Raw genomic sequence first — 124,136 nt, 5'->3', positions numbered from 1 at the left:
TTTTCACATCTTCAGGAACTTTAAAGGGCCCTACCAGCTGTTTCCCTATGATTCTGGCCTAAAACATGACTCCTCCACCTCCTTGCTGATGTTGCAGCCTTGTTGGGACATGGTGGTCATCCACCAATCATCCCACTACTCCATCCATCTGGACCATCCAGGGTTGCTCGACACTCATCAATAAACAAGACTGTTTGAAAATTAGTCTTCATGTATGTCTGGGCCCACTACAACGGTTTCTGCTTGTGAACACTGTTTAGGGGTGGCCGAATAGTAGGTTTATGAACCAAAGCAAGCCTTTGAAGGAATCTACACCTTGAGGATCGAGGGACTCCAGAGGCATCAGCAGCTTCAAATATGTTTGCTGGTTTGTAATGGCTTTTTAGCAGCTGCTCTCTTAATCCAATGAACTTGCCTGGCAGAAACCTTCCTCATTATGCCTTTATCAGCATGAACACGACTGTGCTCAGATTCAGCCACAAATCTCTTAACAGTAAGATGATCACGCTTAAATTTTCAAGAAATATCTAATGTTGTAATCCCTTGACCAAGGCATTGCACTATTTGATGCTTTTCGGCAGCAGGGAGATCCTTTTTCTTTCCCATGTTACTTGAAAACTGTGGCCTGCTTAATAATGTGGAACATAATTTTTAAGTAGTTTTCCTTTAATTAGAATCACCTGGAAAACTAATTATCACGTGTTTAAGATTGATTTCAGTGATCCATTGAGCCCTGAGACACAATACCATCCACGAGTTTATTTGAAAAACAAAACAAATCGTTTTGACACTTAAATCCAATTTGCATAATAACTTGGAACACAGTGTATAGTCAGAAGTTACATTGCATATGGGAAGGAGGTGAATGTATGATGCGATTTAACTCTGGAACTATATCATGCAGTATACAGGGTGTACTTACTGAATCTGGGACTTGTAGGTTCACAATGACTGGAATCCTAACACGACTGGCTTACAGAATGCTTTATACCCTGTGCACCAGTCTGGTTTACATCATATCTGAAAAAGCTGAATTCATCTACAACCTAAACTGCAGATCATTCCTTTGCCTGTGAAAACCTGCACGATCATTACAGAACAGAAGGTCACGTCTGCAATAGACGGAATACATTCTATACACTGTCTATACGATACTGGTAAATATATTTCTTTCACTCTTACTAATTTTCTGAACACATTTTGCACATAACAGTGAGACTAGATAATGGTACATACTCAAGGTCAGTGGACTACTTTTTAATATCTGATGTTTTATTCAATTGTTTTTTTTGATAAATGACACTTTGAATTTTAGATTTTCTAATGTGAACACTGGGTAGAATTTGGGTTATTTTTCACTCAGTTGAAGAAAAACTTGTAACAAATGTTTTGCATTTTTTATTTCACTGGGTTTTTAAATACTAAAATAAATCACCATAAAACCAGGGTAATTCCGTAGTGAATACTTTTGTCATATGAAATGATAGGATTTGCCACAATGAAATTGGGGGTACATTATTAGCAGCTGTGCAAACCCCTAGCATTGCAGGGGAAGATGGATCGGCTGTGAAGTAAAAATATATATATATATAAAAGCCAGATGATAATTTTTAAGGGCTTCAGGCAAAACAGCTGCTTTAGTGCCAATTTCTAGCTATTCCTGCATTTGCTGTAAACAGGTACCAGATGCAGAGGAAAGAGTTGGTCCTCAAAAAAAAGCCTATACTTAATACAGTATGTAATGCCTGGTTGATCTCGCTCTATGATGGATGATGCTGTAGTTTGCATCATGGTAAAAGGTGCAGCCCCTGAACAATGATCAACAATGTGCGCGAGATTGCATGTGTGAGCACAATTCCTAACTATTTCTTCAACTATGACCCAAAATCTATATTCCACTTCTAGCAGAGAAATAATCTCCAGTGAGCAAGCCCAACCTGTGAATAGTGTAGGACTGGGGTCTGCAGGAAAAGGTGACTCAAGTCCCACCCCATAGGTAAATCGCATCCTGCACACAAGCTGCTAGTGTGACACTCACCTACTGGACACGGCGTCCACACTGCGTAAACATTCAGGACATGCCAGTCAAACTGGACATATGCAGCACAAATGTACATTCTATATAGATCCTAGGTGGCAAACCTAAGGCACACATGCCAAAGGGGGTACACCGAGCTCTCTCTGTGGGCACACACACCGCTCCCTTCTCTTGCTCAAATGTATTTGTGTCTAAAAGATGAAAATACATTTGAACAGCGCTGTGCCTAGACTGGGGAAGTGGAGGCCCTGTCAGCCCCAGTCCGATGTGCACTGCAGCAGTGTGATCCAAAGACATGTAAACGCTGCAGAATATGAGCGATATATATATATATATATATATATATATATTATTATCTCATCACACTGCTACCTACCTAAGGGCCGCAGGGCAGTGGGCACTGGTGTAAGAGCTCCAGGAGGAGCTGAACATTAAATATCATTGTGAAAGGGGACACAATTTTTACAGAAGCGGTGTGTGAGGATGGTGGGCTAATTTTACTCAGTGGGGCAGTTTATCTATTTTGCAGCGGGGCGGTGCGTTGCGTGTATTTTGCAGAGGAGCAGTGCGTGTATTTTGCAGAGGAGCAGTGTGTGTGTGGTGCGTGTCTTTCAGAGGAGCAGTGTGTGGTGCCTGTATTTTGCAGAGGGGCAGTGCGTGTGGTGCGTTTTCTTTTGCAGAGGGGCAGTGCGTGTATTTTGCAGAGGGGCGGCGCGTGTCTTTTGCAGAGGGGCAGTGTGTGGTGCGTGTCTTTTGCCGAGGGGCGGTGCGTGTCTTTTGCCGAGGGGCGGTGCGTGTCTTTTGCAGAGGGGCAGTGTGTGCGGTATGTGTTTTTTTTTTTTTTTTTTTTTCAGAGGAGCAGTGTGTGTGGTGCGTGTATTTTGCAGAGCAGTGCGTGTATTTTGCAGAGGGGCAGTGTGTGTGATGCGTCTTTCAGAGGAGCAGTGTGTGGTGCGTGTATTTTGCAGAGGGGCAGTGCGTGGTGCCTGTATTTTGCAGAGGGGCGGCGCGTGTCTTTTGCAGAGGGGCAGTGTGTGTGGTGCCTGTACTTTACAGAGGGCCAATGCGTGTGGTACGTGTCTTTTGCAGAGGGGCAGTGTGTGTGGCGCATGTCTGGTGCCTGTATTTTACAGAGGGCCAGTGCGTGTCTTTTACAGAGGTGCGGTGAGGGGCGGCGCGTGTCTGGTGCCTGTATTTTACAGAGGGCCAGTGCGTGTGGTGCGTGTCTTTTGCAGAGGTGCGGTGTGTGTGGTGCTAGTATTTTACAGAGGGGCAGTGTGTGTGGCGCGTGTCTTTTGCAGAGGGGGCGCGTGTCTTTTGCAGAGGGGCGGCGTGTGTGGTGCCTGTATTTTACACAGGGGTGGTGCGTGTATTTTTTGCAGAGGGGCAGTGCGTGTGGTGTGCGACTTTTGCAGAGGGGCAGTGCATGTCTTTTGAAGTGCATGTGTGTGCATCTTGCAGAGCGGCTATGTCTGTGGTGTCTATTTTGCAGAGGGGCTGTGTGTGTGTGTGTGTGTGTGTGTGTGTGTGTGTTTGTGTTTCGTCTTTGATGTATGCCTCAGCCCTAGGTTAAGTTACTGTTTTGGCACTTTGTGATAAATAAAATAAGTAGGTTTTGGGCACTCGGTCTCTAAAAGGTTTGCCATCACTGCCATAAGCCCTAAAGAAAATGTGGTAATATCCTCAAACCCCCCCCCCCCCCCCCCCCCAAAAAAAAAAAAAAAAAAAAATCGAACAGAGCCTAAGGGTATGTGCACACGCTGCGGATCCGCAGCGAATTGGCCTCTGCGGATTCGTAGCAGTTTTATATGAGTTTACAGTACCATGTAAACCTATGGAATGAACAAAATCCACAGTGCACATGCTGCGGAAAAAAAAACGTGCGGAAACGCAGCATTGTTTATTCTGCAGCAGTTTACACCTGCTCCATAGTAGGAATCTGCAGGTGGAATCTGCACAAAATCTTAAAAAAAAAATCGCGGTAAATCCGCAGTGCGGTTTACCTGCGGATTTACCAAAATCAGTCTGGAAAAATCCACAGAGTAATCTGCAGTGTTTAACCCTTTGACTATTACACTATAGTGATGTTGTGGGCACATGAGCTATGTCCGTGCCACCTTTCTTTATAGAGCTGATAAACAACGATAATGGCGATTTTAAATACAAGTGTCAGACTGAACTACATTTACAGACACAATCAGACACAATCATTAATAAAATCTTTTCATTTACATTGGTCAATTTATTGTACAATGGCAGCTGTAAATAAGCTTTAGGGTATGTGCACACGCTGCGGGTCCGCAGCGGTTTCCCATGAGTTTACAGTACAATGTAAACCTATGGGAAACGAAATCCGCAGTGCACATGCTGCAGAAAAAAACGCGCGGAAACGCAACGGTTTATATTCCGCAGCATGTCAATTCTTTGTGTGGATTCCGCTGCGGGTTTACACCTGCTCCAATAGAAATCTGCAGGTGAAAACCCGCAGAGGAATCCACAATAGAAACCGCGATAAATCCGCAATAAAAACCGCAGCGGTTTTGCAGTGCGGATTTATCAAATCCCTGCGGAAAATTCCGCAATGGAATCCGCGTGTGCACAAGCCCTTAAAGGAAAGGGGATGTCTTAAGAAAATGTGTAAATGTATTTGTTTTTTTTCCCCCTGTATCACAATCTAGAGCAATAAAACCATGAAGTTTTCACACTGGCCACTGGGGCTCTTTTAGATTCACACTTCCTGTACATTGGCCACAATGAGCAGACTCTGACCCCATGTTATATATTGCAGCATCTAATGTGTGTAGAAAGGTCATTGTGAAGGGAGTGTGAGTGACGTTATCAGGCATTGTAATCCTGTCAGCTAAGGAAACTGCTGCAAACTTTTCCTGAAAGTAGACCTGGTGGCCAATCTGAAAATTGCATGATTACTAATTTCTGTTTTTCAAATATCCCGTCCCATGGATAGCAGTTGGTACAGTAATGAAAGGATATTTACAATAACAATGTGCTGCACTATGCTGCTGACATTCCAGGTCCTGTGCTAGTGGCTCAGGAGACCCATTCCAGAATGGGGAGTCTTGGGTAAGTTGCCCAGTTTGCCTGTCCCCCCAACGCTATCTCAGACACCAGATTCTTGCTCTGTATATAGTGCAGCAAGTGCCCTGTGCTGGGCAGGGGTGGCCACTCGTAACTCAAGATCCCAACAGGTCTGTGGAGGCCCAGTAAAAGCCCACCTCTGAAGACTCCAACCAGTCACTTCATCTCACAGTCAGTCATAGTATTTAACAACTACAACTTTTGTATCCAAACTTTATTTCACAATTTACAAACAAATAGAATCATTTTTTTTTTTTTTTATAATTCAATGTTCCTGAGGTTGAAGAATTGTGAATCAGGACCAGTTCTCAAGTTTACACATGCCTACTTTGGAGAAATTTTTGACACAGTTTGCACAATGACGGTTGCAGTCTTGTCTAATTGAAACGTTTTTTGCTACTTTTTTCCCTTTGAGTTGATCAAACAACTGGCAAGTGTAAACCCACCCTTGGGCTATGTTCCCACGATAAGGATTTGGTGAGTTTTGATGATTAAATATTACCTGAAGTAGCACCAATTACATAAAAATGCATGTAAACTGATTTATCACGTTTTTGGTATTTTGTGTTTTAAACTTTTGTTTTTGATAGTTCCTGGTATTTGGCTTTGAAAAAAAGTTGATCATCATGTGCAGCTTACATGCGTTTTTAATGTATTTCCGCAGAGGAAGCTTAGTACAAATCTCAGTGTACCAGCAGGAAAAAGACATGTTGCAGATTTCAAATATGCACCACGCGTCTGTTTTATGCAGAGTTGGAAAAAAAAACATAAAGGGCAGAAGATTATAAATCTCATCCAAGTTGGTGAAACTGTGAGACTATGCAATTTTGGTGAAGATGTATATTGTCTCATCAAAAACTCATCGTGGGAACTAAACTTTATTTCAGTAATGATTTACAATCTGAGCTCTACAGTGGGGTAATGGTCTTTTTTTTTACCACTTAATGTGAATGAAAAGATTTGCATTTTATACAGAACAGTGCTCAATGTCCGGAGTCCCTATAAGAGGTTGGGACCCCATGGGATGGATTTACAGTTATGTCATCAGAATAATTCATGTAATGACACTGCAGGCCTGAGTTTAATAATCAATTACACCAAAAGTCACCACAAATGGCCTAATGTACAATCACTTTATCTTTCCAACATAAAACACGTATCTGCCATGGCAGGTTGTTGCTATATTGTGCAAGATGGATCATGGCTTATTAGGGCTAATCTGCCGTCAGAGCAAACAGACATCCCTGACCAAGATTAAGGGCCCATTATTAAGAGCTGAAGGTCATATTAAGTAGTTAAAGTGGTACGTACACAGCAGGGCTCTTATTTAATAATTATGTATTGTACAGTGGGAGCTTATTTTTGTAACACGTGTGAATTGCAGCATCCGCATATTTAACGAGGACCTCACCATGTCAAAAGTGACCAGTTGGTTCCCTGATTTTATGCACACTGCTCTCTTGCCATAGGCGTTGTTTTTGTAATTCCATCATATGGTTTGAGGTATGGGCCATTTTATTTGGTGCTCATTTTTATTGTCTTTACTAAGAGGGTTGTGCTCATAGGATAGTTACACAAAGAAACAAAGACACGCCCCATAGAATCCTGTGAGTCACGGTAAAGACCATAAAAATTAGCACTAACAGGCCACATCTCAGAAACCATATGGCAGATTTAAATAAACAAAAAAAGATACTCTGGGCACAGCGAGAATAAAATAAGGGAAAAAAACAGGCCCTTTTTGACCCAGTGTCAAGTTCTCTTTATATCTCTGGCTCTACTCCTAGCCTCTCTCAAATTATGTAAGGAGCAGTGGAAGCAGATGTTAACAGGTTACTCCGGGACATACCTTTTTATTAAATAATGTGCCCTTTTGTGATAGATTCTCTTTAATTGAAAGGCAATAATAATTTAAAATCACAATTTAACAGTAAACGTCAGCTATTTAAGATAATAGAAAGGCAAGCACGGCTGAGTGTTAGTGGAAGTGCAAAATCAGCTTGAGATGTCATATCTCAAAATACTACACTATCATTGCTGCAAGTTGGATCAATGAATTGTGTTGCTGCACCGATCACCTCTGATCACCCAGGATTATGGTACAAATATCTACATTTTAAAGCCAGTGAAAAAATTTGAGAGTGATAAGAACTTCAAGAGAAATGAGAAGGTAAAAAGAGTCCAGCTGAAAGTTGTGCAAAAGGCTCCAAGATTTTCCAAACAAGAAGTATGCACTCCACAATCACACCAGACTTCCAGGCCAGGAGACGACGGTTAGCGTGACTCTGTTCTTCTGCTCTTTTAACATTGGAATCAGCTGTGCATTGCTCATGCCGATGGCACACACTCCATTTACTTCAACTATCTCATCTCCGCACCTAGAGAGAGCGCAGAGTGAAAGGTTAGTCTTCTAATTACAGACAGCATGGATAACACGCAAAGTGGATAATGGACTCAAATCCCACCAAGGACAATGTCTGCATAGAATTTGTATGATCTCCAGGTACGCCCAAACACATACTGAAATTTAGATTGTGAGCCCCAGTGGGAACAGTGATGATGAGGTCTATAAAGCATTGCATCAGAATAAATGTCTGCAATAGAGGCTTCAAAACTAGGAGAAATTATATTAATACTCTTCTATCAGAAGCTGAACCCGCAACTTAGCTGGAAAATGCTGGCTATAGTACATGGCTGACATCTGCCTGTAAAAGCAGTGACTGGAGCTGTCGCTGATCACTGCAGGTTAATCACAAATGCTGCTATCACTGACTGTGGCACTGAAATGATGCAACTGCTGATGCACACATCTACCCCCATCAGATCCTTCTAAGCCAATAGGTTGTCATGACAAGGGTCTGCTGAAAGCCCCCATCTTAGTCCTTCAGTGATTATTTTCTATATATACTACTGCAATACAATTGCAGGTTCAAGGGTACTAAAAAAAAAAATGCAAAGTTTTTAAATCTAAAAAAAAAATTCACTTGTTATCCTGTTAATAAATACAGATACAGTAATACCAATTTATTATGTATGCTTAGGACTCTTTCAAACCAGTACTGGAGATATCCGTATCCATATGTACGCGTGTCATACTTGTGGCAACAGTGTGCTGCATCAATATCACATGTACCAGCGACTGGGAAACAGCGGTACTGTTCACGCTGTTCCACGGACGCTGGGTGCTGAAGATAGCTCTCATCATTCTCCACTGTTCGCGCTGAGATCAGTGCTAGCAGGAGACAATGTTCAGAGTTGTGTTCGCCTGATAACAGCGAGAGCAGGCGGCGGCTGATGAATACTCCCATCAACCGCCACCTGTGCAATAAAAAAATGAAGTGGGCTTCTCCTGCATTTTTGATAACCAGCCAGGCAAAACTGACAGCTGCAACCCTCAGCTGTCAGCTTTAGCAAGGTTGGTTATCAAAAACAGAGGGGTCCCCCACGCTGTCTTTTTTAATTTATTTAAATAATTTAAAAAAACGGCGTGGGGTCTCCCCCATTTTTGACAACCAGCCAAGCTAAAGCAGACAGCTGGGGGCTGGTATTCTCAGGCTGGTAAGGGGCCATGGATATCGGCCCCCCCAGCCTAAAAATAGCAGCCGCTCGGAAAAGGCAGATCTATTAGATGCATCAATTCTATCACTTGCCCAGCTCTGTCCACTTGCCCTGTGGATGTGGTAAGTGGGGTTTAATGTCACCTTTGTATGGTCTGGTGACATCAAGCCCATGGCTTAGTAATGGAGTGATGTCTATAAGACAACTATCCATTACTAATCCTATAGTTATATTGTAAATAAAGACACAGCCAGAATAAAGTCCTTTATTTGAAATAAAACACACTTTTCCTTTTTTATTTAAAAATAACAAAAACATTTATAGTCACCTAACCCCATTCCATTGAAGCCCTTGTCTCCTGTAATAAAACAAAAATAAAACAACAATATCCATTGTTCTGTCCATTGCCGTAATCCATGTCTGGGGATAAATAGTTTTCAACCTGGACGGTGCCAAGATACAACCGTCCAGGCTGAGAACCACTGGTGAATGAGCTGCTGCGAGCACAGCATCGGTGACCTAATCGAGGGTACCACTGAGGCTGCGTTCCCTGACGGGCCCACTGAACTGCGGTGACTTAAGCACTGTGTGAAAAAGTGAGTTCACCGTAGATCACCTGTGATCTGTGGTGAACTCACTTACTTTTTGCCATGGTGCTGAGGTCACGGCAGTTCAGCCCGGCTGGGAACGCAGCCTCAGTGACCCAGGGTAACCACGAAGAGGTCACCATTAGTGCTATCACAGCAGCTTATTCATCAGTGGTTCCCAGCCTGGACGGTCGTATCTTGGCACCATCCAGGTTGAAAACTATGGACAGGGGAGGGATATGGTTGTTTTTTATTTTTGTTTTACAAGAATATGAGGGCTTCAATGGAATGGGCGTTAGGTGAGTATAACTGTGTGTGTTATTTTTAATTAAAAAGGATAAGTGTGTTTTGTTTTTATTTCAAATGAAGAACTTTATTCCGGCTGTGTCTTTATTTACAGTATAACTACAGGATTAGTAGTATAGATGTCTTATAGAAACCTCTCCATTACTAAACAGGAGGCTTGATGTCACCAGACAATACGAAGGTGATATCAATCCCACAAATATGAACCCCACTTGCTGTAACCATAGGGCAAGTGGGAAGAGCCAGAATTGGAGCATCTAATGGATGCACATTTTCTGAGCGACTGCAGGTTGCCGTTATTAGGCTGGGGGGAAGGAATATCCATGGCCCCTCACCAGCCTGAGAATACCAGCCAGCTGTCTGCTTTAGCAAGGCTGGTTGTCAAAAATGCGGTGAGACCCCACGCCATTTTTGTTAATTATTTGTTTAAATAATTAAAAACAGCATGGGGAGCCCTCTATTCTTGATAACCAGCCTTGCTGAGGGTTGCAGCCAGCAGCTGTCAGTTTTGCCTGGCTGATTTTCAAAAATACAGTGGAACTTGCACCGTTTTTTTTAAAAATGTATTTATAGCACAGGCTGATGAATACTCTCATCAGCCGCAGCCTGCTCTCACTGTTATTAGGGGAGCAGATGTAGGCTGATGGGAGTAGTAGTCCCATCCGCCACTGTCTGCTCTCGCTGTTATCAGTTGAATACAACTCTCAACATTCTCCCCTATTAGAGCTGATCGCAGGGGGAAATTATGAGGCTACGTTCACACGATCCTTTTTTCACTGCGGATTTTTCAGGTCCTTTTTCGGGAAAATCCACAGTGAAAAACGGCGGTGCTTCTCTCTGCGGTTTTGTGTCCTTTTTCTACTGCGGATTCTACTGCGGGTTTCCAACTGCAGTTTCCTATTGGTGCTGTTGGAAACCCGCAGCGGAATCCGCAGAAAGAATTGACATGGTACTTTTTTTTTTCTGCAGGCAAATCAGCGCGGATTTGCCTGCGAAAAAAAGGATCGTCGGCACAGCGGTTTTTGTTTTCCATGCAGGGTACAGTACAATGTTACCCTATGGAAAACTGCTGCGGATCCGCAGCTGCAATTCCGCTGTGGATCCGCAGCAAAAACCGCATCGTGTGAACATAGCCTGAGCTTATCTGATAATACCCCACAATTGTACTATCATGGAGAATCATGTTGCCAGGTCATGTTTACGGCACAATAAAAGCAAATCCCCCCAAAATATGGTATAATTTGATTTTTATTGCCATTTTCACTACACTTTTTTTCCTGTTTTTCAGTATAGTAATTGGTAAACTGAAAGGTGTCATTCAAATTGGTCCCACGACAAAAACTCATATGGCAAGATTAAAAGAAAAATCAAGAAAAGTTATGGCTTTTAGAAGTTGAGAAAAAAAAAACCCATTGGCCATGGCAAAATGCGGTTAAAATACCACAATTTATAGTGTTTTTTTATTTTGATAATTGTATAGCTCACAACTGAAACAGAGATATAGGAATGCTGTTCTAGTCTAAGTCACTTAGACTAAGGCCTCATTTACACGTTCGTGTTTAAACATATACTGTATATACTCAAGTATAAGCCGAGATTTTCAGCCCATTTTTTTAGGCTGAAAGTGCCCCTCACGGCTTATACTCGAGTCATTGTCCCACGTGGTACCGCTCATTAAAATAATTAATATGGACGTGACTCCACTCCCATAGGGGTGGAACGCATATTCATTACTTTAATGAGCGGTACCAGTGACCGCTGAACACAGAAACAAGCTGCCGGTGTCCGAGACCATCGCATCGGAGAAGCGGCCAGGAACCGCGCCGGGAGGGTGAGTATAACGGGGGAGGGTGAGCATTACGATATTCACCTGTCCCCGTTCCACTGTCGCGCTGTGTCTTCCGCGTCCTCTGGCTGTGACGTTCAGGTCAGAGGGCGTGATGATGTGTTTAGTGCGCACGCCGCCCTCTGCCTGAACAGTCACTGCAGAGAGACGAAAGACAGAGCGGCGGTGGAGCGGGGACAGGTGAATATCGCAAGTGCCGGTGTCCCCGCCTGCTCAGGACAAGAGGGGAGTATGTAATTTTTTTTTTTTTTTTTATATCGCAGCAGCAGCATATGGGGCAAATGATTCTATGGAGCCATAATCAACCTTTATGCAGGCATTATATGGGGCAAATGTTTCTATGGAGCATCTTATGGGGCCATAATCAACCTTAGCACAGCATTATATGGGGCAAATTTTTCTATGGAGCATCTTATGGGGCCATAAACAACCTTTATGCAGAAGTATATGGAGCACATTTTCTATGGGGCCATAATCAACTTTTATGCAGGATTGTATGGGGCAAATGTTTCTATGGAGCATCTTATGGGGCCCATCATGAACTTTATGGAGCATTATATGGGGCGTATTTTGTATGGAGCATCTTATGGGGCCCATCATGAACTTTATGGAGCATTATATGGGGCTCCCGATAAAAAATGGATATTCAAAAACACAACCTACTGATGTCTCAATTTTACTTTTATTGGTATCTATTTTTATTTTTGAAATTTACCAGTAGCTGCTGCATTTTCCACCCTAGGCTTATACTCGAGTCATTAAGTTTCCCCGATTTTTGTTTGTTTTTTTGTGTGGCAAAATTAGGGGTCTCGGCTTATACTCGAGTATATACGGTATGTAAAAGAAATGGCATCGGTGTCATCAGTGTTTTCCACGGATGGATAAAAAAAATAAATTACAAAGCTTCTCCTATTCTTTGCAATGTAAAACACAGAAAGAACACGTATGCCATCTGTGTGCGGTTGTGTTTTTTCACAGACCCATAGTCTTGTATTTGCCTTTTTCATCTGTGCTGTTGGAAAAATGGACATGTCTGTGTGTTTTGCACAGCCACACGGTCCGTGAAAAAAATGGACATATGAACAGCATCATAGATATTATAATGGGCAATGGGTGTTGTATCCGTGGAAAAAAAATAATACAAGTATGTGCAACACAGACATCTGAATGAGACATGAGACTTATTTTCTGGTATATGCTTGCAAGTTATGGGTCTCCTAATGAGAACAGCAGAATTTATGCCTACGAGATTGTTAGTTTGAGTCAGGAATTGCAACCATAGTATGGACCAGAAAGTATGGTCGCGTGAATAAGTCCTTAGGAAATGCGTATTATGCAGCTCCATAAAGGAGATTAGATGCAGCTAGCAGTGATGGGACTTGCTTCTATCAGACATTTATGGAAATTTCTTATCAGTCAACTACTTTAACTAAATAAGAAAAAGAAAGTGCAATAGCAATATATACACATTCAACCTACTTTAACCGTCCATCGAAAAAAGCCGGAGTGGCAGGCACTATTGTTTTGATGAAGAAAGGTTGATTTCCCTTGGTCTCTTCATAACCTCCAACAATGCTGAACCCCCAGCTTTCAAAGGTACTCTTCCGCAGTGAAATGTGCCGACACCAGTGCAGGGAGCTATGAATAGGAGACATCTTCTTTTGTTAGATGCCATAATAATAATCTTTATTTTTATATAGCGCTAACATATTCTGCAGCGCTTTACCGTTTTTGCACACATTATCATCGCTGTCCCCGATGGGGCTCACAATCTAAATTCCCTATCAGTATGCCTTTGGATGCAAGCAATATCATAAACGTTTTAGGTTTAATAAATATAATAAAGGCATTAAGGATACCAAAATAATGGAGTGACAGCTAAAGCGATCATTTGTTGTGTAATAAGGAAGCTTTTACATTGCATTCATAGGTCCTGTTGGGGTATACATCCGAACCGATTCCCCCCCCCCCTCCACACAGAATGGGGTTTGGACGTAGGGACAGGGCCATAGACGGTGATGGCAGATTGAACGGGAGCTCTGACAAGCACCATTTTCGGGAGTATACGCCTAGAGGAGGTGGACACTGACACAGTCTACTACGTACGGTTGTCCACCTCCTGTAAGCGTACACTCCTGGAAACAATGCACGGCAGAGCGAATGTTTGCTCTGTCTGCATCATTACAGTCTATGGCCCCGTCGGCGCATACGTTTGAACCCAGTTTTGCTGGGGGGTTTGGACGCTTGACCCTACAGGACCCACGAACGCAATGTGAAAGCTCCCTAACTGGTTACACAAAAGCTCTGCTGCCGTTGAAGGAAGTATATACAGTATATTTAAAAGTGATCACTACTTACCTAGGAAGATGAAACCAGTGGACCCACAGGGGAGACCAGATACCCCCAGGATCTCTTGTTACTTCAACACCACCTTCTGTAGTCTCTCCATGTCTCTCGGTTACTACTAATTCCAGGGTTTTCAGGACAACAGTGTGTGATGCAGCATTGGACTTTAGTGCAGACACCGCATCCAAATAACTTAGACAAGTCAAGTCAACCCCATTGATGCTGAGGAGTACATCACCTGTAAGGAGAAGAAAAAGACAAGTAAACATGTGGAACGGAGCTGCAAAGCACAGCTCCATTAAATGTGTAGCAGCCACTTGCCAGGTACTGCAGAACAGCTCCTATTTTGAATGTGTTTCTATCCATATGCAATATAATATGGGCACATTCAAAAATCCGTACAAATTGGTCTGAAATCTGACCGCAATGCATTTGATTGGCTGTGGGTCACGTTCAGGTCGTGATACCCACGGCCAGTCTATGTGTCGGTCCTGTGTCAGACTAATTTGTACAGACGTCTGAATGCGCCCTAAGGAGAAATCATCACTAGCTTTTGATTAGAAAACAACTTTAAGTATTTTGGAATCTGCAGTGTTCTCCTGAAGAAATGGTGAATGCTTATGCAACGTCTATATATAATGAATGGCCTGTAATTTTTCTTTCTGACCTAATATTTTTCTATTTGTAGTAGTATAAAAAAAAATAATACAAAAAAGGTCTACCAGTATATAAAGAGAGCAAATTACCTTTCTTGATTCTGCCATCTCTGAACAGACATCCCACTGGCTGAACACTGGAGACATAGATGGGGAGTTTGTTTTTATGATCTCGTCCTCCTCCTATGGTAATCCCCAGAGATTCCCTTGGCTCTTTTTTCAGAGTGACTATTTTCTCCATTAATAAACTCGCCTGAGGCTGGTCCTATATTTAATTCAAAAGGACAAAACACAATGTATATCCTGTATATTAAGCAAAACAAATGCCACCCAGTATAATATGAAGGTCATCACAGACCTACATTAATATCATGGAGCTTCCCCTTACCAACAGGTCACTTACCTGGAGCCCCCTTTTTAAGAATTTTTATTGGCACATCTAATTGATCTCATCAAAAATCTAATATTTATCGGGGTGGCACAAGTTGGGAGAGGAAACAAATTAAACAGATATGGTTTTAAGAAAATGCTGCTGAGCGGCCATACCGGACATCTCCAAAAAAAACAACAAAAAAAAACAACACAGTAGGCAATGTATCTTGAGAAAAAAAGTTTAATTAATTTTTTAGAATGGAGAAAACACATTGAAAAGGACTATAGTCCACGGGCCTTGACAGTAGTCTGTGGTTGCTGGCCCAGAGCCATGAGATAGATGACCTATCCTAAACACAGGCCACAACATCGGTTTCATAGGAGTCTGAAAACCCCAACTGCTCAGCTAGATGCAGCTCTCACAGCAACCAGATATAAGCAGTGCACAAAGCAGGATAGCACAGGTTGGTACACTATGTAATCGCTGGTTTTTGGTAGATAAGCTCCTTATTATGTATACCACTTTTCACATGTAAAGCGCCATGGAATAAATGGCACTATAATACATATTATTAATAATTATTATTATATAATATCCACTTCAATAGCAAATAAGCTGCAGCACCTGTGAACGTCCAGATAGGCTGTATAATGCCGGGTTGAGACAGACCTCTGAGTGTCCTAGGTGTCAGTCCGAGGGGGCAGGGATTCTGCACATGTTATGGCAATGTCCGAGGCTGAACTCGTACTGGTTAGATGTTGGGGAAGCAAATGAGAAAACATATGGTAAAATTGAAAGGGACCCTGTGGTATGTATTTTGGGCCATGTGGAGGAGGTCCGGGTGCAAAATTATCATAAACTGGCAATAGCCAGATTGTTGTATGTTGCGCGTAAAGACACTGGATAAGTGAAGAACCGCCGACATTGTGAGAATTCTATAGACAGTCTGACATGGTTGTTAATATATAAAAGGGTATTTATGAAAAAAGAAAAAGTGTGAAAACCTTTGAAACTCTGTGAAAACCGTGGATGGAGAGGAGCTGATTCCAATAGGGTGCTGTTTTAATGTGTATGCAATGTATGTTATTGTACTATTGCTGTTCATACATGCTTTAAGGGTAGGGGGGCAGTAGGGGAGTAATTTGAAATATGTAAACATGTCTTTTTTTTTTTTTACACAATTGCACTTGTTTGTCAATTTGAATACTATTAATAAAAATTTAACTGATTTATAAAAAAAAAAAGAGAGCATTTGGATTATCCAGAAGAGTATTTGGAAAATGTCATATGGTCTGATGAAACCAAAGTAGAACTGTTTGGTAGAAGCAAAACTCGTCGTGTTTGGAGGAGACAGAATGCTGAGTTACATCCAAAGAACACCATACCTACTGTGAAGCATGGGGGTAGCAACATCATACTTTGGGGCTGTTTCTCTGCAAAGGGACCAGGACGACTGATCCTTATACATGAAAGAATATATTGTTAGATTTTGAGTGCAAACCTCCTTCCATCAGCAAGGGCACGGAAGATGAAACGTAGATGGGTCTTTCAGCATCATAATGATCTGAAGCACATCACCAGGGCAACAAAGGAGTGACTTCGTAATAAGCAGATGAAGGTCCTGGAGTGGCCTAGCCAGTCTCCAGATCTCAACCCCATAGGAAACCTTTGGAGAGAGTTGAAAGTCCGTGTCGCCCAGCGACAGGCCCAAAACATCACTGCTCTAGAGGAGATCTGCATGGAGGAATGGGCCAACATACCACCAACAGTGTGTGCCAACCTTGTGAAGACTTACAGAAAACGTTTGACCGCTGTCATTGCCAAAAAATGGATATATAACGAAATATTTAGATGGACTTTTGTTAATGACCAAATACTTATTTTCTACCATAATTTGCAAAATAAATCTTGCCAAATCAGACAAGGTGATTTTCTGGATTTGTTTTCTCATTTTAGGACTCTCATAGTTGTGGTCTATGAATGATGTCAATTACAGGCGTCTCATCTTTTTAAGTGGGAGAACTTGCACAATTGGTGGCTGACTAAATACTTTTTTCCCCAAAGTATTAGAATTCAGCTTTCAGTCAGGTCCTTAAAGCCAGTAAATTTTACCATGTGGTCCTACTGTGGCAAACTACGTAGAAATAATAACTCACCCTCTGTGTGGATTTCCTTCTACATGGATGTACACTAGGCCTCTTGCGTGCCTGGACAGGACTTTCCCCATTGCTACTGCTGCTGCTCCCAGATGAAGTTCCTTCTTCATTGACTTCCATAGCCTGCAGGATACTTTGCCGAAGGACCACAAAGTTAACCCGTGCCTCACTCATCTACAAGATGACAAAATTATGTAATTCTGAACTTTCATAAACAAGGTAAACAATTCACTTTTATACGACAATGCAAAATCATGCAGGACATTGTAAATGGAAGCTGCTATAAATAATACTTTACTTGGGTCAGCATCAGGCCCTGTAACTGCGGTGGAGTGCAAAGCAACACAAATTAACCAGCTTGTCCCTACCTCTGAAAAGGATTGTTACCCTCCAAGGCTTCTCAGAAGCAGGACACTTATGGTCCTTTTAGGTGGTCTAATCCACGCTGTTCATTTGGACCAGTCGCTTACTGGCCTGTTTAGACAAACATTCTGTGTGCACAGAACAATCATTAAAGGGAACCTGTCACCACGTTTTTGGAAGATGGGATAAAAATAGCGTTAAATAGTGGCAGAGGTGGGCGTTACATTAGTGTGTGTGTTATGCGTTTATTACCCACCTAAGTTGCCGAAATAACTTTGCAAAGTCTCCGTTTTCGCCTGTCAATCAGGCTGGTCAGGTCGCATGGGCGTTGTCTTCCCCCAGATTTGGCGTAGTTTTCCGTTGGTGGCGTAGTGGTGTGCGCATGCCCAAAGTCCGGAATCCTCTTCCAGGGGATTTAAAATAGCGCGGTGTTCGTTATTGCATTGGTGATCGGTGGGCGCGGCCATCTTCCTTTGGCCGCGCGTGCGCAGAAGCGGCGCTCTGCTGGCCGCGGCTTCAGGAAAATGGCCGCCGCGATATCCATCTGCGCACGCGCGGCATCCCGCGGCCATTTTCCTGAAGCCGCGGCCAGCAGAGCGCCGCTTCTGCGCACGCGCGGCCAAAGGAAGATGGCCGCGCCCACCGATCACCAATGCAATAACGAACACCGCGCTATTTTAAATCCCCTGGAAGAGGATTCCGGACTTTGGGCATGCGCACACCACTACGCCACCAACGGAAAACTACGCCAAATCTGGGTGAAGACACCACGCCCATGTGACCTGACCAGCCTGATTGCAAAGTCTCCGTTTTCGCCTGTCAAAGTTATTTCGGCAACTTAGGTGGGTAATAAACGCATAACACACACACTAATGTAACGCCCACCTCTGCCCCTATTTAACGCTATTTTTATCCCATCTTCCAAAAACGTGGTGACAGGTTCCCTTTAATATGATCGTTCCATGTGCATAGAATTTTTTACTATCGGAAGCACATGTCAGGTTTAAACAGGACAAAAAGAGAAAAATCATTGCACCGGACGAACCAGCGTTTTGCTATTTTTTTATTTTTTTTCTTCAAATGAATGCTAGCCTATTCACACAGGCTGACATTTGTGCACGCTCATTTTGCCGATTATTAGCCTGTCTAAATGAGCCATCAGTGAAACTTTTCAAAATTGTAAAGCTGGTTTCACACTAGCGTACAGGAGTGCTGCGGATGGCAGTGTACTTCCTCCCTTCTTCCTCCCTGAAACCACGCCTATGCTCCGCCTACACATGCGCCGTTTGGACGCTGCGCCGACCACAACAAAATGCAACATGTTGCGTTCGGCGCAGCGTTCAAATGGGGCATGCGGAGGCATCCGCAAACCACGTACGTCCCTGCGGACCCAATGATAAAGATAGGTACGTAGGGCACCACAGGATGCAAGGAGGCGTAGGTGTGGTTTCAGGGAAGAAGGGAGGAAAGTACGCTGCCATCCGCAGCACTCCCGTATGCTAATGTGAAACCAGCCTTACCCACCTGAGAGGGAGCATGACACATGTAACTAGACACAGCATTTGTCTCAGATCTTCCTTTTTAGCATAGTTTTATGCCCCCCATCTCATCAATATAACTCTAAAAAGGTATCACGTGGATGTCCTTATTTTATTAAATCAGTCATCATGGATGGTTTTCTTTAATCGCTTTAGCATCAGTGACCTTAACATGCATATTTAATTTCATATTTGGGCGCAGTGGTCAAACATGAGAGACCTTGTCTTCCTTCAACCCACCATCACAGCTCTGATATACAGACAATGTAGGCTGGATTACCTGGATTATCTGCGCTGCCGCCTCAGGAGTCCCATGACGGAGATCATGACCATTAATGGACAAGACCTTGTCATTACACTTTAGTTTTCCATCTTTTGCAGCCAGACCACCATCTAATAAATCCAGAACAAAAACACCATGCTCCTCAGTCTTCCTGACCAACTTGATCCCTAGAGGCTCCGATCGATCCTGCTTCAGTAGAGTCACTTGGATCACTTCTTTGCAGACACTAGCTGTGGTGGTTCCCTCTGCTCGTTGAGATCTTTGCGAGAAACCCTTCTCTTGTAGGACAGTGATGTAGAACACAGAAGAAGGCTGCCGGAGTAAGGCAATTGCTTGGCTGTGGGACACATTACTGATATTCATTCCATTAACCTGAAAATGCATCAAGGCTTTATTAACAACTAGCGACCCGTAGAAGCAAAACTTCTCCAGAATATGTAAATTGAACTATTTAACAGAACTGAGACATATATTTATTCTTAATATACACTGCGTTACTGGCATCGCTCAATGCTGCGGCCAGCGAAGGACTGCAGCAGTCAAATGTCCATCTAGATCAGCAATGTACAGAAATCAACGATAGAAAGGAGTGATGGGGCGTCGGTAAGTAATATATTTTATTACTTTACAGAAATCCCTTTAAGTGTAGTCCAACCAGAATCTTAATTCTGACTGGAGTTGTGTGTTAAAAAGATTGGGGTGGAAGACTTGAGCTAAAGGTGCCAATGGCACTATAATATCTGATGGGCAAGCACGCATTTGGCAGACAGATATTGCCCACCCCTACAATGCACGTGCGCGCTCAGTTCAGCAGAGCATGCATGTGTTTTTAAGGTGGAAAGCGCAGTCGGACATCTCGAGCAACTGCTTATCTAAAGTGGTCTCTTAATTTTTACCAGAGCTGTATGGGAATATTACGGGCCACAGAGAGATGAGACACTTGTATGGGGGCATAATTGGTGGACAATACTACTGCATAGGTGGCACGGTGGGGACAATTCTACTCTATGAGGACACATGGTAGCAGCACTACTGTAATGAATGTTATTTTGGGGGATAATATTACTGCAGAATAAAAAGAGAGGTCCTGTTACTGTAGTACTGGGGAAAAATGGAAAAGGAGCCCTAGAAGTGATCAGCCATAGATATGCGCGTTACTTTTTCCGCAGATGAGTCCTGGCTGGATGAAATCATAGGAGCCCGCGTCAGATGAAGAAGAAAAGAGAAAATGAGCGACTTCAGTTGGAGAGGTCACCAGTGAGTCTCTGAAGTTACCTGTATACTTACACTACATACTATGTACAGAACTCATGTATAAGTGTCACCTGCGATCACTGGAGTTACCTGTACTATATACACTGATAGCTTCCACTATACTGTCATTGTATGGGGGTGACGCAGACTCTTAACATTAGTGAGACCCATGTATCTGAGCAGCATGCTGCTGGGAATTGGGGGCAGGTACAAATTTTGCCCTGCGACCATAGGACTATAGTTATGCCACTGTTTCCCAACTTAGTTTTCATTAGCTTTCACCAGACAGACCAGGTGACATGTTGTAGATTAACTTTTTTTCCTCAGATAGAATTATTTCTAGATCATCCTTTAAAAGTTAATGAAGAATGAGAAGTTGTGCTGGTGCCAGGCTCACATCGTTGTTCCCCAGTCATGAAACTACTATGTATGGTAATACAGTCAAATATGTACCATCTTCACGTATCACGTTCATTTGTCTCTGCTCCTACATATAAGTGTATATCATATACCTCATAAACCATCTGTCGTCAAGAAGCACCTTACATCATGAGAGATTAATTAAATATGCAATTATACCTGGCTGGAGGTATGAATCTCATTACTGCTAAGTGACATATCGCAAACCTCCCTAAATAGTGCCTAAAGGAGTTTTTGTTGTTACACCCATCCCATAAATGCAGCTGATGAACGTAATCTATGCTGATATTTCTGTCTCAAGGCCTGGCAAAGGGAATTACTGTCATACACAAAGCCACATATCTAATAATTTAACAAAGAATTGTCATGTTTAAAAAAAAAAAGCAAAATTAATGTTAAAGGGTACGTTCACACAAGGCAGAAAAGCAGCAGATCTTCCATCCAGAAAATCCAGCAGGAATACCTGGCTCTTTATCCTTATTAAATTATCAGTATCTTTGGTCGAGATTTTATGAATTCTCATCCACATGCTGCAGAGAAAATCCACAGCATAAATTGACCAGCACAGTAGATTGCACATCCACGCCAATTTCATATACACTGTGCATATTCACCACAAAATCTATACGGGACATCTTACAGGAGGTGTCCGGTCTTAGGCTACAAGTCTGCAGTCACTGTTTGTGACTGCAGACTTGCGAGTCCTCACATCGCGCGCACTGTGTGCTGTCAGGATTCTCTGGTGTCGGCAAGGGAGCGTAACTCAAGTATGCAAGGAAACAAGAAGTGAGAAGCACAGCTAGTATAACAAGATGGGTGCTGAATCAGTAATCAATCGAGAACTAGACAACAAAAACAGAAATTACCTAATGATAAGCCCACCTGTAATGTATAAATTTTTATTTCAGACAAAAAAACATGTATGATTAAAAAAAATTTAAATAAAAACAAATATCCCCAAAATATACTAAATAATTGTAGGGATGACACCAGGATATAATGAACAGTATAATAACCATATAGTCCCAGACTTAATAGCCCTCACAAATAGCAATCATAAAAACTGACATGCTGGCAACACGGCACATCTCAGACCTCTGGGCCATACCAATCTAAGAATGGACCCACAGACTTTCTATGGAGCCGGCAGACTGCTCTGTGTGCTCATGCAATGGCTGAGCACTTTTGGAACATTGTTTCAAGCAATCAAATTAAAGGGAACCTGTCACCCCCAAAATCGAAGTTGAGCTAAGCCCACCAGCATCAGGGGCTTATATACAGCATTCTGTAAGCTGTAGATGAGCCCCCGATGTATCCTGAAAGATGAGAAAAAGAGGTTAGATTATACTCACCCAGGGGTGGTCCCGGTCCGGTTCTAGTCCGATGGGCGCTTTGAATATATGAAATTGGAACTGCATGCGGAGGGCAGAGCAAAATACTGCAGTGCGAGGGCACTGGGCCTCTCTGACCTTTCCCCGGCGCCTGCACACTGCAGTACTTTGCTCCGATGGGATTAATTGCTCACAGGGTACATACTACCAGCAGTCTGGTGGGTGCTGAAAACTAAAGAAACTGCCCACCGCACATTTTATGTACATAAAATAACACAGACTGTAGTTTATAGTAGAATGTAACTCTTACATATACCCTCTTCTTCTGAGAGTACATCAATAAATGTTTATGAGAATAGAAAACCTCTACTGGTTGGGCAACATCGGAGCATTCATCTTTGCACCACTTAGTAACACATTTAACTGGTTTTAACAAACTACAGATAAAAATGTGTTACACGCACCAGTGGCTGGTACAAAAGTTAAAGAAACAGAGAAAAAGTATTAGTCGCACTTCCACAGACCGTCTATTCATTTGCAAGCCTTGCATCTTTGAAGTATTCCCCCTAAAAAGCCCACTGACTTCCCAAAATCACACAGCAAAAATATCTGGTAACACTTTGGCCATAATACACAAGCTCACACCATGTGCCTAGCTTGCGTAGCCGAAATACCATCTAATATGTTAGGTGTATGTCTTAAAGGAAACCAGTCATGTAAAATAGCACAATTAACCTGGGGTTAATCTGCAGATTTATAGTGTTCTGGCAACGTGCAGCACTCGCACTGAGAGCCCCACTGCCTGGAGGAAATTAACTTTATTCCAGCAGGCTCGCTCTCTCAGTCACAGGGGTGACACTCACGCAGTGTTTAGAGAGCCGCGCCTGTAACCGCGCCCCAGACACTGACTGACAGCCATCCGTAACGCTGAGTCTGATGTCAGTCAGTGCCGGGGGCGCAGTTACAGCCCCCGCTATCTATGCACAGGGTGGTGACTGAAGCCTCGCCAGCACCAACCCTGTGACTGAAAGACTGAGGCTGCTGGAGGGAATAACATTAGTTTCCTCTTGGCAATGGGGCTTTCAGTGCAGGCTCCAAACCGTGCCAGACAGGTATTAACCAGCAGATTAACTCCATATCTGCAAGTTAAAAATGTTCTTTTACATGATGGGTTCACTTTACAAGGCACTAATTACACACCTTGTGTTTTAATATTTTTTTGGGAAAAAAAAAAAAAGTATATATGTTCAGTGGGGATGGAAATTAATTCATCAACGTTTCAAAGGCAATGTGTGTTCTTAATCATGATGTGGTACGTAATCATTTTTAAAAAGTGTGAATTAGAAGTGATGATATTATTCCATTAGGTCATCTGGATTGAGCTGGACAGGTGTACTTTTCTCATACCATGTACTCGTCGCCTTGCAACGGCTTCCATTATGGGCAAGCTAAATGTAAACATATAGATGAGCTGGTTACCTTTTTTTTCTCCCTTCCATTATTTTTGCCTTGTGATTCTTGGGGAGAGGGAGTTGTGGGGTGTACCTATAAAGTGCTAAGCCCAATTTACCACCAGGCCACCAGGGGACTTACTAATAGGCTAGTGGCCAGTGTGGGGCATGTTATATGAAGAACTGACTTGTCTCTGATGTCATGTTAGGGCACGCAACACCAGGGTTAGGCTACAGTTTCCACAAAGTAGATAATCATCTCCTTACAACCAAGCAGATGGTGTAGTGATCGTACCTCCAGTATGTGGTCTCCGGGCATAAGCTGGCCATCTGTAGCTACCAAAGAATCTTTCAGCACTTCCTGAATTACAATGTTGCCCAGAGGGGTGTCTCTACCCCCCACAATTCGCATGCCGAGTTCCTCTTCAGGATCATCTCGATGTATCTCTACTGTACTTGTCTCCGCTACTAGACTTGTCCTGTGAGGTTGATCTGTGAGGTTCAAAACAAAAATAATTAGACTCCTTAGTAGAAAGCGCTGCGGGACATACATCTATACCTCTATTCTTATCTCACCATCATCGTTTTCATCAAATGCTGGATTCACCAAGCCCGGCTCAGACGTACCCAGAGCTACCACAGCGGCCAGGGACGATTCTGCTAGAACATTGGCAATGCCACTTGCTTGGCGCGCATCAGCTTCATTGGTATCCTTGACAGGGGCAGTCCTCTTCTCTCTTTCGGCTCTGTATTTTCTGAAGCCTGCACATCTGATATGCAATAAATATAATTAATGGTTAGCATCCATTGCACTAATAACAGCACAAAAATGTAGGAATAGGACACCTTCATGCCATGCTGACTCTGTCCAAGATCCAGGACAGCTATAAAGGATGCCATCACCTAGCTGGTATAACCTAACTCCTGCCATAACTTCTTGTGCCATGCGATTACTGCAATCAGTCAGGGGCAGTACATGGTGCCATGGGGCCAGATGTCATCGGAGAAGGCTGGGTTCTACAGAGACCTGTAGTGGACCACGCAAAGGAGCCAGGGAAGCCTCAGGGCAGGTAACAATAGTTTTATTTTCCCTTTAATTTATCTCTGTCCACAGTTGCAAATTTACAGAATGTTCAACAACAAAATTCACTCAATGTGGAAGATTTGTCGCAGCGGATACCCTTATAATTTCCCTCCGAGTGAACACACCCTAAGGAATCACACCTAATCTCTTTATACTACAGTTATTTGTAATTACAGAGGCCCAGGTCACATTGCTGTTAAAATATAAATACTATATTACATGCATAGCATGGTATAACTGGTAGGAAAGATTCATACAGCATACAAAGCCATTACATAGCAATACAAGACACTGGCGCTCCCGGTGCATGCTTTTTTGCCTTTGTTTCTGTGTGGGAAAGTATGTACAGCCTCTACATCTGTCTCATGAAACAACGCATTACCTACCATGTAATATTATATATATTTATTTATTTAGGAGAAGAAAGTCCGCATTGTGAGCAAACTTTACAGACTTTGGAAAGTTCTGCCGGCTGCATTTGCAGATTAGGTTTCCTTCACATTTGCGTTATTTAGTTATGTTGTTTGCTCCATCATATGAGAAAATAAACCTAAATTAACAGAAGGTCGGATCAGTCACATGATCAGACACCAACCATGCTTGACCGACCCCACTGACTTATTATCGGGTCAGCTGGGCTCTCATTAATTGATGGAACCAATATAACGGCAAACTTTGATACTAATTCTGTCAAAATGATATCATATTTCATCATATTTAATAAAAAAAAAAAAATTCTGAAGTGCGTCCTGAGTGGTCGTTTATGAATACCCTTCACATTGGAGGCAATCTCGCCTCCAGATTCACAGACACAAGTTTAGTGTATAAGTTATCTGGCTCCACACATGAACTGCAGGAGTTTCAGGTCAACAACAAGCGTCACACTGAGAACATTGTGGCTCTGAAGCCGTGTAATATTTACAGAGCAATCCCTGGGCCTGGACTGTGTAATCATTAACCAAGGACTTGGCTTCTACCATGTGCCCTTGATCTTCATATCCAAATACCGCAGCTCACCAACTCAATATAAGGCAATATAAGTTTCCTACACGTGTCTATACATCCATTGGCCTCACAGATCAGTCTAAACACAGGAAAAGTCACAGCAGAGTTGTACAAGCAGAACCAGCTCTCGGTGTACACGCAGAGATGGTCTGCACGTAACATAGGTAAGAAACCCATGTCTGACTCCCCTGGTCCCTGTGTTCACTCAAACAACACATGTGGTTGGAGGATATCCTGTATTTGTTGCTAGATAGACTGTGTGCTGTGAATAGCAGCCTGCATTCTGCTGTAGATTCACGCGGCAGCAACTGAGCGGCACTATAGTGAGAAACAGAACGCTTCGCGTCTAACAGTAAGGCCTTATTCAGACATCTGTAAGACACGAACATGTTCTGTGTTTTCCAGAGATAGAACATTGACCCATTACAATCTAAGGGGCTGTTCACATGTCCCTTTATTCTAAATTAACAATTAATTATTATGAGGTGAGCGCTTATCAGGACTCAAACGTGACCTGAAAAAATGGAAATCCTGCATTGTACCATTGCACTGCCATCTACATCAGTTATACAACGGATCAGTTTTTGGTATGAATTCTGTTTTGTCTGTTCCTAAAATGGAACATACAAGTGGAATTCATAAATGTAAGTGTGAGCCAAAACAAACAAAAAAAAGTTCAGGCAGAGCATACGTTGGTATAAGTGCAAATGTGTAGGTGTGCATTCACACTGTGGCCATGTAACAAGCAGAACTAAAATAAAGACAAAATGGGCTAATACCCTGTAGTGAGTAAATAAATAGTAATAATACATGGAAATAAAGTACTTAGTAGTGATGAGCGAACATGCTTGCATAAGGTCTACATATAAAGGTTTTTGGGGGCACCATGGACAATTTACTACTGGGATCCAACCTTAACCAATGATAGTAGAAACAACAACACAAAAGAAATAAGCATTGGTCATAAGAGATGGGGATCACCAGACAGCAGGATAGTATGCAAGAAGAATTACACAACTTTATTGAGGTACAACATAGATACTGAAAACATTAAAAACATTTAAAAACAGTTAGAAAAGAGAAATCATTGCCCAAAATAAGGCACATGCCTGGAACCAATGTTATGGGAAACAAGAAGAGTAATACATAAGTGCATGCATATATACCTAGTCTGTAAGGACCTATATGGACAGCATATTAATCAATCTAGAGGTATGTAGACAGAGAATAATCATCATGAGACCCTACCAAATAGAGAAAAAAAATATATGTATATATATAAATGGATACTTCTTAAAGAGATTGAATATAGGTCTGTAATAAGACCTTTAGGTTAACAGTCATGGATTGTATGTGCCCACAATTAACAAACAGTAATAAATGTATACTCCCAATACAAATGAAAGGGACAAATATCAATGCCCAACATGTCCTATAGGAAAATCCAGTTTACAAATACTAAGAGTATAACATTCCAAGTGCGTTAGTTACCCACAAGTGAACTAGGACCAGAACCAGCATATCCATAATCCCTCCATGAGGCAAACAGACCTAATAACCCTCAGATAATACCAGGCATGACAAGAAAAACGGGTTTTCGTTTTTCTTGTCATGCCTGGTATTATCTGAGGGTTATTAGGTCTGTTTGCCTCATGGAGGGATTATGGATATGCTGGTTCTGGTCCTAGTTCACTTGTGGGTAACTAACGCACTTGGAATGTTATACTCTTAGTATTTGTAAACTGGATTTTCCTATAGGACATGTTGGGCATTGATATTTGTCCCTTTCATTTGTATTGGGAGTATACATTTATTACTGTTTGTTAATTGTGGGCACATACAATGCATGACTGTTAACCTAAAGGTCTTATTACAGACCTATATTCAATCTCTTTAAGAAGTATCCATTTATATATATACATATATTTTTTTTCTCTATTTGGTAGGGTCTCATGATGATTATTCTCTGTCTACATACCTCTAGATTGATTAATATGCTGTCCATATAGGTCCTTACAGACTAGGTATATATGCATGCACTTATGTATTACTCTTATTGTTTCCCATAACATTGGTTCCAGGCATGTGCCTTATTTTGGGCAATGATTTCTCTTTTCTAACTGTTTTTAAATGTTTTTAATGTTTTCAGTATCTATGTTGTACCTCAATAAAGTTGTGTAATTCTTCTTGCATACTATCCTGCTGTCTGGTGATCCCCATCTCTTATGACCAATGCTTATTTCTTTTGTGTTGATGCTTGCATAAGGTGTTATCTGAGCATGCTCGGGTGCTAACCAAGTGTCTTCGCTGTGCTCGAAAAATAAGTCCCTGTCCCCGTACCTGCATGCCTTGTGGCTGTCAAACAGCCCATAACACCTGCAGGGATTGCCTGTTTGTTAGCATTTTTACAGCATGCCGAAGACACTCTGTTAGCACCCAAGCATGCTTGGATAACACCTTAACCGAGCATGTTCACTTATCACTAGTACTTCATTTTTGTACAAACTGGGGTGTGGCTCCGCATTTCTTGGGCTGTTCCTTTTGTTTATATAGCTTTCCAAGGACAGATGTCTGAAAAGTCGGGTCTGGGTCCTGCTCTGCCCCCGTTTATTTTTAGGTCTGCTGACACAGTGGGGTGAACCACAAGAGTTAAAACCTTGATGTGGTGGAATGGCTTTTACATTTTTTTTTTTTTTTTTAATCAAAACAGTGTTAGTCTACGTTCACACTTGCGGTCTGCGCCGCAGCGTCGGGCGCCGCAGCGTCGGGCGCCGCAGCGTCGCCGCATGCGTCCCTATATTTAACATGGGGGCGCATGGACATGCGTCGCACTTGCGTTTTGCGCCGCATGCGTCCCTGTGGCGCACGCGTCCGGGCGCAGAGGAAATAAGCAAGTTGCATTTTTGCTGCGTCCAAAATCAATCAAAAAAAGGACGCATGCGGCGCAAAACGCAGCGTTGTGCATGCATTTTGCTGCGTTTTTGTTTGCGTTGTGGTGCCGACGCTGCGGCGCACAACGCAAATGTGAACGTAGCCTTAACTAAGTACCCTATATTATTTACATGTACTATTACTATTTATTTACTTACTACAGGGTATTTGCGCATTTTATTTTTATCTTAGGTTCTGTAAGTGTGAACCTAGTCTAATTTCAGCCTGAACAACAATTCATTTAAAACCAGCTCCAAACATCCTTGAGGCCAGTTCTTTCACACATCACTTACGCACATTTTCCACAGCTCTACTATTTATTTATTTTCAAAAGCCTTTAGCATTTTTAGGGCCTTTGGCCTTTTTATCAAAATACAGCCCGATCTTTTTTTTCTGCTGTTATTTCCTCATAGACATCTTTCCAAATATTCAGAAATGCAAAGAAAAATGTATGTACAAAGAGTCAAAAATTTGCTGCACTTTTGCAAAACTTTAGTGAAAAAACGCAACCTATAGGTAAAAACATCCTGAGTGACACATACTGAGTTTTCTTTCCCGGATTCAGCCCCATTTTACAGATTCCCACACTGTCCTGGCCATGCGTGCGTATTTGTTCTCATTACTTTCTGATTTTTTAGCATTCATTTTATTATGCAAGCTGTGTCCTCTAATAAAATATTTATTATCTGTATTTGTGAGATATTTTTCTATAATGGAGTAATCTTTATATGATAACCATGCATGTGTTTTTGTCCGCATATATCTAATTGACAGCCAATACACACAGCATCAGTGGTTAGGATCTGAGCCCAGGCTTGTGCTATGTGATACTGAGAAACAGGTAGGGAGCATGTAAAGCAACGCACAGTACACCAAGGTACAGGTTCACCTCCTTACTAATGACACTGCACTTGCCCTATGCACAGCTCATCAATAGTAACTGCAATTGTGTGCAAAGACCATGCTGTCAAATCACACTAGTTGTCCCCACAGGTCAACACTGAGACTAGTGGGGAATAGAGCTAAAAAGCCCAAGCAATGAGATAAGCAGAAAAAGAGGTATTGCATGGAGGGTTTGATTCTTACAACTTGTGAGCATTCATTCACTTCTATGTAAGATCCACCAACTCCTTTAAAAAAATAAAACAATTGTCCCTCACCTCTGCTACAATATAATTCAACTACAGTATTACCTCCAATTCCATTAGATCTGTCTATGTTCAGTGAGGCCACGTTTACATGTTCAGTATTTGCTCAGTATTTTACATTAGTTTTTGTATTTCAATAATTATTTTAGGGTATACCTCAGTATCTGTAAGCCAAAACCAGGAGTGGAGCAATAGGAGGAAAAGTATAATAGAAACACGTCACCATTTCTGTGTTTATCACCCACTTTGAGTTTTGACCAAATACTGAACGTGTGAATGTGGCCTTAAAGGGAATCTGTCACGTCCAGAAACACTTTACCTGCAGATAGAGGGTCAATCTACAGCAGCAGCTACAGGGAGAAAATCAAATTTAATCCTCCATGCAACTGCTCACTTCCAGTGATCAGGGACAGTGCTGGTATTATGGTAAGCTTCCTGTAATCACTCTCCGGCACATTGACAGCCAACTCTACAAGCGTATGTGTGCAAAGAGCAGGTTGTCAAAGCACAGGGGAGTGATCACAGCATGCTCACAGTTTAGGCCTCTTTCACACTTCCGTCTTTCAGCTCCCGTCACAATCCGTCGCTTTTTGAGAATGCAGGATCCTGCAAAAAAAGTTGCAGGATCCTGCATTTTCTCATAGACTTGTATTAGGCTACTTTCACACTAGCGTTAACTGCATTACGTCGCAAATGCGTCGTTTTGCCGAAAAAACGCATCCTGCAAAAGTGCTTGCAGGATGCGTTCTTTCTGTATTGACTAACATTAGTGACGCATTTGCGACGCAATGACACACGTCGCAACCGTCCTGCGACGGTTGCGCCGTGCTGTGGCGGACCGTCGGGAGCAAAAAACGTTACATGTAACGTTTTTTGCTCCCGACGGTCCGCTTTTTCCGACCGCGCATGCGCGGCCGGAACTCCGCCGGAACTCCGCCCCCACCTCCCCGCACCTCACAATGGGGCAGCGGATGCGCTGGAAAAATGCATCTGCTGCCCCCGTTGTGCGGCGGGGACAACGCTAGCGTCGGGGACCTCGGCCCGACGCACGGCGACGGGCCGAGCCCGACGCTAGTGTGAAAGAAGCCTTAGTGACGGATGGCCATCCGTTTCATCCGTCTTTCACTGGATCCTGCATTAAAAAACGGTCCGTCGGGCAGAGAAAACGTTCAGAGGAACATTTTTTCTGCATGTCGTAAAAATCGGTCAGCGACGATGTGTCGCTGCCTGTGAAAAGCAGGAATCCAGTGACGGATGCCGCCTTTTCAAAGAGAGCATGCGTGGAAGAATTTCCCGTCAGGGAAATTCTCTCTCGCTCTTTCTCTTTTTACTATTGATGCTGCCTATGCAAGATATAATGTTAAAAATAATTTAAAAAAAAAAAAAAAAAAAATCACAGTATTCTCACCTACCCGCGTTCCCACGCAGCGTCTCCGATGTTCCCGGCAGCTAGCGTTACTTCCTAGTAATACATTGTGACTTCTCGCGAGATTTCGCAATGTATTACTAGAAACGCTAGCTGCTGGGAGCATCGCTGCGCAGGAATGCCGGTAGGTGAGAATACTGCGATTTTTAATTTTTTTTAACCTGGTTTGTGTTGTGTAAGCGTTTTCGCAGCGGAAAACCGCTGCGAAGACGCATGCACAACAGGTGCACATAGCCCCGATGGGTCCGTCAGAAAGGCAGGCCCAATGCACAAGTTTTCCACAATCTGCACAGGATCCGTCATTTCAACGTCTTGACGGATCCTGTGCAGATTTGGAAGACGGAAGTGTGGAAGAAGCCTTAGTGAGCGATGACAAACCGCTACTTGCAATGCTATGATGACTGGAAGCAAGCGGCTGCAGGGAGAATGTAAATTCATTTTCAATGTATAGCTGCTCTTCTGTAAGACAGAAAAACATGATTTGCAGTCGATTTACCTGCAGATTACCCCTACATCTTGCATATCTGAACATGACAGGTTCCCTTTAAAGCAGATCTGTCATTTTCATCAACTGTCGTATATAAGAGCAGCATATTACGGCCACAGGTCCTTATTTCCAGCAGTCAAAACAAAAAAAAAATGATATATGAACACAACAGTCAGGTTGTATATCTGCCCCCAACCCGACCTGTAAGAGAAGAAAAATAACTTATTATACTCACCTGCGGGGCGGTCCTGTCCGACGGGCGTCGCTGGTCTTGGTCCTGTGCCCCCTATCTTCTTATGTCCTCCATCCTCCTGTTTGCTTCGTGTGGATGATGCATCCCTTCGTCATCTACACAGTGTCCTCGGCACCGCGCTCCTGCGCAGGCATACCTCTCTGCCGCGTCAAGGGCAGAGCAAAGTACTGCAGTGCACATGAGCCAGGGCTCTTTGACCTTTCCCGGCACCTGCGCACTGCAGTACTTTGCTCTGCCCTCAACAGGGCAGAGAAGTATGCCTGCGCAGGAACGCAGTGCCGAGGAAATGCGTCATCCACACGAACCAAGCAGTAGGACGGCATCGCAAGAAGATGGGAGGAGTCGGACCAAGACCAGCGATGCCCATCGGACCGGACCACCCCACACGTGAGTATAATAAAAGTTATTTTTCTTCTCTTACAGGTCGGCTTGGGGGCAGATATACAGCATTATAGAATGCCGTATATCAGCCCTGAAAGGGGATGGCCGTATCTCTTATTGGCCAAACCTGGTGACAGGCTTCCTTTAAAGTTATTTTACAACAATAATAAATCCTTACTTGTAAAATGATCTTGCTAAAACAATACCTTTTTTCAAATCCAATTATTTTCCAAAATGTCCATTTTTTTTTCTATTTCAGGCTTATCTGTACAGCCAGATCACTGGCCTTCCTATTCGCTTCTGCCCACCTATTTCTTCCAACAGCAGACTTCTGCTTTGGCCGAGCATGTGCAGATAACATATATAGTACATAGGACAGCGCACATAGCCCTGTACATAACCCATAACTTTTGTCAGAGCCAAAATGATCCTGTGATCATCATCAGCGCTCTGCTAAGTTAGTGGGTCCCAGATATGGGCTGTATGAAAAGTGGGAGGACAATAGAGCCATACAGAACTACCCCATCTGATTAAGGCATTCACAGGACAAGCCAGGAATCAGTTAGGCTATGTGCACATGTTGCGGATTTGCCTGTGGATCCGCAGCAGATTGGACGCTGCGGATTCGCAGCAGTTTTCCATCCGGTTTACAGTACCATGTAAACCTATGGAAAACAAAATCTGCAGTGCACATGCTGCGGAAAATACCGCGTGGAAACGCTGCTCCTCAATAGGAATCCGCAAGTGAAATCTGCACAAAAAAAAACGGTGGAAATCCGCAGGTAATCCACAGGTAAAACACAGTGCGTTTTACCTGCGGATTTTTCAAAAACTGAGCGGAAAAATCCGCACAGAAATCTGCAACGTGGGCACATAGCCTAACTGCATGATCTCGGACAAAGTGCAGGGGCCCATGCACAGGGTTATGTGCATTCTCTGCTCACCACTAAACTACGTATACCATCTATACATACCAAAACTATACTAGAACCCTTACCCCATTGAAAACAATGGGGACCCGAACTTTGGAGCTGGAAAATTCTCTCTCTAGTTCGCTCATCTCTAGTGATCATGCAATATATTAATTTGCCTAAATGAGAAACAAAATTTATACATTTTTGGAAATGAATTGCCTTTGAAAAAATTTTTTTTAAAAAAATCTGTTCCATATAATTTAAGAGCCCATAGGCCGTGCCTACTCAGTGATTGCCAGCTCATGTAGAAAAGGCTGTTAATCATCGAACAGTACCACCTACTGGACTCCCAAGACCAGAACGAACAGAGATTTAGATCAATAAAATTACTTGTGATACTGAACCTTTATACCAAAGACTCTGACATGTTTTATAAACTTTACTACATGCTTGCAGAACAAACTGCATTTTTAACATGATACCCTTCCCTTAAAGGGAGTCTGTGAGAACATAACTAGTCAAACCAAGTACAGGCGCTCGGTGCATCATGGCGTTTTCCATCCATCTCTTCCCTTCTCTGGCTTGACAAAGCCAAAGCTGTCAATCAAAGAAAAAAGTGGGGGTGGAGATAGAGGGAAACAAGCAGGTGGTAAGGTGTATATAAATGTTTGGCCATGTCATAATGCACCAAGCGGTGGGACTTGGCTTGAACAGTCCTTCTGTGCTGACAGAGGCCCTCCAACACAGATTTCTGTTATTGTTAGATATGTTAGGCATGTGTACCTGTTGTGTAGATGGGGCTCCAGCTCGCATCGCTGCATCACCTGTTTACATTCAACCAGGAAGGGACAGATAACACTCAACTTATCCAGCAAATTTCTCACCAAAAGGCTGGATTTGTGACAGTCCTGAAAACCCAACTTCTTGCGGTCCATAGGACAAAAGTCCTTCTCATGTAGGAAATTCTTCAGGCACTTGTAGCAGTAAGTGTGACCACATGGCGTGTCCATAGGTTGGAGCAATGGCTGCAGACAGATGTGGCAGACCAGTTCATCGTCCACCTCATCTTGGAAGTTGTAGATGTGGTTTTCAGATGACACGTGAGGTTGCCCACAGTCACGACAGAGCTCAAGGGCTGTGGAAGTTACATCCAAGGGGTCGGCCATTGCCTGGTCCTTTTTTCAGCAAGCGAGGTGCTGCCAGCCATACAATCCAAGAGGTTATAACATGTTCTCTAGGAATAAAAACAGGAAAAAAAAAAAAAAAACAGGAAAAAAGGAGGAAACAGTGACTGCTGCTCTAATGATTGCTAACCAAAGAAGTATGAATGCATTCAATGCAATAAAGAAGTGGTGCTCTCACATACTAAGAAAATCAGGTCACGTGGAAATCCTGGCCATAGTTGGTCTTCTGGCTGCTGAATCTCTATACAAATCAAATGAGTTTAAAAGCCGGAGGCGCCAGCAGCGTCGCTGGAAATCAGAAAGCACTGCCAACCAAAGACTTGCAGACTTATCTCTACAGCACTCTGGTATTGCACAATTGTGCTTATGCTGGCGATAAGTGCTCTTTTTAGATTAAAAAAAGAACACATGTCCCCAGAATATACAGCGCCAGGTCCAGCCCATTACTCAGTGACACGCAGAAAGTCAAACATCTCTAGGCAGTGAAACCTAATCTAGCAGCTCTGCCCATTGCTAGCGCTTGATGTGTGCCTCCTGCTGCATTGCTAGGACTGTACGGGAAGCAGCAGCATGAGGGAGGTAACAGATAATCTGCAATATGCTAAATACCTGCATGCTCCAATGTTCAGACTGTACAGGCGCTCCTCTGTCTACATGCCCAGGACATGTCATGGCACACACAGCCTTACAGGCCTGGCTGTTCAGCACAGGCACGGGCTACAGGAAAACACAGTGCTGATTTGTGTTACTTACCAGTCAAGGAATCTATTCTTTTAGAAATGTTTTCTGCCCAGGAACAAACAGGAAACACAGCAAGTAGGTGTGTCACATGTCACAACCCTTTCACAGCCAGCCTGCTCCTACCCCATACTCCAGGTTACTGACATAGGAGAACACATCACTGTGTGGGCTAAAAAGATGACAACAATCCTGAGGCCAGGTCAATACAATCTATACAAGGTTGCATCAAATGTCTAATGCAATGTATAATGTCAAATACAGTGAAAAAGACCACCCAAAATTGCACTAAACTATCGTCTTTTGGAGGTGGCGATCTTCTCAAAGATAGGCTTTAAACATATTTATTATGCTTTTCATATATAGCGCTATCTTATTCTGCAGCGCTTTATCACTACTGTCCCCGATGGGGATCACAATCTAGATTCCCTATCAGTATGTCTTTGGAGTGTGGGAGGAACCCGGAGAACCAGGAGGAAACCCACGCAAACACGGGGAGAACATACAAACTCATTGCAGATGTTGTCCTTGGTGGGATTTGAACCCAGGAACCCAGTGCTGCAAGGCTGCAGTGCTAACCACTGAGCCACCGTGCTGCCTGGTCTTAGATTAACGGGCCTTCAAATATTGGTTTTTTTTTGGAGGGGGCTCACTGTAGAAATACATCACACTGTTAATGCTTCATACACCACTGTGCATTTTTTCTCTACAGGCTTCTATGAGGAGCATGAAAAAAAATATAAGCAAAAAACAAAAATGTCCCAGGTTTTCTAAACTAAAGCACATTTTTAAAAAATATGATGCGTGAATTGGCACATAACAATGAAGAAAAATTGCAATAAACCAAGAGCAGACTGCTATAGTGCAGTTTGGTGCACACACCTACACAAAGAAGCAGTGTTTTTTGCATGTAAGGATATGGTGCTAGGCAGATTTTGAGAAGGCTTTACAAAACAAACAACTTGAAAATGATATTAGCAACGGTTGTCATCATTTCTTCTAATCTATTGCTCACCTACAAGGAGGCAAGCACCAGCTGAACGTACTAAAGTTACAGAAGAACTCTAGGATATTAAAGACCAATTTGCTCTAATGTTTATTGCAGATATGGAAATAAATAAAAGATGCAGTATCAGCAGTGTCTATAACTGTTAGGGATTTAGCGGGTGGGAAAAGAGTACTCAAGGAAGGAGCCAAAGTCTGAAATGTTTGACCTATTACCCATTCTTTTCCCCATCTCCAATCCTGGGAGATCATGCAATTCATTTTATGCCTAAATCACCCTTAAAGCAATAATGGCGCATTAACCAACAAAAGCAATAGAAACGACGGGCAAGCAGCAATATGCGCATTGGCATTCCTCGACACAGCCCTGTACTGTCATTTCTTTCCATCAGATGAATAATGTCTGGGCAGAATCTCAGCATCCTTCCCCTTCTGTGAGAGACAGACACACAAACAGCTGCTGCGCATCATTACATAAGAACAGCAGTATTCACAGCTAGATTGTGTGCAGCATATTGATGAAATGCCACCATTACTCTTCACTAGCGCATGAACGGCTTCTCTTTTTATAGCACAGAACAGAGGCCTAGGTGACATATTTTACACTCCCACACATCACAATAAGGACACAATCACACTTCTGTGGCATGTAACAAGCGGGGGATACTCTGGGGTGGTAAAATATTTGATGTCAATATGTAATTCTAGAGAAAGATAATGATCTGCTATCTGTGCACACAGCAATAGTTACACAACCTGTAAGTGAGAACAGGCAATGCCACGGCTGATTTATTTAGCAGCAGAAGAGCCTGCGCCTGGGATAGAAGCTCAGCATCAGCCCAGGGTTGTCATGTCGGTATGCCTTTTGTATGCCGGGATAGAAAAGCACAAATCCATGTCCATCCTGTAGAAACCACCCCATTTACGTGTAAGGAAATGATCTCTGGAGTGAGAATGCAAGGTAAACATTTTAATTTAACAAGTATGTTCTCAGGAGACGCAAATGGAAAACTTTGCCATTTTACAGAATCAGTATTGTGCATGAGATTTCATGAACATGCAGCAGAGTGAATCAGCGACACAGGTCAATTTATGCTGCGTATTTGAAATTTGTAAAACGCATGATTACAACACGTGTAACCACTGCAGCCAGTCACTGGGCTCAACAGCTCGTGCTATCTACATCATTGCTCAGATCAGTGATTGTCTGCAGCAGTCACACACATTGTAGCTGTGATGAGGCAAAGATGCAACACTAAATGTGGAGAAGGTGAGGAAAAGTAAGCCTTGGAGGAACTAAAAGTTTAACCCCTTTAAGCAAAAATTTCCTGTCTCAAACACATTAGCCCCGATTCATCAAAGCAATTTTGCCAGAAGTCCAGCGTAAATTGCTCTGAAAAGTTGCAAAATTTTAGTGCAGCTCGGAGATTTTACAAAATTTAGCAATTTTTGTCATTTCCATGATAATTTTTCACAGCGGCGCAAAAATGGGCCGATATGGGGCACGGCAGGTGTGACGCCACATCTTGTCCAATTTATGATAAGCTGTGGCGTTCCTTACACCAGAAATCTCACTCCAGTCAGAGATTGGAGTAAGATCTCTGGCGTGATTAACAGAGGAGCAGGTCACTCGTCAGATGCTCCAGATTCATTAGGAGACGTGCACGGTCAGGATTGGGTCTGGATTCTGACAGAATCTGCTGGCATTCCACATCTAATCCACGTAAGTTGAATATTTTACACTCCATTCATATGCAACAGAAAAATCTGTGGGGAATGAAGTGTGCTAGTGCTATCCACAGCATGGTCATTATTTGCACAGATTCAGCATAGGAAAGATACAGATTAGCCCTATTGGATTATATGCAGATCCTTTAACACATCCATGACAGAACCCTATGTTTCAGCCTCATACACTATTAAAAACAATGCACCTAGGATTTGACAGACAAATTACCCCTGTTTCAACATAGCTAAACTTTGGAAATACTTCCACAGAGGAGAAAGATGGGGCAGAATAATCTGCTAGGTTCATGGACTCTGCTATAGGGCTCGCTCATACAACTGTCTATTTTTTCATGCGAGTGAATCGAGGCACATTATGCAAATACTCTGAGTTGATCCGAGTGTCAGTGCACACTCGCATGAGAGAATCGGAGCACAGATGCAGAGGAGAAAGTAATTCCTCCATCGTCTATGTCCGTGGTAATCAAACTGCACTCGGATGTCATCCGAGTGCAGTCCCAAGTTTCACCCACACCTGTACGCGTGTATGTAAGCAGAGTCTCCCAGCCAATCGAAGCAGATTGTTTTCTCGAAAATAATCGCAGATTCGAGCTGCCCCATAGAATAACATTGGTCTGAGTGCTTTCCGATAAAATACTGGATAGCAGTCTGTCGTGTTATGTGCTAGTGTGAGCGGGCCAAAATAGAAAGAGTTGGACCATCGTCCTAGTATTATAGTAATAGACATTTAAATTTTGAGACTAAAAAATGTTGAATTTTACGTGCCCAACCCTTTAGTTTTTCCCGAAAATGTGCAGCAGCCAGATGCTTATTTCTCTCTTCCCATGGAGTACATATGTGCTCTCATCAAGTAACTGAGACACCTCAAAAGATCTTTTCGAGCATTTTGCCATCATTTTCGTTAAATTAAAAAAAAAAAAAGGTAATAAAAACCATGCAAAAATCCTCCAAAAAAACACCGGAGTCCAAAAATCATAGGAAAAATGCTCAGGTAATGACAGACAAAAATTGACAGAAAAGACACTTTGGGAAATAAAGCCAGTTTCCTAGAGTCTTAGGCCGGCGTCACACTGGCGAGTTTTACGGACGTAAGAGCGCAGAAACTACGTCCGTAAAACTCGCATTACATACGGCACAATTATTCTCAATGGGGCTGCTCCTATTAGCCGTATATTACGGTTCAGTATTATACGGCTTTCTACGGCCGTACAAAATCGCAGCATGCTGCGTTTGTCAGCGTATTGCGCAAAAAAAATCGCTAATGAAAGTCTATGGGGGCGAGAAAAATACGGATTCCACACGGACCTGCAGTGTGACTTGCGAGAAATACGCAGCGGTGTTAGTGAAAAGTCGGTAATTCAATTGCCGGCTTTTCATTTCTCCTGCACAAACCCGACAGGATATGAGACATGGTTTACATACAGTAAACCATCTCATATCCCCTTTTTTTTTGCATATTCCACACTACTAATGTTAGTAGTGTGTATGTGCAAAATTTCAGCGCTGTAGCTGCTGAAATAAAGGGTTAAATGGCGGAAAAAATTGGCGTGGGCTCCCGCGCAATTTTCTCCGCCAGAATGGTAAAGCCAGTGACTGAGGGCAGATATTAATAGCCAGGAGAGGGTCCATGGTTATTGGCCCCCCCGTGGCTAAAAACATCTGCCCCCAGCCACCCCAGAAAAGGCACATCTGGAAGATGCGCCTATTCTGGCACTTGGCCACTCTCTTCCCACTCCCTGTAGCGGTGGGATATGGGGTAATGAAGGGTTAATGCCACCTTGCTATTGGAAGGTGACATTAAGCCAGATTAATAATGGAGAGGCGTCAATTATGACACCTATCCATTATTAATCCAATTGTTGGAAAGGGTTAAAAAACACACACACACATGATTTAAAAGTATTTTAATGAAATAAACACAGCGGTTGTTGTAATAATTTATTGTTCTCTCAATCCATCAGGAACACCCTCGCTTGGAAAAATAATAAACGCACAAGATACATACCTTCTGGTGAACCGTCTCGTCCCACGATGTAATCCATCTGAAGGGGTTAACTAATATTACAGGCAGGAGCCCTGCTAAATGCAGCGGTGCTCCGTGCCTGTAATCCCCGGCGAATGAATGAAATGTAGGTCATTGACCTACATTTCCTTCAGTCGCGGTGATGCGCCCCCTGGTGGATGTCCTCATATGACCTGGAGCGTGGGAAAAAGTTCCCAGACTGCAGTTCATGAGAACATCCAGCAGGGGCGCATCACCGCGACTCAATGTAAGTACAGATCACTGCTTTCCTTTCAGCACCCGGGGATTACAGGCACGGAGCACAGCTGCATTAGCACAGCTCCTGCCTGTAATATTAGTTAACCCCTTCAGATGGATTACTTCGTGGGACGAGACGGTTCACCAGAAGGTATGTATCTTGTGCGTTTATTATTTTTCCAAGCGAGGGTGTTCCTGATGGATTGAGAGAACAATAAATTATTACAACAACCGCTGTGTTTATTTCATTAAAATACTTTTAAATCGTGTGTGTGTGTGTTTTTTAACCCTTTCCAACAATTGGATTAATAATGGATAGGTGTCATAATTGACGCCTCTCCATTATTAATCTGGCTTAATGTCACCTTCCAATAGCAAGGTGGCATTAACCCTTCATTACCCCATATCCCACCGCTACAGGGAGTGGGAAGAGAGTGGCCAAGTGCCGGAATAGGCGCATCTTCCAGATGTGCCTTTTCTGGGGTGGCTGGGGGCAGATGTTTTTAGCCACGGGGGGGGCCAATAACCATGGACCCTCTCCTGGCTATTAATATCTGCCCTCAGTCACTGGCTTTACCACTCTGGCGGAGAAAATTGCGCGGGAGCCCACGCCAATTTTTTCCGCCATTTAACCCTTTATTTGAGCAGCTACAGCGCTGAAATTTTGCACATACACACTACTAACATTAGTAGTGTGGAATATGCAAAAAAAAGGGGATATGAGATGGTTTACTGTATGTAAACCATGTCTCATATCCTGTCGGGTTTGTGCAGGAGAAATGAAAAGCCGGTAATTGAATTACCGGCTGTTCACAGATATCGCGCTGAATGAAATCTAAATACAGAATATATATATATGTGTCTCAATGACATATATATATATATATATATATATATATATATACTGTATATATGTTTTCCCGAACATTTGAGCACATAAATCCATTAGATGTCGGTTTTGCAAGCCTGCGCGAAAATCTCGCAGTACGGATGCCATACGGATTACATACCGAGGATGCCATGCGCAAAATACGCTGACACACCCTGACTACGGATCACTATTTTGGGAACATTTCTCCGTATTACGGCCGTAGTACGGACGTAAAAAACGGACCGTATTGTCTTACGCCGAGTGTGACGCCGGCCTTATACTTGAAAAACTCAGCGGGTTCACCTCAATTTAAAAGACGTGTGCACATACCCCAAGGAGGACACTGAGCAACAATGGTGTATACGGCAAGATTGTTAGGTGAAAGCCACTGCTCTCCAAAAAGAACACTGTAGTCAGTCTACAATTTGTTTAAATAGGTTATCCACTATTAGGACAACCCTTCTTGATCTAAATGTTTGGGGCCATAAAAATAAAAAAAACCTATATTCTGTTTCCACGGTGAAGGTACTTGCTCTCCCGGGGCTCTCATGCGGTGTTGTGACACGATACCCTGGCGTTCAATCAGTGCTGGCATCACTGTGCCCACCGACGTATGGATTGAACATGAAAAGGAAGCCAGCGATCAGCTGCAGCCCATCATGTCAATTTCTTTTGCAGCTACGGTGAGCTTTCCGTGCCAATTTTTCCTATAGACTTACATTAGATGCAGAAAATCCACAGGTAAAAAACGTGGCAGAAAAGCATCAAAACCGTATGCAATCAGCAACTGCACATGTCAAAGTTCAGTGAAAATCAAAATACCAGAAAGTTTCATAAACAAGACTGCTTTATTTAAGGCAACACATACTAAACAGACAAAACTGCAGCGTCAAATTGTTTAAATAAAAACGCACACAAAAAAGATGAAAAAAGCAAGTAACCCAATTTAAAATAATAGGGTGCAGAAATTCTGCAACATCAAAAACTCACCAAAAGCACACTATGGGAACGTAGCCTAAACCACTGTGATGGCAACATCTCGGTTTTGGCCTGATTGGCTGTACTTGGGCCAGGATGGCTCGTCATCATTAATGGAGCCATGAATTCTACAGGAAAATGTCAGACATGGCCATAAGAATAACCTGGATCACAGATTACACATAGGGGTGTGTAAAATGCACGGACCGTTCTTAGCAGACTACGAGAGAAACCAAGCCACATGCACACTGAATACTGACCAGCGCTTGGCTTGTAATGAGTAGAAGGAATAGCAGACACTATATACTAATGATACAGACAGAAAAAAAGAGCAGACAATAATTCTCTGAAATTTCCATTACTCCACAGTGAATCACCTGGCGCTGCTATCTGTAGTGTGTGTACTAAGCACGGTGATTATCACGGCCCAGCCAGACTCACATGAGTAATACCTACACTCCCACACTGAACAATGCCCCGAAGTCAGAAATGCTAAAGGTCGGCCATGAACAGAACTATACAGAAAGGAATACTGTGCACATTAGATCAAAGATGGCCAAACCCACCGATTTTAGCTGAACTGGACAAGCATCTGATGAGTATCGGGCCGCCCCACTCTCCCATGACAGATGATTGGGGAGATTAGGACAGGGCAGATAGAATTCTCACGCCCGATAATTTTGTTCTCAGGAGATAAGCGTCACCCAGAGGTACCTGGCAACTGTCACTACAGAAAACACATGGACGCTCAGCTGAGCCATGCACGCATGTGTATGCGGTAGTGGTCACTATGGCATTGTGTTTGGTGATGTAAGGCTTACATGCAGATGATGGGCCATAGAAACGCATGCCATGGCGTTCCCAACACACTATTTTTATACTGACATTAATGCCAGAGAAATATTGGACTCCAAAGCTATTGAGTCAGCAGAGTGATAGATCATCGGCTACCTGTTAAGCTCACAAACGATATGCAGGCTATCCTTCCAGAACTGAAGTGTGTGTATGGTATACATAATGGGTCACAAATTTAGGTAGTCTGCTACATCCCTTTCCTATGGTATGATGCCAATACTCCAACATATTACTTCAAGAGGATCTGAAAGAAAGAATGAATGGAGCCGTGGTCGACCATGCGCCCTGCAGCTCCATTCATTATGGGATCGCCGTAGATAGAGCGCTGCACTCACTGCTCTTCGCCACTCCCATAAGAATCGAGCAACAGTGTGCATGATTGACCAGGGCTCTATTCACATGGGGAGATCAATGAGAGTCCCAGCGGCCGGACCCCAGCGACCAGGAAATTTATCCCCTATCAAGGGTATAGGAGTTAAGTCCAAACTTGTAAAACTGATAGTCACACCAGAGTTCTAGTGATAAATTGTATACTCCAATTTTACTGACAAAAGAGATGCAAGTGCAGATTTATATCAGCTCTTGTACAAGCTTTCAGACACACATACTCTCATCTGTTTTAGGTCGTATACTTGCAGGTACCATATGACATTTTGAAGAAACAGGCAATAATTGAACAGTAATATTCTGTAAATCCAGTTAAACTGTTAAAGGTGTGTCACAACCGCAATTATGAAGCTAATAATCTTATCATTTTAAGGGTGCAAACATTGTATAAAATTGTATTTATGACCACTGGAGAAGACTAGGACAGATACAAGGTAAATAGCTCTGTAAGTAACTTAAGTACATAACTGCAGCAATTCAAGGCTACGTAGAAGATAATCACTACTGACAGAACAATATACGGAAAAGCCCAATTTACTGAATAACTTAAAAAGCAAAATATATTATTACCAGGAGACCTTAATCCTATCAAGTAAAATGAAAACTCACAGGGAGCAAATTACATCAACAACGTCTCAAAACAAAATATAGCATATGTTTTTTTTCATGGACACACTGAATTTGCGCTGGCAAATTTCATTCATGACTTGGATTAAAAACGTTCATGTCTCCATTGTTTTGGGGGTTTTTTTTGTGCACACCTTGTTCCCATAAGTTTGCATAAAAATAAAGGCAAGTTAACAGCACTATAGTATAGGCACATGTTCAAGCTATGAAAAACACGTATGTGCACTATGGACGTCTGAATGAGGCCTAACAAGTTGTAGCAAGGCATTTTAAAGCTTTTTCCATGCTTTGTGTCCACCTTAAAAAAAAAAAAAAAGTGGAATAAAAACCACTTCTTTATATTAACAAGCGTCTTCATTTTGGTCAGCACAGCCCAAACCATGAACTGTCTTTACCTTCAAGCTTCCAGGTGGAGTTCATCCTCTAGCCACAGGGCAGCACCAACCATTATTGAGCTTTTTCCGAAGCTGTGCCTACACAACTCACTCAGGTGAGCATACTACCTGGATCTATTTTATCTTTTTATTAAAGTATCACTCTATGGCCTGGTGTTCTCCGTTTCCCAAGCGTTTATCCACCAAAGTTGGAGTCACACTAGCGATTTTAAAATCGGTCCGATTTTGTTCCTGCAAAGTCGGATGAGTATAATGCAAGTGTCATGCGTTTTTCATGCGAGGACAATCCGATCTTTCACACTGAGAATGCGACTTACATCTGAATGCAGTGTGATTGCCAACAAATTGCAATGCGATTTTAACACTACGCTCGCGCTGACGTCACATAGGTGAAGTGAGTTCATTGATTGTGAACTCCTGGGACCTGTCTGACGGCACCGTCAGCCTGAGAACTTTCTCATGCTTGTGGTGTCGCCAGACAGGGAATAGGAGTTCACAGGGAGACACTTGGCACATGCTGCTCAGTGTCTCTGCTGGATGACAGGCTATGTTCGCATCATGCAACCATGCAGCCTGCCATCTAGATGTAGCAGAGCTAGACCCGTCGTGGGACATATGAATTATAATCTTCTCTGCGGAAAGGTGAGGAATATTGTTGTTTTTTTTATGTTAACTCTTTTGCAGGACATAATGGTGTCTGTGGAATGGGTGATGTCGTAAGTATTGTTTAAATAAGATTTAATAAAGGAGTCGGAGTAATTCTTTCACTTAAAGAACTATATTCTGGGTGTCTGTTTTTATACAATATGACTATGGGGTTAGTAATGGGGGCATCTTATTGACGCCTCTCCATTACTAACCTCGGGGCTTGATATCACCTAACAATACAAAGGGGACATCAAACACCCCCCCAACCATCACTATTGCCACTGCTATAGGGCAAGTAGGAAAAGCAAGGCAGTATCCATGGCCCCTTCCTAGGTTATTATTATTAGCCTGCAGCTGTCTGCATAGCCTTTGCTGGTAATTAATTGTAGGGGGACCCTACATCATTTTTGGGGGGTTCCCTATTTTAATAGCCTGTAAAGGCTAAGTATACAGCAGTGAGTTAATATTAATAGCTTCTGTATATCTATCTATTCTATGTGTATATACTGAATGTAATCCATCTTTTCTATGCCGCCGGCTCCTGCTGTGGTTTTACAGTACGTGGCTGCTGAATTGCCGATTTTTCTTCTATCTATGCATGCAATACATATATACACTGTATATACACATGTGTGTGTAACTGACATCTATATATGTATCTATTCTATGTGTATACATCTATTCTAACCTTTCACGCTGTGATTTTACTGTACGTGGCAGATGAATTGCAGGCTTTTCAAATGAGATCGGTGTGTAAATATCAGACAGCACTTGCATGGTCCGAGTGCTCTGCGATTTCTCGCACCCATTGACTTCTATTGTGGGATGTGATCCGATTTCCAATTACAATTGCAGCATGCTGCAATTTATTTTCCAAACCAATCATGAGCCAATCCGAGCTGCAAAAAAGAACGCAGATGAACACACAGTGATAGAATAACATTGGTCCGAATGCAATCCAATTTTTAATCGGATTGCATTTGTCCGATTTCATCGTAAGTGGTAATGAGCCCTAAAAGAGACAGACAAGACAAGAACAAGAGGTCTGAGTACAAAAGTGACTCCAGTCTTATTATAGTGCATGCCTCCATCATGGGTTTCATTAGAATTCCATTTTTGGAGGAGTCAGATGAAAGCTCAAATATATGGGTTCAAATGTCATATAAACCCATCTTTACGTACACCAGAAAATGATAGCATTATTCTTTTTGCTGTATATGGAAGGATCTGGAGGAAAAGTTTCTAGTTGGGACGTAAACTTAACTATACAAGGTATTATTATTTATTTATATAGCACAATTGATTCCAATGCGCTGTACATGAGAAGGGGGTTACATAAAAATACAGATATCACTTACAGTAAACAAACTAACCATGATAGGCTAGTACAGAGGGAAGAGGACCCTGCCCTTGCGGGCTTACATTCTACAGGATGATGGTGGAGGAGACAGTTGGTTGGGCGTTTGCTGCAGCTCCAGTAGTAGTGAGGCGGCTGCGTGGTCATTGCAGGCTGTAAGCTTTCCTTAAGAGGTGGGTCTTCAAGTTCAGTCTGAAAGATCCGGATTTGTTGTCTAATCGGACGTGTTGGGGCACAAAATTGCAAAGGATTGGAGATTTTCAGAAGTATTCTTGGAAGCGATTGGGTGAAGAACGAATAAGGGTGGAGGAGAGAAGGAGGTCTTGGGAAGACCGGAGATTACATGAGGGAAGATATCGGGAGATTAGTTTGGAGATGTGCAAAGGAGACAGGTTTTGAATGGCTTTTTTAGGTCACTGTTAGTAATTTAAACTGGATACGATGGGGAATTGGGAGACCATGAAGGGATTTGCAAAGGGAAGAAGCAGAGGAGTAGTGAGAGAGATGAACTAGTCGGGCAGCAGAGTTAAGGATGGACTGGAGAGGAGCGAGTGTTAGGAAGTAGCCCACAGAGGAGGAGGTTGCAGTAGTCAAGGCGGGAGATGATGAGGGTATGCACAAGCATTTTAGTAGATTGAGGGCTGAGGAAAGGATGGATTCTGGAAATATTTTTTAGCTGGAGGCGACAGGAGGTGGCGAGAGTTTGGATGTGGGGTTTGAAGGACAGGGCAGAGTCAAGGGTTACTATGAGGCAGAGGATTTCCAGTACTGGGGAAAGTGTGATGTCATTTATTGTGATAGATAGATCAGGTAGAGAAGATATGCGAGATGGAGGAAAGATAATGAGTTCAGACTTGTCCACATTAAGCCTGAGGAAGCAAGAGGAGGAGGATGATATTGGTGACGTCTGGGCCAGTGAGGTAGATCTGCTGGTCATCAACATATAGGTGGTACTGGAATTCATGGGACTTTACGACGAAGGGTATAGATGGAGAAGAGAAAGGGTCCCAAGACAAAACCTTGAGAGACTCCAACAGAGAAATGGCAGCATGAGGAGGTTTTGTGGGAGTGGGAGACGCTAAATGTGCAATTGGAAAAGTTTGAGGAGATCCAGGATAGTGCAAGGTGGTTTTTAATGCCAAAGGAAGAGAGGATCTGTAGTAGGAGGCAGTGGTCAACTATGTCACAGGCAGAAGACAGGTCTAGAAGGAGGAGTATAGAGAATTTACTGTTCGCTTTGGCTGTAAAGTTGTTCGTAATTTTGGTCAGGGCAGTTTCAGCAGAATGGTGGGGATGGAAGCAAGATTGTAGGTTGTCGAAGAGTGAGTTAGATGAGAGGTGGGAGAAAAGTTCAGTGTGAACATGCAGCTCAAGGAGTTTGGAAGCGAATGAAAGCAGCTTTATGGGGCAACAGCTGGACATAGCGGTCGGGTCGGGATACCTTTTTGAAGATAGCCATGTTTGTGGCATGTTTGAAAGCAGAAGGGAAGCTACCAGGAGTTAGTGCTGAAGAGATGGGTTAAGTGTAGTGGTGAGGTTGGAGAGGAGGTGGGGATGGAATGGGGTCAAGTGCACAAGTGGTGAGGTGTGATTTGGAGAGGAGATGAGTAAGCTCTACTTCAGAGAGGTTTGAGAGGGAGGTTATGAGGGAAGGGCATTGATCTGGTATACAAAAGGGTTGTGGTGATTGAACAATAAAGAATTTCCTTATTTTTGAAGTGTATGGAAAAGTCTTCAGCAGAGATGATGGAGGTCGGAGGGGGCAGTTGTGGGCGGAGGAGGGAGTTAAAAATGTTGAATAACTGTTTGTGTTTGTAGGACAAGGAAGATACTAGGGTTGTAAAGTAGGCCTGTTTAGCAGAGGTGAGGACTGATTTGAATGCGGGTGTTGCTTGTTTGAATGTGGTGAAATCATCTTACGAATGCGTTTTCTTTCAACTCCGCTCAGCAATCTTGCCAAAGCTTTTTAGTGAGGTTATTGTGCCAGGCTCGTCCATTGATTTATCGTACTCTGCCATGCAAATTGCATACTCTTGGTGCCAACTCTTCCAGCAGGCAATAGAGAGATGCTACCAGGATATGGCAACCTGCAGTCACATGAGGTACCTGCAGATATTTATATGCAAGAGGAAAGCTTACTGAAGGCCCCCTATACAAATTAGATAACTGGTGGGATGGGCTGCCAGTCTCTCCAGTCTTTTCCACCTCAGATGTTTTTCCTGGCCAAACATTCCTGTGTTAGGCCGGGTTCACATTAGCGTTTCAGTCCACAGCGTGGTGCTGCGGACTTCTTTCCATAAGCTCCGCCTACTTACACATGCATCCTGCGCACCTATCTTTAGCATTGTGTACGCAGGGACATGCATTGTATGCGGATGCATCCGCGTGCGTCGTTTTGACGTGCCCACTGAAAGCAACATGGCGGACTCAAACGCTAATGTGAACTTACCCTTATCTATCTCAAGGGAGCACAAAATGATCAGACACTGATCCTTCTCATATAATGTGAGGGGGAGAGTGTGGCGGTCCCCATACACATTAGACTGATCATATTGGTGGGTTCAGCTGACTTTAGCCTAATGTATGCATAGGTCCTAAGGATTTGTAGATTGCCCTCTTATGTAGATCTCATCTTTAAAAAAAAAGAAAAAAAAAAGAAGCCATTTTCAGAATATTCTCTTTTAACATGTTGATATATATTACAATATGATCCTTTTTATAACCCTTTAGATAGTGAATTAAACCTTGCAGATTGTGAGCCTTGGCAGGCAGGGTCCTCTCTCCTCTTGTACTAGTCGGTGACTCATTTGTTCAAAATTATTGTACTTTTTTTAATGATTTATTTAATAAAAGATATTTTTTTACAGTACTTATACTCTCTTCTCGTTGGTGTTTTCATGAATATTAAGAGTTATGTACATCTCTTTATGGTTCTGGGTAGTCATTGGTGTTTTCTTGTTTTTTTGTTATGCATACTCCTTTTCACAAGCGACATGGAATAAATTCCGCTATAACAAATAATAATAACTACAAGTTAAAATATTCATATTTGAATCAGAGACTGATAGGGAAAGGCTGGCATGGAAAACTAACAGAATCAGAACAATAACACATATGGAGATTAATTTCCTTGGGAACAAAGCAATTATCATCCAATATCCAAAAGCAGCATAGGTAAAGAGTTGTCAGTTTAAGATATCCCGTAATTGTTGTACCCTTAAAATAGATTTTCATTTTCAATATTTAACTTACTAAAATATAAATAAGTAACATAGGCTACTTAATAGGAAAAATACAATACTCCCCTATCTGGCCGATGTTCCTCTGATGGCACCACTCTTTCTTCTGTCTCAGAAGGAGCGTGACAACTGAAGCCAATTAAGGTTGGTCACCTGATGTTCCCCCTGCTAGAAGAGGAAACCAGGAGACCACTGGAGGATGCTGGCAGAAGGTCAGAAAAGTGGCATCAGCCAAGTAGCTTTTTTTTTTTTTAATTTCTTTTTTAACTTTTAGGCTATGTGCACACGTCAGGATTTCTGGCAAAAATTTTCCTGACAAAAAACAAACATTTCTGCCAGAAATCCGCATGCGTTTTTACCGCGTTTTTGATGGGGTTTTTTTGCGTTTTTTCCCAATGCATAGAATAGCGGGAAAAATGCGAAAAAAACCCGCAAAATTAATGAACATGCTTTTTTTTTTTTTACAGCGATGCGTTTTTTTCGCGGAAAAAAAAACGCATCATGTGCACAAAAATTGCAGAATGCATTCTAAATGATAGGATGCATAATGCATGCAATTTTAATGAGTTTTTATAGCGCAAAAAAAAACACGAAAAAACCTGAACGTGTGCACATACACTAAGTTTACAATAGTGGACAACACCTGTTAATAAAAGATTTGTATCACGTATGCCACATTGTCAAAAAAAATATAAACGTCTCCTTCAAATTTATCATTATATGCATCTTATTTTATATATATCAAATATGTCCTGTATGTTTTGAGCTCTGTTAAATAAAATATTTAGCATGTACCATTATAATAATCATTTTTATTTGTATAGAGCAAACATATTCCACAGCACTTTACATTTTAGAGGGAACTTGTACAGACAAAGACAAAACAGAATAACATATAAATCAACAGATACCAAAAGGAGTGAGGGCCCTGCTCGCTGCTTAGGCCTCTTTCACACTTCAGCCTTTTGGCGTCAGTTTGAATCCGCCGTTTTCGTCAAATAGCGGATCCGCCATTTTTTTTTGGCGGATCCGCTATTTTCCCATAGACATGCATTAGCGACGGATTGTGGCGGATGGTCGTCTGTTCCATCCGCCATGCAACGGATCCGTCGAGATTTGGCGGACGTCATCTAGACATAGACGGACATTATAACGTTTTTTGTCTGCGCCGAAATGGCGGTTCGCGATGGATCCGTCGCATCCGCCATTCCATAGAATGGCCGCCTATGGGCGACGGATCCGTCGCGACCGTCATTTGGCGGATCCGTTGCCCCAATCCGCTTTTTCAATTGAGCATGCTCCAAAAAGTAGATACTTTTCCCCAGACAACCCCCAAGTAACGGATCCGTCAAAAAAACGGATCCGTTAGAACCGTTTTCTCAACAATTGTGACGGATCCGTCGATCCGTCACTATGTCGGAGCAGACTGACGCCAAACAACTGAAGTGTGAAAGAAGCCTTACAGTGTATAAGGAAATAGGGGAGACACGAAAGGTGGATGGCAAAAAGTACTTGTATTGTATGGTCCAGCCATCAATATAATAGGGTAGACACATAACGCTGCAGGAACCGGTCAGATTTTCTTTTGTAAAGTATTTCCTACCCAACATAATACTGCATTGTGTATCGCTAAGAAAGCAATGGTCATGCACATACATATCTCCATAGAGAGAATAAAGTCCAACCTTGCTGGAGGCCAGGTGATGACAGTATTCTCCTGCCTGTATCTTAAACTTGTTACTGAACATGCTTTAGGGTCACATGCCAGCCTCTACATTGATTTCTTGATGGCAACAATCCAAGCTTCCCTGTATGCCAGAACTGCTGATGAGAATCACTAACAAAAGCTGTTATTTCTTTCCTATGCTCACTGCCATGATCACGTGCCAGAAGGGAACACATCATTAACCAGCGATAACAAACCACAGATGGGGAGAGCAGTGCAGAATTTAACACAGTAAGGGTATGTTCCCACAATCAGGAATTGCTGCGGGTTTGACACTGTATTTATGCCGCGTCAAACCCACAGCGGTCAGATGTTACAGCACAGGGGATGGGATTTCTAGAAATCCCATGTCTACTATGCACCCACAGATGCCTGCGGATCACCTGCGGAGATTGACATGCGGCACGTCTATCAGGACAGCAGCATATCAATTTCTCTTACGGAGACGCTAGTCTCTGCAACAAATGACATCAATAGAATGTATTGGACGCGGGAAATCCGCACAGTTCAGTGATCACATGCGGATATACCTGTGTTCAATAGAGGCAAGCGCTTTGGACGCAGCGAACATGCTCTGTGTCCAAAGGGCTGCTAGTTCCGGATCGTGGGCACCCGGTCTAAGGGTCAGCTATATTAAACGGTTTTCGCCAGAAATCTGTACGAAAACTGTTTGAAATGTTGCAATTCTTAGTGAAACTTTTGCAGTTTTCACCCCAGTCCCGACCAGTCCTGCCAGTTATTTGGATGCTGGGCACAGCTGAATGTGGCCAACAAGTTCACCATAATTAATGCCAAATTATATTTGGCATAAATTACAACAAAAATGTACTCCAAATTTCTGTCTCGTGGCGCACGGCAGCTGAAAAATGTACCACCTTTAATGCCTCTAAATTAATTTAACGCCCTTTAATCAATTGGACTCTTCAGCAAGACCGGTTATCAGAACGACAGTCTAAATCCATCTTGGCCTAAGTGTACTGTAATTGTAGTTGTTTGGTACTCCGGGAAAAAGCAAATTAACATAAGGAGCCTGGGTCTGAGGCATTTCACACAAAAAACTTCAAGTCACTAGATCTAAGGCACCAGAATTTACAATACAGACGGGCATACATTTGTTAAATACACCCCAGACCTGAGGAAGCCGGTATATTTACTTTGAAAAGCCATGTTATAATATATATATATACGTGGACTGTGCAATATACTACGTGGACATGCATATTCTAGAATACCCGATGCGTTAGAATCGGGCCACCATCTAGTATAAATAGATATATATACACACACTAGATGGTGGCCCGATTCCTAACGCATCGGGTATTCTAGAATATGTATGTATGTATATAGCAGCCACATAGTATATAACACAGGCACGTAGTATATAGGAGCCATGTAGTATACAGCAGACGAACAGTACGTGTCCTGTGCTATATATACTATGTGGCTGCTATATACATACATACATACATATTGTAGAATAGCCGATGTGTTAATATAGGCCACGCAGTATATAACAGTGGCCACGCAGTATATAACACTGCCCACGTACTATATAACACAGCCCACGCAGTATATAGCAGCCACGCAGTATATAACAATGACCACGTAGTATATAACACAGACCACGCAGTATATAACACTGCCCACGTAATATATAGCACAGCCCACGCAGTACAAAACACAGGCCACATAGTATCTAACACTGGCCACGTAGTATACAGCAGCCACGCGGTATATAACACTGGCCACGTAGTATATAACACAGGCCACGCAGTATATAACACTGCCCACGTAATATATAGCACAGCCCACGCAGTACAAAACACAGGCCACATAGTATCTAACACTGGCCACGTAGTATACAACAGTGTGGGCACCATATCCCTGTTTAAAAAAATAATTAAAATAAAAAATAGTTATATACTCACCCGCAGGGATCCAGCGAAGCTCTGGCGATGCGCGCGTGGCTGCCGCCATCTTCCGTTCCCAGAATGCATTGCGAAATTACCCAGATGACTTTGCAGTCTCACGAGACCGCGAAGTCTTCTGGGTAATTTCGCAATGCATCTCTGGGAACGGAAGCTGGCGGCAGCCGCGCGCGCGCCTCGACGGAAGGTGAGAATAGCAGGTTTTTTGTGTTTTTTACTATTTTTAACATTACATCTTTTTACTATTGTTGCTGCATAGGCATAGGGACACACAGGGTTAATAGCAGCGATAACGGAGTGCGTTACCCGCGGCATAACGGGGTCCGTTACCACTGACATTAACCCTGTGTGAGCGGTGACCGGAGGGGAGTATGCGGGCGTCGGGCACTGACTGGACGGGAGTAGGGAGGGACTAATCGGACTGTGCCCGTCGCTGATTGGTCTCGGCAGCCATGTCAGGCAGCTGGCGACACCAATCAGTGACGCGGGATTTCCGTTACGGAAGTTGAGGACAGAAAGACGGAAGTACCCCTTAGACAATTATATATTTAGATATATATCTCTATCTGGTATCAGAACAAGCAAAAAGTTTTGTGAAGAAGATGACCGTATACAGCCATTCTGACAGATTTTTATAATAAATATACTAGTCTTATCAGGTCTGAAAACAAAGAATAAATTACTTGTGAATGTAATGTTGTGAAATCTGTTGGCAGAACCATTTATATTAGGTTAGTGAAATATAAGTTTTGATACCTACTTTGTTCCACCGTAGAGAGATTTCTGGCACAGTCAAGCATACTTTATAGTGGCCTTCTTTATACAGTTAGGTCCATATATATTTGGACAGAGACAACATTTTTCTCATTTTGGTTATAGACATTACCACAATTTAATTTTAAACAAAACAATTCAGATGCAGTTGAAGTTCAGACTTTTAGCTTTCATTTGAGGGTATCCATATTAAAATTGGATGAAGAGTTTAGGAGTTTCAGCTCTTTAACCTGTGCCACCCTGTTTTTTAAAGGGACCAAAAGTAATTGGACAATTGACTCCAAGGCTATTTCATGGACAGGTGTGGGCAATTCCTTCATTATGTCATTCTCAACTAAGCAGATTAAAGGCCTGGAGTTGATTTGAGGTGTGGTGCTTGCATTTGGAAGGTTTTCCTATGAAGTAAACATGAGGTCAAAAGTGCTCTCCATGAAGGTGAAACAAGCCATTCTTAAGCTGTGAAAATAGAGAAAAAACCCATCCGAGAAATTGCTACAATATTAGGAGTGGCAAAATGTACAGTTTGGTACATCCTGAGAAGGAAAGAAAGCACTGGTGATCTCATCAATGCAAAAAGACCTTGGCGCCCACGGAAGACAACAGTGGTGGGTGATCGCAGAATAATCTCCATGGTGAAGAGAAACCCCTTCACAACAGCCAACCAAGTGACCAACACTCTCCAGGAGGTCGGCGTATCAATATCCAAATCTACCATAAAGAGAAGACTGCATGAAAGTAAATACAGAGGGTTCACTGCACGGTGCAAGCCACTCATAAGTGTCAAGAATAAAAAGGCTAGACTGGACTTTGCTAAAAAACATCTAAAAAAGCCAGCACAGTTCAGGAAGAACATTCTTTGGACAGATGAAACCAAGATCAACCTCTACCAGAATGATGGAAAGAGAAAAGTATGGCGAAGGCTTGGTACAGCTCATGATCCAAAGCATACCACATCATCTGTAAAACACGGCGGAGGCAGTGTGATGGCTTGGGCATGCATGGCTGCCAGTGGCACTGGGTCACTAGTGTTTATTGATGATGTGACACAGGACAGAAGCAGCCAAATGAATTCTGAGGTATTCAGAGCCATACTGTGTGCTCAGATCCAGCCAAATGCAGCAAAACTGATTGGTCGTCGTTTCATACTACAGATGGACAATGACCCAAAACATGAAGCCAAAGCAACCCAGGAGTCTATTAAAGCAAAGAAGTGGAATATTCTTGAATGGCCAAGTCAGTCACCTGATCTCAACCCAATTGAGCATGCATTTCACTTGTTAAAGACTAAACTTCAGACAGAAAGGCCCACAAACAAACAGCAACTGAAAACCACCGCAGTGAAGGCCTGGCAGAGCATCAAAAAGGAGGAAACACAGCGTCTGGTGATGTCCATGAGTTCAAGACTTCAGGCAGTCATTGCCAACAAAGGGTTTTCAACCAAGTACTAGAAATGAACATTTTATTTAAAATTATTGAATCTGTCCAATTACTTTTGGTCCCTTTAAAAACAGGGTGGCACATGTTAAGGAGCTGAAACTCCTAAACCCTTCATCCAATTTTAATGTGGATACCCTCAAATGAAGGCTGAAAGTCTGAACTTCAACTGCATCTGAATTGTTTTGTTTAAAATTCATTGTGGTAATGTCTATAACCAAAATGAGAAAAATGTTGTCTCTGTCCAAATATATATGGACCTAACTGTATGTTATTTATGATTACTGACCTAGTTTCTGCATATTTACTGTAACTAACGCTTGTAGCCTTCACCTACCTCTTCACTGCATTTTTGCATGGCTTAATTTATATAAAAGTGTTGGTTTTAATACATTGTTTAATAAAGTTTATGGCTGCTTTTTATTATTTTTCTAGATCTTGTAGTTGGTTTGTCCAAATTTTATAGGCTAGAAACCCTCTTTAACTAAAGTTAAACAAGGAACCCATCCAGCCGAGCTGCCAGTATTTGTCTGTCTACATGTGGTCTAGACATTGCCAAGCTGCCAGGTAAACCTGGTATGGCGTCTGATACTCCACGTACAATGCTGTCCTGTGCACACAAGCTAGCTGGCTACTGTAAACTAATATTTCTGCTTTCAGCCATGCCTCTGTACACACACAGCCATGTCACGAATAGGACAGTAACTGGATGACATACTTACACATAAGGCTACTTTCACACTAGCGTCGTGCACTGCACGACGCAATGCGTCATTGTGGATAAAAAACGCATCCTTTTATTAGCGACACATTGCCACATGTCGCAACAGTCGTGCGACGGTTGCGCCGTGTTTTGGCGCACCGCTGCCACAAAAAAAGTTACATGTAACTTTTTTTGTGCGTCGAGACCGCCCTTTTCGACCGTGCATGTGCGGCCGAAACTCCGCCCCCTCCTCCCCAGACCTTGCAATGGGGCAGCGGAAGCGTCCTAAGACTGCTTCCGCTGCCCTCGTCGGGCATTTTTTGCACAGTATGCGTCGGTACGTCCCGTACGGACGCTAGTGTGAAAGCAGCCTAACTTGCAGAATAATGCTACATAGCTATTATGTCTTCGTCATGTATTACACAATACTACTATGGATTATATAGGACTGACTAAAGCATAATTACAGACGTAGCAGAGCTAAATCTGTCATTACTTTGTGAGTTGCAGTGTAATCTTAGAGTATAAAACACAGAAGTACATACCCCAGGCTTCAGAGTGCTCTCCTTACCCTTTAGCCCTGTCGTTCTGTGACAAGCACCACTGCCTGTCCCACAGTTATTCAGTTGTGCTCCTATGCCCCCCTTTTTGCAGCGGTTTAATACTTTGGCCTGCAAATAGGTAAAGCAAGCAGCTGAGAAAACTCCCACATGCCAAAACCATCCAGTCTCCAGTGACATGCCAGGAATTTCCATCTCAGTAATGAGCAGGGAGGAGTGGTGTAGGGGGAGTAGTAAGGAACCAAAAAGGCAGACACATCTTCACTTTCCTGAAAAGTAGCTGGTATCTTACACCCAGCTGAACTAATCTACAAATGTATTGATTTGTACGTAATGCGAACATTAGAAACAACCAGCACTTTTAGAACAGGAACATTACAATTTGTTAATCCTGGAGGACACGCGTTTAAGAAATGTGGCTTTCTAGTAAAAGGGATGACAGCGGAGGTCACACAGTGAAATTACAAACACTAAGTAGATTGTAAACCCTTGTAGGTCGGGTCCCCAGTCCCATTGTACCTGTCACTTAGCCATGTTTAATTCTACTCACATAATTATATACTGTGAACACTGCTTTTACATTTAAAGCACTACAATTAAGGGAGTTATAAAACAATAATGATGATGTTTAATTAGCATTTAAGTTACAGTGCTAGTTCTTTTAACGTTTGAAATCATTAGGCTATGTGCCCACGTTGTGTTTTTAAGTGTTTTTGCCGCGATTTTCTGCTGCGGAAACGCTTACAAAAAGCTTACAAGCAGCATCCCATTACTTTTTAATGCATTCTGCAATTGATGTGTCCATGCTGTTTTGAAAGGCGTCACGGAAAAAACGCTGCATGTTCATTATTTTTGCAGAATCGCGGCAATTCCACACCCACAAACATCACATGCAAAACGAATCAATTACGCATCAAAAACGCGTCTAAATCTGCATGCGTTTTTCCTGCCAAGGGTATGCAGAATTGAAGCAGAAAATTCTGCTTCTATTCTGCAACGTGGGCACATAGTCTTAGAATATGGCATATATTTTAACATTACTACATAAAGCAGATACATTTTACAGACTATACTGAGCATGGAGGTGGTATTATGATGAGCCATCTTGCCTGAGGCAAACACAGCTCTAAACACCTGAATCCAGACAATAGGGCTTCCCCCGGAGAGCATCACCTGGTGTCTGCGGGAGGGATAATAAGAAATGTGAGCGCCACTCATTGATGAGACGCTGGTGAGTCAGGGAATTGACAGCACTCGTCATATCACTCAATTACATTTTTTCATTATTTTGTTACATTTTCGGTTACAATACTGTATTATTTTAATGCATAAATGGAATTTCTTACTGTAAGACAACTTTTCAATAGTAGCCAGCCAAGAAGACAATTATGGCTCAGTTTATAACACTGGTGAATTCTGCTTAGAGTATACACTAGAAAAAAAAATCCAGCCATGACATGACATACATAACCGTGTCATTTATTATGTATATGCATCACTTTAACTCTCACGGAGAAAAAACCTTTGTACTAAAGGCAGCGGGAGCCCACACCAAGTCTCCCAAAGGCGGGGGCATCGGTCACCAAGGCTTCCAAAGGCGGGGGCATCGGGCACCAAGGCTCCCAAAGGCGGGGGCATCGGGCACCAAGGCTCCCAAAGGTGGGGCATCAGGCACCAAGGCTCCCAAAGGCGGGGGCATCGGGCACCAAGGCTCCCAAAAGCGGGGGGCATCGGGCATCAAGGCTCCCAAAGGCGGGGGGCATCGGGCACCAAGTCTCCCAAAGGCGGGGGGCATCGGGCACCAAGTCTCCCAAAGGCGGGGGGCATAGGGCACCAAGTCTCCCAAAGGCGGGGGGCATCGGGCACCAAGTCTCCCAAAGGCGGGGGGCATCGGGCACCAAGTCTCCCAAAGGTGGGGGGGATCGGGTACCAAGGCTCCCAAAGGCGGGGGGCATCGGGCACCAAGGCTCCCAAAGGCTGGGAAATCATGCATTGATGTTCCGAAGGAAAAGGTCAGTTTGCCAAAATGTACCCCAACGGCAGGGCAACAATGCCCACAATGATAGTACGGTAGTAGTGGGTGACAAACTTGTTACATAACAGCTTACACTTTACACACAGGTTTACAATGTATAAAACACCTTTTCATTTTTCCTCTCTGGAGAATTGCTATCAGTGTGATCAGTATGCCGCTAGCACTATCAAGTATTATGTTCACACTAAACTGTACAAGCCTAGCCTAGCCTGCCATCTGTAAGTATGAGACCCCCCCCCCCCTCGTTGTATAAAATGTTAAAAGCTTTTCCCCACAATAAAGCTTATTCTATACAACAGTGTCTAATACAAGCAAGCACTGCTTTATGTCGTCTCCCGGCTCTCCACATTGCTGACATTTCTCACTTTACTATACCAGTTCTCTAGTGTTTTTTATTCTGATTGGGAACTGGAGAAATATTAGTAAGTAGAATAATGGGATGATGGCATGTATTAAATTAGTCACTAGTGGATGTAATGAAGAGCCACTTGTTGTCACATTTTGTAGTCTTATATGTAATGTGGAGCAAAACATCGGGTGGTTTGCAAACATTTAAAGCACATAACTCTGTTTGTTGTCAGATTTTAGGTGATGAGATGGTGCACAACAAATCTGCGCTGGTTCACCAAAAACAAGCTAGAGTGTAATTTTTGCATGGAAACATTAGTACAGATAAATTATCATGATAGCTATATGTAATATGTTATACGAGTTATGAAGCATAAATGTCTGCTCCAAATTTTTAACCCAACATATACTATTTTGTATATCATTGGTGTAGTTGTGCCAGAGGCAGGCAGACAGAAGAGGGCAGTGCATTGGCCCTTTGCTATCCAATAGGTCATCATAATACACCCCTTCATGTGTCTGACAGAAGCTGCTTGCTGCTGGTTAAAGGCCTCCGTGCAGCTACATAGTATATCCTCCCTAAAGTTGCACCAACTGAGGCTAAGCTCACATTAGCGTATCATCTGTTTGCGCAAACGCATGCCAAAAACGCATTTAATCACATGCTTACTCTGCATTTTTTATCCGCATCAGCTTACGCATGATGTAAAAAAAAAGCTGCGCGTGCATGCATTTTTGCCTGCGTTTGCATTGACACACTCATCAGTATGCGCATGACTGCGCATATTTTACGCGACAAAAAGTGCAACATGTTGCGTTCGATGGGCGCGGTGAAACAATGCATGCGGACGCATAAGCATACAAACTAATGCCAACACATGTCCCTGCGTACACAATGTTAAATGTAGGTACGCAAGATGCATGCTGATCTATGTGGATCTGTACGCTGCACACAGATACGCTAATGTGAACCCGGCCTTACTGTGACACTCTGCCAAAAATCCCATTCATCCATATATGCCTCAATGTTCTCCTGTGATGTACAGTCATCCAATACAATGATGCATGGAAAACTAGCAGTCCGAGGAGCAAGCACAAGAAACAGTCATATTATATACACTTTCTTGAAGGAGAATATCAAGTAACAAAGTGCAAAACAAACGTAACAAGAAAAAATTAATAAGACAGTACAAAATACACAAGTTTTGCAGAAAAGCAGAAAGCAAAAAAAAAATAAATATCAGATTAAGGGAAAGGTGAAGCCCTTGCTTGTCTATTTTACTTATAAAGGCTTTCTTGTATTACAAACTTTGACACCAAGAAAGCTCCACCGAGAATTCCAACCGCAGGAAATTCTAACTCCGGGCAGTGTAATGCCGACCATCTGAGGGGTAATGTAACCCAGAAGAGAGGATAAAGTCCTCAGTGTGCACAGCACAAAGCCGCCTATTCACATTGCTGCTACGTGTATGTAGTGACCTGTACCTCTCTCCTCTAGGAAACAGGCGGCAGCTCACCAGAGACTTAAACGCCCTCAGAAGTATTTACCCAAGTACAAGTAACTTTTAGAAGCAATCTTCTTCCTACATCGTAAAAGGACAGTCTCAAATACTCAGTATTCACAGAGAAGCACTTTCCGAAGATCAAAAAATACTCTATGCTGGACTAAGGCTACGTTCACATTTGCGGTCAGCGCCGCAGCGTCGCCGCATGAGTCATGCGCCCCTATATTTAACATGGGGGCGCATGGACATGCGTTGTGCTGCGTTTTGCGCCGCATGGCCGCAAGCGTTGGACGCAAGAAACGCTTCAAGTTGCATTTTTTTTGCGTCCAACTTTCGGCCAAAAAGGACGCATGCGGCGCAAAACGCAGCGTTTTAGCGTGCGTTTTGCCGCGTTTTTGTTTGCGTTGTGCGCTGCGGCGCCGACGCTGCGGCGCACAACGCAAATGTGAACGTAGCCTTAGGCATAAATGTCATTGTCGCTGGTGGTTTGCCGAGGTTTGTGCTGGAGCTACCCCCACTCATTTATGCCCTGGCCATAGAACCTCCCTTATTGTCACAGCCAAAACCCTGAATTTAAGGACCTAGAACTGCCTGTCTACCACAAGGTAGTCATCTACACAGATGGTATCTACGGTCCCTCTACTGGCCTACGTTAACTTATGAGCACTTTGTTGACCTCACTCTTGGTCAATGACTTCAAGTCTATGGCCATTAACATCTCTCTGTACATGAAGTTCACTTCATCAAAACCAATTTCAACCTCAAATTGGCATCTCACCTTGGGATATGGACAGGGCTGCCATCATGGCATTACTGCCCTTACTGCTGTATGGGACACAGTGAAGTGAAGTAAACCGTGGGGCCTGGACCCCCAACCCCCCCTTGTGCTTCTGCTCACCGGACCCCATGGTATAGACACATGACTAATATCAACCTATGACTCCTTGATGAAAACTTTCGCCCCTTACTATGATGGTGCTGTGGTCTTTTGAAGGATCATTTTGATTTTCTCAGCAAAACACAAGCAGTCAAAAGCACACACTCAGAACTCAAGCTGTCTGTCCATAGCTCCATATTGAAGTGTTTTGGTAGCAATCTATCCAATTAATCAATTTCTACCCTGTATCACTTAAAGTGCTAAGACAGCTTAGGGGTACCTCCAAAAATATTATCTAGCCTCTCAAATCACCCAACTAGCCCTATATGACTCACTGACCTCCTTCTCTTCAATCTTAAAAAGGATCATCCCACAAACGGAAAAATCCATTGCTGAATTCACAGCCATACAGCTCAGTACTGATGTATAGCCTTCATGTTCCTGCATATTGTCTTCAATGCCGTCATTACTTCTGAACATTTGCTAGGCAGAGAAAGAAGAGCCGAAATCTCTCTGCTTCAGTGTACTGCGTATAGGAGACATCATAGTAGCAAGTATTCACCAACTAACTGAAATTTAGAGATACTGCCTCTAGACGGGAAACTTGTAAAAAATGCCAGAAATCAGTCATATAATGGGAAGGAATAGTGTTATTTCTCATATACACAGTTTATTTTGAAACTTTAGCCGAAATAAGAGGTACGTTTTAAAAAAACTGTGCGCAGAGAGCAGGTATCATGAGGTATGTCTAGTGTTATTCAGCCAAAGAAAATGGGGCTGTCTCCTTTCAGGAAATCCAAATTCCCTAATAAAAGGAAAAAAATGCTTAACTCACTCTCACCAGGACAACCACTGAGTGTTTGCTGTGCAGCTCAGTATCTGATATTGGCTGCAGTGGTGACATCACAGACGCGCTGCAGCCAATCACTGAGCTTAGCGACACTGCTTGTGTACAGTGAACGCCCCGCCCCGTTCAGGGCAACTGATATCACATACCGGGAGCAGCAGCAGAGACTCAGCGCAGGACAGTGTGCAAAGCAGTTTATTTGTTTTGTTTTTTATAACAAACTGTGCTTGGTGACCAATATTTTATGAAAGGGGGACAAACCCTGGAAAGGCATATTATTGATGAGTGTAGCTACTGTTTGTATATTGTTGGATTATGTCACACTATTTAATCTCAAGAGCTTCTCTATTGATAAGTAAAATGCCTTTTACGATGGTGTCAGCATAGCCAAAAGACAGTAACACAAGAATGACTAAGGGAAACTGTCTCCAGGTTTGGCTGTTTAAAGGGAATCTATTAGCAGGTTTTTGTACCTCATCTGAGAGCAGCATAATGTAGGAACAGAGACCCTGATTCCAACGATGTGTCACTTAGACTACTTGGTGCATCCATTCTGACACAATCCAAGCTTTTAGATTTTGCAATGCAGCAGAGCTGAGAAAGCTAACTCCGCCCACACCAGGCTCTGTATGTACAATGGCTATTAACTGATCTGCTTATCACATGAGGAGGGGTGTACTTGGACTAGTGTAGTCCAGGGATGCTAATCACAAGTGATAAAACCTTCACTATTAGGGTACCGTCTCACATTGGCACTTTGATCGCTACGACGGCACGATCCGTGACGTTCCAGCGATATCCATACGATATCGCTGTGTCTGACACGCAGTGGCGATCAGGGACCCCGATGAGAATCGTACGTCGTAGCAGATCGTTTGAAACTTTATTTCGTCGCTGGATCTCCCGCTGTCATCGCTGCATCGGTGTGTGTGACACCGATGGAGCGATGCGTTCGCTTGTAACCAGGGTAAACATCGGGTTACTAAGTGCAGGGCCGCGCTTAGTAACCCGATGTTTACCCTGGTTACCATCGTAAATGTAAAAAAAAAAAAAAAAAAACAGTACATACTTACATTCCGGTGTCCGTCAGGTCCCTGGCCGTCTGCTTCCATGCACTGACTGTGAGCGCCGGCCGTAAAGTGAAAGCAGAGCACAGCGGTGACGTCACCGCTCTGCTTTGGCCGGCGCTTACACAGGATGCAGGAGGAGTGCAGGGAAGCGGACGCAGGCACCGGAATGTGAGTATGTGTTTTTTTTATTTTACGTTTACGCTGGTAACCAGGGTAAACATCGGGTTACTAAGCGCGGCCCTGCGCTTAGTAACCCGATGTTTACCCTGGTTACCCGGGGACTTCGGCATCGTTGGTCGCTGGAGAGCTGTCTGTGTGACAGCTCCCCAGCGACCACACAACGACTTACCAACGATCACGGCCAGGTCGTATCGCTGGTCGTGATCGTTGGTAAATCGTTTTGTGTAACGGTACCCTAAGTAAACCCCACCACAAAGAGTAATAAATGACATCATTCAACTCTGTATTTTAGCCTCTATCTCTTGCTGACTTCCGATTACACAGCAAAAACCTGATAACAGATTTCCTTTAACTTGGAGAGCAGCATTACCAAGGGGAAGACATCCCGATTACAGTAGGTTAAATTAAAAAAAAGAAAAAAAAAGATCCCAAACGGACTATCCTAGCGGCATCCGATTTTTACAGACACATTTCTATTATAAGCCTAGGAAACTGTATATCATGTACATTTTTGATTGTAGTTGTATGAAAACGGATTACACAGAAGACTGAGTTTTTTGGATAAAACTAGGACTATTTCTCTTACGCTCATCTACAGATGACATTATTAAGTTTTAAATGGGCATGTGGTAGGCACGCACCAGCAGAAACCTCTGGGGGTATCTTATCTGCCCTGAAAATAACACTTCAAATCCTTATAGCCCGGTTCACTATGTATTGATTTAGGCCTTCGCCGGAATTTTTTGGAGAGTCTGAAAACTATACATTTTTGGAAAGGTTATAGTATAAGCAATACGAAAAACAATGTTTCCATTTGCCCCGAGTCCCACGTGACCGCCATATTGGATTTTACAAAATGGCTGACGTAAAACCAATTTTCGTTAATATCTCAGCTTATAAATAACATAAAAATAAAATTTGACAGCTAAACATACATTTTAGGGCTAAGAAATGCAATATTACTAGTTGCAGATGTGTTTTAGATATTTACTACAGCAGTTTTTTATAATTAATTAGTATTGACATAATAATACATAATGACAGGAATCACGTTTTTTTTTTCTTTTATTACAGGAGTTGAACATGACAGACAAACCACAAGCTACTGAAGTCACTTGTGAAGGTGAGGCACCTATCAACTGGAAGCTATGTATGCTCTGTCAGTCTTCCAATGGCAATGAGAAGTTGGTGCAAAATCCTCGGATACAGTCTTACCAGCGCGTTTTGGACATAGTAGCAGAGAGGGCAAGTTTACAAGATGGCAACTATGTTGATATCCATCGACGGATTAGCAACAGGAAAGACACAATCGCTACACATCAGGCAGTCTACCATCGAAGTTGTTACACAAATGCAATTAACAACGACCAAATACAACGAGCCCGGGACCGTTATGCACATGCATTAGCTACTGGTAGCCACATTACCAAGAAACGAGGATTAAAAAGAGGACGTGCTGAAATGGACGAATCAGGTTCATTAACATCTGACTCTTCATCACCATTCACGAGGTCACATACATGGCCACTGGATAAGGAAAAATGTTTCTTTTGTCAGAACGATAAGAATGAGAAGCTTTATAATGTGAGGACAGTCAACGCAGGGAAATCGTTGAAACAAGCTATTGAAACATCAGATAATTTAACACTGAAAACAAGACTGAACACATGCATTGCACCAGGGGATGCACATTCTATTGACGTCCGGTACCACAAAAGCTGTTGGACAAAGCATGTTTTTCATGGACAACGAGAACGTAGTACCAACAGAACAGACCACAAAGAACCCTTATTACAACGTGCAAGTCTGCTAGAGTTGCTAAACCTAGTGGATATTCAAACACAGAACCAATCATATCTATCTATACAAGATATCGAAACCACTTATTTGAATATGCTTGGTATAGAAGGCGTGGAAAATCACAAACCTACATTCACTAGAAAGTGGCTCAAAGAAATTATAATGAATGCCTTGCCACATCTGAAATCCTGTCTTTCAAAAAACAGAAGGGAATCAGCAGTTCTTTATTCACCAGAAGCCTGTGAGGAAATCATGGTTAATTCTGCAATGGAATGTCGTAGTGATGATGCAGACAACATGCAGACAATCTACAAAGCAGCACAGTTAATTAGGAAAAGCATTGCTAATTTTACAACGGAAGTCAATGATAAAAACACCATAACGGTCACTAGTGACATACACGACGTTCCAGCAGAATTATATTCCGCTATCCGTTGGATCGTAACAGAGCCGATTAACAGCCTTGAAACTCAAAGAAGGACCAAAATTGTTGACCGAGCAGCACTCACTATGAGTCAGAACATCATGTATGAATTCAAATCAAAACGCCAGGTCAACTACAAGCCAAAAACCGAATCATCAGTATTCAGACAACCCAACGCACGAGAAAACCCACAGGTCCTGGGGCTAGCTCTGACTGTTCATCACACCACTCGCGATAAGAAATTAATGAATCTTCTTAGTTCACATGGGTTTTGTGTTCCCTATGGCCGTACCCTACGAATGGAAACTGCTTTGGCTAATGCTGTTGTAGAAAACACCCGAGAGTTAAAAGGTCTTTACGTGCCACCATTCTTGAAGAAGGGTACCTTTGTGTTCTTTGCAGTTGATAACACAGACTTTGCAGAGGATACCCCTGATGGGAAAGGAACCACACATGGAACTATTACTGCTGTATATCAGCAAGTAGATGCTGTTGGAGAATCAGTTGCACCACCCTTGAAGATAACAGATGCCCACACTTTATCTGTCACTCCATACCATGTACATATGTTGCACTGTGACAAGCCAAAAGTACAACATACCCAAAGATCAGAACACTGTCACAAACAAGGAAATATCAGGTTCTTCCCAACTTTCACAATTTGGATGGATTGTTGCTACTGCTGTATCCAGAATGCAGCAACTAGAGAAAGCATCGAGCAAAATTCCTGGATGGTCAGGATACAACTCACTGTTGTCCGAAAGCAAGCGATTTACCAACGTTGGAGCCTTACCACTGCTACCAGAGCTAGCACACGAGTGGTCAACCTTGCTGACTGTGATCATGCAAGCAAGTGAACTGAGGAAGTTGACTGTTGGTGAAGATCATCCCACTGTTATTTCATTTGATATGGCTCTGTATGAGAAGGTTGTCCAACTTCTAGATGCAAGACCTGATCTGAAACGCACCGTTGTTCCACGACTGGGAGAGCTACATGTTGTAATGGCTGCCCTGCGCGCTCTGGGTACCTCTACGGAGAACTCGGGTATTGATGATGCATGGATAGAAGGTGATGTGTATGGGTCTGCAACAACAAGGCAAATACTGAAATGTACCCATTACAAGCGTGCTCTTCGTGCTCACACATATACATATGTTGCTCTGTATGAACTGTGACAGGTATGAAAGTGACAGGTTACCTCCTACACTCGGAGCTCTAAAACAACATGTCCTCAGAGTCCATATCCAAGCCAGAGTGTGGGGACAAGCTAACATTGCTTTGCAGGATTCTCAGCTGGATCCCGAGAAGAATGGCTATCACAAAGGGTTGGATGGACAGTTGAAACCAACCATGACAGATGTTCTTCCAGCTCCAAAAGCAATAATCGAGATGATTAGTTGTCAATGCAAACATGACTGTTCTTCTTCAAGGTGTTCGTGCCGAAAAAATAACTTATCCTGTACCGATCTTTGTCAGTGTGACAGCGAGTGTATGAATGACGAGGACACTCAGACCAAATATGAAACTGATGATGACAGTGATGGTGGCGATATGTAAAGACACTCTGGTTGTTCAAAAGTTAAAAACATTAACTCTCTGCTTTTCGAGTTCGAAAATTTGTTCAAATATAAACCGATACAATTTGTAGTCGTATATAGAGTATTTATTTGGATACCACTGCATTTCTTAGTACTCAAAATGTATGTTTAGCTGTCAAAATTTAAGTTTTACGTTACTTACAAGCTGAGATATTAACGAAAATCGATGTAAATCAGCCATTTTGTAAAATCCAAGATGGCGGCCACTTAGGACTCGGGGCAAATGGAAACATTGTTTTTCTTATTGCTTATACCATAGCCTTTCCAAAAATGTACATATTTGAAACTCTCCAGAAAATTCCGGCGAAATTACATAGTGAACCGGACTATTATCTACTGCGCAAGTTCCGCCTGCGCCTAGGACTATTGGTTGGCTTCAGTAAAATGGCGCCAGTAGCATTGAGCAATCTACGCATGCTCAGCTGCCATTTTCCTGAAGACTTCCAAGAGCTCAATCTGCGCAAGCACCACCCGCCGCTAGGACAGCACCGATGCAAAATTTTAAATAAAGAAGAGGGACAGAACAAAGCTGAAGACCCTAACCACAGACCTGCCCCAATAAACGGAGGTATGAATACAAAGAAACTTCAAAGATTAAAGAAAATCTACAATACTGATTTATTCACCTAAGGTATCATTTTATTCAGTATGACAGCGCCAATATGGCCCTCTGTGTACTTTATTTAGTAACATGCTGCTGACAGGTTCTCTTTAAACTTTACCTATACAGGCCCAACCACATTTTCTGCATAATCCTTATTCTGGAATTACCTTTGTCTCACTTATTGCTAGCTGTACACAAAATGTGAATGCTGCAGCTGATCAAAAATGGCTGACTATAGTTTTAATATTTATTACATAAATCAATATTACTGAAAATAAGAATCTTTGTAATATATCTTAGAGAAATCTGCTTCTTTTTCGACCAGAACTGATTGTTCATTATCAAAATTCTCAATCCTGAGGGAAAATGTGCATTACGTGAAGACTTTCCCATTTTAATAATGAAGGATCAATTCTGGTGGGAAAAAAGCAGATTTCTCTGATAAGCTAAATTACAAAGTTGCTTATTTTCATGTGTACTATTGTTATATGACATAAAAATTAAACGACAGTTACTCGTCTCTAAGTGTCACTCGCTCCAGATTTTGGAGCCAGGAAGAGCAATAGAAAATGCAACATTAATCCAGTAGAGAAGTATTGATTGTTTTGTACATATTCACACCCTGTATTTCATAGACCACCGATTTGCAAAAATAAATGAACATGTAAAATGTACTAAACACTATAATTTGTCCATGTGTTTTTTGTTTTTTTTTTAACCCCTTCATGACCCAGCCTATTTTGGCCTTAATGACCTTGCCGTTTTTTGCAATTCTGACCAGTGTCCCTTTATGAGGTAATAACTCCGGAACGCTTCAACGGATCCTAGCGATTCTGAGATTGTTTTTTCGTGACATATTGGGCTTCATGTTAGTGGTAAATTTAGGTCGATAATTTCTGAGTTTATTTGTGAAAAAAATGGAAATTTGGCAAAAAATTTGAAAATTTCGCAATTTTCACATTTTGAATTTTTATTCTGTTAAACCAGAGAGTTATGTGACACAAAATAGTTAATAAATAACGTTTCCCACATGTCTACTTTACATCAGCACAATTTTGGAAACAATTTTTTTTTTTGCTAGGAAGTTATAAGGGTTAAAATTTGACCAGTGATTTCTCATTTTTACAACAAAATTTACAAAACCATTTTTTTTAAGGACCACCTCACATTTGAAGTCATTTTGAGGGTTCTATATGGCTGAAAATACCCAAAAGTGACACCATTCTAAAAACTGCACCCCTCAAGGTGCTCAAAACCACATTCAAGAAGTTTATTAACCCTTCAGGTGTTTCACAGCAGCAGAAGCAACATGGAAGTAAAAAATGAACATTTAACTTTTTAGTCACAAAAATGATCTTTTAGCAACAATTTTTTTATTTTCCCAGCGGTAAAAGGAGAAACTGGACCACGGACGTTGTTGTCCAATTTGTCCTGAGTATGCTGATACCTCATATGTGGGGGTAAACCACTGTTTGGGCGCACGGCAGGGCTCGGAAGGGAAGGAGCGACATTTGACTTTTTGAATGAAAAATTGGCTCCAATCTTTAGCGGACACCATGTCACGTTTGGAGAGCCCCCGTGTGCCTAAACATTGGAGCTCCCCCACAAGTGACCCCATTTTGGAAACTAGACCCCCCCAAGGAACTTATCTAGAAGCATAGTGAGCACTTTAAACCCCCAGGTGCTTCACAAATTGATCCGTAAAAATGAAAAAGTACTTTTTTTTCACAAAAAAATTATTTTAGCCTCAATTTTTTCATTTTCACATGGGCAACAGGATAAAATGGATCCTAAATTTTGTTGGGCAATTTCTCCTGAGTACACCAATACCTCACGTGTGGGGGTAAACCACTGTTTGGGCACATGGTAAGGCTCGGAAGGGAAGGAGCGCCATTTGACTTTTTGAATGAAAAATTATCTCCATCGTTAGCGGACACCATGTCGCGTTTGGAAAGCCCCTGTGTGCCTAAACATTGGAGCTCCTCCACAAGTGACCCCATTTTGGAAACTAGACCCCCCAAGGAACTCATCTAGAGGCATAGTGAGCACTTTAAACCCCCAGGTGCTTCACAAATTGATCCGCAAAAATGAAAAAGTACTTTTTTTTTCACACAAAATTTCTTTCAGCCTCAATTCTTTCATTTTCACATGGGCAACAGGATAAAATGGATCCTAAAATTTGTTGGGCAATTTCTCCTGAGTATGCCGATACCTCATATGTGGGGGTAAACCACTGTTTGGGTGCACGGCAAGGCTCGGAAGGGGAGGCGTGCCATTTGACTTTTTGAATGGAAAATTAGCTCCAATCGTTAGCGGACACCATGTCGCGTTTGGAGAGCCCCTGTGTGCCTAAACATTGGAGCTCCCCTACAAGTGACCCCATTTTGGAAACTAGACCCCCCAAGGAACTTATCTAGATGCATAGTGAGCACTTACAACCCCCAGGTGCTTCACAGAAGTTTATAACGCAGAGCCGTGAAAATAAAAAAATAATTTTTCTTTCCTCAAAAATGATTTTTTAGCCCACAATTTTTTATTTTCCCAAGGGTAACAGGAGAAATTGGACCCCAAAAGTTGTTGTCCAGTTTCTCCTGAGTACGCTGATACCCCATATGTGGGGGTAAACCATTGTTTTGGCACACGTCGGGGTTCGGAAGGGAAGTAGTGACGTTTTGAAATGCAGACTTTGATGGAATGCTCTGCGGGCGTCAGGTTGCGTTTGCAGAGCCCCTGATGTGCCTAAACAGTAGGAACTCCCCACAAGTGACTCCATTTTGGAAACTAGACCCCCAAGGGAACTTATCTAGATGTGTGGTGAGCACTTTGAACCCCCAAGTGCTTCACAGAAGTTTATAACGCAGAGCCGTGAAAATAATAAACGTGTTTCCTTTCCTCAAAAATATTTTTTTAGCCCAGAATTTTTTATTTTTGCAAGAGTAACAGGAGAAATTGGACCCCAAAAGTTGTTGTCCAGTTTCTCCTGAGTACGCTGATACCCCATATGTGGGGGTAAACCACTGTTTGGGCACATGCCGGGGCTCGGAAGGGAAGTAGTGACGTTTTGGAATGCAGACTTTGATGGAATGGTCTGCGGGCATCATGTTACGTTTGCAGAGCCCCTGATATGCCTAAACAGTAGAAACCCCCCACAAGTGACCCCATTTTGGAAACTAGACCCCCCAAGGAACTAATCTAGATGTGTGGTGAGCACTTTCAATCCCCAAGTGCTTCACAGAAGTTTACAACGCAGAGCCGTGAAAATAAAAAATCATTTTTCTTTCCTCAAAAAAGATGTTTTAGCAAGCAATTTTTTATTTTCACAAGGGTAACAGGAGAATTTGGACCCCAATATTTGTTGCCCAGTTTGTTGTGAGTACGCTGATACCCCATATGTGGGGGTAAACCACTGTTTGGGCACACGTCAGGGCTCGGAAGGGAAGTAGTGACATTTGAAATGCAGACTTTGATGGAATGGTCTGCGGGCGTCACATTGCATTTGCAGAGCCCCTGATGTGCCTAAACAGTAGAAACACCCCACAAGTGACCCCATTTTGGAAACTAGACCCCAAAGGAACTAATCTAGATGTGTGGTGAGCACTTTCAACCCCCAAGTGCTTCACAGAAGTTTATAACGCAGAGCCGTGAAAATAAAAAATAATTGTTCTTTCCTCAAAAATTATGTTTTAGCAAGTAATTTTTTATTTTTGCAAGGGTAACAGGAGAAATTGGACCCCAACAGTTGTTGCCCAGTTTGTCCTGAGTACGCTGGTACCCCAAATGTGGGGGTAAACCACTGTTTGGGCGCACGTCGGGGCTTGGAAGGGCGGGGGCACCATTTGACTTTTTGAACGCAAGATTGGCTGGAATCAATGGTGGCGCCATGTTGCGTTTGGAGACCCCTGATGTGCCTTAACAGTGGAAACCCCTCAATTCTAACTTCAACACTAACCCCAACACACCCCTAATCCTAATCCCAACTGTAGCCATAACCCTAATCACAACCCTAACCCCAACACACCCCTAACCACAACCCTAACCGCAACACACCCGTAACCCTAATTCCAACCCTAATCCTAACCCTAATCCCAACCGTAACCCTAATCCCAACCCTAACCACAACTGTAACCCCAACACACCCCTAACCCTATCCGTAACCCTAACCACAAGCCTAATCTTAACCCTATTTCAAACCCTAGCCCTAATTCCAACCCTAACTCTAATTCCAACCCTAACCCTAAGGCTATGTGCCCACGTTGCGGATTCGTGTGAGATTTTTCCGCACGATTTTTGAAAAATCTGCAGGTAAAAGGCACTGCGTTTTACCTGCAGATTTACAGCAGATTTCCAGTGTTTTTTTGTGCGGATTTCACCTGCGGATTCCTATTGAGGAACAGGTGTAAAACGCTGCGGAATCCGCACAAAGAATTGACATGCTGCGGAAAATACAACGCAGCGTTTCTGCACGGAATTTTCCGCACCATGGGCACAGCGGATTTGGTTTTCCTTAGGTGTACATGGTACTGTAAACCTGATGGAAAACTGCTTCGAATTCGCAGCGGCCAATCCGCTGCGGATCCGCGGCCAATCCGCTGCGGATCCGCGGCCGATCCGCGGCCGATCCGCTGCCGATCCGCAGCCGATCCGCGGCCGATCCGCTGCCGATCCGCGGCCGATCCGCTGCCGATCCGCTGCCGATCCGCTGCCGATCCGCTGCCGATCCGCCGCCGATCCGCCGCCGATCCGCTGCCGATCCGCTCTGTGTGCACATGCCATAACCCTACCCCTAACCCTACCCGTAACCCTAACACTACCCCTAACCCTACCCCTAGTTCTAACCCTAACCCTAGTGGAAAAAGAAAAAAAAAAATTTTCTTTATTTTATTATTGTCCCTATGGGGGTGATAAAGGGGGGGGGGGTTATTTATTATTTTTTTTATTTTGATCGCTGTGATAGAACCTACCACAGCGATCAAAATGTACTTGTAAGGAATCTGCCGACTGGCAGATTCGGCGGGCGCACTGAGCATGCGCCCGCCATTTTCCAAGATGGCGGCGCCCAGCGAGGAGACGGCCGGACACCGGGAGGATCGGTAAGTATGAAGGGGTGGTGGATCGGAGCACGGGGGGGTGATCGGAGCACAGGGGGGGGGGATCTGAGCAAGGAGGGAGCGGACAGGAGGACAGGGGAGCCGGCAGGCGGACGGAGGGGACCGGACCCCATAACGGAGGACTGGGGGGGCGATCGGTGGGTGTGGGGGGGGGGCACTTGAGTATTTCCAGCCATGGCCGATGATATTGCAGCATCGGCCATGGCTGGATTGTAATATTTCACCAGTTTTTTAGGTGAAATATTACAAATCGCTCTGATTGGCAGTTTCACTTTCAACAGCCAATCAGAGCGATCGTAGCCACGGGGGGGTGAACCCACCCCCCCTGGGCTGAAGCACCACTCCCCCTCTCCCTGCAGATCGGGTAAAATAGGAGTTAACCCTTTCACCCGATCTGCAGGGACGCGATCATTCCATGACGCATACACTGCGTCATAGGTCGCATTGGCACCGACTTTCATGACGCAGCGTATGCGTCAAAGGTCATGAAGGGGTTAAAGGAAACCTGTCACCCCCAAAATCGCAGGTGAGGTAAGCCCACCGGCATCAGGGGCTTATCTACAGCATTCTGTAATGCTGTAGATAAGCCGCCGATGTATCCTAAAAGATGAGAAAAAGACGTTAGATTATAATAACCCAGGGGCGTTCCCGCTGCTGCTACGGGTCCAGTGCCTCCTATCTTCATCAGATGACGTCCTCTTCTTGCCTTCACGCTGCGGCTCCGGCGCAGTCGTACTTTGTCTGTCCTGTTAAGGGCAGAGCAAAACACTGCAGTGCGCAGGCGTGGGCCTCTCTGACCTTTCCCGGCGCTTGCGCACTGCAGTACTTTGCTCTGCCCTCAACAGGACAAAGTACGCCTGCGCAGGAGCCGCAGCGTGAAGACAAGAAGAGGACGTCATCTGATGAAGATGGGAGGCACTGGACCCGTAGCAGCAGCGGGACCGCCCCTGGGTGAGTATAATCTAACGTCTTTTTCTCATCTTTTAGGATACATCGGCGGCTTATCTACAGCATTACAGAATGCTGTAGATAAGTCCCTGATGCCGGTGGGCTTACCTCACCCACGATTTTGGGGGTGACAGATTCCCTTTGAAGTACACATACGGTACGTGAAACTCGGATATGTGAACAGGACCTAAAACTGTAGTTGATAAGGCCCCGTCTCACATAGCGAGATCGCTAGCGAGATCGCTGCTGAGTCACAAGTTTTGTGACGCAACAGCGACCTCAGTAGCGATCTCGCTATGTGTGACACGTACCAGCGATCAGGCCCCTGCTGCGAGATCGCTGGTCGCGTCGGAACGGCCTGGGCCGTTTTTTGATCGTTGAGGTCCCGCTGACATCGCTGAATCGGTGTGTGTGACACCGATCCAGCGATGTCTTCACTGGTAACCAGGGTAAACATCGGGTTACTAAGCGCAGGGCCGCGCTTAGTAACCCGATGTTTACCCTGGTTACCAAAAAAACCAAACAGTACATACTCACCATCTGATGTCCGTCAGGTCCCTTGCCGTCTGCTTCCCACACTGACTGAGCGCCGCAAAGTGAAAGTGAAAGTACAGCACAGCGGTGACGTCACCGCTGCGCTCTGCTCTCACTGTACGGCGGCACTCAGTCAGAGCAGGAAGCAGACGGCAAGGGACCTGACGGACATCAGATGGTGAGTATGTACTGTTTGGTTTTTTTGGTAACCAGGGTAAACATCGGGTTACTAAGCGCGGCCCTGCGCTTAGTAACCCGATGTTTACCCTGGTTACCCGGGTGCTGCAGGGGGACTTCGGCATCGTTGAAGACAGTTTCAACGATGCCGAAGTCGTTCCCCTGATCGTTGGCCGCTGGAGAGAGCTGTCTGTGTGACAGCTCCCCAGCGACCACACAGCGACGCTGCAGCGATCAGCATCGTTGTCTGTATCGCTGCAGCGTCGCTGTGTGTGACGGGGCCTATAGACTATGACTTATCTTGTGTGCATGCTTGCTTGAATAAATATATTTGGAGATTATACACTCTTATGGGAAGGGCCGTCTCTCCTTTTGTGCAACGTCTTGTAAATGTTAGTCAATATTTGCTTTATAATGTTTGTTACTTCACGAGTTTATCACTTCCCTGACTGTAAAGCACTGCAGAGTATAAAAAAAATTCTATACAATAATTGCTAATTTCAGAATTAAAATTAAATGCCAGTATTTACAATTATCTTACATTTCACGGAAGACACATCATGATCTGAAAACTAACAATTATAAGAAAAACGGTGCCAGAAGAGGACAGCAGAGTAGGGAGAGGTGAGCATCGGCTTGTCTGAGCGGAGAGCTGTAATTAGAGGTCTAACATTTTTTGTGCTCAAGTGTAGGGACTGCATGTTTTAAGGAGTCTGTATTCATTTAATTGTTCTGGACCCTATTTATTTAGAAGGTCTGTGTTAGTTTAGGGGTTTCATCTGGGTTCTGTATCAATTTTGGGCATGATGGTGGTTGGTGGAGGTCTTTTACATTTGTCAGTAAGGTAAAATCCGTAAGGTACCGTATCATGTTAGCAGATGGATCTTACAAATCTCATCCACATGTTCTGTGCAAAACGATAAAAAAAGCTGCTGCTTGTTCAATCCATAACCTGCTCATTCTTGGATACATTGTTTTTACTGTACAATTCACCACTTTAAGGTTTCTTTTACACTTACCGTGTTGTTGCGGGCCATTTTTGCGGCCCCAATAGATTTCTATGGAACTGCAAAAATTCACTGGAGCGCCGTATGGCCGTGAGGGCCGTATTTACGGCCGTGAAAAAATATCGAGCCTGCTCTATATTTTTCACGGCTTACGGACACGGCCCCCATTGAAATCAATGGGGCCGCAAAAACAACGTAAGCTTGCCCAGTGTGTTGATTTTGCGGTACACTGTGAAGACCGTATTTGTGGAATGTCGTATTATTACTAGGACACTCCCATGTACTTCCTGTTTATCACGTCGAAGGCCTGCAGAGACACGAGATGGACCAATTCCAAACCAGAAAAACAGGGATCCGAGATGATTTTTGCATCCCGTTTTTGCGGCAGACTGAAAGTTACGGCAATACGGCCCGCAAAAACGGGCCGCAAAAAACATGGCAAGTGTAAAAGAAGCATAAGGGAGGTGAAATCTACACTCAACTTACAGTAAAATCTACCACAAATCTGTCCTGTCTGGATTCAGCCTTAGGCCTAATTCACAAGACCATGTTTTACAGGCCTGTATACAGCTGTTATGGCCAGTCAAATGACCTTTAGTTGGTACGGGGCATTGCAAAATAAAAAATCCAGATGTGTCAATTCAGCCTTACCTCTACTAAACAGAGACAGAACTTTCCATTTCAAACATTGGCATGTAAAAGTTTGGGCACCCATGGTCAAAATTACTGTTATTGTGAACAGTTAAGCAAGTTGAAGATAAAATGTTCTCTAAAAGGCCTAAGGTTAAAGATGACATTTCCTTTGTGTGTATATATATATATATATATATATTTTTTTTTTTTATTTATTTATATTTACTTATTTTCATCTTTTACTTTTCCAAAACTATAAAAAGGAGAGAATGGTCTGATGCTAAAGTTTTGGAACCCTGCATGGTAAGTACCTAGTAGCACCCCCTTTTGAAAGTATCACAGCTTGTAAACGCTTTTTGCAACCAGCCAAGAGTCTTTCAATTCTTGTTTGAAGGATTTTCAAATCATTCTTCCAGTTCTGTGAGATTCCTGGGTTGTCTTGCATGCACTGCTATTTTGAAGTCTAACCACAGATTTTCAATGATGTTCAAATCAGGGGACTGTGGGGCCATTGTAAAAGCTTCAGCTTGCGCCTTTTGACTTAGTCTATTGTGGATTTTGACATGTGTTTAGGATCATTATCCATTTGTAGAAGCCATCCTGTTTTCAACTTTAGCTTTGAATCAATAATTTGTTGAAATTTCATTGAATCCATTCTTCCCTCTACCTGTGAAATGTTCCCAATGCCATTGGCTGCATCGCAACCCCAAAGCATGATTGATCCACCCCATGCTTACTGGTAGACGGAGATCTTCTTTTCCTGAAATTCTGTGGCCTTTTTTCTCCACACATACCTTTGATCACTGTGGCCAAACAGTTCTACTTTAACCTCATGGGTCCACAGGACTTGTTTCCAAAATGCATCAGGCTTGTTTAAATGTTCTTTTGCATATTTTTCTGATGCTGAATTTTATGATGTTGCAGGAGAGGTTTTCTTCTGATGACTCTTCCATGAAGGCTATATTTGTGCAGGTGTCTCTGAACAGTAAAACAATGTACCACACCTCCAGAGTCTGCCTAATCTTTCTGAAGGTCTTTACAGTCAAGCAGGGGTTCTTATTTGCAATCCTACGAGTAGCTCTCACTGACATTTTGCTTGGTCTTCTAGACCTTATATTGACCTCCAATGTTCTTAACTGCCATTTCTTAATTACATTTCGAACTGGGGAAAGGGCAACTTGAAAATGCTTTTCCTATTTTCTTATAACATTCTCCTGCTTTGTGGGCCTTCACCATTTTCAGAGTGCTAGTCAGCTGCTTAGAAGAACCCATGGCTGCTGTTTTCTGGCACAAGGTTAGAGTTAGAGGAGGCTGGGTTTTATAAAGCTGAGAAATTTGCATCACATGGCCTTTCCTAGCAATAATAGTGGACAAGCCATAACCCTAATAGTCTAATTAAGGGCTGAAACCTTGCTCAAATCTTCAAGGGAGCCCAAACTTTTGCATTAGACCATTTTCCACTTAGTAATTTTTAAAATGTAAGAGATGAAAAAAAGAATACAAAATATATATATATATATATATATATATATATATATATATATATATATATATATATATATATATCTATATATATATATATCTATATATATATATCTATCTATATATATATATCTATCTATATATATATATCTATATATATATCTATCTATATATCTCTCTCTCTCTATATCTATATATCTCTCTATATCTATATATCTCTCTATATCTATATACGGTATCTCTCTATATCTATATATCTCTCTATATCTATATATCTCTCTATATCTATATATCTCTCTATATCTATATATCTCTCTCTCTATATCTATATCTCTCTCTCTCTCATATATATATATATATATATATATATATATATATATATATCTATATATCTATCTATATATATAGATAGATATATCTATATATCTATATCTATATATATCTATATATATATATATATATATATATATATATATATATATATATATATATATATCTATATATCTATCTATATCTATATCTATATCTATATCTATATATATATATATATATATATATATATATATATATATATATATCTATCTATCTATATCTATATCTATATATATATATCTATATATTTTTTCCCCCCAAACTTTTACATGCCACTGTATGTACTTCTACATGACGCAGACTAGAGCAGCAGGATCATTCTATTACAGCAAAACAGCGACGGTCCTGAATGTAAATACATGGGGGGTTGCCATAGATTTAAAGCTACATAACGTGATTTCACAATAAATGTAGCAAGCTTAATGATTTAAAATGCTAAGAAACATTATAATATTTCACTGTATCTCATCAAGTCAGTGCTTCTTGGAAGACAAAGAAAAAAAAAGTTAAGTATTAGACAATCACTGGGATAAGATGACTGATTTATGATCTGTGCGATACAAATCCATGAAAACCTGCACAATAGCTACAAGTTGGAACAGTGTGTTTCCTCTGGAAGGGAAAGGTTTGGAGGACACACCAAACACACATTATTGGATGGAAGATAAATGAAAAATTGTCAAGTGCAATACGCCCTGACAAATGGTTACAAAGGGATACAGAGGATGAATGGAGTCAAAACTTCTCAAATGTGAATCCATACTGGGTTCTTTACAAATGCTGAGAAACTTATCACAAAGCAGGAAGCACACATAATCCAATAATTGCTATGTGCCAGCTCTAAACCTGTCGACACGAGGATGAAGGAAATAAAACAATATTGACATTCATGGAAATAGATGCCAATTTTCAGGGAAAATAGGACACGTCACTGACAAATCTGTTATAGAAAATAGTATTTCCAAATGAAATAGTAATTCTGGGGAATATTTTCTTGGAACTCTGTTGTGGTGTTCCTCTGTTATTTCTTCTAGTAAACTGATGAATAAATTGACAACTGGGTGATACCATCTCCCTTATCAAAGGGGTGTGTGTATACACAGTCTGATACTAACAGCACCAATTAGATCAGATTGTGAAGGCACACCTTCAACATACTGACATAGCATCAAGTGGGCAATTTATTAAAATTTCCAGGGGGAATAACAGAGGAATAGTACAATGCAGAGCTATAATGTTCCAGAACTGTTATTTTATGGGAGAGGCAATTATTTCTTTACATGGTCATGTCAGGCAAGAGGACCTAATTTTTTATATTGCAGATTTTCTGCACCTATTAGCTAAATTAAGTTACTTGCATTTTATTTATTACATGCATTTTTATCACGTTTTTTGACACTGAGGTTTTTGCCTTGTTTTAGTATGTCATGATATAAATAAAGCGGCTTTGTTTTTGACACTTCCTAGGATTTGACGTTCACAAAACTTTATTGATACAGTCATGTGCGGATTACATGCGTTTTAGTGAGTATCCGCAGCAGAAACGCCCTAAAAAACGTGTCTTTACCTGCAGAACTCAGTGAACCCGCAAGACAAAGTGTCATGTGGATTTGAAACACACACCGCAGGTCAGTTTAAGCAGAGTGAAAAAAAAGCACAGTGGGCTTGAGATTTCTATAAATCCCATCCACTTTTCTGGAACTGTAAGGCTATGTTCACACGTTGCATTTATTTCTGCAGGCAAAACCTGCTCTCTTGGCAGTAAAGAAGCTGCTTACAAAAAGCAGGTTTTGCTGCATTTTTGCCGTCTCTTGTGCATGCTGATATAAAGTTTAGTGCCCCCAAAAAAATCATGATGCAACCAGTGCTGAGGACTTAGTGTCCATTTTGGTGGAGTCAGCGTTGGTATAAAATGGAATGACTCCAACTCCTAAAATATATAATACATTGGCTACAGTAGTTCAGTGCAGGATGTGCTGTAACTGTTTTCAGAATAATTTGGGAAAGTTAAAAAATATCCTATAAATGTCTGTTTTGCTCCTGATCTAAGGATCTGAGCTTTTAGTTGAGGTGAATCTGTGCTGCACTTTATCTACATGCTTAGTAGTGACCAGGGCTGTGGAGTCGGATCTCAGGGAAACTAAGGAGTTGGGAGTCAGTGGTTTGACTAAAGGTACCTTCACACTGAACAACTTAACAACGATAACAATAGCGATCCGTGACGTTGCAGCGTCCTGGATAGCGATATCGTTGTGTTTGACACGCAGCAGCGATCAGGATCCCGCTGTGATATCGTTGGTCGGAGCTAGAAGTCCAGAACTTTATTTGGTCGTCAGATCGGCATGTATCGTTCTGTTTGACAGCAAAAGAAACGATGCCTGCAATGTTTTACAATGGTAACCAGGGTAAATATCGGGTTACTAAGTGCAGGGCCGTGCTTAGTAACCCGATATTTACCCTGGTTACCATTGTAAAAGTAAAAAAAAAAACAGTACATACTCACCTTCTGATGTCTGTCACGTCCCCCAGCGTCCGCGCTGCTGCTCAGAGCTTCCTGCACTGAATGTGTCAGTGCCGGCCGTAAAGCAAAGCACAGCGGTGACGTCACCGCTCTGCTTTAGGGCCGGCGCTTACACAGTGCAGGGAGGCGGACGCCGGGGGACCCGACAGACACCGGAATGTAAGTATGTAGTGTTTTTTTTTTGTTTTTTTTTACATTTACACTGGTAACCAGGGTAAACATCGGGTTACTAAGCGCGGCCCTGCGCTTAGTAACCCGATGTTTACCCTGGTTACTCGGGGACTTCGGCATCGTTGGTCGCTGGAGAGCTGTCTGTGTGACAGCTCTCCAGCGACCACACAACGACGAAACAGCGACGCTGCAGCGATCGGCATCGTTGTCTATATCGCTGCAGCGTCGCTTAATGTGACGGTACCTTAAGGCTTCTTTCACACTAGCGTCGGCACGGGGCCGTCGCTATGCGTCGGCCCGACACACATTGTGAAAGTAATGCCCGACGTGGGCAGCGGAAGCAGTCTTACGACGCTTCCGCTGCCCCATTGTAATGTCCGGGGAGGAGGGAGCGGAGTTTCGGCCACGCATGCGCGGTCAAAAATGGCGGACACAACACGCAAAAAAAGTTACATGTAACGTTTTTTGTGCCGACGGTCCGCCAAAACACGACGCCACCGTCGCACGACGGTTGCGACGTGTGGCCATACGTCGCAATGTGTCGCTAATGAAAGTCTATGGGTAAAAAAAGCATCCTGCAGACAACTTTGCAGGATGCGTTTTTTCTCATAAACGACGCATTGCAACGTACAGTCAACCACGCTAGTGTGAAAGTAGCCTTACTGACTCCACAGCCCTGGAGGCAGCGTCCTTAGGGTTTAGCTGCGGATTGAACGCTGCATACACCAGCAGCATTCAACCTGCAGTGTCCAGATGTTACAGCATAGTGGAGAGGATTTTATGAAATCCCGTCTCCACTATGCGTGCGAACACGCATCCGGCGGCCCTGTGTTTCCGGACATGCGGACCGTCTTTTTGAAACGCAGCATGTCTTTTTACCTTGCGGCGACGCTCCTTCGCCGCAATGTAAATCACAGGGTCCTATGTATGGGGTGCGGGAGATTCCGGATGTGTGCAATGAACACATCCGGAATCACCGCGCGTACAGAAGGGGGTGGCTCTTTGGGCGGAGCTGGTCTTCCACTCCGCCCAAAGCGCCGTCATTACGGACCATGGACACGCACCCTTAAGGTTTTTGCACCAAAAGACACAGGTATCAGGTTTTGATGCATTTTTGCACATACTCATTGCTTTCTATGAGTGAAAAAAATGCTGAAAAAACGGTAAAAAGTTACATGCTGCAGTTTGCAAAAGAGCAGCAGTTTTCCAAATCAGTCCGAAAAAGAAACAAAAAAAAACGTGTGCATGAGATTTTTGAAATCTCATAGCTTTTGCTGGTACTGTAAAACCTAGCTTCAAATTTGCATAAGAAAAACAGAGCAAAAACTTAACTTATGAACATAGCCTTTGACTGCATTTTTTGCTCAGCAAAAATATGCAGCGTCAAAATCCCACCAAAAACTCATTGTTGGAACCTAGCTTTATACTTCTTAAAAGGAACCTGTTCCAATTATTTTCTTTACCAACGATAAAGCCTGTTTCACACCATTTTTTTTGTGGACTTCACATATCCGTTTATCTTGTGAAGGAAAATATTTACGGTATATGAATTTACCGTATTTGAATTTGCATAGAATATAATTTGAAAAACTATGTCAAAGTGGTATCCGTTCGGATATTTTCTTTCTTTTTTTTTCTTTACACGAAACAAAAAACAGTCTGGTGACCTTTTTATATTCTTTAAGAAAAAACGGATTATTAACAGATCAGTTTTTCTCACAATGCAGTCTATCAAAAACAGATGCACATGTTTTGTCATACGTTTGCCTGTTATTTTGTCTTTCTTTTAGTTTTCCCCAAAACAAGTCACATGATCTGCTGACACTCACCTTGTCATATATTCATAACAGAAGAAAAAAAAAAACACAAATGCAAAGCAGCAAAGAATATGTTAAACAAAACTCGATATACCGGCTTTAAACATGGATCCATTTGCATCAGTTTTACAGCGGATCAGTTTCTTTTGTTTACACTATAAAAATATAAGGTTGTTAAAAAATTATTAAGAAGTGGTGTGAAAGGAAAAGCATCTTTTCGCTTATGCATATAAGAGTGTCACACAGATCACCTCTAAAAACATAGGCTTTACAAAAAGATCCCTTCAAATTGACGTCATCTTGCTCACTGTATTCATGAGAACACAAAACATTTGTAGACTTGTGGCTGCTCTACGTGCGTCTCAGAGAGGTGTAATTACATACATTCATTGAACAGATATGGATCTGGCACTGTATGAACACTGTAATTTTGGCCTTCACTTAGAAAGCATAAGAAATAATTGCAGTTGCCCTGCAGTAGTCCCAAAAATGTTACAGGAACTTGCACACGAAGCTGCCATGTAGGTTTGGCCTTAGGTTCTCTTCATGTCATGTTTTTGTCTGTTCATGTAAACTGCATTGTGCCCATAGCTTCTGATATGCAATGCTACGCTGAAACAGTGAAAGTTACATAAGGGACAATTTTTAAGTGGTTTCTACCGTACTCTATATACTTTGAATTACTGCAAAGCCCGTAATAAGTGTGTTAGGCTTAACCACTGACCAAAGTGGATTAATATAATAAAATGAAGCTTTTAATTAATTCCTAAAATATGATAACACAATTAAACCGTGCTATGCGCTGGTCTAGCTGGCAAAACTGATTTAAGGACAAATATAGCACACGTCCTAAAATTCACAAAACATGTTGCCAGAAAAAAATAGAGACGGACTCATGTCCATCATTTCATTATATTAGGGGTATATGTAAGAGGATAGCTAGCTATAGTAATGCTTTCAACAACAGCTACCTAATATAATATCAAATGCCTACTCTAATATAACAATTGTTGCTAGGATTTTCTTTTTGCCGTAATTAACAGCTCTCATTTACAACATTAACTAGGAGTCCTCTAGTGTTCAAATCCTATCAGCAGACTCTTTTAGATTATTACTGTTCATTTATATGTTCCTGTTATTCACAGATCTTATTAGCACCATTCGCTGGGACACAACTGTTCCCTCAGCAAGCTGTATTACTGCACATCTCAGGTTATTAGGCCCACCACAAATCCCCCCATATAACTAAACTCATCAGGACACCTCCATATTCAACACTGCTTATAATCTGCAGTGTATGACGAAGGTAGGGTGCACTACACAAAATTCTATGGGAAATATAGAAAGAGGGTGCTGCAACATGCACAGAAAATATATCAATATGCATGAAGAAAAAGACCTATGCATACAAGGTGCACACCTCAATATGGGAAAAATAAACAAAATATCTTTATTGACCACAAAAAGCACATAGTGAATAAAAACATTTAAAAGTCAAAAAATGACAATACAACAACCCTGGTACCAGTAAAGTCCATATGACTATAGATATATATAAGATACAGTCCAGAAGGAATATATACAATGTACCGTATATACTCGAGTATAAGCCGACCCCCCTAATTTTGCCACAAAAAACTGGGAAAACTTATTAACTCGAGTATAAGCCTAGGGTGGAAAATGCAGCAGGTACCGGTGAATTTCAAAATTAGAAATAGATACTCCATACCATTCATTATGGCCCCATAGATGCTCCACATAAAGCTGTGCCATATATAATGCTCTGCACCGTTCATTATGGCCCCATAGATGCTCCACATAAAGCTGTGCCATATATAATGCTCTGCACCGTTCATTATGGCCCCATAGATACTCCACATAAAGCTGTGCCATATATACAATGCTCTGCACCGTTGCCCCATAGATAGCTGTGCCATATATATAATGCTCTGCACCGTTGCCCCATAGCTGTGCCATATAGTGCTCTGCACCATTGCCCCATAGCTGTGCCATATAGTGCTCTGCACCGTTGCCCCATAGCTGTGCCATATAGTGCTCTGCACCGTTGCCCCATAGCTCTGCCATATAGTGCTCTGCACAGTTGCCTCATAGCTGTGCCATATAGTGCTCTGCACCGTTGCCCCATAGCTGTGCCATATAGTGCTCTGCACCGTTGCCCCATAGCTGTGCCATATAGTGCTCTGCACCGTTGCCCCATAGCTTTGCCATATAGTGCTCTGCACCGTTGCCCCATAGCTGTGCCATATAGTGCTCTGCACCGTTGCCCCATAGCTGTGCCATATAGTGCTCTGCACCGTTGCCCCATAGCTGTGCCATATAGTGCTCTGCACCGTTGCCCCATAGCTGTGCCATATAGTGCTCTGCACCGTTGCCCCATAGCTGTGCCATATAGTGCTCTGCACCGTTGCCCCATAGATGCTCCACATAAATCTGTGCTGCTGCTGCTATAAAAAAAAAAAAAAAAAAAAAAACACATACTCCCCTCTCTTGCTTGCAGCTCCTCGGCGCCATCTTCCCGGCGTCTCTCCGCACTGACTGATCAGGCAGAGGGCGGCGCGCACACTATATGCATCATCGCGCCCTCTGACCTGCACAGTCAGTGTAGAGAGACGCCGGGAAGATGGCGCGGCGCCCGGCGTGTGGAACGAGGACAGGTGAATATGTCATACTTACCTGCTCCCGGCGTCCAGCTCCTTCCCCCTGCCTGTCTTCGGTGCCGCAGCCTCTTTCTCTATCAGCGGTCACCGGCACCGCTTCATTAGAGAAATGAATAGGCGGCTCCGCCCCTATGGGAGGTGGAGCAGCCTATTCATTTCTCTAATGAGCGGTCCCATGTGACCGCTCAGGGGAAGAGGCTGCGGCACCCGGAGACAGTGTGACAGGCAGGGGGAGCGTCAGGAGCCCCGGAAGCAGGTAAGTATATGACAGTGCTCACCCGCCGACCCCACCACCGATCATGACTCGAGTATAAGCCGAGAGGGGCACTTTCAGCCCAAAAATTTGGGCTGAAAATCTCGGCTTATACTCGAGTATATACAACAATGACTCAAGCCCCAGTATATGTATCAAATGAAAAGACTGTCGCCAATGCTGTGAATCACAATCAAATTGAGTGGGAGTACACGGCTCAATAAATATACACACAATATAAAAATCTATGTGTCCAAAGTTGGGCGTTCCCAAAATTAATATCCTATATTATTGAACTTTATCCCTTTTTCTTCTTGGGGTAATACAAACATTCCAAATTTCCTGAAACTGTTTTAAATCCCATAGCAATGCAGCTGCAAAACATCATGTACACTATATGTCTCTGAATACACCACATATTTGAAAAAGTTATCCAGCACCTTTCACTGCCAATGTTAAGTCGATGGGTCTTATTAACAGAACAGGGGCACAAGACTTGCATCAGCAGCGCCTCCCCTCCGGATGTCCAAGTGAGAGACATTGTACACCATAGTTTACTGCCAGCCACCTATTCTTCCTGACCCCTTCATACACATGCACACTTATTTCAGCCAAAAAAGTATGTGCATTTAATGGAGAGAGGGGAGTAAGCAGGGGCTTATATTCAGTGGAAACAAAGGATAAAGAATAGTGAAATCCAATATGCTTGTTCCTTTGTTGCTACCACTGCCAGCATCTGATGTCAGGTGAAAGGAGAGACAACCTCCCACACATTACATAGTTAGATGACTTTCCATCTTCTACTTTAAAAAAAAAAACAATAAAAAAATACAGGGTATGCTATGAAAACACATTTAGTGAATGGAGTCATACAAAACTGCATTATCAAGTAGCAAATATTCGGTATGGCCTGAAGTCCATATTTTCAAAGCTGTAAACAGGCTTATATTACAGTAAATTTGTGTGTAAAAGCAAAGGTGCACTTTTTTTGCCTATTGGTATACTATGGCTCATTTAGATGTCCATTTTTCATATACGGGTTCTACCTGTAGTTTTCACGATAGAACAGAACACATGCCTATTTGTATCAACAAAGTTGTTCACACATCTGTGCTTTCTTTGAGGATTGCTTTTATCCCCTTAATGACCGTAGCTTTTTTCGGTTTTGAGTTTTCATTTTTCGCTCTGATCCTTCCCAGAGCCATAACTTTTTTATTTCTCCATCAATTTGGCCATGTGAGGGCTTATTTTTTGCAGGACGAGATGTACTTTTGAACGACACCATTGGTTTTACCATGTCGTGTACTAGAAAACAGGAAAAAATTCCAAGTGCGGTGAAATTGCAAAAAAAAAAAAAAAAAAAACGCAATCCCACTTGTTTTTTGCTTGGCTTTTTTGCTAGGTTCACTAAATGCTAAAGCTGATCTGCAATTATGATTCTGCAGGTCATTACGAGTTCACAGACACCAAACGTGTCTAGGTAATTTTTTTATGTAAGTGGTGAAAAATTGGGCAATTTTCCGAGACCCGTAGTGTATCCATTTTTTGGGATCTCGGGTCAGGTGATGGCTTATTTTTTGCGCGCCGAGCTGATGTTTTTAATGATACCATGTTGGTGCAGATACGATCTTTTGGTCACCAATTATTGCATTTTAATGCAATGTCACGGCGACCAACAAAAAAGTAATTCTGGTGCTTGGAATTTTTTTGTCACTACGCCATTTAGAGATCAGGTTAATCCTTTTTTTTATTGATAGATCAGGCGATTCTGAACGCGGTGACACCAAATATGTGTAGGTTTGATTTTTTTTTATTGTTTTATTTTGAATGGGGCGAAAGGGGGTGAATTGAACTTTTATTTTTTTCATATTTTGTAACATTTTTTTTTACTTTTGCCATGCTTCAATAGCCTCTATGGGAGGCTAGAAGCTGGTATAGCCTGGCCAGCTCTGCTCAGATCGCTCCTATGTAGTAGAATTACAGCATTGCTAGGAACTCACCGCCGGAGCCCGGATCAAAGCAGGGAATCTGCCATTGGACGTACTATTCCGTCCGATGGCAGAAAGGGGTTAATCAGAGTTATGGATCAAAATGAGGCCAGGGTCACACGAGCATTTGCAAAAACTTCAATTTTCCATCAAAGAAAAAAAAATTAAAAATGTATTCTCAACATCAACCAACATGTGGCATCGGCTATGAACTCCATTCCTACACGGATGTCAGCGCTCTGCACTGAAGCTGCATTCTTCATGTGCAGCTCAGTGTCTTCTGGATGTATGACTGAGCGGTCGCATCATGCCACCGCTCAGCAATGCATCCAGATGTAGCTGATCTGGGCTCATTGCAGGACCTATAGATTATCTGCGGACAGGTGAGGCATATTGTGATTTTTTTAATTCAACATTAATAAATGGTTAAAAGAGGGCGAGTAATGTTTTTATTTCAATTAAAGGACTTTTCTTTGTCTTGTCATTATTACATTTGGGGTTAATAATGGGGGGGGGGGGGCTTGTAGGCGCCTCTCCATTACTAATTCCTGGGCTTGATGTCAGCTGACATTAACCCCAATACTATTACCCCACTTGCCACTGCACCAGGGCAAGTGGGAAGAGCCAAGGCTAAGTGCCAGAATAGGGGTATCTAATGGATGCGCCATCTCTGGGGTGACTGAGGGTTGATGTTCTTAGTCTGGAAGGAGGCCAATATCCATGGACCCTCTCTGGGCTATTAGTATCACCTGAAGCTGTCTGCCTAGCCTTTTCTGGTTATTAAAAACAAAGGGACCCCACGTAATTTTTTTTTTTTTTTTTTGGGGGGGGGGGGGGGGGTGTCACTCCATGTTAATAACCAGTAAAGGCTACACAGACAGCTGTGAGCTGATATTAATAGCAAGGGAAGCGATTGTTTTTTTTACTCACTTCCCAGCCTATAAACATCAGGCCCCAGCTGTCCACTTTCCCTCAGTTGGTTGGGGTAATTAGGGGAACCCATGCCATTTTTTTCTTAAAATTTTTAATTAGTAGGTAAATACACATACAGTAAGCTACACACGCACTGCAATCATGATATATCTCACTGACATTTCTCTCCATCTATATATCATCTATCAATATCTGTATGAAAGATTGTTTTCTCAGAAAACTAGCTTGAAATGACAATTTCTGTATGTAAAAGCTGATGTTAAAAACGCATTGCATAAGGCTGTCATACGGATGGTAGGCGAGAAAAATCGCATTGTATTCGCATGACAATAGTCCTACTTTTCAGTAACATAAGACCGATTTTATTTACGCAGAAGAGTGTGAGCCCTCAAAGGGGTTTGCACTACTCAGACAAACCCTTTTCAATTATATGTCAGCACTGGCTCTCCTGATATTCACAGGATATTGTTATAGTGGGGAAAATAAGTATTTGATACACTGCCGATTTAGCAAGTTTTCCCATCTACAAAGAATGGAGAGGTTTGTAATTTTTATTTTTAGGTACACTTCACCTGTGAGAGACAGAATCTAAAAATAAAAAAAAACAGAAAATCACATTGTATGATTTTTACATAATTATTTAGAATGTTATTGTATGAAATAAGTATTTGAGACAATAGGGAAACAGAACTTGATACAGTAACCTTTGTTTGCAATTACAGAGGTCAGACGTTTCGTGTTGTTCTTGACCAAGTTTGCACATACTGCAGCAGGGATTTTGGCCCCCTCCTCCATACAGATATTCACCAGACCTTTCAAGTTTCGGGGCTGTAGCTGGGTAACATTGAGTTTCAGCTGTAGGGATAGCATCAAAGAATGCTACACAAGCCCCAGTGCTTACACCGCTGGAATAGCGTTGACACCAGAGTTGAATATATGTGCTACTATTTTACTTGGGGGAGACATAATGATTGATAAGTAGTGATGAGTGAATGAGTTACGAGTTATCCAAGCATGCTCGAGTGTTATCTGAGTATCTTGGGCGTTTTCGTATATCATGTGTGAGTCCCCACAGCAGCATGATTTGCGGTTGTTAGACAGCCTGAACAAGTGGGGATTCTCTAATAAACAGGCAATCCCCACGTGTTCAGGCTAAAAGTTGCAAATTATGCAGATCAAAGAAAAAAGGAAAATCCAGCTCAACGAAATAGTGAAAAAAACGTGTCGTTCCTTTATTCACTTCAATAATATATGTGGAGGATAAAAACATCAGCAACAACAGAAATAAAAACAGTATCAACGCGTTTCTGGTGACAGAGCACCCTTAATCATGAGCCTTTTCCCATATGAGTGTATGTACACTGCTCAAAAAAATAAAGGGAACACAAACAACAGAATATAACTCCAAGTAAATCAAACTGTCCACTTAGGGTACTGTCACACAGTGCAATTTTGACCGCTACGACGGCATGATTCGTGACGTCGCAGCGTCGTATGATTATCGCTCCAGCGTCGTAGACTGCGGACACACGTTGCAATCACGGCGCTGGAGCGATGCCGAAGTCCCCGGGTAACCAGGGTAAACATCGGGTTACTAAGCGCAGGGCCGCGCTTAGTAACCCGATGTTTACCGTGGTTACCAGCGTAAAAGTAAAAAAAACAAACAAACCGTACATGCTCACCATCTGATGTCCGTCAGGTCCCTTGCCGTCTGCTTCCTGCTCTGACTGAGATCCGGCCGTACAGTGAGAGCAGAGCGCAGCGGTGATGTCACCGCTGTGATCTGCTCTCACTTTCCGGCCGGCAGACAGTCAGAGCGGGAAGCGGACGGCAAGGGACCTGACGGACATCAGATGGTGAGCATGTACGGTTTTTGTTTTTTTACTTTTACGCTGGTAACCACGGTAAACATCGGGTTACTAAGCGCGGCCCTGCGCTTAGTTACCCGATGTTTACCCTGGTTACAAGCGAACGCATCGCTGGATCGCTGTCACACACAACGATCCAGCGATGTCAGCGGGAGATCCAGCGACGAAAGAAAGTTTCAAACGAACTGCTACGACGTACGATTCTCAGCAGGGTCCCTGATCGCAGTAGCGTGTCAGACACTGCGAGATCGTAACGATATCGCTAGAACGTCACGAATCGTGCCGTCGTAGCGATCAAAATTGCACTGTGTGACAGTACCCTTAGGAAGTAACACTGTTTGACAATCAATTTCACATGCTGTTGTGCAGATGGAATAGACAACAGATGGAAATTATGTAAACAGGAGAAAAAAATGAGTCAAAATTAGCCCAGATTAATATAAAGAAAGTTTCTAATTTATTGATTTTTAAACAATAATAACTGCACATACATAAATCATAGGATAAATTGGATTGTGCACAGTGACCAATTCCTGGGTGCAAACAAAACCAGGTATGCAGATAGGACAACAGGTATATCCAATTATTAAGTTTGTCCAGAATTATCCCCTTATACTGTGATGTTCACACTTAGCACATGGTATACATATCAATACTTAAAAGGCTAACAAGTAAACGCCATATAGTACCATGCGCCTGGTCCATACTGACCATAGCAAGTCCAAAGGGAATAAAGTAAAAGGTAAGGGGAATGGACATATTTATTTACCCATATTCAGCAAAGTGCCTAGTCCGCGTCCTGGTGCCGTACCCCAACGCGCGTTTCGCGTTCGCCGTGTTGCCGCTTCCTCAGGGGGCCTCCAAGTAAATCAAACTGTCCACTTAGGGTACTGTCACACAGTGCAATTTTGACCGCTACGACGGCACGATTCGTGACGTCGCAGCGTCGTATGATTATCGCTCCAGCGTCGTAGACTGCGGACACACGTTGCAATCACGGCGCTGGAGCGATGCCGAAGTCCCCGGGTAACCAGGGTAAACATCGGGTTACTAAGCGCAGGGCCGCGCTTAGTAACCCGATGTTTACCGTGGTTACCAGCGTAAAAGTAAAAAAAACAAACAAACCGTACATGCTCACCATCTGATGTCCGTCAGGTCCCTTGCCGTCTGCTTCCTGCTCTGACTGAGATCCGGCCGTACAGTGAGAGCAGAGCGCAGCGGTGATGTCACCGCTGTGATCTGCTCTCACTTTCCGGCCGGCAGACAGTCAGAGCGGGAAGCGGACGGCAAGGGACCTGACGGACATCAGATGGTGAGCATGTACGGTTTTTGTTTTTTTACTTTTACGCTGGTAACCACGGTAAACATCGGGTTACTAAGCGCGGCCCTGCGCTTAGTTACCCGATGTTTACCCTGGTTACAAGCGAACGCATCGCTGTCACACACAACGATCCAGCAATGTCAGCGGGAGATCCAGCGACGAAAGAAAGTTTCAAACGAACTGCTACGACGTACGATTCTCAGCAGGGTCCCTGATCGCAGTAGCGTGTCAGACACTGCGAGATCGTAACGATATCGCTAGAACGTCACGAATCGTGCCGTCGTAGCGATCAAAATTGCACTGTGTGACAGTACCCTTAGGAAGTAACACTGTTTGACAATCAATTTCACATGCTGTTGTGCAGATGGAATAGACAACAGATGGAAATTATTGGCAATTAACAAGACACTCAAAGGAGTGGTTCTGCAGGTGGGGACCACAGACCATATCTCAGTACCAATGCTTTCTGGCTGATGTTTTGGTCACTTTTGAATGTTGGTTGTGCTTTCACACTCATGCTAGCATGAGACGGACTCTACAACCCACACAAGTGGCTCAGGTAGTGAAGCTCATCCAAGATGGCACATCAATGCGAGCTGTGACAAGGTTTGCTGTGTCTGTCAGCGTAGTGTCCAGAGGCTGGATGCGCTACCAGGAGACAGGCCAGTACACCAGGAGACGTGGAGGGGGCCGTAGGAGGGCAACAACCCAGCAGCTGGACCACTGCCTCAGCCTTTGTGCAAGGAGGAAAAGGAGGAACACTGCCAGAGCCCTGCAAAATGACCTCCAGTAGGCCACAAATGTGCATGGGTCTGCAAAAACGATTAGAAACCGACTCCATGAGGATGGTCTGAGTGCCCGACGTCCATAGATGGGGGTTGTGCTCACAGCCCAACACGGTGCAGAACGATTGGCATTTGCCAGGATTGGCAAATTTGCCACTGGCGCCCCGTGCTCTTCACAGATGAAAGTAGGTTCACACTGAGCACATGTGACAGACGTGACAGAGTCTGGAGACCCCGTGGAGAGCGATCTGCTGCCTGCAACGTCCTTCAGCATGACCGACTTGGCAGTGAGTCAGCATTTCTTTGGAGGGCCGCACAGCCCTCCATGTGCTCGCCAGAGGTAGCCTCACTGCCATTAGGTACCGAGATGAGATCCTCACACCCCTTGTGAGACCATATGCTGGTGCGGTTGGCCGTGGGTTCCTCCTAATGCAGGACAATGCCAGACCTCATGTGGCTGGAGTGTGTCAGCAGTTCCTGCAAGATGAAGGTATTGAAGCTATGGACTGGCCCGCCCGTTCCCCAGACCTGAATCCAATTGAACACATCTGGGACATCATGTCTCGCACCATCCAATGTCACGTTGCACCAGACTGTCCAGGAGTTGGCGGATACTTTAGTCCAGGACTGGGAGGAGATTCCTCAGGAGACCATCCGCCGCCTCATCAGGAACATGCCCAGGCATTTTAGGGAGATCATACAGGCACGTGGCGGCCACACACACTACTGAGCATCATTTCCTTGTCTTGAGGCATTTCCACTAAGGTTGGATCAGCCTGTAACTTCATTTTCCACTTAGATTTTGAGCATCATTCCAACTCCAGACCTCCGTGGGATATTAGTTGTGATTTACGTTGATCATTTTTAGGTTTTATTGTTCTCAACACATTCCCCTATGTAATGAATAAAGATTTACAACTGGAATATTTCATTCAGTGATATCTAGGATGTGGGATTTTAGTGTTCCCTTTATTTTTTTTGAGGAGTGTATATGCAAAAATCACAGACAGAACAAGTTGTCATCAGCGTGCAGCCGGTGATTAATACTGTAAAGTAAAGGAAAAAAATTTGCAAACACCGATTGTAAAGACTGAAATACTGATGAAAAAAATGGTGACAGACTGGGTTTTTTTTTTTTTGCATACCTGAGAAATTATGGATATGTGAATGAGGTCTAGGTGGTGTGAACGTAAACTAATTAGCAGTAATAATAAGGAAGTATTTGGGAGTCAATTTTACTGCTGCCACTTCTACAGATGCACAACTGAAATAAGCTGATCTGATAAAAGATCAAGGTTTAATGCTGTATGTTGTGTGCCAAAAATAATCAGATCATGATAGAGAAAGTGGAGAAAGTCTTCCGGATACGGCAACGCCCTCCACACACACCAGTCACGCAAGGTATTTCATGCATTTACTAAAAATTAAAAACCTCATGGACACAGGGTTTTCCGGGAAAAACAAAAATATTTGCAGTCAGCCTGACTACAGATTGCCCAAATCATGTTATGCACTGTACACTGTCAGGAATACCCTGTGTTGCCTGTTCCAGCGATAGTCACGTGGACGGTCAAATGTGATTTGCATGCTGTTGGTCACGTGCAGACTAACAGCTTTTCCTGCTTCTTTCTAAGTCCTCAGGAGAGTTGACACGTGACTGACTGTGTGCATTTGGTACATTATGAGGCCTCATCTGGCAGTCCGTTTTTCACATTAACCCATTTTAGTTTATGGTGTTGTTCAGACATCTGTGTTTTTTTGCCGACTGTGTCCAAAAAAAACCCCATCAAAAGCTCATCGTGGGAACACAGCCTAAGGGTATAGAACACGCTTTTTTTGCTGCATTTTTGGCATGGAAACTCCAAGTTTCTGAGGTGTTTTGAGAAACATTGAAGAGTTTCTTCTCCAAAAAGTCAGCTAACAGATTCAGCGTGCACAAAATATTAGGTATCGATATGTGCAAAACAATTCTTTTTTGGGCGGATTTCACCTGTAATCCATTCAAAAATAAAAACACAGCAAGACAGGATAATGCTGTGCATTATGTTCAAAACAACACTGCTGTGCACAAGTTCCATCTTATTTCACTTTTTTTTTTTTTACTGTTTCAGGGTTTGCAAGAATTGAAGAAGAAATTGCGATGTCCGTTCTTAGGCTGCTTCATTTGGGAGATGTCCACTCCTCTGTATATACCTGAAAGTACAGAGAAGCCAGCGGCAAAGCAATTGCAATAACTACTTAGGCCAGGTGCCTACGATCCCGAAATAGCAGCGCTTTGGACGCAGTGCATGTTCGCTGCGTCCAAGCGCTGCCATCGATTCAACGTAAGTAAATCCACATGTGTTCACTGAACCATGAGGATTTATAGCCTCCAATACATTCTATTGATGTAATTTCTATGGCGGAGACTAGTGTCTCTGCAAGAAAAATTGAAATGCTGCGGTCTGGAAAGACGCACCACATGTCTGTCTCCACGGGTGATCCTCGGGCCTCTGTGGACATGGGATTTCTAGAAATCTCAACACTATGCTGTAATATCTGACCGCTGCTGGTTTGATGCTGCATAAATACAGGTTCGTGGGCACATACCCTTAAAAGAAGCTTTAGGAAGATAACCGTCAGCGTCCCAAAAATACAGTGTGCACATAGACTTATATGTTCAGATGGGATTTTTGACACGAGACACATCCAGGAAGATTTTCAAAAAGTTTAGTTGCAGACCTTAGGGTATGTGCACTCTGCAATTTTTTTAGACGCTGGGATACTTGTATCGTTTTTCGATAGAAAGGTTTTTCAAAACATATATGAAGCAGTTTTTAATGTTGATTTTGGAGTAGACAAAAACAGATCACACTCTTGGCGCTGTATAATGATGCACGATGCCATTATACAACTCCTACGTGTGGATCCGACTATTCCCTGTATAGGTCTCCAATTTAATCGCTTCTTGACCACCCGTAAAACTATAAACAGCCACATTACACTCTGCAGTGATGTTCTAAAACGTCCCTGCATAGTGGCTGCACAAGATCGTGCCCATAAAGAAGGCAGAGGTGGTTTATGGCTATCTATGCCTTCACATTTGCTATATGCACAGCCAGGTTCGGACTGGCCCATAGGGGAACAGGAGACTCCCCCAGTCACAGCTCTGCTATGCAAACTGGAGACAAATATATCAGTCCCTATTACAGGGAAAATCAGATATGAGAAATAAAAGTATTGAAATGCCCCCAAAGATCTTTTATGATCTTACAGGAGGCACAATGTGTGAAATAAGCGAAAAATAAATATAAAGCAGGAATAAAATGATAAACAAGCCATTGCCAATCCAAATTACTGCTACAAGTCGCACCTCAGTCAGGAAAAGAGCATGTCAAATATATAAAAATAATTAGGACCGATCAGATACTGAGGGTTTCTTTTCTCGCCTTTGTGTTTACCTGACTGACCAGTATATTTTAAGTTTGGATATAAAATAAATACAATTCAGAAAACAAAATGCAGTAATATCTTATCAACATACAAGTTTCAGAAAACCCTTAGAGCAGAAAATCAGGGTGTGATAGCCGAAGGCCACAGGAATACATGGAGTTACCGGGGACGCTCAGGTGTCTCAGGCCACAGATAGAGATATATACAGTCGTCACACAAAGGTGATACTTCGAGGGCTCGGAAGACATTTTTAGTAGCAGCCATTAATAACAATATGTCACAGTTGCCACCTACTGCAGTCAGAATACAGGGGTGTGATCACATCTGGGGGCCAGGTATAGTATGGGGGCTCAGACACCACCCCAGGGACTGACAAGCCCTAGAAACTTGGCAGCCGCCAGCCATGGGCTCATCCACATACATTGCACCCTGGCAGGAGCTGCAGGGAGAAGGCGCCCATATGTCAGGAACAGGTGTGACTGGGGAACTACAGGTCCCAGCATGGACTGCCCACAGCCCGGGGGAGTGCGAGTCGCCTTCCCGCACCGGGCTGTCACTGTCCTCACAGCGGGGGTCCCCGGCGCCATTGTCCCGCCATATAACACCGTGTAATAAAACATGCGCTCACCTGCGCCAGCGGCTGCAGCCGGGAAAGTTCCGAGCGCCTCACCTGGGTGGAGGGGAAGTGACTCACACACGGGGAGGGGCAGCAGTAACCTGAGCGCGGCTCCATGGAGGAGGATGCACAGTGCAGCCTGACGGCAGCAGCGGGCGCCACACAATGGCGGCGGCGTCCTCCTCTCCCTCCTGCTGTGTGCAGCACGGGACAGCGCCGCGCCAGGCTGCTCTCATTACCCAGCTAGCACTGGGGGCCGGGGATGGTTGCTATGGGCGACTGCTCCTCACAGAGGAGTCCTATAGATCTTACCTATAGGTTTTGTCTTTACAGCGTTCATTATATGGTGAATATATCCAGTCCGCCAGGTTGTCCGGCGCAGTACGATTACGGCGATACCAAACTTGTAGATTTTTTTTTTTTATTTTTGCTGTAAAAAAAAATAAAAATTTAAAACCGAAGTTTGGAAAATAAAAAAAATGTGTTTTGTGTCACCATTTCCTAAGTCCTTAATTTTTCAGGTCCTTTTTAGGGCACTTGGGCGATTAATGGTCCGATCAAGCATACTGTATGCAGAAACACTCTAGTATTACCACAGATTGTAAAAATCATGGTCACCCTAGAAGCACGGCCTATAGCGGAACTTCAGGGAGCACCAAGATGGCGGCGGTGGTGGCCCCCAGCTCCTGTCCATCTCTGGCGAAAAGTGACCTGTGGGCAGCTCCAGTTTTCATGGAGCGCTTTGGAGGTCACTTTTCAATACAAGTCTATGAGAGCCTCGTTCGGCCTCTTTCTGGTTCTCCCAGACTTGCACTGAGATTTTGTAAAGTAGCGTCTGACTCTTGGCTAGTCAGAAGCTGAGCTCACAAGATGGCGGTGAAGACACCGGAGGGTGAGAATATGACCGGGGGCAGAGGGCTTACATTTAAAGCGCCACTCCAGCATTCAAAACAAAACACTGGAATGGCGCTTTAATCTTGCTTTAATTTACTACTTAGTGCTAAATTAAAAACACCAACAAATATTTTTGCATTGCCATATTTTGAGACCTATAACATTCTTATTTTTCCTTGAAGTAGTCACAAATCCGAGTTTGAATCTGCTTAAAATCTGTATGTTGTAAATGTGGATTTTGCAGTGGATTCACTGTGGCCAAATCTGTGCCAAAAAAGGATTTGCGTCTAACAGGCAGATGTCTATTAGGTATAAAGCCTCCTAACAGGCAAATGTCTCTAGAAATCCAACATGCTCAAGGGCTGACAGACGGAGCCACCTTCCTCGGTCAAATTCTTTAGATGTCGTGGTGGTCACTATTCACTCAGAATAGCCGAGATAGGATGTAACTCCTTTCCCGGATTTTTCTTTTTAAGAAGAGTCAGTCATGTCAAGGAGTAACACTAAGCAAGTAAGGAAAAATCCATGTATCGAGGTTATTATATTCTTGCACGAAACAACCTAAACGACTGTTTTTTTAATTAATATTCTATCACCAGTTACTCATAAGAACAAATCAAACAACTTGCAGGAGGTAAAATGCCCAGCGAAAATAGCAGGGCAGCGATAGCAAAATTGTACTAGTTCAAAGTCCAGATTAACAATGCTGGTTAAGTGCAATGTTTATTATGCATTGATAAGGAAATAAGACTCTCCACTGCCAAGTCCTTCTAATTTACATTTTGAAGAAAGGCATAATACCCCAGGCAATCTATAATTCCTAACAATTGGAAAAAACATTCATGGGAGTCTTCATGGGAATGATGCAACAAGTGTTTCACATCGGGATTTGAGGATCCTCTGCCATTCTTCCTTGCAGATCCTCTCCAGTTCCGTCAGGTTGGATGGTGAACGTTGGTGGACAGCCATTTTCAGGACTCTCCAGAGATGCTCAATTGGGTTTAGGTCAGGGTTCGGGCTGGGCCAGTCAAGAATGGTCACAGAGTTGTTCTGAAGCCACTACTTTGTTATTTTAGCTGTGTGCTTAGGGTCATTGTCTTGTTGGAAGGTGAACCTTTGGCCAAGTCTGAGGTCCAGAGCACTCTGGAAGAGGTTTTCATCCAGGATATCTCTGTACTTGGCCACATTCATGTTTCCTTCAATAGCAACCAGTCGTCCTGTCCCTGCAGCTGAAAAACACCCCCATAGCATGATGCTGCCCCCACCACCATGTTTCACTGTTGGGATTGTATTGGGCAGGTGATGAGCAGTGCCTGGTTTTCTCCACATATACCGCTTAGAATTATCACCAAAAAGGTCCATCTTCATCTCATCAGACCAGAGAATTTTATTTCTCATAGTCTGGGAGTCCTTCATGTGTTTTTAGTAAACTCTATGCAGGCTTTCATATATGTCTTTCACTGAGGATATTAGAGATATAACATTGCACAACTGTGGGTGGTGCACAAGTGGGAACCCGACCCGTGAATAATATAAATATAACTTTGCACTCAACTTTTGTTTGATATGAAGATTTTAATGCAGTCCCGAAAATAATTACAACGTTTCGGTCCCCAAATGGACCTTTATCAAGTACTGCAATGGATACATAATGAAAAAATAACAACATCATGTCCGATACAAAGGATAATGTCAGAAGACAAAGACAATAGTACTAACAAATAACAAATTGGCATAATTGCCGTGCTCAGGAGCAGAAGAAATGGAGAAAGAGGATATCAGAAAGTCTGCCCGACTGCTGGGTGCTATTTATACCACAAGGTGGGGAAAAAAAGGGGGTAAAAGGCCCAAATTCACTGCTGTGCGCACTGTATGTGTGATAAGAATAAGTAAGGTATAGGAAGTAAAGAACGTACCGTTATTGCAATTAAATTTTCCTCTGTGGTACTAGCAAGTACTGAATGGTATCTACACCCCAAAATAAAATATTTGTTGTCAGAATGATGAATTATGTGTCATAGGGTTCATTACATATGTGACACTGACCGTGAACCTGCCAATATAGGGCCTGGTATGCTTGTTGTCTGTTGTATAAGAAGTCTGTTAAGGCCCCGTACGGGAATATAGGCACTTGGATTCTAGTCTATATTATCTCAGGGAGACCTAAAATAAAAATGATTTTCTAAGAATCAAGATAGAGTATGAGGTTCACTTGTTAGGAATGATGTAAATATGGAACAACTCACAATATATAAGGTAGATGTGTCCCAACGTTCAGTTTAGCGGGAAATTACCCTCAGGACATCTGTGGAGGTATATGGTGTTTGGTTTAGGTATGTCACGGACTTCACCCCTGTTATTAAATGCAAAATAAGGTATATCTTATAACAATAATGACGGCATGGTGTATGCTTGAAGGTGAGGTTCTAGTGAACCAAATTGCTTTGTGTACTTACCAGTGGTGATGTTGTTATTTTTTCACTGAGGAGAGGCTTCCATTGGGCCACTCCTCCATAAAGGCCCGACTGGTGGAGGGCTGCAGTGATAGTTGACTTTGTGGAACTTTCTCCCATCTCCCTACTGCATCCCTGGAGCTCAGCCACAGTGATCTTGGGGCTCTTCTTTAGCTCTCTCACCAGGGCTCTTCTCCCATGATTGCTCAGTTTGTCTGATGACCAGGTCTAGGACGACTTCTTCCATTTAAGGATTATGGAGACCACTGTGGTCTTAGGAACCTTGAGTACTGCAGAAATTCTGTTGTAACCTTGACCAGATCTGTGCCTTGCCATAATTCTGTCTCTGAGCTCCTTGGCCAGTTCCTTTGACCTCATGATTCTCATTTGGTCTGACATGCACTGTGAGCTGTGAGCTCTTATATAGACAGGTGTACGACTTTCCAAATCAAATCCTATCAGTTTAATTAAACACAGCTGGACTCCAATGAAGGAGTAGAACCATCTCAAGGAGGATCACAAGAAAATGGACAGCATGTGACTTAAATATGAGTGTCTGAGCAAAAGGTCTAAATACTTATGACCATGTGATATTTCCGTTTTTCTTTTTTAATAAATTTGCTACATTACTACATTTCTGTTTTTTCAGTCGAGATGGGGTGCAGAGTGTACATTAATGAGAAAAAAAATGAATTTTTGGAACTTACCATATGGCTGCAATGAAACAAAGAGTGAAAAATGCAAAGGGGTCTGAATACTTTCCATACCCACTGTATGTCTGATATATCTCAATATCTGATGAGTAGAGTTTGACCCCTTTTAAACTTGGTGAATATGGACCCACTACTTATGGGCCGGGCTTACCCTGGAGGGGCGTAACTAAGTGACTACCTGGTATTCACTAGTGCCTCTGATGGTGAAGATAAGCTTGGCTGCAGATAGTCACCAGGTGCCATTCCAGGCCAGTCACTGGGTCCACAGCAGCTGACCAGAGGGTCAGAGACATGAGTATGAGGAACCGGTGGACAAAGGCAAAGACATGGTCAGACAATCTGAGATCAAGGCAGGCAGCACAAGTTCAATACACATAGCTGACGTCAGGAGTGGAGAACTCTGAATAAATTAGTAGGCCAGCCGGGTCAGAAAACAGGAGAGAATACAAGGGAGCAACTTACAGGAAATTAGACAAGAACTGAACTAGAACCTTAGATCAGATGAGGAGTCATTTGAGGAGCTGTTTAATAAACCACCTAGTGCTTGGGGATCGGCTGGGGAAGCTAACCTCTGCAGAACACAGTGGGGTTAAGTTCCTGCAGAATCTGGCTGCGCCTCCCTATAGCAAGGTTGATACTCACCCACAGCAGGAGTAGGTGGGATCTAGGGTAGCCATGGTGTGAAGGGACAAATTAAGAAAGATTCTCCATTTTTACTCCATTTTCTTGTTGCTTAAAGATAAATTCTGTTATTTAATTAGGTAAAAGGTTATAGCTGCCATGAAGTAACTTTATCTTGTTGTTCACAAGCCTGTTATTCAACTAGGCTATGGTTCATAATTGGTATAAAGACCTTGAGTGTTCTAACTCAAGCCAGATAATAGATTCGGGGGTGTATCACTACATAAGACTGAGGCACCTGTTAGTATGTCTTTTTTTATGCCAAAAAGACACGACCATATACACTGTGTTCCAAATTATTATGCAAATAATATTTCCTCATATTTTCTCTAAATTACCTATCTGAATTGCAGTCATTGTTATTTGCCAGTCATCTACTATTGTAGTATACACTCACCGGCCACTTTATTAGGTACACCATGCTAGTAGCGGGTTGGACCCCTTTTGCCTTCAGAACTGCCTCAATTCTTCGTGGCATAGATTCAACAAGGTGCTGGAAGCATTCCTCAGAGATTTTGGTCCATATTGACATGATGGCATCACACAGTTGCCGCAGATTTGTCGGCTGCACATCCCAAAGATGCTCCATACAAGGCAGGATGGATCCATGCTTTCATGTTGTTTACGCCAAATTCTGACCCTACCATCCGAATGTCGCAGCAGAAATCGAGACTCATCAGACCAAGCAACGTTTTTCCAATCTTCTACTGTCCAATTTCGATGAGCTTGTACAAATTGTAGCCTCAGTTTCCTGTTCTTAGCTGAAAGGAGTGGTACCCGGTGTGGTCTTCTGCTGCTGTAGCCCATCTGCCTCAAAGTTCGACGCACTGTGCGTTCAGAGATGCTCTTAGGCCTACCTTGGTTGTAACGGGTGGCGATTTGAGTCACTGTTGCCTTTCTATCAGCTCGAACCAGTCTGCCCATTCTCCTCTGACCTCTGGCATCAACAAGGCATTTCCGCCCACAGAACTGCCGCTCACTGGATTTTTTTTCTTTTTCGGACCATTCTCTGTAAACCCTAGAGATGGTTGTGTGTGAAAATCCCAGTAGATCAGCAGTTTCTGAAATACTCAGACCAGCCCTTCTGGCACCAACAACCATGCCACGTTCAAAGGCACTCAAATCACCTTTCTTCCCCATACTGATGCTCGGTTTGAACTGCAGGAGATTGTCTTGACCATGTCTACATGCCTAAATGCACTGAGTTGCCGCCATGTGATTGGCTGATTAGAAATTAAGTGTTAACAAGAAGTTGGACAGGTGTACCTAATAAAGTGGCCAGTGAGTGTAATTGCAATGTTTTGGAACAAACTGCCTATGAAAACAATATCTTTTTAAAAAAAAATAAACACTCAAAATGAATGTTCCAAATTATTATGCACAGCAGAGTTTTCAACCTTTTTTTTTATTTTGAACAAAAAAATGGTCAATTGTGAAGTTATAAGCATTATCAGCTTATTACAAAATGAAATCAAACAGTTTTCAAGTGAAAACTTTATTCTAGGTGATGTTACATTTGCACATAGGACCCCTTGTTCGAAAGAAGCTTCTGAACTCTCTCGTCCATTGAATTTGTCAGTTTTTGGATGGTTTCTGCTTCAATTGTTTTGCATGTGGACAGAATACCCTCCCAGAGCTGTTGCTTACATGTGAACTGCCTCCCGCCATCATAGACACTCCTTTTGATGATGCTCCAGAGGTTCTCAATGGGGTTGAGGTCAGGGGAAGATGGTGGCCACACCATAAGTTTGTCCTCTTTTACGCCCATAGCAGCCAGAGATGCAGATGTGTTTTTTGCAGCATGAGACTGTGCATTATCATGCATGAAAATGATCATGCTGCGGAAAGCACGGTTCTTCCTCTTGAACCATGGCAGGAAGTGTTGTTTTAGAAACTCCACATAGATTATGGAGTTCATCTTTACCCCAAGGGGCCGACAATCTCTCTCCCCATGATTCCAGCCCAAAACATTACTCCAACTTCTCCTTGTTGGCGCCTTAGCTGTGTTTTCATGGGGTGTCCATCAACCAGCCATCCTCCACTCCATCCATCTGGACCATCGAGCGTTGCACGGCACTCATCGGTGAACAAAACAGTTTGGAAATCAGTCTTCATGTATTCTTTGGCCCACTGGAGCCGTTTCTGCTTGTGTGCAGTGGATAGAGGTGGTCGACAAGATGGCTTACGCACAGCTGCAAACCTCTCAAGGACCCTGCATCTTGTTGTTCTGGGGATGTAAAGCCCCCGTCACACTAAGCGAGGTCGCTAGCGAGATCGCTGCTGAGTCACAAGTTTTGTGACGCAACAGCGACCTCAGTAGCGATCTCGCTATGTTTGACACGTAGCAGCGACCAGGCCCCTGCTGTGAGATCGCTGGTCGTGTTGGAATGGCCTGGACCTTTTTTTGATCGTTGAGGTCCCGCTGACATCGCTGAATCGGTGTGTGTGACACGGATTCAGCGATGTCTTCACTGGTAACCAGGGTAAACATCGGGTTACTAAGCGCAGGGCCGCGCTTAGTAACCCGATGTTTACCCTGATTACCATCGTAAATGTAAAAAAAAAAAAACACTACATACTCACATTCCGGTGTCCGTCAGGTCCCTTGCCGTCTGCTTCCCGCACTGACTGACTGCCGTAAAGTGAAAGCACAGCGGTGACGTCACCGCTCTGCTGTTAGGGCCGGCGCTCAGTCAGTGCAGGAAGCGGACGCCGGGGGACGCGAAGGTGAGTATGTACTGTTTGTTTTTTTACATTTTACACTGGTAACCAGGGTAAACATCGGGTTACTAAGCGCGGCCCTGCGCTTAGCAACCCGATGTTTACCCTGGTTACCCGGGGACCTCGGCATCGTTGGTCGCTGGAGAGCTCTCTGTGTGACAGCTCCCCAGCGACCACACAGCGACTAAACAGCGGCGCTGCAGCAATCGGCATCGTCTGAATCGCTGCAGCGTCGCTAAGTGTGACGGGGCCTTTAGAGGCAACAGCAGCTTCAAAAACTTGTCTGCTGCTATGACAAGGCATTTTTGCAGCTGCTCTTTTAACCTTACGCAATTGCCTGTTGGAAAGAGTCCTCAATTTTTCCTTATCAGCACGCACACGTGTGTGCTGGGAATCAGCTACATACTTCTTGATTGTGCGATGATCACGATGAAGTGTCTTGGCAATGTTGATTGTAGTCATGCCTTGACCTAAATACTCCACAATTTGTTGCTTCTCAGCAGCCGACACATCCTTTTTCTTTCCCATTTTGGCAAAAAATGTAGGCTGCTTAATAATGTGGAACAACCTTCTTAAGTAGTCTTGCCTTTATTTGGACACACCTGCCAAACTAATTTGCACAGGTATCTGCAATTGCTTTCAGTGATATAAAGAGCCCTGACACACATCACCATCAATGAGTTTAAATGACAAACAAAAAAATTCTAACCTTATCACTCCTAAACTCTTTGTGCATAATAATTTGGAACACAGTGTATGTAGTTTCCGGTTTTTCTGTATCCTCATGGGTTAAGTTTTTCCTGTATTCTTATAGGTTAAGAACTGTGAGCGTGTTTTTAAGCTGATTGGTTGAAGTATAATTTCTATGATTATGAAAAGCGCTACACAATAAAACGGGGGCCAGAGATCTGCTCGATCCCCCACACAGAGACATACGTCTCCGTCTGGTCATTTTCAGTTGCCGGCAAGTTCGCCCTGTAGATTAATTTGGAAATCACTGAGTTAACCGTGAAGGATCAATTTAGATCCTCCCTCAACAATGGCAGTTTAGATATATATATATACTGTATATATATATATATATATATATATATATATATATATATTACAGACCAAAAGTTTGGACACACCTTCTCATTTAAAGATTTTTCTGTATTTTCATGACTATGAGAATTGTACATTCACACTGAGGGCATCAAAACTATGAATTTATGCTACGTTCACATTAGCGGCGGGCGCCGCAGCGGCGCCGCATGCGTCATGCGCCCCTATATTTAACATGGGGGCGCATGGACATGCGTCGCACTTGCGTTTTACGCCGCATGCGTCGCTGCGGCGCCCGCTTCCGGGCGCAGAGGACGCAGCAAGTTGCATTTTTGCTGCGTCCAAAATCAATTAAAAAAAGGACGCATGCGGCGCAAAACGCAGCGTTGTGCATGCGTTTTGCTGCGTTTTTGTTTGCGTTGTGCGCTGCGGCGCCGACGCTGCGGCGCACAACGCAAATGTGAACGTAGCATAACACATGTGGAATTATATACTTAACAAAAAAGTGTGAAACAACTGAAAATATGTCTTATATTCTAGGTTCTTCAAAGTAGCCACCTTTTGCTTTGATGACTGCTTTGCACACTCTTGGCATTCTCTTGATGAGCTTCAAGAGGTAGTCACCAGGAATGGTCTTCCAACAATCTTGAAGGAGTTCCCAGAGATGCTTAGCACTTATTGGCCCTTTTGCCTTCACTCTGCGGTCCAGCTCACCCCAAACCATCTCGATTGGGTTCAGGTCTGGTGACTGTGGAGACCAGGTCATCTGGTGTAGCACCTAGTGATGAGCGAATATACTCGTTACTCGAGATTTCTCGAGCATGCTCGGGGGTCCTCTGAATATTTTGTAGTGCTCGGAGATTTAGTTTTTCTTGCCGCAGCTGAATGATTTACATCTGTTAGCCAGCATAAGTACATGTGGGGGTTGCCTGGTTGCTAGGGAATCCCCACATGTACTTATGCTGGCTAACAGATGTAAATAATTCAGCTGCGGCAAGAAAAACGAAATCTCCGAGCACTAAAAATACTCGGAGGACCCCCGAGCATGCTCGAGTAACGAGTATATTCGCTCATCACTAGTAGCACCCTATCACTCTCCTTCTTGGTCAAATAGCCCTTACACAGCCTGGAGGTGTTTGGGGTCATTGTCCTGTTGAAAAATAAATGATGGTCCAACTAAACGCAAATCGGATGGAATAGCATGCCGCTGCAAGATGCTGTGGTAGCCATGCTGGTTCAGTATGCCTTCAACTTTGAATAAATCCCCAACAGTGTCACCAGAAAACCACCCCCACACCATCTCACCTCCTCCATGCTTCACGGTGGGAACCAGGCATGGTGGGAGTCCATCCGTTCACCTTTTCTGCGCCGCACAAATACTCGGTGGTTGGAACCAAAGATCTCAAATTTGAACTCATCAGACCAAAGCACAGATTTCAACTGGTCTAATGTCCATTCCTTGTGTTCTTTAGCCCAAACAAGTCTCTTCTGCTTGTTGCCTGTCCTTAGTGGTTTCCTAGCAGCTATTTTACCATGAAGGCCTGCTGCACAAAGTCTCCTCTTAACAGTTGTTGTAGAGACTTGTCTGCTGCTAGAACTCTGTGTGGCATTGACCTGGTCTCTAATCTGAGCTGCTGTTATCCTGCGATTTCTGAGGCTGGTGACGTGGATAAACCTATCCTCAGAAGCAGAGGTGACTCTTGGTCTTCCTTTCCTGGGGCGGTCCTCATGTGAGCCAGTTTCTTTGTAGCGCTTGATGGTTTTTGCCACTGCACTTGGGGACACTTTCAAAGTTTGCCCAATTTTTCGAACTGACTGACCTTCATTTCTTAAAGTAATGATGGCCACTCGTTTTTCTTTACTTAGCTGCTTTTTTCTTGCCACAATACAAATTCTAACAGTCTATTCAGTAGGACTATCAGCTGTGTATCCACCAGACTTCTGCTCAACGCAACTGATGGTCCCAACCCCATTTATAAAGCAAGAAATCCCACTTATTAAACCTGACAGGACACTCCTGTGAAGTGAAAATCATTCCCGGTGACTACCTCTTGAAGTTCTTCAAGAGAATGCCAAGAGTGTGCAAAGCAGTCATCAAAGCAAAAGGTGGCTACTTTGAAGAACCTAGAATATAAGACATATTTTCAGTTGTTTCCGACTTTTTTGTTAAGTATACAATTCCACATCTGTTAATTCATAGCTTTGATGCCTTCAGTGTGAATGTACAATTTTCAAGGTCATGAAAATACAGAAAAATCTTTAAATGAGAAGGTGTGTCCAAACTTTTGGTCTGTATGATATATATATATATATATATATATATATATATATATATATATATATATATATAGACTGTATATATGTGTTCACGAATATTTGAGCCCATGGATCCATTTTATGTCCATTTTGCAAGCCGGTGAGAAAATCTCGTCGTACAGATGCCATACGAATACTTTTTGAAGAAAAAATTGCATCCTCGCATTGAATACAGATCACTGTTCAGGAACTTTTCTGCGTATCTTGTCCGTAAAAACGGACCGTATTTTTATACGTTAGGTGTAACACTGGCCTAAGTAAAAAGATGACATGCTTGGAAGCGTAGCATGCAATAGCATCAGACTTATGTAACATCTCAGCCTGCCTTTATCATGTATGCGCTTGTTAATAGTAGTTAATAAAATCAATTTCACAACACAGAAACATGCCTGCATTGCTCTCAGGTGTAAATGAAAATCTTGTCTTCCATTACATCCACACTTAAACAGTTTGATCTGTGCTACTTCCCTTCAGATCATTAAATATGTAGTAATGGCAATATTTAAGAGGCGCCACAGCCATTGCATTGTGTCATCCCAATACATCACATAATACCAGTTGTCCTAGAGACAGTCAAAACGTAAACAGAGTAGTAGACATTCCGCGCTGGAGACCATAAATGAGGGGATTCGGGGATTAGAATGTGAACATTTCTGAAGGTGAACGCTACCTTTCATTATCGTTATAACTGACTTGAATAGTGCTGTACATAATCGAGTATAAGCCAAGTTTTTCAGCACATTTTTTATGCCAAAAAAGCCCCCTTCAGCTTATACTTGAGTGAGGGTCCCACTTACCTGTTCTCCGGTGCAGTGCGGGTGTTCTCCGGTCTCTCCCGCTCATCTGCGGGCACCTACAGCTACTGTGGATGGTCCGATGACTGCTGACATCACCGCTCTTATTTTCTCTGGCACGCCGGCAGCTTCTGTGTTGTCTGTGCCGTACTGGGAAAGAACCTGCCCGCTTCTGTGTGCTGGTACCTGGGGCACACCACATCCTTGACAGATGATTGACAGATGCAGACGCTCTTCTTCTCCCACTCTTCCGCAGGGCTGTGACCAATGATGTAGCCTTTACAGTCTTGACAGTCTTGGTTAAGCCCCCGTACTCCAACCAAGCATTGCTGAATACAAGTACCGCTATATCTCTGGTCTTGGATACACAGTACGTTTATTTACACTACTTAGTCTGCTATATTTTATTTTTTATTTTCTTTTTAACCCCTATCTGGACCCAGTTTTATTGTTGAAATTTACCAGTAGCTTCTGGATTTCCCACCCTAGGCTTATACACGAGTCAATAAGTTTTCCCAGATTTTTTGCGTAAACTTAACTTTTACTAAGTTGTTAATAAAAGACTACATACAAAAACTGGTGTCAAAGTGCAGCGTGCAAAAAAGTGAAAGAAAACTACAAAACTTATTAAAAAGTATGCAGGGTACTAGAGAACCCGCCACTACCACTGAATATAGTCCAGGTAATAACTTTTTATGCAGGATATATCAGTGTTCCAAACTCTAGCACTGAGTCCCCTTTATGTCTCAGTTATTCCTGGGTACCTGACACTTCCTTCATCAGAGTACTATCAATCATATAAATATACGGACATTAGGTGTGCCAATATCTTTTAATAGAGAGCACCATACTCAAGGTCCGTTATGCACTCCAAACAAATATAGATAATAATTATTCAGTGGTGTATATATGAATAATATGCTCATTAGAGTGTGCTGTCAACAATATCTCGAAAGCAAAGAAGCCTTATTGCTCCTATATATATAGAATACATCGATGCCCAAAAATACAATGGCATAGGTTCAAAATAGAAGGCTCATAAATATCAGCTATCTTTGCATACGTTGCTCATAACAGCTACAGACTCATATCCCTCACTAATTAGAATACATCAATGCCCTCAAACGCAATGGCATGGGTTCATATAGAGGGTTAAACATCTTTCTGCAAGGACGGTGTATACTCATCTGGGCCCGCAGCAGATCATTCTGGGTAACCCTCAGGTTTCGGTATACTTGTCACCGGCATTCCTTAGTCTCCTATTCATGCCCGGTTCTATGTCCATACAATGTCTTCCCGACGCGTTTCATCGTATTGACTCATCAGGGGATGGTGACATTACAAGTTGAGAAGAGTACGCGCGCTTCTCTAGTTCCCTACCTTATATGCACTATCGCGCCATGTTTCCGAACTCCGAGACTCGTCATTTCCGGATTCTACAGCGCATGCGCCGCTTGTGGCTATGTCGCGCTGGCTGCTGGAACGCAAGCGAAGCAGCGTGAACCGCTGATGTCACTCTCAGCTGCCCAGAATATCTCCGCTCACTAGTTCTATGCGCATGCGCTCTACAGGCGCTAATCGCTGCACTTTGACACCAGTTTTTGTATGTAGTCTTTTATTAACAACTTAGTAAAAGTTAAGTTTTAAACATATTATGGGTATCCGTTGCTAATTGTATCTATTTTCTGTCGGATCTGATAAAGGGCTTTGCTTATTAAATCAGATTTTTTGCGGTAAAATTAGGTGCCTCGGCTTATACTCGAGTATATAGGGTAATCTTTGTATAGAAGTGGAGGAGGCCCATTCAGGTAGGTCTCATCAACCCTCTCTTATGGGTGGGGTAAACCTGCATCAGGTTTCCTCATTTCAGATGCATAGAATTTTAGCATATAAAGCATGGGGGAACAGGCACTGTGGCCATCCTTCCTATATAGGAGAGAAGTGAACATGTGGAGTCAACATTTGTAGATTAAGCAGAACATGCACCCTTGGCTGTTCTCCAAACTTGCGGACTGGTCATTGCAGCAATGGGCGTTGCCACCCTGCAGGCTGCCATAGGCTCACTTCATCCTTATGCTTGATATAGATGGGTTAATAGTTTGCCTTTAAGTGCCTTTTGCCTTTAATTGTTAGAATTTCTAGAATCTGTTGTTGCAGTAGTCTGCTAGTCTCCTCTTCAAGGAGACTATACTTCTTATCATGTATGTTCTCAATAGTCAGCCACAACATACTCTGGGTACGTGAGAATTAAAGGTCAGCATGACCCCGGGGTAACGGGGGAGGGCTACATGAATTACATTGAGAGTTACATTTGTTGTAAATGGCATAAAATACTGCATCTTGCTGCATTACATCAGATAAAAGTGACTTGCTCACAGAACATGTGTGCGGTGTCCTTTGTCTCCAATCGCGCTTGTAAATGAGGGGCGTAACCTCCTGATTTGGCCACAATGGTGATCTAGCATATCTGACATTGGGTCACAACGCAAACAGCTACAACATGCTTGAAACCAAAAGAGCCGGATACACATATGCTACATGTTTTCTATAATTTAGTGTATAACTGAGGAAGGTCTAATGACTGAAACATTTTTCTACACTTTCTTCACGCTGTAAATAAATTCACCAAACTAAGGGTATGTGCACACGTTCAGGTTTTTCTGCGTTTTTTTTCGCATTTTTCGCCATAAAAACGCTATAAAAACTCATTAAAAACGCAAACATTATGCATCCTATCATTTAGAATGCATTCTGCATGTTTTGTGCACATGGTGCGTTTTTTTCCGCGAAAAAAACGCATTGCGGTAAAAAAAGCAGCATGTTCATTAAGTTTGCGGATTTTCTGCGTTTTTCCCGCAATTCTATGCAGTTGGAAAAAAACGCACAAAAAACGCACAAAAACCGCATCAAAAACGCATTTAAAAAACGCAGTAAAACGTGGTAAAATTGCGGTAAAAACACATGCGTATTTCTGGCAGAAATGTCCGTTTTTTGTCAGGAAAATTTCTGACAGAAATCCTGACGTGTGTACATACCCTAAGTGCCAGATTCTTGGACTTTTTACACCGCGTCTATAGATATAAATAGACAATGGCATGTAATATTTTGGGCACCCTTGATCAAAATTACTGTTATTGTGAACAGTTTAGCAAGTTGAAGATGAAATGATCTTTAAAAGGCCTAAAGTTAAAGATGACACATCTCTTTTGTATTTTAGGCAAATATATATATACAGTATGTATATATATATATATATATATATATATATATATATATATATATATATATATATATATATATATATATATATTACATTATAAAAATTATAAAAAGGAAAATTGGTAGATGCAAAAGTTTGGGTACACTGCATGATTAGTACGTAGTAGCACCCCCTTTTTGCAAGTATCACAGCTTGCAAACGCTTTTTTGTAGCCGGGCAGGAGTCTTCCAATTCTTGTTTGAGGAATTTTCATCTATCACTCCTTGGAAAGGACCACTAAAAATATTTAAAATTTTGTTTCACTTTCCATAGACATTATTTTTAGATGTATCTGACTCACTTATATAGCGCCGTCATATTCCACAGCGCTTTAAAGACATCATCACCACTGTCTTCACTGGGGCTCACAACCTTAATTCCCTACCAGTATGTCTTTAGGGTCTGGAAGGAAATTGGAGTACATGGAGGAAAATCATACAAACATCGCAGGAAACATACAAACTCTTTGGAGAAGTTGTCCTTGGTGGGATTTGAACACAGGACCTCAGTCCTGCAAGGCTATAGTGCTAACCACTGAGGCACTGTTCTGTACTATCCATGCCATGGCTTAATGATCACATGTTCTGTGGGTGCAGAAAAGAAGCATTCACAGTACTTCCTAAACTGTATTCACTGCTCTTGTTCAGCATGGTGTATACAGAAATCAGGAAAGCAGAGATGGTAATAAACCATCTCTGCCTTCTCTGTGGGTAGTCCGGCTGTGTCTGAAAGCCAGTGCCACCCCTACAGCTGTTTACGCTGCATCAACATTTTATAATGTACAGCACAGAGTAACGTGCGGACCGCCCTGACATTCAAAGTCTATGATCAGTCTAAAACTGTTTCAAGGGTTGTGCCCTTAAAATATTAATGCTATCCATATATTTACAGCCATAACAAACTATGTAACGACAATATCTTGACTAGGAAACTTGTAACACTCCATTGTCAATTAGCTGTGGTCTAATGAAGACTTTTTTTGTGGAATACAGGCATTTATTAAAAAAGACTTGCCAGCTTAGGTGACATCTTCTCTGACTATAGTCATTTTATTTTGTCATCTCTTTTCATGTGGCCCAGAAAATCATAACTACCATATTTATCCAAAGAACTACAGAATTTCCAGCCAAGATATTTTTGGAAAACAGTCATAAAAATATGAAACCATGGTCTTGCACAGTCCATGCTTCAAATTCGTTAAATCCATGTTTGTGAAGGTGGACAGGGTGTAGGGCCCCCTGTTCTAACAATCGTTAGGATCCCAGTGGTCATACCGCCACTGACCTATCTAGTGATAAATAAGTAACGAATTTTAGAATGTCTCTGAAATACCCCTTTGATAAGAATTGGGATCTGTGAACAAGCTTTTCTGTGCTTTGTCAGATGTTTAATACCAGTATCATTGAGGCAGACACCTGGCTATTTCCAACTTTTTTCCCATTTGTTATAAAATGTACTGGAAGTTGTAGGTTCATGCGATATAAATGTACATAGGTCTAACCTGACAGTACAATTGATGTACAATGTACTGATGGCGATCCTTGTGATGTATTCCTGTACTGATGGTGGTTCTTGTGATGTATTCCTGTACAGATGAGGGGTTTTTATGCTGTAGTTCTGTACTGGTGCGGGTTATTCGGATGCATTTCTATACTACTGGTGGTTCTGATGATGAATTTCTGTAGTATTGGAGGTTCTCATGATGCATTGCTGTGCTGTTGATAAATTCTCATGCTGTTATTGGTTATGATCTTGTACACATGTAACAATCTAGAACTTGTAAGATGACGTGATACATGGTTATGTTAATAAAGTGGTGTGCCATCTGGCAAGTTAATCGTTACTATGTTTTTATTTATGTTAGGAGCATTAAAGGGGTTGTCCAAGTTTGCGATGAGTCTACAGTCATTCTATGTGACTGCAGACTTCTGAATTCTAACAGCGTGTACTGCTGTCAGGATTCACTGGTGCGGCGGGGAGAATGGGAGGTCATGAAATCGCAAGTATGCGATTTGCATATATGTGGTCACATGTCAACTAGACATGCGTCACCTCACTCAATGAAAATGAATTGAGCGAAGACGGACACGACTAGTCGGAATGTGGCCAGAAGTACACAAATCGCATACCTGTACTCACATGACTGTCTACTCTTGCCACCGGGAAGGGATAATCCTAAAAGTGTACAGTGCTTGAGCTGTGAGAATTTAGAAGCCTGCAGTCATATAGAGTGACAGCAGACTTTAATCTCAAACCTGGACAAGCCCTTTAAGGCTGCCGTCACACTAGCAGTATTTGATCAGTATTTTACATCAGTATTTGTAAGCCAAAACCAGGAGTGGAACAATTAGAGGAAAAGTATAATAGAAACATGTCACCACTTCTGGATTTATCACCCACTCCTGGTTTTGGCTTACAAATACTGATGTAAAATACTGACCAAATACTGCTAGTGTGACGGCAGCCTAATTATAACATGAATCCATGTAGCATATCAAACCTAACAGCATGTAATATTCTCACTGTCAGGATTCAGCTCTGCAGGTTCCAGCAGCCATCACATGGCAACTCTACTCATGCGATTTTCAATCTTACGGTCACATGGCAATAAACTTCTCTTCCTGCTTCTCTCAGTTTTTCGCTGAGCATTGAGAGAATTATGGAGAGCTGCTTGTCGGCATGTGACTGCAAATTGCATATGCGCTTGGGAGGGGGAGGAAGCTAAATTTAATTCTTTCCCAGGTGCTGGAAAACCTAAATACACCTCTGGCTGAGAGTCCAAGAAGTGGAAAACCTTGTAATAAGTTTATAGTTAAGGGTAGTTTCTTGGAAAAAAAAAGCACATTGCTCAAGCAGACACTTCCTTTGAGGTTTGGAACATGAATTGATCACCACTATAAGAATTTGTGTTGTATCAATACCATAGAATCATAGAATGTTAGAGTTGGAAGGGACCTGCAGGGTCAACATGTCCAACCCCTGCTCAATGCAAGATTCACTAACTCATCTCAGACAGATGTCTGTCCAGCCTCTGTTTGAAGACTTCCATTGAGGGAGAACTCTCCAGCTCTCGTGGCAGCCTGTTCCACTCATTGTTCACCCGCACTGTCAAAAAGTTTTTTCTAATATCTAATCTATATCTTCTCTCTTTCAGTTTCATTCTATTGCATATTGTTTGATTATTGCAATGGGGCTATGCCGGAATATTAGAATATTAGACACCAAGGATACCAAAGACCAAGGTCAGTATGAAAGGGAATTTAGATTGTGAGCCCCAATGGTGACAGTGCCTATAATGTTTGTAAAGAGCTGTGGAATTAAAGGGAATCTGTCACCTCATTTTGGGCCTATAAACTGTGGCCACCGCCATCAGGGGCTTATCTACAGCATTCTGTAATGCTGTAGATAAGCCCCCGATGTAACCTGAAAGATAAGTAAAACAAGTTAGATTATACTCACCCAGGGGCGGTCCAGGTTCAGGTCCGGCGCCTCCCATCTTCATATGATGTCATCATCCTCCTTGCTTCTGTTGCGGCTCCTGCGCAGGCGTACTGATTTGCCCTGTTGAGGACAGCGCAAACTACTGCAGTGCGCAGGTGCCGGGCCTCTCTGACCTTTCCCAGCGCCTGCGCACTGCAGTACTTTACGCTGTCCTCAACAGGGCAAATCAGTATGCCTGCGCAGGAGCCGCAGCAGGAAGCAAAGAAGAGGACGTCATCGCATGAAGATGGGAGGTGCCGGACCTGGACCTGCGACTCCCATCGGACCGAACCGCACCAGGACCGCCCCTGGGTGAGTATAATCTAACTTGCTTTTCTTATCTTTCAGGTTACATTGGGGGCTTATCTACAGTATTACAGAATGCTGTAGATAAGCCCCTGATGGCGGTGGCCACAGCTTATAGGGCCAAAATGAGGTGACAGATTCCCTTTAATAGCGCTGTATAAGTGAGTAAAATAAATAAAATATTAAGAGGATATAAATGTGGGTCCCGCCAAGGGTACCTCAAAAGGGCCCTAACACTGGCAGCTGTAATTGAAGAGATGGTTGGAATTCTCATTGATTTATAAATTACGTTTTGCTGTAATGAACATCTTAAAGAGATTGACCAGGCTTATGGTCAACCTCATGAACTATTCACTTCAATAACGGCTACACTTTTATTTTTTACAATGGAGTTGAAAACAGTTGATCGGTGGGGGTGCCGGATGTGAGACTCCCACCGATCAGATACTGATCACTTATGCGAAGCATAGGCCATCAGTATCATCAGCCTGGACAACCTATTTAAATTATCCAAAAGTCGTATTTTATTAAATCAAGTATCTATTGTTATCACTGTCTACTGAAAATGTGCAACTGGTATGTTCTCTGTGCCTGGGGGGATTATAGCTCATAAGTCATCAGAGACTAAATCCATGTGACAGTTACGAGATTACAATCAATAACGAATAAAAACATGTCCCATAAATTTTTCAGATTGTTTATGTCCTTTGGTACAATAGATGCAATAGATACAGTAGAATATCAAACTTAATTTAGCCCACTCCTCATGCTCTGGGGGTAGCTGGAGATACAATGTAAGAGCATAAATCTCATTTTTTTGTTGGAGTTATTCAAAAAAGAAACATATTTAAAAGTACAGATTTACAATATTCCTTCATATTCATCTATTACCCAAATCACAATTTAAAAAATATGGAAGATCTGTTTCTAAGAAGTTGAATTCCCTGTAGCATTAACACATAAGCCAATAGAGCACAAGGATAAGCTTCCTAGGTGTGATAAATGCCTGGTGACCAAGGGTGGTGTTGAGGTCACCTTTACCATAAATGTCTAAGGTAATGAAAGGGTTTTTGTTGACATCCTCCGATTGATTAAAATCCTTCTACTGATTATAATGACTATTATCCCTTCTCCAATAAACCTGCATTAAAGGGAAGCTGTCAGCACAGTTTTACATGTAGAAGTAGTGGTATGTATTTGACCCCCAATAAAAATGATAGTATTTTTTTAAGAGATCCTGTGTGCCAGTTATGAAAAATTAAGCCTAATACAAATCGCACTATTGAATGATGTCTTCCTTTCATATCAATGAGCTCCCAGTGAACTTTCAGCCTGATTTGCATATGATTTCTACACTATATTTCTCATGACTTGCACATCAGATCTCTAAAATAAAGTTTATTTTTTGTTAGGGACAAGCACCTGCACAGTTATACCACTACTTTTCTATGTAAGAACATGCTGAGTATGGACGAGCGGTCCCCTTAGATGTTTGGGTTTGATCAAATTTTTGTCCAAAGTTCAGTTCGGGTGCCAGAACTCTATTTGAACTTGAACCCAAACCACATAAAAGTCAATTGGGTCCCTAACTTTGGTGCTGTAAAATGGCCATGGTAAGGGCTAGGGATCTCTCTTCTCCCAGAATTCCAAACACTAATACGGTGTTCAGAGTTCAGTACCGGACACTACTAACTCTGAACTTTACAGTTTGGGTGCTGAGTGGTGTTCCTATAATACAACTTCTTATCTATGGCCCAGGCAGAGACCTCCTTTCATAATTAGCCTTGAGTAAGGAGTCTGGGGAGGTCCAGCTATGTCAGACGCCCACCTTCCTGACTATACTGTACTCGGGCAACACCAAAACTTGACGGCTGATTGCTGATGGTTGTTGAATAGCGAATGTGTGTATGTGTGTGTTCTCTTTTGAAAGAGAGAATGTTAACCATCATACCACATGCTGACTAATGTATTTCTGTAGTTCAAGGAAAGTGTGAATTTCATGACACCATGAGCAGGTGAAGAAGTGATTGCTGGAAAGTTGCAGCATAGTATAAGACAAGGATTGTGTGCAGTGATTGATGAAAGGCTCATTAACATCAATTATTACTGCAGTTCATTACCATTAGTCAAAATGTTTACTTCATACTTACAAAATGATGTTTTTTTTCTTTATTAAATTGAAACATTGTCAGTAGTATTTCTCCAACTTATCCTCCGGTCCTCAATAATATATGTACGCACATGATAAAGTTGCCATATACATTAGACTAACATTAGCTGAGCCAGTCAGTTTCGGTGGGACTAGTCAACCATTTAATGTGCATTGGATGATTCTCCACATTTGTTTGGCAGATGTCAGGGAAAAATTAATTACAGCCAACATGTCTGATCCTTTTCAGGGGAGCTATACCGTACAGAATTACCCCAGACAGGCCTCCAGATTGGTCGGCAAATGCAAAGTTAGCTGCCAGCAGCGGATCTTGATCATTGGTGCCCAAGTCACTCAGCATGGAAGAACATGCTGCGTGCGCAGATGGAGATCGTGGCGGCCATTTTCCTGAAGCCCCGGGCAGCAGAGCGCTCCATCTGCGCACGCGCGGCCACAGGAAAGATGGCCGTGCCCACCGGTAAACGGCTGAATAGCGCAGAACGCGCTCTTTTTCATCTCCTGGCCAGTGGATATTCTCTGTTGGACATGCGCACACCACTACGCCACCAACGTAATGATGAGCCTGATCTGGGGGAGAAACAGCGCTGTCACCACGCCCATAGGACCAGACCAGCGTGAGTGACAGCAGAAAACGGCGACTTTACAAAGGTATTTCAGCAGCATAGGTGGGTAATAAAGGCACACAAAAGACACTAATGTAACGCCCAGCTCTGCCCCTATTTAACGCTATTTTTAGCTCATCTTCAAAAAACGGGGTGACAGGTTCCCTTTAAGGCTACTTTCACACTAGTCCATCGGTACGGGCCGTCGCAAACCATCGGCCCGACGTACCGACGGACAGTGTGGTAATGTAGCACAACGGGGGCAGCGGATGCAGTTTAACAACGCATCCGCTGCCCCATTGTGATGTCCGGGGAGGAGGGGTCGGAGTTTCGGCTGCGCATGCGCGGTCGAAAATGGCGGACACGACGCACAAAAAAAGGTTACATGGAACATTTTTTTGTGCTGACCGTCCGCCAAAACACGACGCATCCGTCGCACGATGGATGCGACGTGTGGCAATCCGTCGCACTGCGTCGTTAATGCAAGTGTATGGAGAAAAAAACGCATCCTGCGGGCAATTTTGCAGGATGCGTTTTTTCTCCAAAACGACGCATTGCGACGTGCGTCGAACGACGCTAGTGTGAAAGTAGCCTTAGGATACTTTCACACTAGCGTCGTACTCAGCCCGTCGCAGTGCGTCGGGCCGACGTACCGACGCTAGCAGTGAATACGCCGCACAACGGGGGCAGCGGATGCTGTTTTTCCACGCATCCGCTGCCCCATTGTGAGGTGCGGGGAGGTGCGGGGAGGTGGGGGCGGAGTTCCAGCCGCTCATGTGCGGTCGGAAATGGCGGTCCGTCGGTAGCAAAAAACGTTACATGTAACGTTTTTTGCAGCCGACGGTCCGCCACAACACGGCGCAACCGTCGCACGACGGTTGCGACGTGTGGCAAAGCGTCGCAATGCGACGCTAATGCAAATCAATGGTGAAAAAACGCATCCTGCAATCACTTTTGCAGGATGCGTTTTTTCAACCAAACGACGCATAGCGACGTGCAGTGCACGACACTAGTGTGAAAGAGGCCTTAGCAGGTTGCTTTGATGTGGCAGCATGGCCAGACACCTTATGTCTTTGTAAGCAACAATGGGCATTCCCTGCAGACTGAATAGAAGCAAGATTGCCACCTAGTGGAAATGATGAGATATTACATCGAAAGAAAAAATGACGGGGATTGGAGTTGCTTGTATTTTCAAAAATATTTAGAATTGAGAGTCCTCAGTGGTTGATACCTTTTAATGGCTAACTGAAAAGATGGTAACAAATTGCAAGCTTTCGAGACTACACAGGTCTCTTCATCAGGCATAGACTAATTAATACAAATTCTGAAGAATCACATATTTATGCACAACATAGCACAGGAAAAAAAAAAAAATACATGGATAACACAGGTGACATGAAGCAGATTTACCATGAGTGATAAACAGTTATGTCCACATTTACATTTTTCACCATATTTTTACCTATTTCAGAACTAGAACAGTAAAAGTAATATTTTAACAATATTTATACCTGTGCTAAACTTAAAGTACACTAGTCCACATTCACAATGGGAATTTACCTGTTTGATGTGAAATTTGTTAGAGGTTTTGCTTGTGGGCGTAAGTACCGGATCAGGAATTGATCGTGGGAAGGGACTGGAGAGGGAAACAGTAAGAATTGTAAAATAAGATCACAGATGCTTAGTAACTCATGTGTCACTTGATTAATACCAAAATTAAAAAAGTACCATATAAAATGGTTCGTGTGCTATATAGGACTACTACCGATCCGTAAGTCCTGGATCCTTCATGTGAGAATTAAAAGCTAACACCCTGCAAGTGTGTTTAAAATAAAAGGTGCGTGCTTCTCCACTTAAAAATAAGCTGCAGAGTCCAATAGCTGTAATGCTGGCGCTTATAGGAGAAAAAGAGAAACAATGTCCATATATCCTTGGCAATAGTAATGAAATAGGTAAGGCAGTTTTACTTAGCTTAGCTGGATGGGTGCTTTCCTTGTTTGCTTCTTAGGCGACTTATGCAGGCGCCGTCCCGGCCGGTGACGAGCGCTTGCGCGCCTGTGCTCTGTAAATCTCGTGTAGTGCTTCGCAGGACCTGCAGTGACGTTTAATAGGCCTATTAAAGGAAGACAAAACGATAGGGGACTTACTATCAAACCGTCCGCGGTTCGTGTTCAGGAAAGCGCGCAATTTAGTTTTAATTATCGCCCCTACAGTACGCAATCCTAACCCCGCAGCCAATAGAAAAGGCCCATTCAAGCAAGTAATCCATGGCTTTTTCCCTTGCCATAAATGTAAAATGTGCAAAACCCTGAAACTAATGAAACAAAAATGTGTGTCATCAAAAAACGGTAAAGAAATTCCTATCACAGATTTTATAACATGTAACACACATGGAGTTATTTATGTTATAGAATGCCCATGTGGCAAACAATACGTTGGGCGCACAAAACGCCCCTTATATAAAAGGATTAATGAACACCTCAGGAACATACGCAAGAAGTATGATGCACATCCATTATCCAAACATTTTCTTATTCATCATAAAGGATCCATACAGGGAATTAAAGTGGCAGGAATAAAAGTAGTCCAACATGATTGGCGAAATGGGGACTTTATTAAACAGATGTCCCGAGAAGAAACCAGGCACATCTTTGAACTGGACACCTTAAAGCCAAGGGGCCTAAATAATGAAGTAGAACTATTTGCATTTAATTGAACTTATGGAGGAGGAGACCGTGAGTATAAAGAGCCAGAAAGCGCAGGGGGAGCCAACCCTGAGGAAGGAAACCGAAGCATTTCCGAAACGCGTTGGTTTTTGGCTCCCACAGCGCTCCGTATTACCGTCAAGGGCACCACGTGATCAGTGATCACGTGACCCGAACGTCACTGCAGGTCCTGCGAAGCACTACACGAGACTTACAGAGCACAGGCGCGCAAGCGCTCATCACCGGCCGGGACGGCGCCTGCATAAGTCGCCTAAGAAGCAAACAAGGAAAGCACCCATCCAGCTAAGCTAAGTAAAACTGCCTTACCTATTTCATTACTATTGCCAAGGATATATGGACATTGTTTCTCTTTTTCTCCTATAAGCGCCAGCATTACAGGTATTGGACTCTGCAGCTTATTTTTAAGTGGAGAAGCACGCACCTTTTATTTTAAACACACTTGCAGGGTGTTAGCTTTTAATTCTCACATGAAGGATCCAGGACTTACGGATCGGTAGTAGTCCTATATAGCACACGAACCATTTTATATGGTACTTTTTTAATTTTGGTATTAATCAAGTGACACATGAGTTACTAAGCATCTGTGATCTTATTTTACAATTCTTACTGTTTCCCTCTCCAGTCCCTTCCCACGATCAATTCCTGATCCGGTACTTGCGCCCACAAGCAAAACCTCTAACAAATTTCACATCAAACAGGTAAATTCCCATTGTGAATGTGGACTAGTGTACTTTAAGTTTAGCGCAGGTATAAATATTGTTAAAAAATTACTTTTACTGTTCTAGTTTCCTTTTTTTCTCCTTTTGTGTGGCAAGGAGTAATACCCGCAGCTATCCCCATCCATCCCACGAGCGCCGCTACCTCACATATACTATTTCAGAACTATTTTATACTATCTTGCAGGGCCAAAAATGTCTTCTGTGATAAATACCACCAATCTTCACATGTTTGGGTCAAGTTCACAAGACCCTATTTTCGAACTGAGCGCTGTAGTTGAAAAAAACTGACTTCACATGGACAACACAACCAGTGATAGGCAGGTTCAGATGATTTTTATTTCATGGACAGAATCTGCAAATGAAAAAAATTGCAATCTGCATGAGTTTCTTCCATGTGTCAGATGAGGGATGACTCTTCTATTCAAGTCTATGGGTGTGCAAAAAAAGTCAGATCCTGTATGGATCAACCCTATAGCATCAGAATTTTACAGATACACTGCAATTTTCTAACTTATGAAACTATTTTGTTGTTGTATATTTTTATAACTGCTGGTATATAAAAACGAATGCCATGTGGGTTGGATACGTCTGACAATTAGGATGGAAATCATCCATTTTCTGCATGAAAGTTGGACAATTTTTTAAATGCTGGTGTGAAATTAGCCTTGGATTATGTTCAGTGTTCTCAGCATTTTTTTTCCACTTTGAGTTTGGAAAAACACCTGGTAAAAAAAATTGCATGTTACTACTTTGAAACTATTTCTGATCCATTTTATGCACTGTCAAATAAAAAAAAACTGTAAAAGTAAAAAAGTGCTACAGGGTAAAACAAAAAGCTTTTCCAAAATCTCTTCAAAACTGCTTCAAGCGTATAAAAATTTCCTCCAAAAACTCCTTAGGCCGGTTTCACATTAGCGTTTTGAGGAGCTGCGGAGGGCTGCGGACTTCCTCCGTGAAGCCCCGCCCTCGGCCGCACCGCCGCCACTAGCTCCGCCTATTTCTGCATGCGGCCAGCGTACCTTTCTTTAACATTAGGTGTGCAGGTCGTTCGGCTGTATGTGGATGCTTCCGCATGCGTCGTTTTTCGATGCGGCGACCAGCGTAGGACGCAGCTGGTTGCAATTTCTTTTTTTCTCCGCATCGTCAAAACGACGCATGCGGAAGCATCCGCATACAGCGGCACGACCTGTGTACCTAATGTTAAAGATAGGTACACAGGCCGCATGCAGAAGTAGGCGGAGCTAGCGACCGAGGGCGGGGCTTCACGGAGGAAGTCCGCAGCTCCTCAAAATGCTAGTGTGAAACTAGCCTTAAAGAAGGAACATGTCCTGAAGCTGTTTGCACTTGAAATACTTGTTTTTGACTACCTAAAAAAACCTCTTTCAGCACATAGCCTCAGGAGCCCCATAGACAATAGATAGCAGGATGGTTTGGCTGATTGTTCGGCCAACAGCTATCTTCCCTGATTTCTCCATTTATAGAAATGTTCAATCTATTGATTGCTTCTGTGTCCTCTGCAAGAGAATCGCTGTCCGATATCTCTGGTGGTGGCTTATCTTGTATTGGACATGCCGAAACCTAAGGGGGCCCCTGTTCACATGACTGTAATACCAACCTAAGATAAAAGGAAAAAGAGCAAATATCCTGCAGTAAACAAATAGCAATAGTGCCTGAAAATAATATAGGGTACATAGTTAGCATAATTTTGATTTAAAAAAATGTCAAAGCCATCCTACCACGTCAAGGTGACTTTTTTCTTTGAGCTGGACATTACGTTTATATAGCTCCCCATGGCTGGGTTGGTATTCATTAGCCGGGGTCTCGGGCCTGCTATGCCCTTTTTCACATTTATGTCATTTGACATATGGTAATATGGACCTTCCCGAATAGGGTCACCGTGACGTGGTGGGATGACTTTTATGTTTTTTTTATCAAAATTATGTTAACTAAGCACCCTATATTATTCTCATGCACTATTGCTGTTTATTCATTTACTGCCTTATTTTATCTTTATCTTAATTTTTTTCAGCCAAACCTGTGGACATTATCTGACAATAGGAATGGGGGGCCTTTAGTCAGCATGTGTGAATCTATGCTTATGATGATATGTTACTGGTACCCAAAACACCATCACAAATAGTCTGTTGTATTAACATGACTTGAATGATAATAAGGTGCAAAGTATTTACCATTGAGGTCCTGTGGTCTCACCTTCCCCAGATAATGGTGTAGTTAGGAGTTAGTTTTGCTTTCGAAAGGTGAAAGAACAAATTAACAACATTAAAGTGAATTAATCCTATTATGTTTCTACTTTCTAATGATAACCCTATGTCACCTTATGAGCCATTGTGTGTACAACCTGCCATAAAAGCTGAACCGCTATTTGCATATTATTGTGACTCACTTGCAGAACTGCATTAACCCCTTCATGCCTCAGCCCATTTTCGCTTTTGCGTTTCTTTTTTTGCTGCCCTGCTTCCCAGAGCCATAATTTTGTTATTTTTCCATCAATATGGCCACGTGGGAGCTTGCTTTTTGCGGGACGAGTTGTACTTTTGCACGACACCATTAGTTTTACCATGTCATGTACTAGAAAACAGGATAAAAATTCCAAGTGTGGTGACATTGTAAAAAAGGTACAATTCCACAATAATAATAATAATTATTTTTATTTATATA

At 42.8% G+C, this 124,136-nt stretch overlaps 1 protein-coding gene across 4 annotated transcripts; it reads right to left on the bottom strand.

Annotated features, from left to right (window-relative positions):
- Positions 1-5,331: 5,331 nt before the first annotated feature.
- Positions 5,332-96,851, bottom strand: LOC143805564 (ligand of Numb protein X 2-like). Of its 4 annotated transcripts, none has more exons than XM_077285057.1 (10): positions 96,592-96,851; positions 34,015-34,465; positions 24,179-24,372; positions 23,898-24,094; positions 19,144-19,518; positions 16,963-17,136; positions 14,524-14,698; positions 13,790-14,015; positions 12,911-13,069; positions 5,332-7,512 (listed from the first exon to the last, which is right to left on the bottom strand). In XM_077285057.1, exons 2-10 carry the CDS (start codon positions 34,395-34,397, stop codon positions 7,377-7,379), a joined length of 2,019 nt encoding a protein of 672 aa, XP_077141172.1. In that variant the 5' UTR covers positions 34,398-34,465; positions 96,592-96,851; the 3' UTR covers positions 5,332-7,376. The 4 variants fall into 4 exon arrangements, with proteins under 4 accessions (XP_077141172.1, XP_077141175.1, XP_077141176.1 ...); XM_077285060.1 differs by having other exon boundaries at positions 96,634-96,786; XM_077285061.1 differs by lacking the exon at positions 96,592-96,851 and adding an exon at positions 34,594-34,946.
- Positions 96,852-124,136: the final 27,285 nt, after the last annotated feature.

The sequence above is a fragment of the Ranitomeya variabilis genome, chromosome 2 (assembly GCF_051348905.1).
Source record: "Ranitomeya variabilis isolate aRanVar5 chromosome 2, aRanVar5.hap1, whole genome shotgun sequence".
Lineage (NCBI taxonomy): Eukaryota > Metazoa > Chordata > Amphibia > Anura > Dendrobatidae > Ranitomeya > Ranitomeya variabilis.
This window is presented reverse-complemented; position numbering and strand designations above follow the sequence as displayed.

Excerpts from the sequence above, each read along its gene's own strand:
- LOC143805564 (XM_077285057.1), bottom strand. The coding sequence starts at position 34,397 with ATGGCCGACCCCTTGGATGTAACTTCCACAGCCCTTGAGCTCTGTCGT. Across the intron at positions 14,699-16,962 it reads GAAGGAAATCCACACAGAGG|GACCAGCCTCAGGCGAGTTT; the intron begins GTGAGTTATTAT and ends AATTAAATATAG. Across the intron at positions 7,513-12,910 it reads TTTTTCGATGGACGGTTAAA|GTGCGGAGATGAGATAGTTG; the intron begins GTAGGTTGAATG and ends CGCTCTCTCTAG.